This window comes from Oncorhynchus gorbuscha, linkage group LG17 (assembly GCF_021184085.1).
Source record: "Oncorhynchus gorbuscha isolate QuinsamMale2020 ecotype Even-year linkage group LG17, OgorEven_v1.0, whole genome shotgun sequence".
Taxonomy (NCBI): Eukaryota; Metazoa; Chordata; class Actinopteri; order Salmoniformes; family Salmonidae; genus Oncorhynchus; species Oncorhynchus gorbuscha.
Window position 1 is genome coordinate 44,854,677 of NC_060189.1, and position 144,179 is coordinate 44,998,855.

General features: G+C 43.2%; 1 protein-coding gene and 1 long non-coding RNA gene across 2 annotated transcripts; both read left to right on the plus strand.

Moving 5' to 3' along the window:
- Window positions 1-34,939: 34,939 nt before the first annotated feature.
- LOC124001430 (BRISC and BRCA1-A complex member 2-like) lies at window positions 34,940-104,479 on the plus strand. The gene is made up of 3 exons (XM_046308163.1): window positions 34,940-35,044; window positions 98,788-98,897; window positions 104,423-104,479. The coding sequence occupies exons 1-3, from the start codon at window positions 34,940-34,942 to the stop codon at window positions 104,454-104,456; spliced, it is 249 nt and encodes an 82-aa protein (XP_046164119.1). The 3' UTR covers window positions 104,457-104,479.
- Window positions 104,480-132,165: 27,686 nt separating this feature from the next.
- LOC124002019 lies at window positions 132,166-137,048 on the plus strand. The gene is made up of 2 exons (XR_006832897.1): window positions 132,166-132,244; window positions 136,347-137,048. It is a non-coding gene; the product is annotated as an uncharacterized LOC124002019 (long non-coding RNA).
- The last annotated feature ends 7,131 nt before the right edge of the window (window positions 137,049-144,179 follow it).

Here is a 144,179-nt window from a genome sequence, read left to right on the forward strand (position 1 = left end):
CCAAGCAAGCGGCATCATGAAGACAAAGAGCTCTCCAAACAGGTCAGGGACAAAGTTGAGGACTAGTACAGATCAGGGTAGGATTATAAAAAAATTACTGAAACTTTGCACATCCTACGGAGCAGCATTAAATCCATTATAAGAAAATGGAAAGAATATGGCACCACAACAAACCTGCCAAAAGAGGGCCGCCCACCAAAACTCACAGAGCAGGCAAGGAGAGCATTAATCAGAGAGGCAACAAAGAGACCAAAGATAATCCTGAAGGATCTGCAAAGCTACACAGCGGAGGTTGGAGTATCTGTCCATTGGACCACTTTAAGCCGTACACTCCACAGAGCTGGGCTTTACGGAAGAGTGGCCAGAAAAAAAGCCATTCCTTAAAGAAAAAAATAAGCAAACAGTTTTGGTGAGACCAAAATTGAGCTTTTTGATCATCAAGAAAAACACTATGTCTGGTGCAAACTCAACACCTCTCATCACCCCGAGAGCAACATCCATCGCATTGTGTAAATCAAATTATACAACCCCACCCCCCCCCAAATCAATTTTAATTCCAAGTTGTGAGGCAACAAAATAGGAAAAATGCCAATGGGGTGAATACTTTGCAAGCCACTGTAACCCTGGTACGAGAATACAGACAACCGCCGAAGGATCTATTCTATGAGAACATTTCCGAATGGTACTCTGAAGTTTTCTTTCTAACCATTTACAACCACGAAGACACTGTGACTTCTGAGAAAGTTAACCAGAGACTCTGATGAACGGATGATTGAGTGTTTTCAATGGAGAGACAACAACGGCAAACAGGCGTAATATTAAACTATGAATAAAATAAAACTATGAATATGAAATTTCTTTCAGAATGAGCGGCCGTTCATGTGCAAAGTATTAGCATGTCCATTAGTACAATTATCCTGTGTGTATTGAATCCATTTTGTCTTTCCCAGTTTCTCAATCCCCACCCCTTTCCTTTGTCTCCCAAGCCGTCATATCGGCTTAGCCCACGAGGGACTTTTCTATCATTGTTAGTAATGTAACGGCGTTCTTCGTTTGTTGAAAGAGAGTCGGACCGAAATGCAGCGTGGTGGTTACTCATGTCTTTAATGATACATGAAATAACTTTAAATAATACAAAAACAACAAACGGAACGTGAAACCTAATACAGCCTATCTGGTGAACACTACACAGAGACAGGAACAATCACCCACGAAATACAAAGTGAAACCCAGCTACCTAAATACGGTTCCCAATCAGAGACAACGAGAATCACCTGACTCTGATTGAGAACCGCCTCAGGCAGCCAAGCCTATGCAACACCCCTACTCAGCCGCAATCCCAATAACTACAAACCCCAATACGAAATACCACAAAATAAACCCATGTCACACCCTGGCCTGACCAAATATATAACGAAAACCAAAACACCATGACCAAGGCGTGACAAGTAACCAATATCTACTGTTTGTTTGTTATGTCATTCTGTGTGATTAGTTAGTTAGTTAGTAATTAAATAATTAAGCCAATTTGTAAATTGCTGATTCATGATTTAGTCTGGAGTTCATGCAGATATCCAAGTGTTTGCGACGTTCATTAATTAGAACTGTTGAGGTAATACTAATACATTATTGAGCATGAGGAATCGATCAGATATTAAAATATCTGAGGAGTTATATTCAGAAAATTATAACTCTACCTTTTCTGTGGTTCCCCGGCTTCCTAGTTAATTAATGTTTACATGATTTGTTTAATCACGTAATAGTTAAATTTAGAGAATTTGATATAAATAAGTCTTCACATTTAATGATAGTCCAGACACGTCACTGGGTTAAGTCAAGGTTTATCTAGTATTCTTGTTGCACCAATGTTTAAACCTAGTTTTAAATTAATCCTAGTTAAATTAAATCCTTCCTCTAATCTAAGTTTAGTTTTCACTTTAAACCTAGATTAATTTTATGAATTCAAAAAAATTTTTAACGACATCACGCTACCACGTTCCCCAAGGGCACCCCCCCACACTCAACTCAAAAGGTGGCGCACAGAATGCAAAAATATTCTTAGAAATATTTAACCTCTACACATTAACAAGTCTAAAAGCTCAAATTAAAGATAAACACCTTGTTCATCTACCCAGCAAGTCAGATTTCTAAAATGTTTTACGGCGAAAACATAGCACATATTTATGTCAAACCACCACCAAAGACACAGCTAATTTAAACAGCCACTTTGTCGAACAAAAGATGTAATCACAAACGCAGGATTAAAAGAAAAATAATTCACTAACCTTTTGAAAGTCTTCATCAGATGACAGTAATAGGACATGTTACACAGTACATTTATGTTTTTTTCAATAATATGCTATTTATATCCATAAATCTCTGTTTACAATGACGCCATGTTCAAAAAATGCTACTAAAATGTCCGGAGAAAATATGATAACTCCATCAGATAACGCCAGATAACAAGCAATACACATCATAAACTTTGACTAAATATACATGTTCTACATATTGTTAGAAAGATACACTGCTTCTTAATGCAACCGCTGTGTTACAATTATTTTTTACGTTACAGAATTAGTTCACTAGGCAATAATCTGAGATGGCGCTCAGACATTAGCAATATTTATCCGCTATGTCGGAGTCAACAGAAACACAAAATTACCACATAAATATTCCCTTACCTTTGATGGTCTTTGATCAGAAGTCGTGCAAGGAGTCATACTTACCAAAAACAGCGTTTGGCTTTCAAGTCTGCGTCTTTGGGTTATCAAATGCGACAAATTCCGGCTGAAATGCTGCCAAAATTCCAGGAGTTGCGCATCAAAACTTCAAAATTACATATTATATGTCGACTAAATTGGTCAAACTAAGTGCAGAATCAAGCTTTAGGATGTTCTAAATATGCAAAACATTTCTTAACGCGAACAGCCAAACTGACATCGTGTAGTGAATCCTGGAACAAAGGGATCTCCAGACGCGACGTGCGCATGAGAGTGCATGTATTTTCGCGTGACCCGAAGGTTTTAGCCCGCCAAAGGGTGAGAGCGTGCGATTTTCACAATGAAACGCCCCATTGAAAGGAGACATCGCGCTGAAGAGATAGAAACTGTTCCCAGATCCGTAGCTGGTTGGGAAGGGTGGGGGCGATGACGTCAAAGTTGGCCCAACTTTCCTGATGACAAGAGAGAGTTTGGGAGAATGGCTGCCCTGAGAGTTCTGCTTTACATACAGACATCATTCGACCGGTTTTAGAAGCTTTAGAGCAGGGGTGTCAAAGTCAAATGGACGGAGGGCCAAATAAAAAATTTAGCTACAAGCCGAGGGCCGGACTGTTCGAATGTTCATTGAAAATTTTTTAAATGACGCATATAGTCTAGTGAACCTAATTGAACCTACTGAAAACCTAACAAATATATTCCAATATGATCAGATAAATAAAGCAATATTTTCTTATGGCTCTGTCAGTAATCTTTAATTTTCAACAGACACAAAAGACAAATTTCCTTTATATAAAAATCCCCATAACATGAACATTAAATGAAAGAAACCGGTATTCAAGGCACCATCAGTAGCCTATATTTTCTATTTTAGCAAAAGTGGGCTAAATTTACTTCAAAGAAAAAAACAATAATAGCAATTTTCTATCATCCACTCAACTGAAATATTTTTTAAATATAATTGGATTGAAATACAATAAAATAAAGTGCAAAAATCTATTAATCAAAAACAACACTTTGTTTAAGGAGAAGTAACATGCAATGAAAACAAATATTAAACTTTAACTTTTAAACTTGAACTGAGTAAAAACTCTAAATATGTGATTGCACAGTAATGTTCACTTGTTTGAGGTTGAGGGTGATACTTGGTTGTGTCCCATCTTTTCCACAAGTTCATCAATGTTCGGGGTAAGGCTCTGAGCTGAGGAAATCCTCAGAATTGAGTGGAGGTGTTCAGCAGTAAGTCGACTTCTGTGTGATGTTTTGTTCAAGTTCATCAAAGAAAACAGTTGTTCACACAGGTATGTGCTGCCAAACATAGACAACGTTTGAGCAGCCTGGATGCGCAGCTGGGGCATTGTGTCGGGAGGAAACGGGCGAACTCCGCAGCACCCACTGCCGCATATTTTGCCCTCAGTGCATCATTGCATTGGAGGTCAATCAACTCCATTTGGAGGTTTGGTGGTGAGCTTTCCACGTCAACAGCAAATGGGTTACCGAGCAGTTCCAACCTGCTTTTTTGTGCTTCAAAGTCAGCAAATCGGCGTCGAAAGTCAGCGGCAAGCATACCTATTTTATCAGCCAACTGTGCGCTCAGGAACGCACTGGTAGAGAGCTTCTCTTTCATGGTCTGGCAGCTGGGAAAGTGGCTCAAATTTTCTTTCCACATCTGCGTCTCCCACAGAGTCAGTTTGGTTTTAAATGCCTTCACTGTACTGTACATATCAGAGATGACACGATCCCGACCCTGCAGCTGCAAGTTCATTGCATTCAGATGACTCGTAATGTCACACAGAATTATTATATTATTATTATATATTATTATTATTATTAAAAGCCATTTCACACAGAAACATTTCGTCTCGGAGTTGTGTTGTGTCTTTCCCTTTGCTGTCCAAGAACAGACAAATCTCCTCACGAAGCTCGAAACATCTTTGAAGCACCTTTCCCTGGCTTAGCCATCGCACCTCTGTGTGATAAGGCAAATCACCATGCTCCGTTTCTAACTCCGTCAGAAATGCCTTGAACTGGCGGTGATTCAAACCTTTGGCTCTGATAAAGTTAACTGTGCGCGTGATGATGCTCATTACATGCTCCATTTTCAAGGCTTTACCGCACAACGCTTCCTGGTGTATGATACAATGATAAGCTGTCAGCTCACCTGTCGCGTTTTCCTCTTGCATCTTATCCCGTATCTTCTCCACAAGTCCGCTCCTGTGTCCACACATCGCAGGTGCTCCGTCGGTTGTCAAACCCACGAGTTTTTCCCAAGGCAGCTCCATCTCATTTACACATCTTTTACACACCTCTTCATACAAATCATGCCCCGTAGTTGTGCCATGCATAGGACGTAAAGCCAAAAACCCCTCTGTCACGCTTAGGCTGGAGTCCACTCCGCGGATGAAAATTGACAACTGGGCAATGTCAGAAATGTCGGTGCTCTCATCCACAGCCAAGGAATATGCAATGAAATCTTTTCCCTTTTTCACAAGCTGCTCTTTTAGATTGATGGACAACTGGTCTACTCTCTCGGCAATGGTGTTTCTGCTCAGACTCACATTTAAAAAGAGTTGCCTTTTTTCTGGGCAAACTTCATCACAAACTTTAATCATGCAGTTTTTGATGAAATCCCCCTCCGTAAATGGCCGGGCTGATTTAGCGATCTCTTCTGCCAAAATAAAACTGGCCTTGACAGCAGCCTGGCCTTGTGATTTGGCTTTTTTGAACAGAGCCTGTCGAGATTTGAGGCCTCGTTTTAATTGCTCTGCCTTTTGTAGCCTTTGTTCCATGTCCATATTCTTGTTTTTGTCCGCGTGTTTCGTTTCATAATGTCGTCTCAGATTATACTCTTTCAGTACCGCCACACTTTCTCCACACAGAAGACACACAGGTTTTCCAGCTACCTCCGTGAACAAATACTCCGACTCCCACCTTGTTTGAAACCCCCGGTTCTCAGTGTCCACCTTCCGTTTTGCCATTTTTGATGGGTATCTGAAAGTTAATTTTACTGTGATGCTGACAACTGCTGTGCCAATAAATATTGAAATGAAGCAGCCTACTGCTCGGTGCGTCACCGTTGCATTGTGGGAAATGTAGTATTGGTGCGTGTAAAAGATCTGCGGGCTGCCGGCTTGCTGCGGTCTGCGGGCCGGTTCTAATAATAAATCAAGATCATCCCAGGGGCCGTAAAAAACCTTCTCGCGGGCCGGATGTGGCCCGCGGGCCTTGACTCTGACATATGTGCTTTAGAGTGTTTTCTATTCAATAATTATTATTATATGCATATATTAGCAATTTTGGACAGATTTGTTTTCTGTTTACTATGGGCACGCAATTCCTCCAAAGGGGTCAGTATTCTGCCTAGCCCTAACAGGATAAACTTAGATTGGAGATTCATTCTAAACTGCCACTTGAGGTGGTTTAACTGATAAAAGGGCAGCATATCTACTGTGGAGAGACCAAAATGTGCCCAGTTTGTACAACAATTGAATTGGGGCGTATGATATGCCCAGCCTTGGTACGAATGATGATGTTATGCAACATGCTGTAACGGGCCTGATAACGGTAACGTTGTAGCATTAACGTTGGTTTTAATGTTTATAAGCGTTGATATTCACCAGTTATTTATGCTTACTAAATATTGGTGTGTCAAGTTGTCCGTCGTCTTTATAGGGGTTATGGAGAGGGGCAAACTGCTGGGGAATCATCTCGCATATATTCTGGGTGATAGGATCAATTCCCTTGGATGGAGGCCCCCCTCCGGCTCTGGTCTGAAATAGCCTCCGCCTCTCCTCTGCCGCATCCTTTTTGACTTTTGTTTTTTTATTTTTTATCCCGCATGCTTTCATCCTATTTGGGTCCCTCTTCTCTTTAATCTGTTCACTGTTCCTAGGCTGTCATTGAACATAAGAATTTGTTCTTAAACTGACTTGCCTAGTAAAATAAAGGTCAAATAAAATCGGTGTCGATCCATTACGTTTGTTGCATAAAATGTCCCAGGTGTCTTCCTTCTTTTTGACAGATGTCTGTCTTTCTATCTTCCAGTACCTTACTAAATTCCTCCATAAGCTCTGAAAATATATATTTTTTTAATAAGTGGAGAAATTTGAACAACTTTGATTATCAGGTGGCTTGCGGAAAAGTAATAAATGACTAAATAACGTTAAGTAATGACAATAAATAATATTGTATGTGAGCCACCTTGGTTTATAAACTAGCTAGCTACAGTAGCTAACAAATTCGTTTTCTGTCGAGTACTGGCAAATAATGGATTTTATTTCCAATCAGCCAACCCATGATAACTTTTCACGATGGAGTTGCAGTAGTTCTAACGTTACCTTGTTATTATTTTATCAAGGAACAGCAACTTGTGGCCTCATTTGACAAGGAGGCTAGCTACTTCGTTTCAACTCATGAAATACCTTATATATTGGTATAACATGTCACTAATCATAGTTTAAAGCCGTTAATGATAGATTTACTGATCCAGATTTAAAATTAAGTGGTGCAACACATCTCAGAATAATTATATACCTAGATTTACAAAACCTACATTAGCTCTAATCCTAGATTATTTTATACCATGTTGGTGCAACCCACCCTGACTGTTTTGCCCTATGGTGAAATCCCTAAGCGGTTTCCTCCCTCTCTAGCAACTGAATTATGAAGAACGCTTTGTAGTGACTGGGTGCATTGATACAGTATCCAAAGTGTAATTAATAACTTCACCATGTTGAAAGGGATATTCGATGTCTGTTTTTTTTTTTGTAAAGATTGCGAAAACATATTTCCACTTTGATGTTAGGGGATATTGTGTGTAGGCCAATGATATTATTTGGTGCAATTCTAATCAATTTTAAATTCAGGCTGTTACACAACAAAATGTGGATGAGTCAAGGGGTGTAAATACTTTCTGAAGTCACTTTAAATTACAAAAATTATTCCTTTCTAATTGTATGTTAGAATGATTCATAAATCTGAGCTCTTAACTGCCTTATTTCGCAGTCAAGCCAAGGTCATGAGTTCTCATAGCTGTTAAGGAAGACCATTGACATTACTAAATGTTTTGGTTCACCCTTTTAGAATCAAGACTCCTTTGAGATGTTCGGTCTTGTAAAATAAGTAATTTTTCTTAATTTGGATAAATCCCACTGAGAAAATGCAAAGTAGAACAAATCAAAACATTCTACATGTTTTGAATGTGCCTCTAACTTCCAACAGATGTAGGGAATGTTCCCTCAGTAGGCTAGCTCATCCCCTTGGTAGCAATGGACCTCAGATGGCCCATAAAGTGTCACGGCGACCTGGGAATGTACCAATAAGCAATATAGCAGAATAACAAGTCCCTGGCATTTATTGTCAAGTTTATTGTTGGCAGAGCTCACTGACAGATCTGGGAAAAGTTTACAGGAATGGTTTTATTAGACCTGCTGTTGCGAGCAGGGACAGTTGATGGGAAGAAGTTTTGGCTATTGTTAAACACCCGCTGATGGATGAGAAGAAGCTGGAGTTCAAAGCATGAAGGGACACGTATTGGTCCAGGGCCAGTATTTAACCTATAAAGTGTCTCAGCGTAGGAGATCATAATTGATTATCTTGAAATTTCAGATGACAGCCCCATCTCAGTGCTTGCGCTCAGTTAAATACTGGATCCAAGTTGTAAATAAATGGCTCGACATAGTCGTGATGGCAAAGGAAGACATCATTCTGTCAGCCTGGGTTGCTTCAATGAGAGGTGGTCTTAAGGCCTACAGGTTATTCTTGAACATGTCGTTCTGTAACACTTTGTACCCTGTTTTTCCTGACCTTGTTTATTAGCTCCCTATTGTTTGGGCATCTAAAATTATGCCCAATATGCTGAACGTTCTTGTAATTTCCCTAAGACCCCATCTAATTAAATGTATTGTCTTCTCAAATGCAATTGCATTAAAAAGTCCTGTGGATGTTTATTATACCTTGTCAGGGTTGTAGCTAGATTGCTTTTGTCAGTGGCCTCTGATATACAGTGCCTTCAGTGGCCTTTTTCCAGATTGTTGTGTTACAGCCCTGCTTTTAAAATGGACCTGATCTCTGTACCCCACACGTACAGTTGTCTGTAAGGTCCCTTAGTTGAGCAATGAATTTCAGGTTCAACCTCAAAGACCAGGGATGTCTTCCAATGCCTCGCAAAGAAGGGCAACTATTGGGAGATTAAAATAAAAAGAAGAATATAACAAACATTCCTTTGAGCATGGTGAAGTTATTATGTCTAGCAATGATCAACAACCAATTTAACAGAGCTTGAATATTTTTTTATGGGCAGATGTTGCACAATTCATCTGTGGAAAGCTCTTAGAGACTTACTCAGAAAGACTCACAGCTGTAATCGCTGCCAAAGGAGCTTCCACAAAGTATTGACTCGGGATATTTCTTTATTTAATTTTCAATATGTTTTCAAAATGTATAAATCATGTTTTCACTTTGTCATTATGCAGTATTGTATGTAGATGGGTGAGAGAAAATAATCTATTTAATCCATTTTGAATTCAGGCTGTAACACAACAAAATGTGGAATAAGTCAAGGGGCATAAATACTTTCTGAAGGCACAGGTTGATCCAAATCAGTCAGGTTTCAAGACTAGTCATTCAACTGAGACTGCTCTCCTCTGTATCACGGAGGCGCTCCGCACTGCTGAAGCTAACTCTCTCTCCTCTGCTCTCATCCTTCTAGATCTATCGGCTGCCTTCGATACTGTGAACCATCAGATCCTCCTCTCCACCCTCTCCGAGTTGGGCATCTCCGGCGCGGCCCACGCTTGGATTGCGTCCTACCTGACAGGTCGCTCCTACCAGGTGGCGTGGCGAGAATCTGTCTCCTCAACACGCGCTCTCACCACTGGTGTCCCCCAGGGCTCTGTTCTAGGCCCTCTCCTATTCTCGCTATACACCAAGTCACTTGGCTCTGTCATAACCTCACATGGTCTCTCCTATCATTGCTATGCAGACGACACACAATTAATCTTCTCCTTTCCCCCTTCTGATGACCAGGTGGCGAATCGCATCTCTGCATGTCTGGCAGACATATCAGTGTGGATGACGGATCACCACCTCAAGCTGAACCTCGGCAAGACGGAGCTGCTCTTCCTCCCGGGGAAGGACTGCCCGTTCCATGATCTCGCCATCACGGTTGACAACTCCATTGTGTCCTCCTCCCAGAGCGCTAAGAACCTTGGCGTGATCCTGGACAACACCCTGTGGTTCTCAACCAACATCAAGGCAGTGGCCCGTTCCTGTAGGTTCATGCTCTACAACATCCGCAGAGTACGACCCTGCCTCACACAGGAAGCGGCGCAGGTCCTAATCCAGGCACTTGTCATCTCCCGTCTGGATTACTGCAACTCGCTGTTGGCTGGGCTCCCTGCCTGTGCCATTAAACCCCTTCAACTCATCCAGAACGCCGCAGCCCGTCTGGTGTTCAACCTTCCCAAGTTCTCTCACGTCACCCCGCTCCTCCGTTCTCTCCACTCGCATCCGCTACAAGACCATGGTGCTTGCCTACGGAGCTGTGAGGGGAACGGCACCTCAGTACCTCCAGGCTCTGATCAGGCCCTACACCCAAACAAGGGCACTGCGTTCATCCACCTCTGGCCTGCTCGCCTCCCTACCACTGAGGAAGTACAGCTCCCGCTCAGCCCAGTCAAAACTGTTCGCTGCTCTGGCCCCCCAATGGTGGAACAAACTCCCTCACGACGCCAGGACAGCGGAGTCAATCACCACCTTCCGGAGACACCTGAAACCCCACCTCTTTAAGGAATACCTAGGATAGGATAAGTAATCCCTCTCACCCCCCCCCTTTAAGATTTAGATGCACTATTGTAAAGTGACTGTTCCACTGGATGTCATAAGGTGAATGCACCAATTTGTAAGTCGCTCTGGATAAGAGCGTCTGCTAAATGACTTAAATGTAAATGTAACAGTTCAATTGAATTCAGTTTTTTTCTGTACACTTAATGCCCACGTTGCACAGTTTCACTTGAGATAGATCAGATCAAGCCCAAACTGTGTAATGTAGTAGGGAGTTGTAGTTCCCAACAGGCCAAAATATTCTACATTGAAAACATGGTAATGAACTACAATAACCATCATCCATTGCACTCCTACTTGTCCGGTCTGTTTTGTTTACGCCTGCTACATAAGAGACAGAAGGATGCGCAATCGAGAGTTGCTTTGCGAGGTATCTCTACCTGAAAATATATGATCTAAGTGATTAATAGTTGGTATTCAAGCAGTCATAAAATTAAGCCTTATTTACATTTACTAAAATTGTGATTTTGTCAGACAGCATAGCCAGCAGCTCTATAGAGATGAGATGATGATTTGGAATTAAATAATAAAGTAATCAAATAAAACATATAATATGCACAACAACTGAAACATTTTATTAAAGTCAAGTAATGTGAATAAATGATGGTTAAGTGATAAGCAGTAAAGGGCAGTCACTACCACCATGGCACTTTTTTATTAATTGTTTTATTCTGTGCATAGTGCATTTTAATGTAAATAATAATAATACATTAAACAAATCTAAAAAACATGATTCTTAAAAAATTAGCAAACCAAAACCCAACTGACCTCAAAAAGCACGAATTGCTCAGCATAATTTTATCAATATCATGGAAGTCATTATATTAGGTGAAATTGCAACTCAAAACATAATTCCCTGGGGACTTCTTGACGAGACGCATGTTGCTCAGTGCAGTCAAGCAACAACAACGAAGATACACAATTTTAGAATGTAACCAGCTGTTACTACAATTTCAGGTAAAAACAAAAAAATATGGAAAATATCTGCTATTTTTTTTGTTGGCTCAACGAGACAATAGTGTTTACACTGCCCTGCTTAGAGGGGGGCAAATGTCGTGTGATACGTCTTGAGGTAGCGGTCGACGTGACAAGTTCGCAAGTTTGAAGGCCCTCTAATTTACCTGTCCCTCAGCTCTTTTCTCTCTCTCTCTCTCTTGCTCTATTTCTCCCTCTTTCTTTCCCTCTTCTACTCCCTTCTTCCCTCTCTCTTCCTCCTCAGTGAAGTTTCAGTGATATATCATGTCATAATCCTGACACAGCACTTCCTCTCAGTCCCTCCTCAGTTTCAGCTCATTCCTGCCCCTGAGCCATCACGATGTCTCTTTGGACAATGCCTTTCCTTGTTTGCATCGCCCCCTCATTTCGGGAATCCTGGCATCGCTGCTCAGGATGATGATGTCATTGGTACTGAATGGCCTGTCCTTGCCCTCTATTTCCCTGTCTGAAAGCCATGACTCCACCTCCAAATCGTTCCCGCTCCAGAGTACAGGCCTCGGTGTAACGCTCATTCCATCTACGATAAACGCGGAGTAAAACCGGAGTAATTCATTGGCATTTTATTGCATGACATAAGTATTTGATACATCAGAAAAGCAGAACTTAATATTTGGTACAGAAACCTTTGTTTGTAATTACAGAGATCATACATTTCCTGTAGTTCTTGACCAGGTTTGCACACACTGTAGCATGGATTTTGGCCCACTCCTCCATACAGACCTTCTCCAGATCCTTCAGGTGTCGGGGCTGTCGCTGGGCAATACGGACTTTCAGCTCCCTCCAAAGATTTTCTATTGGGTTCAGGTCTGGAGACTGGCTAGGCCACTCCAGGATCTCGAGATGCTTCTTTACGGAGCCACTCCTTTGTTGCCCTGGCTGTGTGTTTCGGGTCGTTGGCATGCTGGAAGACCCAGCCAAGACCCATCTTCAATGCTCTTACTGAGGGAAGGAGGTTGTTGGCCAAGATCTCACGATACATGGCTCCATCCATCCTCCACTCAATACGGTGCAGTCGTCCTGTCCCCTTTGCAGAAAAGCATCTCCAAAGAATGATGTTTCCACCTCCATGATTCACGGTTGGGATGGTGTTGTTGGTTCACGGTTGTACTCATCCTTCTTCTTCCTCCAAACACGGCGAGTGGAGTTTAGACCAAAAAGCTCTATTTTTGTCTCATCAGACCACATGACCTTCTCACATTCCTCCTCTGGATCATCCAGATGGCCATTGGCAAACTTCAGACGGGCCAGGACATGCACTGGCTTGAGCAGGGGGACCTTGCATGCGCTGCAGGATTTTAATCCATGACGGCGTAGTGTGTTACTAATGGTTTTCTTTGAGACTGTGGTCCCAGCTCTCTTCAGGTAATTGACCAGGTCCTGCCGTGTAGTTCTGGGCTGATCCCTCACCTTCCTCATGATCATTGATGCCCCACGAGATGAGATCTTGGATGGAGCCCCAGACCGAGGGTGATTGACCGTCATCTTGAACTTCTTCCATTTTCTAATAATTGCGCCAACAGTTGTTGCCTTCTCACCAAGCTGCTTGCCTATTGTCCTGCTTGCCTATTGTCCTGTAGGCCAGCCCTGTGCAGGTCTACAATTTTACCCCTGAGGTCCTTACACCCTCTCTGGTCTTGACCATTGTGGAGAGGTTGGAGTCTGTTTGATTGAGTGTGTGGACAGGTGTCTTTTATACAGGTAACGAGTTCAAACAGGTGCAGTTAATACAGGTAATGAGTGGAGAACAGGAGAGCTACTTAAAGAAAAACTAACAGGTCTGTGAGAGCCGGAATTCTTACTGGTTGGTAGGTGATCAAATACTTGTCATGCAATAAAATGCAAATTCATTACTTAAAAATCATACTATGTGATTTTCTGGATTTTTGTTGAATTTTGGCCCATTCCTCCTGACCGTGCTGGTGTAACTGAGTCAGGTTTGTAGGCCTCCTTGCTCCAACATGCTTTTTCAATTCTACCCACAAATTTTCTATGGGATTGAGGTCAGTGCTGTGTGATGGCTACTCCAATACCTTGACTTTGTTGTCGTTAAGCCATTTTGCCACAATTTTGGAAGTATGCTTCGGGTTATTGTCCATTTGGAAGACCCATTTCCGACCAAGCTTTAACTTCCTGACTGATGTCTTGATGTTGCTTCAATATATCCACATAATTTTACCTCCTCATGAAGCTATCTATTTTGTGAAGTGCAGCAGTCCCCACTGCAGCAAAGCACCCCCACAACATGATGCTGCCACCCCTACAACATGATGCTGCCACCCCTGTGCTTCACGGTTGGGATGGTGTTCTTCAGCTTGCAAGCCTCCCCCTTTTTCCTCCTAACATAACAATGTTCATTATGGCCAAACAGTTCTATTTTTGTCTCATCAGACCAGAGGACATTTCTCCAAAAAGTATGATCTTTGTCCCCATGTGCAGTTGCATGTGCAGTTGGTCTGGCTTTTTTATGGCAGTTTTGGAGCAGTGGGTTCTTCCTTGTTTAGCGGCTTTTCAGGTTATGTCGATATAGGACTAATTTTACTGTAGATGCTTTTCTACCTGTTTCCTCCAGCTTATTCACAAGGTCCTTTGCTGTTGTTCTGGGATTGATTTGTACTTCTTGCACCAAAGTACGTTCATCTCTAGGAGACAGAACGCGTCTCCTTCCTGAGTGGTATGATGGCTGTGTGGTCCAATGGTGTTTATACTTGCATACTATTGCTTGTACAGACGAACGTGGTACCTTCAGGCGTTTGGACGTTTATCATTTTAAAAGGCTAATTGATCATTAGAAAACCTGTTTGCAATTATGTTAGCACAGCTGAAAACTGTAGTTCTGATTAAAGAAGCAATAAAACTAGCCTTCTTTAGACTAGTTGTCACGCCTTGGTCATCTTGTGTTTTTGTTATATGTTTGGGTAGGCCAGGGTGTGACATGGGTTTATATGTTGTATTTCGTATTGGGGTTGTATTAATTGGGAGTGTGTATTATTAGGGGTGTGTCTAGTTAGGCTTGGCTGCCTGAGGCGATTCCTAATTGGAGTCAGCTGATTCTCGTTGTCTCGGATTGGGAACCGTATTTAGGCAGCCTGAGTGCGCGTTGTATTTCGTGGGTGATTGTACCTGTCTTTGTGTTAGTCACCAGATAGGCTGTATTAGTTTCTCTCGTTTGTTGTTTTGTATTCTCAGTTATTTCATGTACAGCATTTTCTTCATTAAATGTCATGAGTAACCTACACGCTGCATTTCGGTCTGACTCTCTTCAAACAACAGACGAACGACATTACAGAATCACCCACCACGATTCACAGACCGAGCAGCGTGTGAACTGGCAGGATCTGAAGGAGGACGATATGGATTATACTACGTGGGAAGAAATCGACAGGTGGGCGGCCGACCCAGTGCGAGTGCAGGAGCCCGCCTGGGATTCCCTACAGCAATGCGAGGAGGGCTATACACGGATGGAATCGAAAAGGAGAGCACGGCTATACAGAGCGAAAACCGTAGGTAACGGGGGAAAGCGCAGAGAGAGAGTGGCAGAGTCAGGAGTCAGACCTGAGCCTACTCTCCCTGTTAATTGTGAGGAGCAGCAATATGAGGACTTCTGGTCTTGGGAGATGATATTAGACGGAAAAGGACCCTGGGCGCAGCCGGGAGAATATCGCCATCCCAAGGAGGAAATAGAAGTAGCTAAAGCGGAGAGGCGTGAGTATGAGGAGGCAGCACTGCGACGCGGTTGGAAACCGGAAAGTCACCCCAAAAAATGTATTGGGAGGGGGCTAAAAGGGAGAATAGTAATGCCAGGTAGGAAACCTGTGCATACTCCCTGTGCTCACCGTTGGGCTAGAGAGACCGGGCAGGCACCGTGTTATGCTATGGAGCGCACGGTGTTTCCAGTGCGGGTGCAGAGCCAGCTGCGACTTATACCAGCCCTTCTTATTGGCCGGGCTAGAGTGGGCATCGAGCCAGGTAAGCTTGGGCAGGCTCGGTGCTCAAGAGCTCCAGTGCGCCTGCACGGTCCGGTCTATCCAGAGCCACCTATACACACCAGTCCTCCGGTAGCAGCTCCCCGCACCAGGCTTCCTGTGCGTGTCCTCGCGCCAGTACCACCAGTTCCAGCACCACGCACCAGGCCTCCAGTGCGCCTCGCCTGTTCAGCGCAGCCAGTGCTTTTCTCCCCTCCTGCGCTGCCGGAGTCTCCCGCTTGTTTAGCGCAACCAGAGCTGTTCTCTTCTCCTGCGCTATCGGAGTCTCCCGCCTGTTTAGCGCAGCAAGAGCCTTTCTCCTCTCCTGCGCTGCCGGAGTCTCCTGTCTGTCCAGCGCCACCAGTGCTCCCAGTCGGCCCAGCGCGTCCAGTGCGCCTCGCCTGTTCAGCGCAGCCAGAGCTTTTCTCCTCTCTTGCGCTGCCGGAGTCTCCTGTCTGCCCAGCGCCGCCAGTCGGCCCAGCGTCACCAGTCTGCCAGGATCCACCAGAAGTGCCAGTCTGCCGGGTTCCGCCAGAGGTGCCAGTCTACCAAGATCTTCTAGATCGGCCAGACAACCTTAATCATCCAGGTCCACCAGCCAGCCAGGATTTACCGGAGCCTACTACCTGCCTGAGCTTCCTCTCAGTACTGAGCTTCCTCTCAGTACTGGGCTCCCTCTCTGTACTGGGCTCCCTTTCAGTACCGAGCTCCCTCTCAGTACCGGGCTTCCTCTCAGTACCGGGCTTCCTCTCAGTACCGGGCTTCCTCTCAGTACCGGGCTTCCCCTCAGTACCGGGCTTCCCCTCAGTACCCGGCTGCTTCGGTCCCGGGCTGCCCCTCTGTCCCGGGCTGCCCCTCTGTCCCGGGCTGCCCCCTGTCCTGAGTTGCCCCTCTATCCTGAGTTGCCCCTCTATCCTGAGTTGCCCCTCTATCCTGAGTTGCCCCTCTATCCTGAGTTGCCCCTCTATCCTGAGTTGCCCCTCTATCCTGAGTTGCCCCTCTGTCCCGAGCTGCCCCTCTGTCCCGAGCTGCCCCTCTGTCCCGAGCTGCCCCTCTGTCCCGAGCTGCCCCTCTGTCCCGAGCTGCCCCTCGGTCCCGAGCTGCCCCTCAGTTATGTGGGGATCAGGGTGAGGACTATTAGGCCATGGTCGGCGGAGAATGTGGATTATCCTAGGACGCGAAGGGGAGGAACTAGGACATTTATGGAGTGGGGTCCACGTCCCGAGCCAGAACCGCCACCATGGACAGACGCCCACCCGGACCCTCCCTATGCTCTTGAGGTGCGTCCCGGTGTCCGCACCTTAGGGGGGGGTTCTGTCACGCCTTGGTCATTGTATCTTGTGTTTTTGTTATATGTTTGGGTAGGCCAGGGTGTGACATGGGTTTATATGTTGTATTTCGTATTGGGGTTGTATTAATTGGGAGTGTGTATTATTAGGGGTGTGTCTAGTTAGGCTTGGCTGCCTGAGGCGATTCCTAATTGGAGTCAGCTGATTCTCGTTGTCTCGGATTGGGAACCGTATTTAGGCAGCCTGAGTGCGCGTTGTATTTCGTGGGTGATTGTACCCGTCTTTGTGTTAGTCACCAGATAGGCTGTATTAGTTTCACTCGTTTGTTGTTTTGTATTCTCAGTTATTTCATGTACAGCATTTTCTTCATTAAATGTCATGAGTAACCTACACGCTGCATTTCGGTCTGACTCTCTTCAAACAACAGACGAACGACATTACAGAATTACCCACCACGATTCACAGACCGAGCAGCGTGTGAACTGGCAGGATCTGAAGGAGGACGATATGGATTATACTACGTGGGAAGAAATCGACAGGTGGGCGGCCGACCCAGTGCGAGTGCAGGAGCCCGCCTGGGATTCCCTACAGCAATGCGAGGAGGGCTATACACGGATGGAATCGAAAAGGAGAGCACGGCTATACAGAGCGAAAACCGTAGGTAACGGGGGAAAGCGCAGAGAGAGAGTGGCAGAGTCAGGAGTCAGACCTGAGCCTACTCTCCCTGTTAATTGTGAGGAGCAGCAATATGAGGACTTCTGGTCTTGGGAGATGATATTAGACGGAAAAGGACCCTGGGCGCAGCCGGGAGAATATCGCCGTCCCAAGGAGGAAATAGAAGTAGCTAAAGCGGAGAGGCGTGAGTACGCGGTTGGAAACCGGAAAGTCACCCCAAAAAATGTATTGGGGGGGCTAAAAGGGAGAATAGTTATGCCAGGTAGGAAACCTGTGCATACTCCCTGTGCTCACCGTTGGGCTAGAGAGACCGGGCAGGCACCGTGTTATGCTATGGAGCGCACAGTGTTTCCAGTGCGGGTGCAGAGCCAGCTGCGACTTATACCAGCCCTTCTTATTGGCCGGGCTAGAGTGGGCATCGAGCCAGGTAAGCTTGGGCAGGCTCGGTGCTCAAGAGCTCCAGTGCGCCTGCACGGTCCGGTCTATCCAGAGCCACCTATACACACCAGTCCTCCGGTAGCAGCTCCCCGCACCAGGCTTCCTGTGCGTGTCCTCGCGCCAGTACCACCAGTTCCAGCACCACGCACCAGGCCTCCAGTGCGCCTCGCCTGTTCAGCGCAGCCAGTGCTTTTCTCCCCTCCTGCGCTGCCGGAGTCTCCCGCTTGTTTAGCGCAACCAGAGCTGTTCTCTTCTCCTGCGCTATCGGAGTCTCCCGCCTGTTTAGCGCAGCCAGAGCCTTTCTCCTCTCCTGCGCTGCCGGAGTCTCCTGTCTGTCCAGCGCCACCAGTGCTCCCAGTCGGCCCAGCGCGTCCAGTGCGCCTCGCCTGTTCAGCGCAGCCAGAGCTTTTCTCCTCTCTTGCGCTGCCGGAGTCTCCTGTCTGCCCAGCGCCGCCAGTCGGCCCAGCGTCACCAGTCTGCCAGGATCCGCCAGAAGTGCCAGTCTGCCGGGTTCCGCCAGAGGTGCCAGTCTACCAAGATCTTCTAGATCGGCCAGACAACCTTAATCATCCAGGTCCACCAGCCAGCCAGGATTTACCGGAGCCTACTACCTGCCTGAGCTTCCTCTCAGTACTGAGCTTCCTCTCAGTACTAGGCTCCCTCTCTGTACTGGGCTCCCTTTCAGTACCGAGCTTCCTCTCAGTACCGAGCTTCCTCTCAGTACCGAGCTTCCTCTCAGTACCGAGCTTCCTCTCAGTACCGAGCTTCCTCTCAGTACCGGGCTTCCCCTCAGTACCGGGCTTCCCCTCAGTACCGGGCTTCCCCTCAGTACCGGGCTTCCCCTCTGTCCCGGGCTGCCCCGCTGTCCCGGGCTGCCCCGCTGTCCTGAGTTGCCCATCTATCCTGAGTTGCCCCTCTATCCTGAGTTGCCCCTCTATCCTGAGTTGCCCATCTATCCTGAGTTGCCCCTCTATCCTGAGTTGCCCCTCTATCCTGAGTTGCCCCTCTGTCCTGAGTTGCCCCTCTGTCCCGAGCTGCCCCTCTGTCCCGAGCTGCCCCTCTGTCCCGAGCTGCCCCTCTGTCCCGAGCTGCCCCTCGGTCCCGAGCTGCCCCTCAGTTATGTGGGGATCAGGGTGAGGACTATTAGGCCATGGTCGGCGGAGAAGGTGGATTATCCTAGGACGCGAAGGGGAGGAACTAGGACATTCATGGAGTGGGGTCCACGTCCCGAGCCAGAACCGCCACCATGGACAGACTCCCACCCGGACCCTCCCTATGCTCTTGAGGTGCGTCCCAGAGTCCGCACCTTAGGGGGGGGGGGGGTTCTGTCACGCCTTGGTCATTGTATCTTGTGTTTTTGTTATATGTTTGGGTAGGCCAGGGTGTGACATGGGTTTATATGTTGTATTTCGTATTGGGGTTGTATTAATTGGGAGTGTGTATTATTAGGGGTGTGTCTAGTTAGGCTTGGCTGCCTGAGGCGATTCCTAATTGGAGTCAGCTGATTCTCGTTGTCTCAGATTGGGAACCGTATTTAGGCAGCTTGAGTGCGCGTTGTATTTCGTGGGTGATTGTACCTGTCTTTGTGTTAGTCACCAGATAGGCTGTATTAGTTTCACTCGTTTGTTGTTTTGTATTCTCAGTTATTTCATGTACAGCATTTTCTTCATTAAATGTCATGAGTAACCTACACGCTGCATTTCGGTCTGACTCTCTTCAAACAACAGACGAACGACATTACACTAGTTGAGTATCTGCAACATCAGCATTTATGGGTTCGATTATAGGCTCAAAATAGCCAGAAACAAAGACATTTCTTCTGAAACTCTTCAGTCTATTCTTGTTCTGAGAAATGAAGGCTTTTCCATGTGAGAAATTGCCAAGAAAGTGAAGATCTCGTACAGTGCTGTGTACTACTCCCCTCACAGAACAGTGTAAACTGTCTCTAACCAGAATAGAAAGCGGAGTGGGAGGCCCCTGTGCACAACTGAGTAAGAGGACAATTACATTAGATTGTCTAGTTTGAGAAACAGACACCTCACAAGTCATCAACTGGCAGCTTCATTAAATAGTACCTGCAAAACACCAGTCTCAACGTCAACAGTGAAGAGGCGACTCCGGGATGCTGGCCTTCTAGGCAGAGTTCCTCTGTCCAGTGTCTGTGTTTATTTGCCCATCCTAATCTTTTATTTTTATTGGCCAGTCTACGCTTCAGATTGAATTTAGATTTATTCAATCATCTTTTGGGGGGGAATAAATCATGGAAACATACTTCGAGTAAATAATCATTTGAGTGGGGAGATTTTAGAAAAGAAAACCTCTCTTATGTCTATGTCTTCAATATGTTTTTTCATCAATACATTATTGATGTGTGTGTTAGAGGTCGACCGATTACGATTTTTTTCAACGTCGATACCGATTATTGGAGGACCAAAGAAAGCTGATACCGATTAATCAGCTGATTTTTTTAATAGATGTTCTTATAGGCACATAAGTATTGCCAGTGTAACAGAACAGCTTCCGTCCCTCTCCTCGCGCCTACCATAGCTCGAACCAGGAACACATCGACAACAGCCACCCTCCTAAGCATCGTTACCCATCGCTCCACAAAAGCAGCGGGGAACAACTACTCCAAATCTCGGAGCGAGTGACGTTTGAAACGCTGTTAGCGCGCACCCCGCTAACTAGCTAGCCATTTCACATCGGTTAAACCAGCCAAATCTCGGGAGTTGATAGGCTTGAAGTCATAAACAGCTCAATGCTTGAAGCACAGCGAAGAGCTGCTGGCAAATGCAGTAAAGTGCTGTTTGAAAGAATGCTTACGAGCCTGCTGCTGCCTACCATCGCTCAGTCAGACTGCTCTATCAAATATCAAATCATAGACTTATTTAGAACATAATAACACACAGAAATATGAGCCTTTGGTCATTAACTTCTTGGTGACAGGGGAAAGTATTTTCACATCCGGATGAAATGCACGCCCATATTCAACTGCATGCTACTCATCCCCAGAATATAAGATATTCATATTATTAGCATATTTTGATCGGAAACACTCTGACGTTTCTAAAACTGTTTGAATCATAACATAACTTATTTAGCAGGTGAAACCCCGATGACAAACCATTCAGATTTCTTTTTTGAGGTCACTCTCTGAACCCATGTGTGTCCCATTTCGCTGACGAGCCTCCCGGCTCCACCCACCGACATCCTATTCAAAATATTAATTCTCAGTTCCGCAACCTGCTTATTACTGAAACACTTCATGAATTCATAATTATTTCCTTAATTTTATATCTAATTTAGTTTTCAATAGTACAGGCAAACAATAGCAGTAACGTTGTGGTAGTTATTCATCAAAGTGTTAAGATAAGTAAAAAAATATTTTGGTAATGAGAAATATCTTTAAGATAAAAGGTATTTGTTTATGAATAACTCATATTTGTTAATTACTATATATTTTGGCACCTTTCATCCTCCCTAACCACACTCATAGTAGTTATCGGTCATAGTAGTTATCTCAAAATTCGCTCTACAACTGGACCAACCCATGGCCCATTGACAGAACTGCTATATCGGGCTAGCTTTCACTTGTTCACAGGAATTTTTAGGGCTTAGTTCAACAGAGTTGAGATCAGTTTGATTTCCATACTAACAAAGATTTGGAGCTGGGAAATGCTCATAGTGTGAAAAAAGCGTTTTCCTTTCAAATTCCGTTCCAATTCAGGGAACTGACCTGAGCTGATCAAATCATTATTTTATTTGTCACATGCGCCAAATACAACAGGTGTAGATCTTACAGTGAAATGCTTACTTACAAGCCCTTAACCAACAATGCAGTTTTAAGAAAAATACCTAAAATAATAAGTAACAAATAATTAAAGAGTAGTAGTAAAATAACAATAGTGAGGCTATACATAGGGGGTACCTGTACAGAGTCAATGTGCGGTGGGACCGGTTAGTCGAGGTAATTGAGGTAATAAGTACATGTAGGTAGAGATATTAAAGTGACTATGCATAGATAATAACAGAGAGTAGTAGCAGTGCAAAAGGGGGAGGGGGCATGCAAATAGTCTGGGTAGCCATTTGATTTGATTTATTTAACGAGGCAAGTCAGTTAAGAACAAATTCTTATTTTCAATGACAGCCTAGGAACAGTGGGTTAACTGCCTGTTTAGGTGCAGAACAACAGCTCAGGGGTTTGAACTTGCAACCTTCCGGTTACTAGTCCAACACTCTAACCACTAGGCTACCCTGCCACCCAGGAGTCTTATGTCTTGGGGATAGAAGCTGTTTAGAATTTCCTTGGACCTAGACTTGGTGCAACAATCAGAATCTCTATGTTAACCAAGGGGTTTTCTAATGTCACATCAGTAGGTTAGAGAGAGGAAAAAGGGGGGAAGAAGTATTTATGACTGTCATAAACCTACCCCCAGGCCAACGTCATGACAATCTCTAGAAGACAGAATGTGGCTCCTTCCTGAGCGGTATGACGGCTGCGTGGTCCCATGGTGTTCATACTTGCGTACTATTGTTTATATAGATGATTGTGGTACCTTCAGGCATTTGGATGAACCAGACTTGTGGAGGTCTACAATTGTTTTTCTGGGGTCTTTGCTGATTTCCTTTGATTTTCCCATGATGTCAAGCAAAGAGGCACTGATTTTGAAGGTAGGCCTTGAAATTGTAACGGTGTTCGTCTGTTGCAGGAAGAGAGTCGGACCGAAATGCAGCGTGTTGGTTACTCATGACTTTAATGAATGAAATGCGGTACATGAAATAACTGAAAGACGAAAACAACAAACAGAACGTGAAACTATTACAGCCTATCTGGTGAACACTACACAAAGACAGGAACAATCACCCACGAAATACAAAGCGAAACTAAGGCTGCCTAAATACGGTTCCCAATCAGAGACAACGAGAATCACCTGACTCTGATTGAGAATCGCCTCAGGCAGCCAAGCCTATACAACACCCCTAAACAGCCGCGATCCCAAATACTACAAACCCCAATACGAAAAACAACATATAAACCCATATAACACCCTGGCCTACCCAAAGATATAAAAAAAACACAAAATACAATGACCAAGGCGTGATAGAAATACATCCACAGGTACACCTCCAATTGACTCAAATGATGTTAATTAGCATATCAGAAGCTTCTAAAGCCATGACATAATTTTCTGGAATTTTCCAAGCTGTGAACTTAGTGTATGTAAACTTCTGACCCACTGGAATTGTGATACAGTGAAATAATATGTCTGTAAACATTGTGAAAAATGACTTGTGTCATGCACAAAGAAGATGTCCTATCCGACTTGCCAAAACTATAGTTTGTTAACAGGAAATTTGTGGAGTGGTTGAAAAATTAGTTTTAATGACTCCAACCTAAGTGTATCTGAACTTCCGACTTCAACTGTAAATAAGCTATTTCTGTTTTTTATTTGTAATACATTTGCAAAACATCCTACATACCTGTTTTCCTTTTGTCATTATGGGGTATTGTGTGTAGATTGATGAAGGATTTGTTTTTATGTTAGAATAAGGCTGTAACTTAACAAAATGTGGAAAAAGTGAAGGGATCTGAATACTTTCCGAATGCACTGTGTAATGTATTTTCCAATGGAATTATCCCTTCATTTAGGCTAGGGCCAGGCGATCTATTTTATGTTTTTGTGCGATTTTTATTTTATTTTTTAAATGCCCGTATCACAAGAATGTGAGCGTTTAAATCCGCTTGATCTCATGTGGTATTTTTCGTCTCGTCTCTTTTGCTCCTCGTGTGCTGTGTGCAACTTTCCATTTACACCAGAGATCTGTATATAATGAGGAGATGCTCATGTCTCCACCCTAACAATGGGAGTCGATGTCCCAAAGGCAGGCTTAGGTCCCAAATTAGCCAATAGAAACGCATCGGGTTCATTTTGGACAGACTTAGGCGAGAGTGAAACATCTTGCTTCGCATCTTTTTCTCTCTTTACACACTTCAAGCACCTACCCCTTCCACTCACGCCAACAAAGATGAGAGATCACTTCTTCCTCTCTGACAAGAAGTTTTAACTCCATATTTGCATTTGAGGTTTGGTCCAACAGAATCGGTCATATAGACACCCAAACAAATTGAGACATTATTTTACTGTAATATAGGAGAAGTTAACCTTTCAAATGATACCCTTTTTATGACTTACCTCCTCAAGTTGCGCACAGAGCAGACACTAGTAATTACAGAAGTATCAATGAACATTTATTCTAGAGAATGTATGCTCAGTTTGTTGCGCGCTGCATTGCGGTGCCATGTACCACTAGCAGCATTTTACCCAGAGGTTGTTATATCAGCTGTCTGGTTTGTGTTTTATAAATGTGCAATAGGCATAAAACTTAATTATTTAGGGAATTATTACAAGTAACTCGTTTTATTCATGAGAAATAAGGTAGGGCTCTTAATTTAAAAATCTGGACAAATTGGACAGTCAAACATTCTCTTCCAACAGTTTGAGATGGACCTGTTTAGCTAGCAAATAGATCTAAATTGGCTAAACTTTAAATATGAAGATTAGCTGGCTACTCACTAGGAAGTGGGCTTGTGCTTGAGAGGTTATGGTACCGGTGTTCATTTTCTATAATGCCCGCTACAAGAAGTTAGTCATTATTGGCGAACGTGCATTCTGCATGGTTCTGGTTAACAAAAGGAGCATTTTCATAAACAGACTTGAAAGACAGATATCAGTGATTATTTTTATAAAATAATTACATTATTAGTGGGTGTTATGGTTGGAAGGTTTATATTTTGCCTAGTTATGCCCCGAATTCATTATATTAATGCTGACTGTTTGAAATGCCGTGTATTTGAACTTTAACCCTTTGACACATACGAACACACAGCTGTGATCATTGTCATTAGAACGTCCAGTTACGATTGATGCTACAGTCAGCGTTTGAGTGGGCCACCGTTTTTTTTCACAGAAACATTTTGAACAAACACAATGTTATGTCCTCAATGTGAGCAGTTTATTTTTGGATGCAACATACACAGAAGTAGCGACAGCATAACACAATTCTCATCCACATCTGAAAATGTGTTTCACCAAGTCCTAGTCTTTGATGCCTAACCAAACCATTGTGTACCAAAACAGTTGGACAGAGAACGAAAATGTTATTGGCCAAGTCCCTGGTATCCTTATCCGCTTCCTTGAAACAATGCTCCTTCCCATCGCTGACTTTTCCTTTTGTGACTTTTCTTTCCTTTACTCCTCTTTCAACCATTTTTGTGAATGAGGTCAGATAAATGGCATTGGGGCTCGCTAACCGATGTAACGCTGTGTCGCTTCAGGAAGTCCTGTGCTGCTGCCATGTTCCTGTAAGGAGGAAGAGAGGGGGTGATTGGGATAACAGTTTGGGATTATTCCAGTAATGGCTGTCTATGGGGCCCGGGTGAACCTTATCTTTGCCCGCCATTGTGTTTTTAATTCCTTTCATCGTGTCAGTTGATTTCTCTCCTCTGACATGGCTAAATTGCCTCTATTGTACACGACGTCAAGTCAGTGCCTCGAGTAGGGTTGCAAAATCCCAGTTGGAGGATTCCTGGAATCAGGAGGGAATAAGCAGGAATTGCAAAATCCTCCAACCAGGATTTCCTGAAAACCAGGGTATTTATTGAAGTTGCTGGAATTTTTCTCTGAAGTTAGTTACCAGAATAGATAGCCACTGTTCATGAATTACATTTGACCTCCACATTTAAACTTCATCCTCCTGAGTGACGCAGCGGTCTAAGGCACAGCATCTCAGTGCTAGAGTGGTCACTACAGACCCTGGTTCGATTCCAGGCTGTATCACAACCGGATGTGATCGGGGTGCAATTCGTCTCCCGGCGCACATTTGGCCCAGGGTTAGGGTTTGGCTGTTATTGTACATAAGAAATTGTTCTTAACTGACTTGCCTAGTTAAATAAAGGTTCAATTAAAATGAAAAAATCCTATCTAAACCCATAGAAACTGCAGCACCTAGACAGAATGCAGACATACTCCCCCAGTTCAGCTAGCTCCAGGGTTAGCAAATGAACAGCAGTGAGGTGAATGTCACTGACATGCCATGTGAAAAGGTGGATTATGCTAGGTGAGGATGCAACGCCCCAAGTTTTTTCCAGAGCAAGGACATGCCATACAATAGCTAGGTTATTTATCATCAGTATGATTACTTAGTACCTGTCTTGGCTGCATCAAGCCGGGATAAGCTGGTTAAGCTAGCTAGCTAGGCTAATTGAGGCTGCATGCGCTTTCTCGTCCTACACAGTTACAAACAACATCAAATCCATTCAGAATATTAAGTGGCAGCCTACCTGTCGGCTCTTGGTTGTTGTTGACTATCTTTCTCCTTTAACTTTAAATTCCATCATTTTAGTTCCATCTTCCATTGTTTATATATCTCTTAACTTTTGTCATTTGATGACTTATGATTGGCCAACAACAAGCTACATACTCCTCCCGTGAAAAGCAAGAGCAGCATAAATGATACAATTTCTCTCTCGCTCTCTCTCTAGCAGTTGTGTTCAGATCTGTACAGGTCCTTCCAGACAAATCAGTTAAAATTACACATACCCGAAACCTGTGACAATCATATCAGATCCAACCTGTGACATTATTTAGAATTCTGGATCCATTCGGGTACAGGTGAATCCGTGGAGACAGCTGATCGTGGACTACAGGAGACAAGAGGGAGCATGCCCCCATCCACAATGACAGGGCTGCGCTGTCTACCCTCCAGGACATTTAGAGCACTGTGTCAAAGGGAGGCCAAGAAGATAATCAAGGACCTCAGCCACCCAACCCAGTCTGTTGACTCTGCTACCTTATAGCAGACAGAGACGGTACAGGTGCGTCAAAGCTTTGACAGGGAGACTGAAAAAAGCCTCTACTGTATCTCCAGGCAATCAGACTGCCCTGCACCTTCAGTCTCATGCATACAGTCATTGAATGCTGGTCACCTCATATTCCGTTCATATATTGTTTACTCGCTATGCTTTAAAAAATATTCACACCCCTCGACTTTGTCCACACTTTGTGTTACAGCCTGAAATTAAAATTCCGATTTTGTGTCACAGATCTACACCCAATACCCTGTAATGTCAAAGTGGAATTATATATTTTTTAAATATTTACAAATTGATTGATGAAAAACTGAAATGTCTTGAGTCAATTGTTTTTATTTAACTAGGCAAGTCAATTAAGAACAAATTCTTATTTATATTGACTGCCTACACCGGCCAAACCCGGACAATGCTGGGCCAATTGTGCGCTGCCCTATGGAACTCCCAATTACGGCCGGTTGTGATACAGCCTGGATTCGAACCAGGGTGTCTGTAGTGACGCCTCGAGATGCAGTGTCTTAGAAAAAATGTGCAAAGAAATGAACTTTTTATCCTAATTACAAAGTGTTTTGTTTGCGGCAAATCCAACACATTACTGAGTACCACAAGCATGGTGATGACTGAATTATGTTATGGGTATATTTGTCATTGGCAAGGACTAGGAACTTTAAGAAGATAAAAAGAAACAGAACAGAGCTAAGCACAGGCAAAACATTTGAGGAAAAACTAGATCAGTCTGCTTTTCAACAAACATTGGTAGACCGTCACCTTTCAGCAGGACAATTACATAAAACACAAGGCCAAATATACACTGGAGTTGCTTACCAAGACGACATTGAATGTTCCTGACCTAGTTAGTGGCCTAGTTACTGTTTTAACTCACAGCTGTAATCGATACCAAAGGTGATTCTAACTGTCACGTTCTTTCAAAATCGAACCCAGAAGCAGACCAGGACAAGGAGAGTAGGAAGAAGGTGAGTATTTATTTACAAGTGAATGTGAATGGGTAGATATATCCAGGTGGCGTAGCAGGCAATGGTGGTGAGTTGATGGGAGTAAATAGGTGGATCCAATGGGGTAGCGGAATCCTCCGACGAACAGGTGGGAATGGGTTAAATGATCCGGGTGAGTAACTGAAGACAGAACAAACGGAGGTAAGTTTAAGGCAAGCAATACATAAAAAATAACAAAACAAATTCTATCCAACTTGAGGCTGATACTATGGCACAACATACTGTTCATGGCTAACGATCCGTCAGGGAATGGATGTCAAGGAAGGAAACAGGCAAAAAAAACTGACTCAGGAAACGGGATTCGTGACAGTACCCCCCCCCCCTCCGACGAACGCCACCGGGCGGACTACCCGGAGCGCCAGGGTGGAGGCGGTAAAAGTCACGAAGCAGGTCATCGTCAAAGATCTGACGCCGAGGAATCAAACTCCTCAGGACCATATCCTTCCCAATCCACTAAATACTGGAACCCTCGACCCCGCCGTCTGGAGTCCATGATGCGGCGCACCGTGTAGACAGGACCACCTCCGATCATCCGAGGAGGAGGAGGACGAGGAGGAGGGGGCAACAGAGGACTGAGGAGAACCGGCTTGAGGCAGGAGACATGAATGGTGGGATGTACTCTCAGTGTAGCAGGCAACTTGAGTCGGACCACAACTGGATTAATGATCTTCTCCACTACAAACTGACCAAAGAACTTCGGTGACAGTTTCCTCGACTCAGTCCGTAGAGGAAGATCCCATGTAGCCAACCAAACCCTATCTCTGATGGTATAAGCGGGAGCAGGAATACGGCAACGATTCACCTGGATCTGATACCGGTCAGAAACTCTAAGGAGGACCTTCCTGGCCCGATGCCAGGTCCGGTGGCAACGACGAATGTGGGCCTGGACAGAAGGAACCGAAAGATCCCTCTCCTGAGAAGGAAACAAGGGAGGTTGGTATCCGTACAGGCATTGGAAGGGGGACATCCCAGTGGCAGATGAAGGAAGGGTATTATGGGCATACTCGACCCAGGGTAATTGAGATGACCAAGAGGTGGGATCAGAGGAGACAAGACAGCGCAGCGTGGACTCCATCTTCTGGTTGGCTCTCTCCGCTTGACCATTAGATTGTGGGTGAAATCCAGAAGTGAGACTGACTGTAGCTCCAATGGCCAAACAGAAGGATCTCCAGGCAGCAGAGGTAAACTGAGGACCACTGTCAGAAACAATGTCACTGGGCAATCCGTGGACCCTGAAAACCTCTCTAACCAGGATCTCGGACGTCTCCGTGGCAGATGGAAGCTTGGAGAGAGGGACAAAATGAGCAAACTTGCTGAATCTGTCCACAATGGTCAGAATGACCGTGTTCCCAACAGAAGGGGGCAATCGCGTGGGTCCTGTGTAGCTCAGTTGGTAGAGCATGGCGCTTGTAACGCCAGGGTAGTGGGTTCGATCCCCGGGACCACCCATACGTAGAATGTATGCACACATGACTGTAAGTCGCTTTGGATAAAAGCGTCTGCTAAATGGCATATATTATTATTATATTATAAAATCCAGGGCCAGATGCGACCAAGGTCGCCGAGGAATAGGTAGGGGGTGAAGAAGCCCAGAGCTGGGCCGATTGGTACTTTTGTTCTGAGCACAAACAGGACATGCGGCAACAAACCTCCGGGTATCTTCTCCCATGGCAGGCCACCAAAATCGTCTGTGCAGTAGCGCCATAGTCCGAGCAACGCCAGGGTGACAAGCTATCTTGCTGGCGTGGGACCACTGAAGAACAGCAGAACGGACCGACTCAGGCACGAACAACCGACCAGGTGGACCGTTACCGGGGCGGGGCTGCATCCGAAGGGCCGCCATCACATCCTCCTCAATCTTCCATGTAATGGCTCCCACGACAAGGTTCTGGGGAAGAATCGTCTCAGTCTTGGCCCCAGTCTCATCAGTCTTGGGAGAACACCCGGGAAAAGGCGTCCGCTTTGCCGTTCTTCGACCCAGGTCGGAACGTCAGGGAGAAATTGAAGTGTCCAAAAAACAAAGCCCACCTGGCCTGACGGGAGTTGAGAAGTTTAGCCGATTGCACGTAAGCCAGATTCTTGTGGTCAGTCCAGACCACAAACGGTTGCTCCGCTCCCTCCAACCAGTGACTCCACTCCTCCAAGGCAAGCTTCACAGCGAGAAGCTCCCGGTTACCCACATCGTAGTTTCTCTCAGCTGGTGAAAGACGACAAGAGTAGAAGGCGCAGGGATGGAGTTTACCGTCAGTAGAGCTACGCTGGGACAGGATGGCACCCACCCCCACATCAGACGCGTCCTTACCTCAGACTGGATGGTCAAAAAAACTCTCATCTCTCCCGTGAACTCCTGGTATGAAGCCATGCAGGTCTCCTGTCGTTCCCAAATGGCTGAAGCCCATTCCAGAGCTCTTCCACGCAGCAGTTCAATAACAAAGGCTATCCTAGCCTTGTCAGTGGCGTAAGAATGGGGCTGCAGATCAAACACTAACCCACACTGCATAAGAAACGAACGGCATCTTCCCAAATCCCCTTCATATTTATCAGGCGTCGGTACCTTGGGTTCACGGAAGGAAACCGCACCAGACACGGCAGGTGAGATGGGTGAAACAGGTGGTGAATGAAGCGACGGCAAACTGAGCTGATCCTGTATTTGTCTCAAGCTAGCAGATAAGTTCTGGATTGAACCCGCTATCTCCTGTAGCGCCATCTTGTGTTGTCCCAATATCTTCCCCTGCTGGGTAATGGCATGGCAAACGGAGTCCAGGTCCGCTGGGTTCATCCTTGGCCGGATCGTTCTGTCACGTTCTTTCAAAATCGAACCCAGAAGCAGACCAGGACAAGGAGAGTAGGAAGGTGAGTATTTATTTACAAGTGAATGTGAATGGGTAGATATATCCAGGTGGCGTAGCAGGCAACGGTGGTGAGTTGATAGGAGTAAATAGGTGGATCCAATGGGGTAGCGGAATCCTCCGACGACCAGGCGGGAATGGGGTAAATGATCCGGGTGAGTAACTGAAGACAGAACAAACGGAGGTAAGTTTAAGGCAAGCAATACGTTAAAAACAACGAAACAAATTCTATCCAATTTGAGGCTGATACTATGGCACAAAATACTGTTCATGGCTAACGATCCGGCAGGGAATGGATGTCAGGTCCGGGCTTATGAAGAGGAGAGTTGATGATCAGGACCAGGTGTGCAGATAGCTGATGGGATACAGGTGCGGGTAATCAGAACTCCCAACTGGCTACATTGCCCGGCAACCAGACAGGGTGCGTTCCAGGACGCCGGAAAAAACACTCCAGGACACAACACAGGCAAAAAACTGACTCAGGAAACGGGATTCGTGACACTAACATGTATTGACTCAGGGGGTTGAGTACTTAGCTAATGAAGATTTTATGAATTATTTTCCATTAATAAAAAATAAGGTTTGAATTGTTCTTCCGTTTTGATAAAGTATTTTGTGTCGATTGTTGACAAAAAAATGACAATTCAATCCATTTAAATCTCACTTTGTAATCTCACATAATAAAATGTGGAAAAGGGTAAGGGGTGTGAATACTTTATTCTCAACATAGCCCTTCCTAATATACCTACTACTACTGTACATAGCATTTTCTTTCCAAGTTATATACGGTCTATGCACACCATGTCTTTATATTCTGGATTTTCATTTCCTACAACAAATTCCCTGTCTTAGGTCAGTTAGGGTCACCACTTGTTTTAGGAATGTGAAATGTCAGAATAATAGTAGTAATTTTTTTCAGCTTTTATTTCTTTCATCACATTCCCAGTGGGTCAGAAAACACTCAATTTGGTAGCATTGCCTTTAATTAGTTTAACTTGGGTCAAATGTTTCGGGAGCCATCCACAAGCTTCCCACAATAAGTTGGGTGAATTTTGGCCCATTCCTCCTGACAGCTGGAGGTCTGCCCACAAATCTTCTATGGGATTGAGGTCAGGGCTTTGTGATGGCCACTACAATACCTTGACTTGTTGTCCTAAAGCCATTTTGCACCACAACTTTGGACATATGCTTGGGGTCATTGTCCATTTGGAAGACCCATTTGCGACCAAGCTTTAACTTCCTGACTGATGTCTTGAGATGTTGCTTCAATATATCCACCTAATTTTACCTCCTCATGAAGCCATCTATTTTATGAAGTGCACCAGTCCTTCCTGCAGCAAAGCACCCCAACAACATGATGCTTGCAACCCCTGTGCTTCACGGTTGGGATGGTGTTCTTCGGCTTGCAAGCATCCCCCTTTTTCCTCCAAACATAACGATGGTCAAACAGTTCTATTTTTGTTTCATCAGACCAGAGGACATTTCTCCAAAAAGTATGATTTTTTATGGCGGTTATGGAGCAGTGGCATCTTCCTTGCTGAGCGGTCTTTCAGGTTATGTCAATATAGGACTCTTTTTACTGTGGATATACATACTTTTGTACATGTTTCCTCCAGCATCTTCACAAGGTCCTTTGCTGTTGTTCTAGGATTGATTTGCACTTTTCACACCAAAGTACGTTCATCTCTAGGAGACAGAACGTGTCTGCTTCCTGAGCGGTATGGCGGCTGCGTGGTACAATGGTGTTTATACTTGCGTGCTATTGTTTGTACAGATGAACGTGGTACATTCAGGCGTTTGGAAATTGCTCCCAAGGATGAACCAGACTTGTGGAGTTCTACAAAAATAAAATCTTGGCTGATTTATTTTGATTTTCCCATGATGTCAAGCAAAGAGGCACTGAGTTTCAAGGTAGGCCTTAAAATCCATCCACAGGTACAACTCCAATTGATGTCAATTAGCCTATCAGAAGCTTCTAAAGCCATGACATCATTTTCTGGAATTTTCCAAGCTGTTTAAATGCACATTCAACTTCAGACCCACTGGAATTGTGATATAGTGAATTATGAAGTGAAATAATCTGTCTGTAAACAATTGTTGGAAAAATTATGTCCTAACCGACTTGCCAAAACTATAGTTTGTTAACAAGAAATTTGTGGAGTTGTTGAAAAACAAGTTTTAATGACTCCAACCTAAGTGTATGTAAACTTCCGACATAAACTGTATCTAAATTGGATTGTTAAGTTGACCTGTTCTTTAACCTCTTGCTCCTACCTGGCACGCAGGCGTCCCATCTAGAGCTCTGGAAATGCAAATGCGCTACGCTAAATGCTAATAGTATTAGTTAAAACTCAAACGTTCAATAAAATACACATGCAGGGTATTGAATTAAAGCTACACTCGTTGTGAATCCAGGCAACAAGTCAGATTTTTAAAATGCTTTTCGGCGAAAGCATGAGAAGCTATTATCTGATATGTAACACCCCAAAAGACCCGCAGGGGACGTAAACAAAATAATTAGCATAGTCAGCGCTACACAAACCGCACAAATAAAATATAAAACATTCATTACCTTTGAACATCTTCTTTGTTGGCACTCCTAGATGTCCCATAATCACTATTGGGTCTTTTTTTCGATTAAATCGGTCCATATATAGCCTAGATATCGATCTATGAAGACTGTGTGATAAACGGAAAAAAATAGCGTTTCATAACGTAATGTCATTTTTTTTTTATTCAAAAAGTCGACGATAAACTTTCACAAAACACTTTGAAATACTTTTGTAATGCAACTTTAGGTATTAGTAAATGTTAATAAGCGATCAAATTAATCACGAGACTAAGTGTTTTCTATAGGGGTCCGTCATGAAATACTGTCCGTGTATTTCTCAACCAAAATATCCGGTCGGAGACCTGAAGAAAAAGCCTGTCTCTTGTTCGTTTGACCAAGAAACAAACAATTGGCAAATGACAAGGCTGTTGACATCGTGTGGAAGCTGTAGGTACTGCAACCTCAGCCCTATTTAATGTCTTTCGCCCATAACAATGGGTTGAAGCGGCGGATGGATATATTTTTCCACTTTCAGTGATCAGATTTTCCTGCACTTTTCAATGAAACGCACGTTCTGTTAAAGTCACAGCCGTGATTTAACCAGTTTTATAAACGTCTGAGTGTTTTCTATCCACACATACTAATCATATGCATATACTATATTCCTGGCATGAGTAGCAGGGCGCTGAAATGTTGCGCGATTTTTAACAGAATGTTCGAAAAAGTAGAGGGTCGACTGAAGAGGTTAATTTCTTGATTTCTTGTTTAGATTTTCTTTGTTGTTGGTACATTTACATTCTACTGCACTGTTGGAATAAGAATAAGAATAGAATTTAGCTGCACCTGCAATAAGACCTGCATTTCTGTTATGTAACCAATCAACTTTGATTTGACACTACCCACTCATATTGCACATCTAACTAACCTACTACTGTTATGGGACAGAATGTCTTATAGATATGCCTTGATGGAAAAAATAACAAAAACAGTTGCACAACTTGAAGGATTGCAGATTAGGTTTGCCTCTGAAGGATGTGGTGAGGGTTGGTGTGAGCAACAGACAATGATTATGTTTTAGTCTACATCTAGGCATTTTATTTTCTGCATTATAAATGTAAACATCCTTTGAATTGGAACAGTTGGTAATTGCATTGATAATTTCTCAATTTTATTTTTGGACTAGTAAATATTCAGAGGCTAAATTACTCAAAATCCAATGAACCTTTAGAGTTGTATAATCATAAAATTAACTGCATTGAATATCCAAAGAGCAAATACATCCCTAAAATCAGGAAATACATCTCCATCATTTGCCATAAAATAGGAATATTAAGACAAACAGTCCCCTGCACTCTCCACACTCTAGGTACCCTCAACGTAGAATCTATATCATTGGTCAGTTGATTCAGGAAATTGATTCAGGAAGTGATTCCATTGCAATTACAGAACTATGCCATATTTTTTTCCAATGAGGATGATAATACCAAAAATCAAGAGGAGAAGCATGCCCACTCAGCTGTGTGTGTGTGTGTGTGTGTGTGTGTGTGTGTGTGTGTGTGTGTGTGTGTGTGTGTGTGTGTGTGTGTGTGTGTGTGTGTGTGTGTGTGTGTGTGTGTGTGTGTGTGTGTGTGTGTGTGTGTGTGTGTGTGTGTGTGTGTGTGTGTGTGTGTGTGTGTGTGTTACCCTGTGTGTGTGTTACCCTGTGTGTGTGTATTCTCCATCTGTACACAGTGTGATGTTCTTTTTCCTGTCTCTCGTGTTCCAGGCGGTTGAGTTCTCCACTCGCTTCCTGCTCAAGCTCCCTGTGGATTTCAGCGACATCACCGTCTATCTCCTCAAGGTAACCAACCAACCAACACCCCTCCTTCATACATGTATTTGCATACACAGAAAGGAATACGAGTTTGTGCGAAGGCAAATTTTCACTGTGTCCTTTATGCATGCAGCACAGCATATACAGTATACAGGGTGTGTTCTAGATACAGAATGTGAGTGTATTAGGGATGGGCATTAGTACTGGAAAACTAAACATGTTATATTGAGAGCGTGGTTAACTATCAGAAAAAATGTACGATTGAAAAATATAAATGCCAAATATTTTATGGTTAGCGCTTCTGATTGGCTGGGGGGGGCTGTTTCAGGCACATAGCAGGAAGTGGGCACTATCAGCATGGCGGCCAAACACAGCAATGTTTGGAAGTATTTTGATCAAACTGATGAAACTCATGTACAATGCAAACTATGCAATATCAAGCTGCCCTATCAGAGCACAACTAGCTCCATGAAAATAATATGCTTATCAAGTACAAATACATTATCAAAGGGGGACAAGCAGCAGCAATCTCACATCACATCTTTTGCTACTGCAAAGTGACGCTGTGACCCCGCCAGAGCAGAGACGGATTCATGATTGATTCTCAAAAGGCACTTGTTTTTTATTGACTGAATATATACAGTATGGAGCTATTAGATTTGAGTTCATATTTAATTACCTAACTTACCTTTACATTGTTCTTTTGATTCCTAACACAAGGCTTCTAGAAAGTAATGCCACTGCTGACGTTACAGCCTTTTTGAAGATTGTGTTCCGTGATATAATATAATCAAATTTCAATCAAATGTAGTTATATAGCCCTTCTTACATCAGCTGATGTCACAAAGTGCTGTACAGAAACCCATCCTAAAACCCCAAACAGCAAGCAATGCAAGTGTAGAAGCACGGTGGCTAGGAAAAGCTCCCTAGAAAGGCTGGAACCTAGGAAGAAATCTAGAGAGGAACCAGGCTATGAGGGGTGGCCAGACTTCTTCTGGCTGTGCAGGGTGGACTGGGGACAGCAAGGAGTCATGAGGCATGGTCCAAGGGCTCAGGTCCTCCGAGAGAGAGAAAGAGAGAAAGATAATTAGAGAGCATACTTAAATTCTCACAGGACACGGGATAAGACAAGAGAAATAGTCCAGATATAACAGACTGAATCTTGCCCCCCGACACAAACTACTACAGCATAAATACTGGAGGCTGAGACATGCGGGTCAGGAGACACTGTGCCCCGTCTGACGATACCCCGGACAGGACCAAACAGGCAGGATAAACCTCACCCACTTTGCCAAAGCACAGCCCCCACACCACGAGAGGGATATCTTCAACCATCAACTTATTATCCTGAGACAAGGCCAAGTATAGCCCACAAAGATCTCCCCCACATCACAAACCCAAGGGGGGGGCACCAATCTGGACAGGAAGATCACGTCAGTGACTCAACCCACTCAAGTGACACACCCCTCCTAGGGACGTCATGGAAGAGCACCAGTAAGCCAGTGACTCAGCCCCTGTAATAGGGTTTGAGGCAGAGAATCCCAGTGGAGAGACAGGAACAGGCCAGGCAGAGACAACAATAGCGGTTTGTTGCTCCAGTGCCTTTCCGTTCACCTTCACACTCCTGAGCCTGACTACACTCAATCATAGGTCCTAAAGTCACCAAAATATTGAATATTATCTGCCATGACCACAACGTCCGATAGGATCTCAGGGAACTCAATGAGAAACGCTGTATATGGCCCAGGAGGCCTGTAAGCAGTAGCTATAAAAAGTAATTGTGTAGACTGCACAGATTTCATGACTAGAAGCTCAAAAGACGAAAACAGCCTTTTTTTTGCAAATTGAAATGTTCTATTTTAAATGTTAGCGACACCTCCGCCTTTGCGGGATGCGCGGGGGATATGGGGCGGCAGGGTACCCTAGTGGTTAGAGCGTTGGACTAGTAACCGGAAGGTTGCAAGTTCAAATCCCCTAGCTGACAAGGTACAAATCTGTCGTTCTGTCCCTGAACAGGCAGTTAACCCACTGTTCCTAGGCCGTCATTGAAAATAAGAATTTGTTCTTAACTGACTTGCCTCATAAAATAAAAATATGGTCACTATTGTAACCAGGAGGCGAGGCCTCATTTAACACAGTAGATTCATCATGCTTAAGCAATGTTTCAGCCGGGCCAATCACATCAAGATTATGATCAGTGATTAGTTCATTGACTGTAACTGCCTTGGAAGTGAGGGATCTAACATTAAGTAGCCCAATTTTGAGATGGGAGATACCACAATCTCAATAATGACAGGAATGGAGGAGGTCTTTATTCCAGTGAGATTGCTAAGGCGAATACCTACAGTACCTTGTGAAAGTATTCGGCCCCCTTGAACTTTGCGACCTTTTGCCACATTTCAGGCTTCGAACATAAAGATATAAAACTGTATATTTTTGTGAAGAATCAACAACAAGTGGGACACAATCATGAAGTGGAACAACATTTATTGGATATTTCAAACTTTTTAACAAATCAAAAACTGAAATATTGGGCTTGCAAAATTATTCAGCCCCTTTACTTTCAGTGCAGCAAACTCTCTCCAGAAGTTCAGTGAGGATCTCTGAATGATCCAATGTTGACCTAAATGACTGATGATGATAAATACAATCCACCTGTGTGTAATCAAGTCTTCATATAAATGCACCTGCACTGTGATAGTCTCAGAGGTCCGTTAAAAGCGCAGAGAGCATCATGAAGAACACACCAGGCAGGTCCGAGATACTGTTGTGAAGAAGTTTAAAGCCGGATTTGGATACAAAAATATTTCCCAAGCTTTAAACATCCCAAGGAGCACTGTGCAAGCGATAATATTGAAATGGAAGGAGTATCAGACCACTGCAAATCTACCAAGACCTGGCCGTCCCTCTAAACTTTCAGCTCATACAAGGAGAAGACTGATCAGAGATGCAGCCAAGAAGCCCATGATCACTCTGGATGAACTGCAGAGATCTACAGCTGAGGTGGGAGACTCTGTCCATAGGACAACAATCAGTCGTATATTGCACAAATCTGGCCTTTATGGAAGAGCGGCAAGAAGAAAGCCATTTCTTAAAGATATCCATAAAAAGTGTTGTTTAAAGTTTGCCACAAGCCACCTGGGAGACACACCAAACATGTGGAAGAAGATGCTCTGGTCAGATGAAACCAAAACTGAACTTTTTGGCAACAATGCAAAACGTTATGTTTGGCGTAAAAGCAACACAGCTCATCACCCTGAACACACCATCCCCACTGTCAAACATGGTGGTGGCAGCATCATGGTTTGGGCCTGCTTTTCTTCAGAAGGGACAGGGAAGATGCAAAAGACCTGAGACTGGGACGGAGATTTGTCTTCCAACAAGACAATGATCCAAAACATAAAGCAAAATCTACAATGGAATGGTTCAAAAATAAACATATCCAGGTGTTAGAATGGCCAAGTCAAAGGCCAGACCTGCATCCAATCGAGAATCTGTGGAAAGAACTGAAAACTGCTGTTCACAAATGCTCTCCATCCAACCTCACTGAGCTCGAGCTGTTTTGCAAGGAGGAATGGGAAAAAATGTCAGTCTCTCGATGTGCAAAACTGATAGACATACCCCAAGCGACTTACAGCTGTAATCGCAGCAAAAGGTGGCGCTACAAAGTATTAACTTAAGGGGGCTGAATAATTTTGCACGCCCAATTTTTCCATTTTTAATTTGTTAAAAGAGTTTGAAATATCCAATAAATGTCGTTCCACTTCATGATTGTGTCCCACTTGTTGTTGATGCTTCACAAAAAAATACAGTTTTATATCTTTATGTTTGAAGCCTGAAATGTGGCAAAAGTTCGCAAAGTTCAAGGGGGTCGAATACTTTCGCACGGCACTGTAGATCGAGGCACAGACATGGTATCAATGGGGATAGCTGAGCTGACTACACTGACTGTGTTAGTGGCAGACTCCACTAAGCCTGGCCTGCACTCTATCTCATCGTGGAGCTAGGGGAGTTAGAACCCTGTCTATGTTCATAGATAAGATGAGAGTACCCTTCCAGATAGGATGGAGTCTGTCACACCTCAACAGACCAGGCTTGGTCCTGTTTGTGGGTGAGTCCCAGAAAGAGAGCCAATTATCTACACATTGTATCTTTTGTCCTCTGACTGTTTCATCCTAACATCGTTGGCGCCGACGTGGTTAACAATATCCCTATACTCTCTTCGCTCGCCAGTTTTAGCCTTAGACAACACCATTTTCAGATTAGCCTTAACGTAGGTAGCCCTGCCCCCTGGTTAACATTGTATGATCGCTGGATGATTCTTTTAAAGTCTAGTACTGCGGGTATTGTGGTCGCCAATGACTAGGGTTTTCAATTTGTCAGAGCTAATGGTGGGAGGCATCTGACCCCGTAACAGGAGGAGGAGACCAGAGAAGGCTCGGCCTCTGACTCCGACCTGTTACTTAATTAATTAATGGGGAGAACGGTTTGAAAGTTTCTGTCGGCTGAATGAGCGACACCGGTTGAGCATTCCTACAGCATTTCCCTCCAGAAGCCATGAGAAAATTGTCTGGCTGCAGGGTTTGTGCGAGGGGATTTATACTACTATCTGTACTTATTGGTGGCACAGACGCAGTTTCATCCTTTCCTTCACTTAAATTACCCTTGCTTAACGATTGTGTCTGAAGCTGGGCTTGCAGCACAGCTATCCTCGCCATAAGGCAATCGTTCTCCTGTATATTATGAGTACAGCGAAGGCATAATGTGAATGTTCTTAGCTTCGGCTGGTGGAGGTCCTGACGAACCACGTTCAGATGAAGCGTACGGGATGAAAAAAGTCGAGCGAGGGGGAGAAAAAATACAGATATAAAACGGTAATTAAAAAGTAAAAACCGTAACAACTTTACAGGTAGCAAAGTAAGGTGAGCTACAAAACGCATAGCAGCATGTAAACAAGTGTACAAGTTGTGACCGGAAATGACGCAAAATTATATAAGCAGTTGATGTTACGGCTTCAGTAAATTAATCTTAAATGGCACTTGTTTTTATATTGACTTAAATACAGTGGGGCAAAAAAAGTATTTAGTCAACCACCAATTGTGCAAGTTCTCCCACTTAAAAAGATGAGAGAGGCCTGTAATTTTCATCATAGGTACACTTCAACTATGACAGACAAAATGAGAAAAAAAATCCAAAATTGCAAATTATGGTGGAAAATAAGTATTTGGTCAATAACAAGTTTTTCTCAATACTTTGTTATATACCCTTTGTTGGCAATGACAGAGGTCAAACATTTTCTGTAAGTCTTCACAAGGTTTTCACACACTGTTGCTGGTATTTTGGCCCATTCCTCCATGCAGATCTCCTCTAGAGCAGTGATGTTTTGGGGATGTTGCTGGGCAATACGGACTTTCAACTCCCTCCAAATATTTTCTATGGGGTTGAGATCTGGAGACTGGCTAGGCCACTCCCTGCCATCCCCTGTCTTAGGTCAGTTAGGATCACAACTTTATTTTAAGAATGTGAAATAATAGTAGAGTGATTTATTTCAGCTTTTCTATCATCACATTTCCAGTGGGTCAGAAGTTTACATACACTCAATTAGTATTTGGTAGCATTACCTATAAATTGTTTAACTTGGGTCAAACATTTCAGCCTGCCATCCATAAGCTTCCCACAATAAGTTGGGTACATTTTGGCACAACTTTGGAAGTATGCTTGCGATCAATGACCATTTGGAAGACCCATTTGCAAGACCCAGACTCAATAGCCTTGGTTTCACAAATGACTGCCTCGGCTGGTTCACCAACTACTTCTCTGATAGAGTTCAGTGTGCCAAATTGGAGGGCCTGTTGTTTGGACCTCTGGCAGTCTCTATGGGGGTGCCACAGGGTTAAATTCTCGGGCCGACTCTTCTCTATATACATCATTGATGTCGCTCTTGGTGCTGGTGATTCTCTTATCCACCTCTGCGCAGTTTACACCATTCGGTGTACTTCTGGCTTTTCTTTGGACACTGTGTTAACTAACCTCCAGACAAGGTTCAATGCCATACAACTATCCTTCTGTGGCCTCCAACTGCTCTGAAATGCAAGTAAAACTAAATGCATGCTCTTCAATCAATCGCTGCATGCACCTGCCTGCCCTCCCAGCATCGCTACTCTGGACGGTTCTGACATAGAATATGTGGACAACTACAAATACCTAGGTGTCTGGCTAGATTGTAAACTCTCCTTCCAGACTCACATTAAGCGTCTCCAATCCAAAATTCAATCTAGAATCGGCTTCCTATTTCGCAACAAAGCATCCTTCACTCAAGCTGCCAAACATACCCTCGTAAAACTGATCATCCTTCCGATCCTCGACTTCGGCAATGTCATTTACAAAATAGCCTCCAACACTCTACTCAACAAATTGGATGCAGTCTATCACAGTTTTGTCAACCAAAGCCCCATATACTACCCACCACTGCGACCTGTACGCTCTCGTTGGCTGGCCCTCGCTTCATACTCGTCGCCAAACCCACTGGCTCCATACTCGTCGCCAAACCCACTGGCTCCAGGTCATCTACAAGACTTTGCTAGGTAAAGCCCCGCCTTATCTCAGCTCACTGGTCACCATAGCAGCACCCACCTGTAGCACGCTCTCCAGCAGGTATATCTCACTGGTCACCCCCAAAGCCGGCCTCTCTTGGCCGGCTTTCCTTCCAGTTCTCTGCTGCCAATGACTGAAACGAACTGCAAAAATCACTGAAACTGGAGACTCATATCTCCCTCACTAACTTTAAACCAATTTTATTGCTTCTTTAATCAGAATAACAGTTTTTAGCTGTGCTAACATAATTGCAAAATGTTTTTCTAATGATCAATTCGTTTTTTTAAATGATAAACTTGAATTAGCTAACACAATGTTCCATTGGAACACAGAATTGATGGTTGCTGATAATGGGGCTCTGTACTCCTATGTAGATATTCCATTAACCTCTTCCTCCTACCTGACACGCAGGCGTCCCATCTAGACATCTGGAAATGCAAATGCGCTACGCTAAATGCTAATAGCACTCGTTAAAACTCAAACGTTCATTAAAATACACATGCAGGGTATTGAATTAAAGCTACACTCGTTGTGAATCCAGGCAACAAGGCATATTTTTTAAATGCTTTTCAGTCGAAAGCATGAGAAGCTATTATCTGATAGCATGTAACACCCCAAAAGACCCGCAGGGGACGTAAACAAAATAATTAGCATAGTCAGCGCTACACAAACCGCACAAATAAAATATAAAACATTCATTACCTTTGAACATCTTCTTTGTTGGCACTCCTAGATGTCCCATAAACACTATTGGGTCTTTTTTGTCGATTAAATCGGTCCATATATAGCCTAGATATCGATCTATGAAGACTGTGTGATCAATGAAAAAATAGCGTTTTATAACGTAACGTCATTTTTTTTTTATTAAAAAAGTTGACGATAAACTTTCACAAAACACTTCGAAATACTTTTTTAATGCAACTTTAGGTATTAGTAAATGTTAATAAGCGATCAAATTGATCACGAGGCGATGTATATTCTATAGCTGTACGTCTGGAAATAATGTCCGGGTAAATCTCAACCAAAATATCCGGTCGGAGACCTGAAGAAATGGGCTGTCTCTTGTTCGTTTGACCAAGAAAAAAAGCCTATGTAACGTTGTTCTTCGTTTGTCGAAAGAGAGTCGGACCGAAATGCAGCGTGGTTGTTACTCATGATCTTTAAGGAAGGAAAACGGAACGATACATGAAATAACTATTACAAAATACAAAACAACAAATGGAACGTGAAATCCAATTACAACCTATCTGGTGAAACTACACAGGGACAGGAACAATCACCCATGAAATACACAGTGAAACCCAGGCTACCTAAATACGGTTCCCAATCAGAGACAACGAGAATCACCTGACTCTGATTGAGAACCGCCTCAGGCAGCCAAGCCAATACAACACCCTTACTCAGCCGCAATCCCAAATACTACAAACCCCAATACGAAAATACAACATAAACCCATGTCACACCCTGGCCTGACCAAATATATAACGAAAACACAAAATACAATGACCAAGGCGTGACAGCCTAGGCAAATGACAAGAGTGTTGACATCGTGTGGAAGCTGTAGGTATTGCAACCTCGGCCCCATTTAATGTGGTTCACCTTTATCAATCGGTTGAAGTGGCGCATGGATAGATTTTTCCATTTTCAGTGATCAGATTTTTCTGCACTTTTCGATGAAACGCACATTCTGTTATAGTCACAGCCGTGATGTAACCAGTTTTATAAACGTCTGAGTGTTTTCTATCCACACATACTAATCATATGCATATACTATATTCCTGGCATGAGTAGCAGGGTGCTGAAATGTTGCGCGGTTTTTAACAGAATGTTCGAAAAAGTAGGGGGTAGGAGTAACAGGTTAAAATCCGTCCGTTTCCACCTACAATAGTCATTTACAATGTTAACAATGTCTAAACGGTATTTCTGATCAATTTGATGTTATGATAAAGAGATAAAATGTATCCCTTACCTTTGATGATCTTCATATGGTGGCAATCAGAAGACATTCATTTACTCAATAAATGTTCCTTTTGTTCGATGAAGTCTCTTTATATCCAAAAACCTCCGTTTTGTTAGCGTGTTTTCTTCAGTAATCCACAGGCTCAAACTCAGTCAAAACAATCAGACAAAAAATCCAAATTGTATCCGTAAAGTTCATAGAAACATGTCAAACGATGTTTATATTCAATCCTCAGGTTGTATTTTAGCCTAAATGATCGATAATATTTCAACCGGAAAATAACGTCATCAATGTAAAAGGTAAACAAGAAATGCACATGCGCCTGAAAAAATTGCGTCACGTTAGGGTCCACTCGTTCAGACTGCTATTACTCCCGCAAGAATGTATGCACACATGACTGTAAGTCGCTTTGGATAAAAGCGTCTGCTAAATGGCATATATTATTATTATTATTATAAGAATACAAGCCTGAAACCATTTCTAAAGACTGTTAACATCTAGCGGAAAGCATAGGAACTGCAAATGGAGTCCTAAGTCAATGGATACTGCAATGGCATTGAATAGAAAACTACAAAACCTAAAACAACTACTTCCTGACTGGATTTTTCTCAGGTTTTCGCCTGCTAAATCAGTTATGTTATACTCACAGACACTGTTTTAACAGTTTTGGAAACTTTGGAGTGTTCAAATCTGCCAGTTATATGCATGTCATATCTTCCGGGCCCGAGTAGCAGGCCGTTTAATTTGGGCATGCTTTTCATCCAAAATTCTGAATGCTGCCCCCTACCCTAGAGAGGTTAATGGACAAAAAATGTGCTTTTTTGTGACCCCAAACTTTTGAACGTGTGTGTGTGTGTGTGTGTGTGTGTGTGTGTGTGTGTGTGTGTGTGTGTGTGTGTGTGTGTGTGTGTGTGTGTGTGTGTGTGTGTGTGTGTGTGTGTGTGTGTGTGTGTGTGTGTGTGTGTGTGTGTGTGTGTGTGCAGCCTCGTACACATACAGCCACTGGTCGCCGGGGCTGTGAGTTGACTAATCAACAGCCCGTCACTTCCTATCAGCTTTAATCTGGGTGATATCTGCAGGCTGCGCAGACCAAGCTCTCGCTCCCTCCCTCTCTCTCGCTCACTCCCTCGCTCAGTCTCTCGCTCGCTCGCTGCATGTGGTTGTGCTGCTAGGCTTTGGGAGGCCTGGCCTTTTCCAGCCTGTGCTGTGTTTGTGAAGGGAAATGATGGTAAACATAAGGAAAACAGCAGCAGTCATTGGCATCACAGGCCCTATCGTCCCTCATGTCTCTCATCCCTCATGCCTCTCAGCACTTAAACACACCATTCTCTCTGTAAAGAGTTAGTAGACTCTTTTAGTGGACTGTCTGTCTACAGATGCATTATTTGGGTATGGCCTCCGTGGCTAAGTTGGTTGTGCACCGTATTTGCACGTCAGGATCGTTGGTTTGATTCCTGCTGGGGCCACCCATACTGAAATTTACATGCACTACTCTAAGTCCCTTTGGTAAAACTGTCTGCTAAATGGCACATATTATTAAGTTAAGTGTGGGAGAACATTGTTGGGTCATTGATGTCAGACCTTTAGGGTCATGCCTAGTTTTTAAAAGTTTTGTAGGCACTAACATAGCATTATCAAAATAGTTTTTTTTAAATCGACGAAGCTGTTGATAAGAAAATAGGTTCTGCATTGAGTCAGGTCCCTGTCTCCACAATCATACCATGTTTATAGTCTAGTCACTCACACTTATAAACACACAAAGACAAGCACACACACTCACATATCGCTGTTACATCAGTTCGCCCATTCAGACCTTGCCATGTTCAAGTAGGATATGTAGAGTTATTAAGGGACCACTAGAAAAATCAGGAAGAGCATCCACATAGATGGGAAGTGTTGAAAAGACACCTCGTCCGCCCACGCATCCCAAAGGAACGGGGCTTCGTGATTTTTGCCACACGACCACAGAGGAGGCTTGGAGCGGAAATGTACCGCAGACCAACAACCTAATTTCTCAGATGCATTGCAATTGTTTTAATTGTGGTTTTCTTCCTCTCTATAAAGAACTATTATTTCCCCAAGCAAGCCACTGCAGCTTTATACAGTGTAACAATTGGACAACTGAATTTACCTCCATATATTTATTAGGAACTCACTTGGAGACTGCACAATGTTACATTTGTGGAATAGTGAATGTTACAATGCACACTCAGAAGAGTATACAGTATATACAGTCGTGGCCAAAAGTTCTGAGAATGAGACAAATATTAATTTCCGCAAAGTTTGCTGCTTCAGTGTCTAGATATTTTCGTCAGATGTTACTATGGAATACTGAATTATAATTACAAGAATTTCATAAGTGTCAAAGGCTTTTATTGACAATTACATGAAGTTGATGCAAAGAGTCAATATTTGCAGTGTTGACCCTTCTTTTTCAAGACCTCTGCAATCCGCCCTGGCATGCTGTCAATTCACTACATCCTGACTGATGGCAGCCCAGTCTTGCATAATCAATGCTTGGAGTTTGTCAGAATTTGTGGGTTTTTGTTTGTCCTCCCGCCACTTGAGGATTGACCACAAGTTCTCATTGGGATTAAGGTCTGGGGAGTTTCCTGGTGGCCATGGACCCAAAATATCGATGTTGTGTTCCCCGAGACACTTAGTTATCACTTTTGCCTAATGGCAAGTAGCTCCATCGTGCTGGAAAAGGAATTGTTCGTCACCAAACTGTTCCTGGATGGTTGGGAGAAGTTGCTCTCGGAGGATGTGTTGGTACCATTCTTTATTCATGGCTGTATCCTTAGGAAAAATTGTGAGTGAGCCCACTCCCTTAGCTGAGAAGCAACCCCACACATGAATGGTCTCAGGATGCTTTACTGTTGGCATGACACAGGACTGATGGTAGCGTTCACCTTGTCTTCTCCGGACAAGCTTTCTTCCGGATGCCCCAGAACTGTTTCGCTGCCAGATAAGGCTCTGCTGATAGCCAGGTGTAGCAGTGGTAACTATTCACTCCAAAGCTCTTTATGTAGGCCCTAACTGCTTGTGGGCGCATTTTGTCTCCGTTAAAGTGCAATTAATGGATTGTTTAATGTTGTGTAGTGGCTTTGCTGGCATGCATAAGACAATATAATTTTCTATTTATTTGCCCCACCAAGATCTACACAACGCCACTGATGGAAACACTAGGCGTTAGAACACCATCTAACTATAACTGTAAGTCACTATATTGGCATTGTTGCATCACTGGTAGAGTTTTGGAATTCCTGAATTTACTGAGTTCAATACCTCTGCATCATAACCTATGAGCATCATTTCCTGGTATCAAACCGTAAATGAAAACATTATACATTTTGTTGTGTTACAAAGTGGGATTAAAATTGATTTAATTGTTATTTTTGTCAACTAGCTACACAAAATACTCTATCAAAGTGGATGAAAAATTGACTCAGTACATGTTAAAATCACCTTTTGCAACGATTACAGAGCTCTGCACACAGAGATTGTACAATAATTTACACATTATTCTTTTAAATTCTTCTACCTCTGTCAAGTTGGTTGTTGATCATTGCTAGACAGCCATTTTCAAGTATTTCCATAGATTCTCAAGCCCATTTTATTCAAAACTGTATCTAGGCCACTCAGGAACATTCAATGTCGTCTTCTTAAGCAACTCCAGTGTATATTTTGCCTGGTTTTAGGTTATTGTCCTGCTGAAAGGTGAATTTGTCTCCCAGTGTCTGTTGTATAGCAGACTGAAACAGCTTTTCCTCTAGGATTTTGCACATTTTCTGCAAATTTATAAAAACTTTTAAAACATAAATATCTTATTTACATAAGTATTCAGACCCTTTTCTATGAGACTTGAAATTGAGCGCAGGTGCATCCTGTTTCTATTGATCATCCTTGAGATGTTTCTACAACTTGATTGGAGTCCACCTGTTATTAAATTCAATTGATTGGACATGATTTGTAAAAGCACACCTGTCTATATAAGGTCGCACAGTGCATGTCAGAGCAAAAAAAACAAGCCGTGAGGTAGGAGGAATTGTCCGGACAGCGCCAAGACAGGATTGTGTCTAGGCACAGATCCGGGGAAGGGTGCCAAAAAATGTCTGCAGCATTGAAGGTCCCCAAGAACACAGTGGCCTCCATCATTCTTAAATGGAAGAAGTTTGGAACCACAAACACTCTTCCTAGAGCTGGCCGCCCGGGCCAAACTGAGCAATCGGGGGAGAAGGTCCTTGGTCAGGGAGGTGACCAATAACCCGGTCACTCTGACAGAGCTCCTGAGTTCCTCTGTGGAGATGGGAGGAACCTGCTCCAGAGCATTCAGGACTTTAGACTGGGGTGAAAGTTCACCTTCCAACAGGACAACAACCCTAAGCCCACAATGCAGGAGTGGCTTAGGGACAAGTATCTGAATGCTCTTGAGTGGCCCAGCAAGAGCCCAGATTTGAACCCGATCGAACATCTCTAAAGAGACCTGAAAATAGCTGTGCAGCGATCATCCCCATCCAACCAGATAAAGCTTGAGAAGATCTGCAGAGAAGAATGGGGAAAATACAGGTGTGCCAAGCTTGTGGTGTCATACCCAAGACTCAAGGCTGTAATTGTTTCCGAAAGTGCTTCAAAAAAGTACTGACTAAAGGGTCTGAATACTTATGTAAATGTTATATTTAATTATTTTAAATACATTTGTGAACGTTTTTTTAAAACCTGTTTTTGCTTTGTCATTGTGGGTATTGTGTGTAGATTGAAGAATAGTAACTATTTAATCAATTTTAGTATGAGGCTGTAACGTAACAAAATGTGGAAAAAGTCAAGGGGTCTGAATATTTTCTGAAGTCACTGTATACCCTTTGATACATACTGTAAGTGCACCTACATAAACTATGCAATGCTTAACAACATGCATGTACATGTAAAGCATTTACCCAAGTGCACACATTTCTTTGCGTTTGACTGCTGCTCTTACAACTCATAGTCTTCAAGATGCAGTAGGGAAAATTGTGGTTTTAATTGTTTCAATTTTTCTTATCAGAATAATTACTCAAAGTTACATTAATTTATTATATTTTGCAAGTACTCAACAGATTTGATATAAAACAGATGCCTGAGAGCCATAGCTTTAAAAAGAAAATTGATACTTAATCCATCCATCTGTGTATTTACTGTACATAGTTATTGCTCAATGGCATATAGCAACACAGTGCAGTAAATGTAATTTGAACATTCACCCTTTTGTCAAATGTTATTACCTTTTAAAAGCACCCTTACACTTTTCTAAATGTATTTGTGATTTCTCAGTACCGCCTTTGAAGCACTGTTTTAACCTTGCACCCATTGAAGATTCTTCAATCAATTGAGGCAACACAAGTTATGCCTAGGGCGAGATGCAAGCATCGGTCACAGCAAGAGGTTGTTTTTTGATTAAAGCGCGCAGCATTTGTGGGCGTTCTTCACCAAAATTGTTTGATATTATCAACCTATGTATAACCTCCTCTCAATCTCCTACTTTTTGTTGTGATCCAGTCTGAATTTAAAATGTATTACATTTAGGTTTTGTGTCACTGGTCTACACACAATAACCCCATATTGTCAATGGGCGGCAGGGTAGCCTAGTGTTTAGAGCGTTGGACTAGCAGCCGAAAGGTTGCAAGTTCAAGTCCCCTGAGCTGACAAGGTACAAATCTGTCATTTTGTCCCTGAACAAGACTGAATTAACCCACTGTTCCTAGGCCATCATTGAAAATAAGAATTTGTTCTTAACTGACTTGCCTAGTTAAATAAAGGTATAAAAAGTGGAATTCAATTATTTTTAACTAATTAATTAATTAATTAAAAAGTCACAAGTTGCATGGACTCAGTTTGCAATAATAGTGTTTAACATGTTTTTTTGAATGACTACATCATCGCTGTACCCCACACACACAATTATCTCACAAAGAAGGGCACCTATAGGTAGATGGGTAAAAATAAATAAAAAGCAGACATCGATTATCAATTTGCATGGTAAAGTTATTAATTAATTACACTCTGGAAGGTGTATCAATACACCCAGTCACTACAAAGATACAGGCGTCCTAACTCAGTTGCCGGAGAGGAAGGAAACCGCTCAGGGATTTCACCCGTGAGGCCAATGTTGACTTTAAAACAGTTGCAGAGATTAATGAATGTGATAGGAGAAAACTGAGGAAGGATCAACAACATTGTAGTTACTCCACAATACTAACATAATTGACAGAGTAAAAAGAAGAAAACCTGTACAGAATAAAAATATTTCAAACATGCATATTGCTTGCAATAAGGCACTAAAGTAAAACTGTAAACAATTTGGCAAAGAAATGTACTTCATGTCCTGTATACAAAGTGTTATGTTTAGGGAAAATCCAACACATCACTGAGCACCACTCTTCATTTTTTCAAGCATGGTGGTGGCTGCATCATGTTACATTTACATTTAAGTCATTTAGCAGACGCTCTTATCCAGAGCGACTTACAAATTGGTGCATTCACCTTATGACATCCAGTGGAACAACCACTTTACAATAGTGCATCTAAATATTTTAAGGGGGGAGGGGGTGAGAAGGATTACTTTATCCTATCCTAGGTATTCCTTAAAGAGGTGGGGTTTCAGGTGTCTCCGGAAGGTGGTGATTGACTCCGCTGTCCTGGTGTCGTGAGGGAGTTTGTTCCACCATTGGGGAGCCAGAGCAGCGAACAGTTTTGACTGAGCTGAGCGGGAACTGTACTTCCTCAGTGGTAGGGAGGCGAGCAGGCCAGAGGTGGATGAACGCAGTGCCCTTATTTGGGTGTAGGGCCTGATCAGAGCCTGGAGGTACTGAGGTGCCGTTCCCCTCACAGCTCCGTAGGCAAGCACCATGGTCTTGTAGCGGATGCGAGCTTCAACTGGAAGCCAGTGGAGAGAGCGGAGGAGCGGGGTGACGTGAGAGAACTTGGGAAGGTTGAACACTAGACGGGCTGCGGCGTTCTGGATGAGTTGTAGGGGTTTAATGGCACAGGCAGGGAGCCCAGCCAACAGCGAGTTGCAGTAATCCAGACGGGAGATGACAAGTGCCTGGATTAGGACCTGCGCCGCTTCCTGTGTGAGGCAGGGTCGTACTCTGCGGATGTTGTAGAGCATGAACCTACAGGAACGGGCCACCGCCTTGATGTTAGTTGAGAACGACAGTTTGTTGTCCAGGATCACGCCAAGGTTCTTAGCGCTCTGGGAGGAGGACACAATGGAGTTGTCAACCGTGATGGCGAGATCATGGAACGGGCAGTCCTTCCCCGGGAGGAAGAGCAGCTCCGTCTTGCCGAAGTTCAGCTTGTTATGGTATGCTTGTTGTCGGCAAGAACTAAGTGCGTTTTTTATGATGGAAGAAATGGAGTAGAGCTAAGTACAGGCAAAATCCAAGAGGAAAACCTGGTTCAGTCTGCTTTCCAACAGACACTGGGAGAGAAATTCACCTTTCAGCAGGACAATAACCTTAAACAGAAGTCCCAAATACACACTGGAGTTTCTTAGCAAGACGGCATTGAATGTTCCTGAGTCATCTAGTTACAGTTTGACTTAAATCGTCTTGAAAATCTATGGCAAGACTTTAAAATGGCTGTCGAGCAATTATCAACAATCAACTTGACAGAGCTTGAATAATTTTTAAAAGAATAATGTGTGAATATAGTGTACAATCCAGGTGTGCAAAGCTCTTAGAGACACACTGAGAAAGACTTAGAGCTGTAATCATTGCCAAAGGTTATTCTAACATCTAACACTCAGGGGGTTGAAATACTTATGTGATCAAGATGGGTTTTTTTCTTCATAAATGTTTTACAAATGTAAGAAAATAAATCTATCCACTTTTACATTACAGAGTATTATGTGTAAATCGTTGGAAAAAAATAACAATTTTATAAATTTTAATCCCACCTTGTAACACAACAAAATGTGGGAAAAGTAAAGTGGTGTGAATACTTTCTGAAGGCACTATGCGTTTCAAAGCGTGACCTGCTCTAAATAGACACACCTAATCATTTAAGGGTTTTTCTTTATTTTATTATTTTCTACATTGTGGTATAATAGTGGAGACATCAAAACTATGAAATAACACATATGGAATCATGCAACACTCCATCACTTTCCTTTTTGGTCAAATAGCCCTAAATAAATCACTGACAGTGTCACCAGAAAAGCATCATGACACCACCTCCTCCATGCTTCACGGTGGGAACCATACATGCAGAGATCATCTTTTCACCTACACTGCATCTCAAAAAGACATGGCAGTTGGAAGCAAAAATCTCACATTTGGACTCATCAGACCAAATGACAGATTCCACTGGTCTAATGTCCATTACTCATGTTTCTTGGCACAAGCAAGTCTATTCTTCTTATTGGTGTCCTTTTCATAGTGGTTTCTTTACAGCAATTCGAGCATGAAGGCCTGATTATCACAGTCTCCTCTGAACAGTTGATGTTGAGTATATGTTACTTGAACTCTTTGAAGCATTAATTTGGGCTGCAATCTGAGGTGAGGTTAACTCTAATGAACTTATCCTCTGCAACGAGGCAACTCTGGGTCTTCCTTTCCTGTGGCATCCCTCATGAGAGCCAGTTTCACCATAGCACTTGTTCTGCATTGACTGACCTTCATGTCTTAAAGTAATGATAGACTATTGTTACTCTTTGCTTTTTTTTAGCTGTTCTCACCATAATATGGACTTGGTCTGTTACCAAGTAGGGCTATCTTCTGTATACCCCCCTAAGCTTGTCACAAACAACTGATTGGCATAAACGCATTAAGGTGGAAAGACATTCCACAAATTAACTTTTAAAAGGACACTTGTTAATTGAAATGCATGCCAGGTGACTACCTCATGAAGCTGGTTGAGAGAATGCCAAGAGCTGTCATCCAGGCAAAGGGTGGCTACTTTCAAGAATTTCAAATGTAAACTATGTTTTGATTAACAGTTTTTTTGAACCTTTATTTAACTCAGCAAGTCATTGAATAATAAATTATTATCTTCAATGACAGCCTAGGAACAGTAGGTTAACTGCCTGTTCATGGGCAGAAGAATATATTTGTACCATGTCAGCTCAGGATTTGAACTTGCAACCTTCCGGTTAGTAGTCCAACTCTCTAACCACTAGGCTACCCTGCCGCCCCAGGTGATTACTACATATGTGTTATTTCATAGTTTTGATGTCTTCACTATTATTCTACAATGTTGAAAATAGTCAATAAAGAAAAACCCTTGAATGGGTAGATGTGTCCAAACATTTTACTGACACTGTATTTAAAAACATAACCAGGTTATTATCTAGTAAATTCTTGTTTAGGAGTTGAAATGCCTGATCATTTCCTCTGCTTTGCAGTTACACATTAAGACAAGGTCTACTAATGCATCAGTATTTATTTGTATTATTTGCTTTAGTTATATTGAACGGAGATACTGTAGCATATCATACTAGAACATTCTTTCCATATCAATGTCCAGCAGATTTTCCATTGCAATGCTTTCCTCTTCATTTACTCTCACCCTTCTCTCTCTGCCCTGAATTTTTTTGTTGCTCATTTGGAATTCACATTTGTTATTAAGACCAGGCCTGCCTGAAGTCCATAGATTAGCATTGAATCTGTTTGAGCCCATGGTCTGGTATTTGTAATACCTAAACATAATTTATTTTTGAATATAGGAAATCTACTGAGGACTACTGTACAGTATGTTCTAAGCCATTAGTTATGTGGGAAGGGGGATGGGGAAGAGACATGAAAGCCTTCAAAACCTGGATTCAAAGCTAAGTCTCTAAATACCCATTTCTCTTACTGCACACTAAGCCACAGGACAAATCAAATAATCAAATCATACACCAGTGTGTGCTTGTTTACTGCCTCAATTGAGTCTTATCAATCTCTTCACCTGTCGACTTCCCTGAAAAACCCCTCCTCCTCGACACCTCTTTTGCACAAAGCCCAGATTAAAGGAGAGGGAGAGTTACACAAAGCCATTTGCATGGTGGCCTACACTGATTAGTCATCCTCTGGATACAGCAGTGTGGGGACACAGACTAATGTTGAGATGTCTTTTCCTGTATGTCCACGTTCGTACTGTCTGGTGTCCTTTGTTGGGAAAACGGTTTCTTTGTGGTTAGAATTTCAGGTGGTTAATGAGACGGATGTTTCTCTTTCTGTACTGGCCTTCACCACTGTTACCTAGTTTTTATCCTGTTGCCACATCAATATGTTGCCCCATCCTCGTCCTCCAAGGCCATTCCTTTGTTGCTACGGTTTGCGGCCCTGACGTTCCTCTTGCTGCAGCAGTTTGGATTTTAGAGAAGTTGCGGGCTCAAGATAGCCCACTGAGTCACATGACTGTGTGTATGGAGCAATCCTTGGTCCTCCTCCTCAAAACAACCATGATTCCTCACTCTCAATTGCACACACAAACACAAACAAATGTACAACTGGATCTGACAAGAGTTGAGAAGGAGATTGTGGCCGTGACATCATACAATGTGACTTTAACACCCTTCATTAGGGCTCTATTAAAAGCTACACTGAGTAACTGTGTGTACATGTGTTTTGGAGACCCTTCTGGCAAGAATGTGGTATATTTTCTAGACTACCATTTCCAAGAAACCCCGCTCTCATTGGTAGTTGGCTGGGAATGACATAGTACATTGAGCAGTGTTGAGGCTCCAGGAAATTTGAAAATGCGATAAACAGCTGCGGACAGAATTGAAAATAACATAAATAAATTCCATTTTACAATGTCTTCAGAACAGGTAAAAACATTATATGCTGGGGGCTCTTTTAACAAACTAACGCAATTGTAAATCAATGGTAGCTCTGGTGGAAGCGTTATATGTTCCAGGGTGTATCAGAAATATTTGAGCTATTTTCACAAACAAAATTATGGGTGCAGTAGCTGTCAGTGGCGCGAAAGGCCTGATGTATAAACAAGTTGTGGGTGTGTCGAGACATAGGCTATAGCATTCACACTGATATAAGGGCTAGGCCTACTGTAAATTGCAGTCTAGACATGTCAAACGTAGTCGATAAGCAAGATTAAATTCACTAGGCTATTGACAAAACAAAATTGTAATCAAATTATTATAAAAACGAAACAACTTGTTTTAAATAGGCAATTTATAAATGCAGTTACGTGCACCTTAATTGGCTCCCGAGTGGCTCAGTGGTCTAAGGCACTGCATCTCAGTGCTAGAGGTGTCACTACAGACCCTGGTTCAATTCCACGCTGTATCACAACCGGCTGTGATTTGGAGTCCCATAGGGTGATGTACAATTGGCCCAGCGTCGTTAGGGTTTGTCTGGGGTGGAACGTAATTGTAAATAAGAATTTGTTCTTAACTCACTTGCCTAGTTAAATAAATTAAATAAAAAATAAAAATTACTCCCCGTGGGTGTATAATAGGCACTCAGATCCAATATAAAGAGAAAGGGGGAATAGACACTCACTGTTATATTGCTCGCGAATGTAATGTGTGTGTAATGACCATATTTTTACGAAATTGCATTGAATTCTCACCATAAATCCATGGACGGTGAATCTTTATATTAAGTTTGGTTTTTAATCAAATTAAACAAAAAACAATATTTTTCAAAACCAACAAGAGTATTTCTAAATAGGATCGGATCAGAAGCATTATAATCATAAATCGCATGTCAAGGTGTGTCTAAAGGCGAAGTCAGGTGCAGGAGAGCAGAGTATGATAAATAAAGCGCACTTTATTAAAGTTCCAAACCGGGAGCACAACAAAACAAACGTGCTCAAAAGCACGGAACAATAAAGTAAAGCGCTAAAGAACATTGTATGACATGAAAACAATTACACACAAAACGTGATGGGAAACAGAGGGCTAAATACAATTAGATTGATTGGGGACATGAAAACCAGGTGTGTATGAAAACCAGACAAGACAAATGGATATATGAAAAATGGAGCGGCGATGGCTAGAAAGCCGGTGACGTCGATCGCCGAACGCCGCCCGAACAAGGAGAGGAGCCGACTTCGGTGGAAGTCGTGACATCGCATCTCTCGATCCATGAGTATGAGGCAATGTGTGCACACGTAGGCCTAAGGGCTCTTCAGCAGGAGGCATGGATGTGTGTCCTATCCATTGATATAGTTTATTAAATACTACACTAGCCCTAGTTATAACAACGTTTGTTTTGTTATTGGCATGGAAATATTTGTCTCCCTACATTGCATTCGCTTTTCCTAAAAGCACAGCATGTTCGAGACATGGACAATTGGACATTGCCCAAATGGTATAATAAGATTAGCCTGTCAACACCTGAAAATAAAATGCAAATTAATTACTTAAAAATCATACAATGTGATTTTCTGGATTTTTGTTTTACCTATAATAAAAAACGACAGACCTCTACATGCTTTGTAAGTAGGAAAACCTGCAAAATTGGCAGTGTATCAAGTACTTGTTCTCCCGCTGTATATGATACTACTGTGTGTCATTTCAATTTGTTTTCAATAGCAAAACAATGTTTCAGAATTGGCGGGCAATCCAGCATATATAGGTTGGGAGAAAAGTCGATGCAAAACATTGTTGAATTCAAACGTTCTGCTGACAGGTCCACAACATTTTGACTTTTTTTTCCAGAAACTGTCTGTCCTTTGCCAAATACAGCATAAAATACTGCCAACACAGCAAATAGACCGGTAGCTTATGTAAAATATCTGTAAGTATGGGTAGGCTACAGTATTGCTGTGAGATAGGAGCACAACATAATAAACTTAATCTCAGAGCCTATGCCAAGGCAGGACATTGATTAACACAATAAACTATTAATGAACAAAATACTGAACAGCAATTCGTCCTTAGCATAGAAGTGTGGGCTGTAGCCTACTTTTAAGTTGTTTCTAATCATTCTAAGCAGCAAGCATGTTTAGTTTGAAAAAGTCACTGCAATGGGTCCTTCTGAAATCAACTCAGTCTTTAAAAGATTTTTATCACAAACTGTCTCAATCCGAAAATGAAGTTCTAAGGAGGATATAGAACATTTCCTTACGGACATTTTACCAATGATAAGTAAACCAGAGAAAATGTATAGAAATATTACCCCAGGTGAATTGGGGGCCATCAATAATCTATACTGAACAAAAAAATTAACGCAACACGTAAAGTGTTGGTCCCATGAGCTGAAATCAAATCCCAGAAATGTAACATAGGCACATAAGGCTTATTTCTCTCAAATGTTGTGCACAAATATGGTTACATCCTTGTAAGTGAGCATTTCTCTTTTTACAAGATAATCCGTCCACCTGACAGGTGTGGCATATCAAGAAGCTGATTAAACAGCATAATCATTACACAGGTGGACCTTGTGCTGGGGACAATAAATGGCCCCTCTAAAATGTGCTGTTTAGTCACACAACACAATGCCACAGATATCTCAAGTTTTGAGGAAGTGTGCAACTGGCATGTTGACTGCAAGAATGTCCACAAGAGCTGTTGCCAGAGAAGTGAATGTTCATTTCTCTACCATAAGCTGCCTCCAACATCGTTTTATAGAATTAGACAATCCCACAGACCACATGTAACCATGCCAGCCCAAGACCTCCACATCCATCTTCTTCCCCTGTGGGATTGTCTGATACCAGCTACCTGGACAGCTGATGAAACTGTAGGTTTGCACAAACTGTTAGTAGCCGTCTGTCTCGGGGAAGCTCATCTGCGTGCTCGTCATCCTCAGCAGGGTCTTGACTTGACTGCAGTTCGGCGTCGTAACCGACTTCAGTGGGAAATGCTCACCTTCAATTGCCACTGGCATGCTGGAGATGAATCCCAGTATGCAGACCCCTTCACTTTTTCTCTATTTTGTTACATTACAGCCCTATTCTAAAATTGATTAAAGTAAGTGTTTTCCTCATCAATCTGCACACAATACCCCATAATGACATAGTGAAAATAGGTTTTTAAAATGTTTAGCAAGCTTATTTACCTAAGTATTCAGACCCTTTGCTATGAGACTCGATATTGAGCTCAGATGCATCCTGTTTCCATTGATCATCCTTGAGATGTTTCTACAACTTTATTGGAGTCCAGCTGTGGTAAATTCAATTGATTGGACATGATTTCGAAAGGCACACACCTGTCTATATAAGGTCCCAGAGTTGACAGTACATGTCAGAGCAAAAACAAAGCCATGATGTCAAATGAATTGCCCGTAGAGCTCTCAGACAGGATTGTGTCGAGGCACAAATCTAGGGATGGGTACCAAAATTGTTCTGCGGCATTGAAGGTCCTCAATAACACAGTGGCCTCCATCATTCTTATATGGAAGAAGTTTGGAACCACCAAGACACTTCCTACAGCTGGCCGCCTGGCCAAACTGAGCAATTGTGTAAGAAAAGCCTTGATCAATGAGGTGACCAAGAACCCGATAGTCCCTCTGACAGAGCTCCTTTGTGGAAATGGGAGAACCATCCAGAAGAACAACCATCTCTTGAGCACTCCACAAATCCGCCCTTTACGGTAGAGTGGCAAGACAGAAGCCTTTCCTCAGTAAAAGGCACATGACAGCCCGCTTGAAGTTTGCCAAAAGGCACCTAAAGGACTCTTAGACCATGAGAAACAATATTCTCCGGTGGTGGCAGCATCATGCTGAGAGGATGTCTCAGACGATCCTGCAGGTGAAGAAGCCAGTTGTGGAGTCCTGGGTTGGCATGGTTACATGTGATCTGTGGTTGTGAGGCCGGTTGGACGTGCTGCCAAATTCTCTAAAACAACGTTGGTAGAGAAATTAGCATTAAATTATCTGGCAACAGACATTCCTGCAGTCAGCATGTCAATTTAACGCTCTGGCATTGTTGTCTGACAAAACTGCACTTTTTAGTGGCCTTTTATTGTCCCCAGCACAAGGTGTAATGATAATACTGTTTAATCAGCTTCTTGATATGCCACACCTGTCAGGTGGATGGATTATTTTGGCATAGGAGAAATGCTCACTAACATGGATGTAAAATATTTGTCAACTAAATTTGAGAGAAATAACCTTTTTGTGCATATGGAGCATTTTTGGGATCTTTTATTCCAGCTCATGAAACATGGAAGCATATCGAGACATTGGCTGCACTGACAGACTGACTTGATCCTCTCGCAACCAGTAGATGACATGAGATACATTTGACAGAAGTTCTGAAGTAACAAAAATTGTAGTGCCAAACCTTTTTTCATGTTCAAGTATCAAAAAAGATTAGAAGTTTCTGTATACTGTGCAAAACTACTGACACCAGGCAACATTCTTTGACTTTAGTTGTTGAAGGACAGTGTCAAGTCTACTGTAGAAGCTAAAGAGCTGGTACAGTGCTTGAAATTGTGCAGTGAAGATACTTTGATAAAACCCTACTGCTGTGTGCGTGTGTGTACAGGAACCGAGGGGTACTAGTTGCACCTAAATGAGAAGGCACTGGGTTAGTGGGACTGGTTGTATTCCCCCACTTTTATTCGCCCTGGTGCTGTACCCTTTCATAGATTAAGCTCAAGTCTGTGCGTGACTGCCAAGCATTTGATGCCAGAGCGAATGGTTCTAATTTGTGGCCTCACCGTGCCCTTTGACGGTAAACACTGGCTAAGAGCTCAGGAATCTTAAGAGCTATAAAATATTTGCAGGTTACTCCTGTAATGCTCAGTATGTTTATCTCTCTCTCTCTCTCTCCCTCTATGATCCTCTAACTAAAAACAGGTACAAGTGCCAAACAATGGCCTGAACTGTCCATCAAAATTGGAGCGCCTCTCGTAAGTTTTGGTTAAGTTTCTGGATTTTTTTTTCATGTCACATTGACTTTTTCAGTCATATCAATTGTTGTTGAAGGGTAAATCATTGTAAGGCATGGCACATTTGGCTCTGTGCTCATGGTAGTAGCAGTCACAGCAAGCCGGCCGCAAGCGCCTGATCCCGCGGTGCCATTTTGCTAGCTTGTCCCCAGGTACTTCAACGGCAGCTGTTTGTTTAGTGTTTCTGTATCAATACGTACCTTTTAAAAATTCAAGTCCTTTTGGGTCCCTTTGACCCCAGCTTAAAAACACCTAATTCCGTCTATAGTAATTTGATAGATAGAACCTTTTTGAATCTAGTTTTCTCAGGAGACAAAATAATAAGTTATCCATACCACCAGGATGATGGGTGGCGAGGACTTGTATCAGAGGACCTGTATCTGCAGAGATAAAGCTCGCCATATACTCACCTAAGAGTGTGCTTTTCTATACCACATCGTATGACTCAGTACAAAACCAAAATGACCTTATATTTGTGCATATAAAAATATGCCAATGGTATACAAAGTTTGCCAATGGAGTACAACTGCAATACAGAATTGGTGTGTATTCTCCTAAAAGGTATTTATTATAGGGTAAATCTAAAAAAGTATTTGTGGTTGAATCTGTGTTTGAAATTCACTGCTCGACTGGGCTTCTTGATATGCTTCAGTACGGATAATTGTATGTGTGGGTTACAGAGCTGAGGTAGTCATTCAAAAATCATGTTAAACACTATTATTGCATACAGAGTGGGTCCATGCAACTTATTAGAGTATGTAACTTGTTGAGCAAATTTGGATTCCTGTACTTATTATTTAGGCTCGCCATGACAAAGGGGTTGAATAATTGACTCACTACGTTTCAGCTTTTCATTTTTTATGAATTTGTTAAAATAATTTGAAAAACATAATTCCACTTTGACATTATGGGGTATTGTGTGTAGGCCATTGATTAAAAACAATCTCAATTAAATTAATTTTAAATTCAGTCTGTAGCACCACAAAATGTGGAAAAAGTCAAGGGTGTGAATACTTTCTGATAGCCCTGTAAAATATGTTGGTAGTATGAGAATTAAGGACTGTGTACAGGGGCGGAGATTTGGGTTGAAGTGTCGGTCATGTGAATGTTCAGAGGGCGGTGTGGGTGATTGAGTACATCGTGAATCATTTTAAACTAGTTTGAATACAGATTTACCAAATTGTCACGGAAAGGCCCACATCTTTCCATTGCAACATCTCATCAAGGACCCGTAATTTTTTTCTGTGTCAAATTACCTATTTTTAACACTAACAAGCTATTCCTAATAGCAAGACAATAGAAAATAAACATTGAACTGTGATCACACGTCAGAAATGCGAGAATTCAGTTAATTTTTTTCTCAAACCTTGTAGTCACCTCTGAATTAAAGCGTATAGTATGTGTACTTGTCTTTGACTTTGACATATTACTCATATTCAGAGGGATTGTCCCATAATAATATAAATATATGGGTGACATTTGTTGTCTGGGATTGATTTGACACAGATTACTATGAGAATGCACATGGAAGACAGGAAACATGTTGGGGCCCCTTTGCTGACACAACCATCTGAAGGTCCTGTCTCTGACTGTCACAAAACAGTAGATACAGTTGCAAAACTACATAAGATGCAGTGTGTGGTTGTTCTGTGACATCTTGCCAAAACTACCTTACATCAGTGTTCCAATGTAGTTGTCCAATCATCCAGTTTATTAGAGGTCCTAGCAGTGCAGCTATCAGTCAATCTACAAAGTGTCAGACAATTCAATATCTCAGTATTGGTCTATCAAAAGAGTATCTACACTGTATAAACCATAAAACCAAGTTGTGGTAATTTACTGGCAGCCAGTTACGTGTAAGTTACTGTAAAAATAAGTTACCGTATGTTACCGTAAATTCTGAAGAAATGTTGGATTAAAAGTACATTACTGTAAAGTTTATTTGGAATTTATGGTAACATACTGTAACTTTTTTGTGTTACTACACACAATCAATTCAACCCAATCACAGACTATTATACAGATGCCGTATCTTAATTTGATCACACTGTTGTTGAACAGCAGAAAATGCAAACGTGTAGTGTATTAGTTTAAGAAAGCTAAAGTTTGTCATCTTAAAATTACTTCATTAACCCTAACAAAAAATGTATCAACCCCTAGAAAAAGGTCCATGAATTATAATCCACAATTTCTGTTGCTGCAGGGTTATTTTTCTGCTGTAGCGAACAGGCTCAAATTAAGATAGCTGAACATAGCTGAAGCTCTATAAGACTTCAGACTGGGGTCAGTATAGTTTGTGTCTTATTCTTCACAGGCTATTCCAAGTTGGTGGTCTGGTGTTGGGTCTCATAATCCCTACACCAGTGGAGGCTGTTGAGGGGAGGACGGCTCATAATAATAGTTGGGACGGAGTGAATGGAATTGCATCAAACACATCGAAACCGTATATTTGATGTATTTGATACTATTCCACTGATTACGCTCCAGCCATTACCGTGAGCCCGTCCTCCCCAATTAAGGTGCCACCAACCTCCTGTGCCCCACACATATAAGAGTAGTATAATGATGTTTTCCAGGTGGTTAAACATTTTTGAGGCTACTACAGGTGTTTGAATCTGCTGAGAGAAAGATGGAGGGAATGAAGGAGGGAGAATCTGCAACACAGCAAAAACCTGCACCTGTTCTGTAACCTGTTCAGGCCTGGCCTCATTGTGCTGTGTGTTTACTCATACACTCACAGATTCATTTTCTTAAGAACAGAACACACATCAAGGTGGCAACAGGAGCCTTGGAGTCTCAGTAGAAATGTAGACCCTAGCGTGTAAACGCACCATAATCATGGGTAATTGCTGCATCTGTCAAATTGTTGGTGCGTGCCACTGCCAACTCAGGTGCTTTTGTCTTGCTTGCCCAGTGTTTCAAAGCACATGTTCAACCAAGGCATTTGCTTTTATGTCTGTGGGTTGCTTGCATGTTTTTAGCGTAGCACTCCAGATGCCCAAAATCCCCTCTTGTTTATAGTCCGAAAAAATGCAGTGTGCCTAAGAATGTTTTACATGTTGAGCCAAGGTGTCTATGCTAAACAGGGATGTGATGAGCCACCACTTCTATTAAATCTGATGCATCATACATTACCCAAAAGTTGCCCCGGCCCCACTTCACTTGAACTTCAATGCCTCTCCCAAAAGTGATCCCCTGTCTTAACTGACATTTATGATGTAGTAGAGGGATGCATGACCTTCAAAAACTAGCTCTCGCCCTAACCCTGCCTCACCTCCTTATCTTCGCAAAACGCTCAGCGGTTTGAGCAGCAAAATGTTCTTGTGTGCAAGCTAGCACTCAGGTTTCATTTGAGCAATGTGTTAATTAATTAGATTAATCAAGGTGAATTAATCTTGGGGAAGCATATGTCTTAGTGAACAAGATAAATAACTGAGAGCGGACACTTGATTGAAGCATGCACATGCACACACTCAAGGGAACGTAAACAATGGCTAGTGCGCAGTTTGAGCAACTGTTTAGGCTAATTAAACTAAGGGAGAGGGTGAGACAGAGGGATTCAGTGTTTAGCGATGTAGTGTTCAACATTGTGTGCACTTGCTTTCTTAAGGGGAAGTAAGCATTTCACGGTTGTATTCGGCGCATGTGACAAATCAGATTTGATTTGCTGCAGTTACTATCCCATTCGTTTCATATGAAGTGTGACTGGCTCAGTTAGCAAGCTAACGTTACCTAGCTAGCAATTGTTTTGCACATTTCAAACTTCAGAAATAATGCATAACACTCCTTAGCTAGATGTAAACGATGTAACTAAGATTTTTCTCTAGAAAAAATGATTTAATATGCAGATTTATTGTTTTCTGTCACGTTCTGACCTTAGTTCCTTTGTTTTGTCTTTGTTTTAGTATGGTTTGAGTTGGGGCAGACTGTTTGTTTTTCTATGTTGGTTTCTGTGTTCGGCCTAGTTTGGTTCTCAATCAGAGGCAGGTGTCGTTAGTTGTCTCTGATTGAGAATCATACTTTTTCCACCTGTGTTTCGTGGGTGTTTATTGTCTGTCTTCCGTGTCAGTGTTTGTTAGCACACGGGACTGTTTAGTTTATTCACGTTTATTGTTTTGTTCTAGTGTTCTGTTGTGTTTGATTAAACATTATGAACACTTACCACGCTGCGCATTGGTCCTCCGATCCTTCTCGCTACTCCTCCTCAGAAGAGGAGGACGAGATCCGTTACATTTTAGTTAAGATCAATTCTATTTTGAAAATGAAAGGGATGTATGTTACTGGGAAAAGTACCCTCTTTTCTCCTTGATGCTCATTTCATGCTTTCTGGTTGGTTCAAAGTCGACGGCCACGCTGATTCTACGTGTTGAAACAGCAAGAGAAACTGCGGTCCTCCTGGCATACTGCAGGTCTTGTTCGAGCAAGCAAAGAAATGGCCCCCTACTGTGCAGGTCGGCAATCTTGGTGGGGTGTCCCTGCCAAACGTTTGAGGAAGAGAAGGGGCATGAGGTTACAAGGGGTAGATAAGGTGAAGAGAGGATGGATGTCTCCACAAACAGCATATACAACTTGAATGATTCTGTCCACATCATTAAGTCAACTTGTCCTCCGCCCTTCATCCATAAGGTTGGTAAAACCATCTGACATAAAGAAGTATTGTATAATGTATTGATCATGCTAAGTACTATGCTAGTATGGACATGAGTAACAATGCAAAGAGTGACTACTGTGAGTGTAGACTCTCCCATTTGAAAGCCCTTGACATAATGTGCATGGAATTCAATGTAGTAACAGCTAGACGTTGATAAGCGGTTGGACTTTGCCCAAAGGGTGCTACTTGGACAATAAAAAAATTTGTCTTCCAGCCAGACCATCTAAATGCAGTCTGGTCTAAACTACAAGTGGGAGGCACCTTGAGCAAATAAGCCTATGTTACTTTCTCAGTCAACAACTGCACCACCTTCCCAGTTGCATGGAAAAGGTCTTAGCCGATAAAAGCTATTGTGAGAAAACAAAGTCGAAATTCTAGAGAACCCTATAAAACAACTGCATTTGTAATGATATGTAGGGGAGCAAGGATTGCTGTGTCCTGCTTCGGCATTACATCCATAATCCACATTATCATATCCTATAAATCAAGTTTAAACGACTTGAGAAGCGAATATGGAAACAGATTTTAGAGTGAGCTGATTGAGGTCACAAGAGGTTCTTGAGGGTTTTAAGTTCATGTACAGACTTGGACAATGAGATCCAGACAGGCCCAAAGAAACCACTACGATCCATTAAAGTACCCAGACCAGGACATGTTGAGACATGTCTGTCTAGAGGTGGCTAATCGTGTAGCTCTGTCCTAGCACCAAATATAGACTACCGAAGCAGTTTTAAACTAACCTGCCTGAAACCCCATCAATTATGTTATGTAAATATACATTTGTGGCACATTATTTTGTAACTGCGGACTGTCCACACCCTTCAGTTGGCGAGCAAGCATGGGCAAGCAAACATTGAGCCTAGAAGGTACTTTTAATGCCTGGAACTCAAGAGAAGCTTTGGGACATGACAATGCCCTCATTGTTTTGCCATGGCACGGCTGGCATGCAAAGGGCATAGGTGTGAGAGAATCACATGAGAGGAGGTCCTTTTGGTTGTGTTTACTCTAATTATTCGTATTTCTTTATTCTAACCTGTTTTCCTGCCTTCCTCTCTGTCAGTCTCTTCAACTGACTTTTACAGTACATTCAGAAAGTATTCAGACCCCTTGACTTTTTCCACACTTTGTTACGTTACATCCGTTTTCTAAAATGGATTACATCATTTTCATCTACACACAATACCCCACGATGACAAAGCAAAGACAGGTTTTTAGACATTTACATAAGTATTCAGACCCTTTACTCCATACTTTGTTGAAGCACCTTTGGCAGTGATTTCAGCATTGAGTCTTCCTGGGTATGACGCTACAAGCTTGGCAAACCTGTATTTGGGGAGTTTGTCCCATTCTTCTCTGCAGATCCTCTCAAGCTCTGTCAGGTTGGATGGGGCGTTTCAATGCTCAGCTATTTTCAGGTTTCTCCAGAGAAGTTTGATCAGGTTCAAGTCTGGGCTCTGGCTGGGCCACTCAATGCATTCAGAGACTTGTCCCGAAGCCACTCCTGCATTGTCTTGGATGTATTCTTAGGATCGTTGTCCTGTTTGAAGGTGCCTGAATGCTCTGGAGCAGGTTTTCATCAAGGATCTCTTCGTTCATCTTTCCCTCGATCCTGATTAGTCTCCAAGTCCCTGCTGCTGAAAAACATCTCCACAGCATGATGCTACCACCCACATGCTTCACCGTAGGGATGGTGCCAGGTTTCCTCCAACAGTTTGCGCTGTTTTGTGAAGGGAGTAGTACACAGCATTGTACGAGAGCTTCATTTTATTGGCAATTTCTCGCATGGAATAGCCTTAATTTCTCAGAGCAAGAATAGACTGACGAGTTTCAGAAGAAAGGTCTTTGTTTCTGGCCATTTTGAGATTGTAATCGAAGCCACAAATGCTGATGCTCCAGATAGTCAACTCGTCTAAAGAAGGCCAGTTTTATTGCTTCTTTAATCGGAACAACAGTTTTCAGCTGTTCTAACATAACTGCAAAAGGGTTTTCTAATGATCAATTAGCCTTTTAAAATTAATAAACTTGGATTAGCTAACACAACGTGCCATTGGAACACAGGAGTGATTGTTGCTATTGTAGCTGGAAATCTGCCGTTTCCATCTACAATAGTCATTTACAACATTAACAATGTCGACACTGTATTTCCAATCAATTTGATATTGTATTAATGGACAAAAAAGTTGCTTTTCTTTCAAAAACAAGGACATTTCTAAGTCACCCCAAACTTTTGAACTGTAGTGTATATTTGCAAACAAATTCGAAAATTTCGCTTTGTCATTATGGGTATTGTGTGTAGACTGATGACTGATGACAAATTGTTTTTATTTAATACATTTTAGAAAAAGGCTGTAACGTAACAAAATGTGGAAAAGGGGAAGGGGTCTGAATAACTTCCAAATGCACAGTACCTCTGGCCCAGAATCTTCTTTCGAATGGTCTTAGTGGACCTGTCCTTGTAACAAGGTCTCTCTGGACCATATAGATAAGGTGAGACAGTTGTCAAACCCTTGTGAAGCAAATGGCTTCACCTCCACCGTGAGGCAACGGCATTTCCACTCTCTAACCTGACATTTTAGGAACTACAACTCCATTGCGATAGAGATGTACGGGTTGTCAGAAATGTCGCGCCCTGGAGCAGTGTAGCGGGGTGCCCTCCTATCCCCTCCTTGTTGTGACACATGACTAGTGGCACCAGTGCACGCCATTGTTATGTGCTAGTTACCGACAAGGTGGCAACACCACTGAGAGGCCCGACCTTTGTCTTCTCTCTCGCTTCCCCCTCTATCTCTCCTTCTTCCTCCCTCCTTTTCACTTGTGACATGCTCTCACTTTCTCCATCTGTTTTCTCGTGGTATGCTCCCCCTCTCAATCTCTCTCTTTTTTTGTGGCTTGCTCTCTCATGCACTTACTCTCCTCCATATGATTTCTAATACTCTTTCACTCTTCTCTCGCTCCATCTCTCTCATACTCGCAATAGCCATGTTGTTTCATCTTAGGCTCTATGGAAATGTGGTACCGAGTACTATTATTCCAGGCATATCCACTGCAATCAGCATCATTACAGTGCCTGCACAAACAATGCCCACTAGAAATGGTTGAAAGTCTTCTTATTATATGGAGGAATGTAGGTAATACGTATACAAAAGTGCATAATTATCATAAAGATGTATACTATTGTATGTGTTCTTTAGTACATTTTTGGACAATTTGTATCTACTCAGATTGTTTAGGAGCTTTGCGTCATTGGGACATGAGTGCTGTGATGTCTCCCCATCGGTGATGCACATTCTTCTATTTAGTCTCGGCTAATCATGTCACCGAAAATAGGTGTCGGCCATGTGTGATGACTAATATCACTGCTGCCTTTGACGCGAATGAACTGGCACTGAATTTGTTTGCACATTATTAGCAATCTGCTTCAGCCAGTGTCTTGTCATACGCAGCTATTTGCATTTGACAGACTGGTAGCCATGTTCATACAGTCTTTTGAGCTTTCCAAACCATTAGGTGCATACCACTCTTTCCCCAGACACTTGCTCTCTTTCTCTCCCTCAGTGAAAGGAAGCAAATGATATAAGCTTTCTTCCTTTGCTTTTAGTGAAGGGCAGAAGTTCAGGTTCTCTCTGCGGTTAAAGCAAGAGATGGATAGAAGAGTTATTCCTTTCCGTCGGTGAATGGCAGAAGTTCAGGTTCTCTCTACGGTTAAAGCAAGAGATGGATAGAAGAGTTATTCCTTTCCGTCAGTGAATGGCAGAAGCTTGTTGATAGGAACAGAAGGGAAAAATAGCACCCACTGCCTAAGGAGGGTGGAGGTGGATGGTGCCAGTCACAAAAGCAGCCACTCTTGATCCACTGACCCCATATGACCTCCTTTCCTAAAGGTTACAGCCACCCCCTACCTCCCTCAGAGAAACCAATCGTCGCCTACCACTGTGATTGCTAACGCTCACCCCTCACATTGTGCACCCTGGCACCCGACCACGCACACAGACACACTCAAAATCTTGGCTTCCACCCACCCACCCACCTGCCTCCCCAAACCCCCAGCCAAATAGCAGGGGTTTCCATAATCAGAATCTAAGGAGAGATCCCTCAGGGGACCCCCTCCACTCCCAACCACTGCCAGTACACGCTTCCACGGAATTAGTTCCATCTGGCCTAGTTTATGCCCCAGCACCTGATAAACTAGATGCGATCTATATATTCGGCTTGCAAAAATCTTTCTTGGCTGCCTTCTCTCTTTCTCTCTGTCTCTCCTTTTCCCGTTCCTCTCTTTTTCTGTTTGTCTGTCTATATATTGCTTTCATTTTCTCTGTGCTTCTCCATGTCAGACCTGACAAGCTCTCACATTCTTAATCCTTTGGTGACTCTGGTGTTTTTTTAACCCCAGTGACTCCGGTGTCCATATTCGTTCAGATATCTCCGGCATTGCTTATCTTTTTAAACCCTTTGCGATGTAAAGAATCTGGCTATCTCTTTGTCTATCTCGGTCTGCTCATTGTCTCGCCACAGCAAATGTACAGAGCCGCAAATCAGTTCAATGAGGCTATCAACTCATAGCAGCAGCCTCCTGGCAAGCTCCCAAAGCTAGCTAAGTCGACCAGACATGTTGTTTATGCTCAAACAGATAGGCCTGGAAGAGTAAGATAGCAAAGCATTGAAGGGGTTGGCTTTTGTTGTGATTTAAATTGCTAATTGTCATAAATTAACTCTGAGATCATCTACAGATAATCCGAGTTAAAAATATATTTCTGTTAACTATCGTTGCAATTGTTTATTGGTAATTAAGTTAATGTGTGGGTGTTCATAGGACCAGAAAAAAAAACATATTACTGTCAGGGGTCACACAAGTTGTCTTTGCGCATTGTTTGCAATTCAACAAGTGATGATTTCATGGTCATTTGGAACATACCAATGCTCCCGGGCCACAGACAGAAGACCATGATGATGGCTCCATTTACAGTGCAGTCGAACGGAAGAAGTCCCTCAACCCAATATCCGTCCCAGTAACCCCCTCACTCAAGCAATAGTAATGCAATGATAATCAAACGAGACAGCATCGGCCGTTTAATTTACATTACATTTACATTTAAGTCATTTAGCAGACGCTCTTATCCAGAGCGACTTACAAATTGGTGCATTCACCTTATGACATCCAGTGGAACAACCACTTTACAATAGTGCATCTAAATATTTTAAGGGGGGTGAGAAGGATTACTTTATCCTATCCTAGGTATTCCTTAAAGAGGTGGGGTTTCAGGTGTCTCCGGAAGGTGGTGATTGACTCCGCTGTCCTGGCGTCGTGAGGGAGTTTGTTCCACCATTGGGGAGCCAGAGCAGCGAACAGTTTTGACTGAGCTGAGCGGGAACTGTACTTCCTCAGTGGTAGGGAGGCGAGCAGGCCAGAGGTGGATGAACGCAGTGCCCTTATTTGGGTGTAGGGCCTGATCAGAGCCTGGAGGTACTGAGGTGCCGTTCCCCTCACAGCTCCGTAGGCAAGCACCATGGTCTTGTAGCGGATGCGAGCTTCAACTGGAAGCCAGTGGAGAGAGGGCGGAGGAGCGGGGTGACGTGAGAGAACTTGGGAAGGTTGAACACTAGATGGGCTGCGGCGTTCTGGATGAGTTGTAGGGATTTAATGGCACAGGCAGGGAGCCCAGCCAACAGCGAGTTGCAGTAATCCAGACGGGAGATGACAAGTGCCTGGATTAGGACCTGCGCCGCTTCCTGTGTGAGGCAGGGTCGTACTCTGCGGATGTTGTAGAGCATGAACCTACAGGAACGGGCCACCGCCTTGATGTTAGTTGAGAACGACAGTTTGTTGTCCAGGATCACGCCAAGGTTCTTAGCGCTCTGGGAGGAGGACACAATGGAGTTGTCAACCGTGATGGCGAGATCATGGAACGGGCAGTCCTTCCCCGGGAGGAAGAGCAGCTCCGTCTTGCCGAAGTTCAGCTTGAGGTGGTGATCCGTCATCCACACTGATATGTCTGCCAGACATGCAGAGATGCGATTCGCCACCTGGTCATCAGAAGGGGGAAAGGAGAAGATTAATTGTGTGTCGTCTGCATAGCAATGATAGGAGAGACCATGTGAGGTTATGACAGAGCCAAGTGACTTGGTGTATAGCGAGAATAGGAGAGGGCCTAGAACAGAGCCCTGGGGACACCAGTGGTGAGAGCGCGTGGTGAGGAGACAGATTCTCGCCACGTCACCTGGTAGGAGCGACCTGTCAGGTAGGACGCAATCCAAGCGTGGGCCGCGCCGGAGATGCCCAACTCGGAGAGGGTGGAGAGGAGGATCTGATGGTTCACAGTATCGAAGGCAGCCGATAGGTCTAGAAGGATGAGAGCAGAGGAGAGAGAGTTAGCTTTAGCGGTGCGGAGCGCCTCCGTGATACAGAGAAGAGCAGTCTCAGTTGAATGACTAGTCTTGAAACCTGACTGATTTGGATCAAGAAGGTCATTCTGAGAGAGATAGCGGGAGAGCTGACCAAGGACGGCACGTTCAAGAGTTTTGGAGAGAAAAGAAAGAAGGGATACTGGTCTGTAGTTGTTGACATCGGAGGGATCGAGTGTAGGTTTTTTCAGAAGGGGTGCAACTCTCGCTCTCTTGAAGACGGAAGGGACGTAGCCAGCGGTCAGGGATAAGTTGATGAGCGAGGTGAGGTAAGGGAGAAGGTCTCCGGAAATGGTCTGGAGAAGAGAGGAGGGGATAGGGTCGAGCGGGCAGGTTGTTGGGCGGCCGGCCGTCACAAGACGCGAGATTTCATCTGGAGAGAGAGGGGAGAAAGAGGTCAGGGCACAGGGTAGGGCAGTGTGAGCAGAACCAGCGGTGTTGTTTGACTTAGCAAACGAGGATCGGATGTCGTCGATCTTCTTTTCAAAATGGTTGACGAAGTCATCTGCAGAGAGGGAGGAGGGGGGAGGGGGAGGAGGATTCAGGAGGGAGAAGAATGTGGCAAAGAGCTTCCTAGGGTTAGAGGCAGATGCTTGGAATTTAGAGTGGTAGAAAGTGGCTTTAGCAGCAGAGACAGAGGAGGAAAATGTAGAGAGGAGGGAGTGAAAGGATGCCAGGTCCGCAGGGAGGCGAGTTTTCCTCCATTTCCGCTCGGCCTTCCGGAGCCCTGTTCTGTGAGCTCGCATTGAGTCGTCAAGCCACGGAGCGGGAGGGGAGGACCGAGCCGGCCTGGAAGATAGGGGACATAGAGAGTCAAAGGATGCAGAAAGGGAGGGGAGGAGGGTTGAGGAGGCAGAATCAGGAGATAGGTTGGAGAAGGTTTGAGCAGAGGGAAGAGATGATAGGATGGAAGAGGAGAGAGTAGCGGGGGAGAGAGAGCGAAGGTTGGGACGGCGCGATACCATCCGAGTAGGGGCAGTGTGGGAAGTGTTGGATGAGAGCGAGAGGGAAAAGGATACAAGGTAGTGGTCGGAGACTTGGAGGGGAGTTGCAATGAGGTTAGTGGAAGAACAGCATCTAGTAAAGATGAGGTCGAGCGTATTGCCTGCCTTGTGAGTAGGGGGGAAGGTGAGAGGGTGAGGTCAAAAGAGGAGAGGAGTGGAAAGAAGGAGGCAGAGAGGAATGAGTCAAAGGTAGACGTGGGGAGGTTAAAGTCGCCCAGAACTGTGAGAGGTGAGCCGTCCTCAGGAAAGGAGCTTATCAAGGCATCAAGCTCATTGATGAACTCTCCGAGGGGACCTGGAGGGCGATAAATGATAAGGATGTTAAGCTTGAAAGGGCTGGTAACTGTGACAGCATGAAATTCAAAGGAGGCGATAGACAGATGGGTAAGGGAGAAAGAGAGAATGACCACATGGGAGAGATAAGGATCCCTATGCCACCACCCCGCTGACCAGAAGCTCTCGGGGTGTGCGAGAACACGTGGGCGGACGAAGAGAGAGCAGTAGGAGTAGCAGTGTTATCTGTGGTGATCCATGTTTCTGTCAGTGCCAAGAAGTCGAGGGACTGGAGGGAGGCATAGGCTGAGATGAACTCTGCCTTGTTGGCTGCAGATCGGCAGTTCCAGAGGCTACCGGAGACCTGGAACTCCACGTGGGTCGTGCGCGCTGGGACCACCAGATTAGGGTGGCAGCGGCCACGCGGTGTGGAGCGTTTGTATGGTCTGTGCAGAGAGGAGAGAACAGGGATAGACAGACACATAGTTGACAAACCAGTGTGTACAATTAGCCCTCTTCTCGGAGGCTAGCCTCTTGAGCTAGCAGCTTCTGGTGAGCCAGTGCTAATGTCTGCTATTTAGACTTGATATTTCATATCTATATAACATATATGACCGTATTCAGGTCTGTGGTAGCCTAGGTCAACGTCAGTGTGGACATTGGTTGGGCCATGGGAATGGAGTCTCCTGGTATATGAGATGTAGTGCCAATGATTCTCAAAACCAATGGGATGTTCTGTCAAAATTTATTCTGATAAAGTACTTTTTTTCTTTCAAGACAGTGTGATATTTTAGTTCTGACAATGCACTTGCTGTAACAGGCAAGCTATTTGATCTTATTCTCTAATAAATGTCATACATTTGGTTTTATGTGCAGAGTTTTATGTGCAGAGTTGTCTTTACGTGAATAATGCAATTGAGAGTGTTTTGGGATTTACTTCAGTGTGATGCGGCAGTTATTGTGGACTCCACACACACACACACACACAGTTTCAGACACGTAAAAATGATATAAATCTCCATCGTGGCAGCGTACATTGATTCATCATGATGTGGTTAATGCCTCATCACTCACTTGTGATTCATACAGTACCAAACAAGGCCAGGTCATGGCAGTGACATACTATCAACGACACTATCATTGATAGCATTTATTGGTCACATACACGTGTATAGCAGATGTTATTGCGGGTTGGTAATCAAGCCTACTACTGTTCTGTCATCTGCAAACTTGATAATTGAGTCGGAGGCGTGCTTGGCCACGCAGTCATGGGTGAACAGGGAGTACAGGAGAGGGCTGAGCACACACCCTTGTGGGGCCCCAGTGTTGAGTATCAGTGAAGAGTAGGTGTTGTTTCCTACCTTCACCACCTGGGGGCGACCCGTCAGGAAGTCCAGGACCCAGTTGCCCAAGGCGGGGTTCAGACCCAGGGCCTCGAGCTTGATGATGACATTGGAGGGTACTATGGTGTTGAATGCTGAGCTATAGTTAATTAACAGCATTCTTACATAGGTATGTATGCCTCTTGTCCAGATTTTCTCAATTATTTTATTTAACCAGGTAGGCCAGGGGAGAACAAGTTCTCATTTACAACTGCGACCTGGCCAAGACAAAGCAAAGCAGAGTTACACATTGGATAAACAAACATACAGTCAATAACACAATTAAAAAATATATATACAATGTGTGCAAATGTAGTAAGATTAGGGAGGTACGGCAATAATTAGGCCATAATGGCGAACTAATTAAAATGTTGCATTATCACTGGAGTGATAGATGTGCAAGTAGAGATACTGGGGTGCAAAATAGCAAAAATATAAATAACAATATGCGGATGAGGTAGTTGGGGAGGCTATTTAAAGATGGGCTGTGTACAGGTGCAATGATCGGTAAGATGCTCTGACAGCTGATGCTTCAAGTTAGTGAGGGAGATATAAGTCTCCAGCTTCAGTGATTTTTGCAATTCGTTCCAGTCATTGGCAGTAGAGAACTAGAAGGAAAGGCGGCCAAAGGAGGAGTTGGCTTTGGGGATGACCAGTGAAATATACTTGCTGGAGCACGTGCTATGGGTGGGTATTGCTATGGGGACCAGTGAGCTGAGATAAGGCGGACTTTACCAAGCAAAGACTTATAGAAGACCTGGAGCCAGTGGGTTTGGCGATAAATATGAAGCGAGGGCCATCCAACGAGCGCATACAGGTCGCAGTAGTGGGTAATATATGGGGCTTTGGTGACAAAATGGATGGCACTGTGATAGACTACATCCAACTTGCTGAGTAGAGTGTTGGAGGCTATTTTGTAAATGACATCGCCGAAGTCAAGGATCGGTAGGATAGTCAGTTTTACGAGGATGTGTTTAGCAGCATGAGTGAAGGAGGCTTTTTTGTGAAATAGGAAGCCAAATCTAGATTTAATTTTGGACTGAAGATGCTTAATGTGAGTCTGAAAGGAGAGTTTACAGTCTAACAAGATGGGATGGTTAGACAGATGGGACAGGGCAGTGTGGTGCCGATTTCGTCGTCTGTGGATCTATTGGGGCGGTAAGCAAATTGAAGTGGATCTAGGGTGGCAGGGAAGGTGGAGGGGATATGATCCTTGACTAGTCTCTCAAAGCACTTCATGATGACAGAGGTGAGTGCTACGGGGCGATAGTCATTTAGTTCAATTACCTTTGCTTTCTTAAGTACTTGGACAATGGTGGCCGAAGCATGTGGGGACAACAGACTGGGATATGGAGAGATTGAATACATCTGTAAACACACCAGCCAGCTGGTCTGTGCATGCTATGAGGATGCGGTTAGGGGTACCATCTGGGCCGGCAGCCTTGCGAGGGTTAACACGCTTAAAGGTCTCACTCACGTCGACCACGGAGAAGGAGAGTCCACAGTCCTTGATAGCGAAGATGGTATTCAGCCTGTCCGGAAGCGAGACGGTGTCCATGACGTGTCTGGTTTTCCTTTTATAATCCGTGATTGTCTGCCACATACGTCTCGTGTCTGAGCCGTTGAACTGGGACTCAACTTTGTCCCTATACCGACGTTTAGCCTGCTTGATTGCTTTGCGGAAGGAATAGCTACACTGTTTGTATTCTTACATATTCCCAGTCCTCTTGCCCTGGTTAAATGCGGTGGTTCGCACTTTCATTTTTGAGCAAATGCTCCCATATATCCACAGTTTCTGGTTGGGGTAGGTTTTAATAGTCACAGTGGGTACAACATATCCTATGCACTTCCTGATAAACTCATTCACCATATCGGTATATGTGTGGATATTATTTTCTGAAGCTACTCTGAACATCTCCCAGCCCACGTGATCAAAACAATCTTGAAGCGTCGATTCCGAATGATCAGACCAGCGATGAATAGCCCTTACCACGGGTGCTTCCTGTTTAACTTTCTGGCTATAGGAGGGGAGAAGCGAGATTGAATTGTGGTCCGATTTGCCGAATGGAGGGCAGGGGCGGGCCTTATATGCATTCTGGAAGGTTGTATAACAATGGTCGAGAGTTTTAGCATCGCAAGTACAACAATCAACATGTTGATAGAATTTCGGGAGCCTTTTCATAAAATGTTCTTTGTTAAAATACCCAGCTACAATAAATGCAGCCTCTCCATATGTGGTTTCCAGTTTGCATAAAGTCCAGTGAAGTTCTTTGAGGGCCATCGTGGTATCGGCTTGAGGAGGAATATAGACCACTGTGGCTATTATTGACAAAAATTATATTGTGAGATCTTCTAGGTCGGGTGAACAGAAGGATTTGAGTTTCTGTATGTTATCACAGTTACACCATAAGTCCTTAATCGTAAAACATATACCTCCAACGTTCTGCTTCCCGGAGAGATGTTTGTTCCTGTCGGCGCAATGTACTGAGAACCCAACTGGCTTTACAGAGTCTGACAGTATATCTCGAGAGAGCCATGGTTCCGTGACTGGTGTGACTGGGGTGACATATTATGTATCCCCCAGCTTCAGTGTCTCAATGAGAGGGATTGGTCACCTGACAGAAGAATTGGAGAAGAAAAATTGAGAAACAGTAAAATATGAAGGAAGGAGAGAAGCAGGGGGTGAGAGAAACAAAGTGAGTGGAAGAATAGAAAAGGAAAAGGGAGCTGGCTTTGCTAATATTTTAGAAATTGAAAGTGAAATGTAAACTGAGCACTGAGTCCTAACATTGAACAAATTATTAATAAGCTGTCTACTCATCTGTATCTACAAAATGTCTGTCATCCCCACCTTTTTTAAACTCTCCCCCATTGTTTACATTTTCTTATCGTTGAAATGTGTGTTCTCTAAAAACTTCCCTGTGCAGAATTCGACATTGGCAGGATTCCAAATCTGATATATCTTTACCTTCCCTCTGCCCTCATTCAATCAAACATGGTGTACTAGTCTGCCCTTGGCTTAAACTACCCACTTAGCTTGCCCATCCACGTAAACTTGCAGTGTCCTCAAACTCTCCATAGTTTCTCCCCCTCACTGAACATGGGAACATAGTCTTCCCCACCTGAAGGTATAGATGTCCATTTGCGTTGACTCCTGTTTTGGGTAATGACTCGTGCTGACTATCGTGTACCCAGCTATTTGTTGTGCTGGGATAATTTAACCTGTGGTTGTGACTCACCAACAGGTGCTTCATTCCATTCTCATTTCCAGGCAATGAATAGTGTGGTTGGGGTGGGGAAACGATGTCTGTGTTGTGTTTTGAACTGCTCCAGCACAGGGAAAGATTAAAATCTTCAAATTGGACTAAAGATAGATGTCGACCGAGAGTTGTCTGTTCTTTCGAACAATCGATTGGTCTAAATTTGAAAACATGTATTTTACCATATATAAACTTGCCGATGTGTTTTAATCAAATCAATTATATGCACTGAGCTTGTCTGATGCTTTAAGCGCACTGTTTGATTAAATAATTAAGACACACAAATGACTCAAGAGGGAGCCAGAGACCAAAATACCCATAAGAAAGAAAGCTGTTCCCGAACCTCATCTTACCGCTGCTGCTGGCCTGCGCAGATTCTGCCGTTACGCTCCTGAAGTTGTTGGTAGTAGGCTACACAATAGGCCTTGTTGTAACTATATTTGAGAAGGCCAGGTATAAAGAATGATGTTGTTTAATTAACTTGCAAACCAGCAGTGTGCCAATTCAGCGGCGCACTGAAAACTATGTTTCACCTTGGTGAGCACCACTGCAGTGGCCGCTGTCAAGCATATAAAACCTATCAATGTTTTAGCATGCAACTAGAAAAACAAAGTAGGCTAATTTACTGTTTTCAAGTGGTATGTCATATTCATTTTCAAACTGTGGTAAGCAAACCACTGTTTGCAGAGTTTCTATTCTATTTTTTTGGGATCATCCTTTACTACACTGAACAAAAATCTAAGCGCAACATGGAAAGTGTTGTTACCATATGTCATGGGCAACACATTTGTTTACTTCCCTGTTCGTGAGCATTTCTCTTTTGCCAAGATAAACCATCCACCTGACAGGTGTGGCATATCAAGAAGCTGATTAAAAAGCATCATCATTACACAGGTGCACCTTGTACTGGGGACAATAAAAGGCCACTCTAAAATGTGCTGTTTTTGCACACAACACAATGCTACAAATGTCTCAAGTTTTAATGGAGCATACAATTGGCATGCTGACTGGAGGAATGTTCACCAGAGCTGTTGCCAGATAATTTAATGTTAATTTCTCCACCATAAACCACCTCCAACGTCATTTTAGAGAATTTGGCAGTACGTCCTGGCCTCACAACCACAAACTGGACTCACAACCACAGACCACATGTAACCACGCCAGCCCAGGACCTCCACATCCGGCTTCTTAACCTGCGGGATCGTTTGAGACCAGCCACCCGGACAGCTGATTAAACTGTAGGTTTACACAACCAAAGAATTTCTGAACAAACTGTCAGAAACCGCCTCAGGGAAGCTCATCTGCCTGCTCGTCGTCCCCACCAGGGTCTTGACCTGACTGTAGTTCGGCGGGTGGGCAAAAAGTGGGCAAAAATGGGCAACAATTCACCTACGCTGGCCACTGGCACGCTGGAGATGTGTGCTCTTTACGGATGAATCCCTGTTTCAACTGTACCGAGCGGATGGCAGACGTGATGTTAACGTTGTAAAGAGAGGGACCCATGGCAATTTGAATGCACAGAGACACTGTGACGAGATCCTGAGGCCAATTGTCGTGCCGTTAATCCGCCGCCTCTTGTTTCAGCATGATAATGCACGGCCCAATGTCACAAGGATCTGTACACAAGTCCTGGAAGCTGAAATTGTCCAGGTTATTTCAAGGCCTGCATACCCACCAGACATCACCCATTGAGCATGTTTGGAATGCTCTGGATCGATGTGTACGACAGCGTGTTCTTTAAAATTGTTGCATCTTGAGTTTATGTTTTTGTTCAGTGTACAATGAAATGCTGCATTTTGTATTAAATAGGCCTAATAACAGTATCAAGTAGCTACCATATGTACCGGTAGACAAGTCTTAACCTGCAATTAGGCTCATTTGCGTGTGCCACCTGCATGAAAAAGTCATTTGGACTGCTCATGAATAATAAATAAAAATATTACTCTGCCATTTTTATAGTCATGCCCCCCCCTCCATTTGTGATTTTTTTCCTAAGTCTATATAACACACTGTCATTGTTAGCATCTTAATATCGCAAACAGACCTGGGGTTATAACCAGTTTTAGGAGGGCATGTCATCTTTTGATGGGGGAAAGGGAAGAAGGGGTGAGATGATGGGCGAGGGGTAGCGAACGATGCATAATTATGTAATTGACAATTATGAATGAAGAACAGGGTGGGCCATTCTATTATATTGCTCTATTCTAACTATAATCTGAAAATGGTATGTACCATATATCAGTCCAATCAGATTAATCTGTCTACTCTGGCATACATGGAGTGCACAGTGAGAGCAGGAGTAATTTACAATGGCAAGAAGACCAAGACGAATCGATGCACATGCTGCGTTAGCATTGCTATAAAATCAGGATGAAAACGTCTGATCGTGGGGATGAAATGAATCATGACATCTGATTCTGAGCCTCCGCAGAAAAGCCATAACGGTGCTCACTGAGCAGTTGCCTGCCCACCACCAAATGAAACAGTGAAACAGCAGAGAGTAAGGGACGGCTCCGTTTTAATAGAACAAGCCGGTGACAGTGCTACGGATCGATTAACAGTACAAAATGTCATCACTGAGAGAGCAGGCCCATCTCAAGCAAAAAACATCAACAATGCATTCACCAGATTTCATTGTTTATGTGACATGGACAGGCTCCAACTGATGCCATTGCGTGAAGACACCATGTTAGCACGAGCTGACAATAATTGAGTATCGACACTTGCCATCGACACATGCCATTATTGCTTTTGTGTTGATTTTCACTATTTACGGTGCCTTCGGAAAGTATTCAGACCCCTTGACTTTTTCTACATTTTGGTAGGTTACAGCCTTATTCTAACATTAATTTAAATAGTTGTTTCCCTCATCAATCTACACACAATACCCATAATGACAAAGCAAAACAATTATTTATTTGACATTTTTGCTCATTTATAAAAGATTTAAAAAACTGATATCACATTTACATAAGAATTCAGACCCTTTACTCAGTACTTTACTCAGTACTTTGTTGAAGCACCTTTGGCAGCAATTACAGCCTTGAGTCTTCTTGGATATGACGCTACAAGCTTGGCACACCTGTATTTGGGCAGCTTCTCCCATTCTTCACAATCCTGTCTCGGAGCTCTATCGGAGCTCTAATTCCTGGCTTGGTTTTTGGCTGACATACATTGTCAACCTTATATAGACAGGTGTGTGCCTTTCTAAATCATGCCCAATCAATTGAATTCACCACAGGTGGACTCCAGTCAAGTTGTAGAAACATCTCAAAGATGATAAATGGAATCAGGATGCACCTGAGCTCAATTTCGAGTCTCATATAAAGGTTTTGAATACTTATGTTTTTATTTTTAATACATTTGCAAAAATTTATAAAAACCTGTTTTCGCTTTGTCATTATGGGGTATTGTGTTTAGATTGATAAGATACATTTATGTATATAGTTTTTTTAAATACATTTTAGAACAAAAAAAACTATTTTTACCAGGGAAGTTGACTGAGAACACATTCTCATTTACAGCAACGACCTGGGGAAAGGAGGAATGAGCTAATTGGAAGTTGGGGATGATTAGGTGGCCATGATGGTATGAGGGCTAGATTAGGAATTTAGACAGGACAACAGGGTTAACACTCCTGACCCCTCCTGTCTCACCCTCCAGTATTTATGCTGCAGTAGTTTATGTGTCGGGGGGCTAGGGTCAGTTTGTTATATCTGGAGTACTTCTCCTGTCCTATTCGGTGTCCTGTGTGAATTTAAGTGTGCTCTCTCTAATTCTCTCTTTCTCTTTTTCTTTCTCTCTCTTGGAGGACCTGAGCCCTAGGACCATGCCTCAGGACTACCTGACATGATGACTCCTTGCTGTCCCCAGACCACCTGGCCGTGCTGCTGCTCCAGTTTCAACTGTTCTGCCTTATTATTATTATTGGACCATGCTGGTCATTTATGAACATTTGAACATCTTGGCCATGTTCTGTTATAATCTCCACCCGGCACAGCCAGAAGAGGACTGGCCACCCCACATAGCCTGGTTCCTCTCTAGGTTTCTTCCTAGGTTTTGGCCTTTCTAGAGAGTTTTTCCTAGCCACCGTGCTTCTACACCTGCATTTCTCAGCTGATGTATAAAGGGCTATATAAATATATTTTATTTTTATTTGATTTGATACTCTTACGATAAGTGCCATGGGATCTTTAGACCACAGAGATTCAGGACTTCCATTCCACATCCCATCCGAAAGACAACACCCTACACAGTGAAATGTCCCCAATCATAAGGAGCTCTGAGGCATTATGCTCTGGGGCATTGGGTTATTATTTTTTAGACCGGAAGAAAGAGTGCCTTACTGGTCCTCCAACACCACTTCCAGCAGCATCTGGTCTCCCATCCAGGAACCAACAAGGACCAAGCCTGCTTAGCTTCAGAGGCAAGCCAGCGGTGGGATGCAGGATGGTATGCTTCTGGTTTTGTCATTGTAGATGATGTAACCATGACTTTATGTTCGTCATGAACTTCGGAACTGCCTGGCATGTAACTAACACAGCATGGGTTCCCTTTTGCTGCCACTCCCAGTTATTCCTTTTGACACATTTAGGATCTCTCTTTCTCTCTCGGGCTCACTTTCTCACTCTCTCTTACACACACACACACACTCTCACAACACACGTGTCCATGGCAACGGGCTTTAGGTATGTTTGGTTTGTGGTGTCCCTGGCATACTCTTGACACAGGGGTGGATCCAGCCAGACCATGTGTGTGTATGCTCTGTAATCAGCCCCCTATTGTCTACATGAAGCCCATACACACAGCACGCAATGTGACGGCATAGAGCCGGTTAGTTAATGATTGACTGATCCCGTTTTTATGCATTTTAGCATGGTCCATTGCCTGGGACAGAGGAATTGTGTGTGTGTTCACATGCGATTTGTGCCTCTAGTGTCCTCTGCCCGATTTGTGTATATGTATGCAGGTTTGTGAAGGCTTGGGGACTGCGTCAGGGCACATCTTACCACAGCACATACTGCACTGTCCTCACAAGTCCCCCCCTCCACACAGTAGGACTTAATTAGGAACAATGTCATGTCCTCAACTCCCCTCCTAACTCTGTGAGAACAGAACATTTCATGCGATGAGACATGCGTTGGTAACAGCCACCTTGACCCGATGATATACGCTTTTCTGCCTCAGGGCGTTGTGGCACAAAGCTTCCTTCAAGCCTATGAACCTCTGACACAAAACATGTCGCTCTGTATCTCCGATCTGCGTATCTTTTCAATCAGTTGAAAGCTGGGTCTCTTGAATATGCATGGCATTATAGCCTTACCTTTCCTATAAATAAAATGGTAAAGAAGACTATTTAAAGACTTATGTTGATTGAGCGGTTTTGTGCTATAATATACACGGTGAAACTATAGTGATAACCTTGTATCTTCCATCTTATTCACTCATTCTTGGAAAAACTCATTGAAACGCAGGCAGAAATGAAAAGTGAACTATCTTGTTATGGCAATGATCTTCCAATATCCCCTTCCGTGTGCTTCCTCTTAATGAGAAAATGTCATTTCCACATCAAAGCTATGGAAGACAGTGGAATGACAATTTCTCTACGAGACACTACTTTCTAATAGCACACTACAGTTATGTGCAATGTTCCCTCTATTTTTTTTACAGAACTGAGCTAATTTCAGGTCTGCTGAGTGCAAACTTGAAAGTTGTGAAATTTCTTTGCAACTTCCAGTGTGCGTTTACTGCTGTACCCGCTTTTTAACAGCGACCAAGTAGGCTACTATGGTTATTTGATCATAATGTAGGCCTATCAGAGTTTCCTAACATCAAAAACAATGGAGAAAATACATCCCATAACATTTTAACATGGAAATAGCTGTTATAACATTCAGCTTACAGTAGCAGCCAATGTGTGGTGTGGTGTTCAATGTAGGCCTACGACTTTTGAAAAAAAAAACATCCAGGGCTTGACAACCTGCTTATCCACTTGTCCTTCAAGACAAGGTGACTGAAAACGTTGTTTGATGCAAGAAATCACTTTACAAAATAAAATGCATTATTATTCCCATACAATTATTACAAAGAATCAGACAAATTATACCCTCTGCCTATTGGCTACTTAGCTTATTCAAGCCCATCTCAAAATCCAAACTGCCTCTTTAAGACAAAAAAAAAGATCTTTACCTGACTGGCTTTTCAGAGATGTCTAGAAATGTTCACATTTTGTGCTATTGTAGGAAGCAATCACCCCACTATTGCTGACTAGAAATAATCTATAACTGGGCTAATAACTCACTCTTTATTTTACCTAGGCATAAGAATGCCACGACTTCCGCAGACTTCGGCGGAAGTCGTGACATTCTTATGCCTAGTAGGTTAAATAAATACAAAATTAAAAAGTGAGTGGTCGACGTCACCGGCTTTCTAGTCACTACCGATCCATTTTTCTGTTTCGTTTTGTTTTGTCTGATTACATACACACCTGTTTTACATTCCCCCATTACATTCCCTATTTAACCATCTGACATACATTTCTGTTCTGTCCATGATTGTTGATGCCGTTAGTGGTTGTGTTTGTGTTAGAGTTTTGTTGTATGTTCCATTTTGAAATTTTGCTTTATTCTTTGAGCAAACTCAGTTGGATTACTCCATACCTGTGTCCTGTGCCTGACTCCACTTTCACTCTGCACCCAATTGCTGACAGAATCACGGACCATTCAAATGGAGTCAGCAGGTACAGCCAGCCCTTCTCTCCCAGTAGAGGAGCGAGTTCAGCAGCACACGACCATGTTAAACCGGCTAGGGACAGCCATGGATCGCGTGTTGCAAAATATAGACAGATGGGAGTGAGGAGGCTTTCCTGTCAACGCTACTACACCTCCACCCGTGCCTCAGCCTACACCGATGTCCACCCTTCCGTTGTCAAGTCCCAGTGAGAGCTCCCAGGAGCTTATGACGGATCAGTTGCGGGGTGCCAGGGGTTCCTACTCCAGCTGGAGCTCTACCTGGCAGCTGTTCAGCCGGCTCCTTCCAGGCTGCGAGAGAGTGGGCGCTCTCATCTCCTGCCTGACTGGAAAAGCCCTTGAGTGGGCCAACACGATCTGGGGAAGGGAAGGTCCGACTCTGAATGACTACGAGGACTTCTCCCGCCGCTTCCGGGCAGTTTTTGATCATCCACCTGAATGGAGAGCAGCGGGAGAGAGATTGTTTTATCTAAGACAGGGGATGAGGAGCGCTCAAGAGTTCGCACTGGACTTCCGAACTCTGGCAGCTGGTGCGGGATGGAAGGAGCGGAACCTGATTGACCACTACAGGTGTAGTTTACGTGAGGATGTACTTGGGAGCTAGCCTGCAGGGACACTACTCTCAGCCTGGACCAGCTGGTGTAATTGTCTATCCTGCTGGATAACCTGTTGGCCTCTCATGGATGTCTGGATCCGGGTCCGCCCGTTCCATTACCCAGCACATTGGATCCCACATCTATGGAGTTAGGAGGGCCAGCTATGAGGGGGACCGGAGGGGGAACCATTCCCTGTACCAGTTGTGGCCGCAGAGGGCACACTGCTGGTCGGTGCTGGGGTGGTCCTCCAGGAGGTCGAGGTAGCAGGCGGAGCACTGGTGGTTCTTCCCAGGTGAGTAGGCACACAACTCACCCAGACCCCTCTGTTGCACACATGTGGTTACCTATAGAATTTCCTGAGTTCTCCCCACATTCCCAGCATAAGGCGCTAGTAGATTCAGGTGCAACTGGGAACTTTATTGACCGCTCCTTAGCACATAGATTAGGGATTCCTATTGTTCCTGTTGATGTTCCCTTCCCTGTACATGCCTTAGATAGTGGTCCTTTGGGGTCGGGGCTAATTGGGAAGGTCACAGCGCCCATTGCTATGAGAACGCAGGGGGATCACGAGGAGAGAATTAGTCTCTTCCTGATCGACTCTCCTGCGTTTCCTGTTGTATTGGGTCTTCCTTGGTTGGCCTCTTATGATCCTATTATTTCGTGGCAACAGAGGGCTCTCAAGGAATGGTCCTGTCAGTGTTCAGATAGGTGTGTTGGTGTTTCAATAGGTGCCACTATGGTGGAAAGTCCAAACCAGGTCTCCACCATGCACATTCCCCCCGAATATGCCGATTTGGCACTCGCCTTCTGTAAAAAGAAGGCGACTCAATTACCACCCCATCGACAGGGGGATTGTGCGATAGATCACTTGGTAGATTCTGCACTTCCCAGGAGTCATGTGTATCCTCTGTCACAGGAGGAGACGGTGGCTAGGGAGACATATGTCACCGAATCTCTGGGACAGGGATACATTCAACCTTCCATCTCACCTGTCTCCTCGAGTTTCTTTTTTGTGAAGAAAAGGGATGGAGGTTTGCGCCCGTGTATTGATTATCGAGGTTTGAATAAGATCACGGTAAAATACAGTTACCTGCTACCGCTCATAGCCAGTATGACCGAGTCATTAAACAGGGCGCGCTTTTTCACAAAATTGGACCTCAGGAGCGCTTACAACCTGGTGCGTATCCAGGAGGGAGATGAGTGGAAGACAGCATTTAGCACCACTTCTGGGCATTATGCTCCATCAGTCTTCCAATCCTTTGTAGATTAGATTTTCATGGACCTGCATGGGCAGGGTGTAGTGGTGTATATAGATGACATTCTAATATAATCCGCTACACGCGCCGAGCTTGTGTCCCTGGTACGCAGGGTGCTTGGTAGACTGTTGGAACATGACCTGTACGTCAAGGCTGAGAAATGTCTGTTCTTCCAACAGTCAATCTCCTTCCTAGGGTACCGCTTTTCAGCGTCAGGGGTAGAGAAGGAGAATGATCGCAATTCAGCTGTGAGTAATTGGCCGACTCCAACCACGGTAAAGGAGGTGCAGCGGTTTTTAGGGATTACCAACTACTACCAGAGATTTATCCGGGGTTTTGGTCAGGTAGCGGCTCCCATTACCTCACTGCTGAAGGGGAGACCGGTGTGACTGCAGTGGACAGCAGGGGCGGACATGGCTTTTGGTCACCTGAAGGCTCTGTTTAACTCGGATCCCATGTTGGCTCTGAAAGCGTGCAGACATTGACTTGAGGAGTAGACACCCTTTTCTCATTTGGACTGACCACCTCAATCTGGAGTACATTCGAGTAGCGAGGAGACTGAAACCTCGTCAAGCAAGGTGGGCCATGTTTTTTACCCGTTTTTGTTTTCACCCTTTCCTACAAACTAGGTTCCCAGAACGTGAAGGCTGACACACTGTCCCGGCTGTATGATACAGAGGAGCGGTCCACGGATCCCACTCCCATAATTCCAGCTTCTCGCCTGGTGGCACCAGTGGTATGGGAGGTGGATGCGGACATCGAGCGGGCGTCACGTGCAGTGCCCACTCCCCCCTGAGTGTCCAGCTGGGCATCTGTACGTTCCGTTTGATGTCCGCGATCGTTTGATCTGTTTGGCTCACACGTCACCCTCCTGGTCATCCTGGCATCAGTCGGACGGTGCGCTGTCTTGCTGGGATGTACTGGTGGCCCACTTTGAGGGTGTATGTTTCCTCCTGTTCGGTATGCGCACAGTGAAAGGCACCTAGACACCTACCCAGAGGGAAATTACAACCCCTTCCCGTTCCACAATGACCATGTTCACACCTATCGGTGGATTTCGTGATGGATCTTCCCCTGTCACGGGTTAACACCACGATTCTGGTCGTTGTGGATCGGTATTCTAAGTCCTGCCGCCTTCTTCCTTTGCCCAGTCTCGCTATGGCTCTACAAACTGCGGAGGCCCTTTTCACCCACGTATTCCAGCACTACGGGGTGCCTGAGGATATAGTTTCTGATCGGGGTCCCCAAGTCACGTCTAGAGTATGGAGGGCGTTTATGGAATGCCTGGGGGTCTCGGTCGGTCTCGGTCAGCCTTACCTCAGGTTTTCCCTAACCCTAACCCTTTGGACATTGAGGGGGTCCCGGCATATACCGTACGAGCCATCATGGACTCAAGGCGTCGGGCGAGGGGCCTTCAGGTCCTGGTGGAGTGGGAGGGGTACAGGGGTACGGCCCGGAGGAGAGATGCTGGGTACCGGTGGAGGACATCCTAGATCCCTCATTACTACGGATCGCCCTGCGACCCGTCCTCCTGGTCGTCCCCGAGGCTGGTGTCAGCGCACTGCTGGAGCCGCGCATCAAGGGGGGGGGGGGTACTGTCAAGACTTCCGCTGAAGTCGGCCCTTCTCCTTGTTCGGATGGTGTTCGGCGGTCGACGTCACTGGCTTTCTAGTCACTATCGATCCATTTTTATGTTTTGTTTTGTTTTGTCTGATTACATACACACCTGTTTTACATTCCCTCATTGCATTCCCTATTTAACCATCTGACATACATTTCTGTTCTGTCCGTGATTGTTGATGCCGTTAGTGGTTGTGTTTGTGTTAGAGTTTTGTTGTATGTTCCATTTTGGAATTTTGCTTTATTCTTTGAGCAAACTCAGTTGGATTACTCCATACCTGTGTCCTGTGCCTGACTCCTCTTTCACTCTGCACCCAATCGCTGACAAATAATTTGTTCTTAAATTGACTTGCCTAGTTAAGTAAAGGTTAGATTTTAAAAAACTAAATTGCATTGAAAGTGGCTAATATTAAATTGTATTTGTCACAGGCGCCGAATACAACAGTGAAATTGCCCTAACCAACAATGTAGTTTTAAGAAACCCCCCCCCCAAAAAAAGTAAGACATAAGAATAACAAATAATTAAAGAGCAGCAGTAAATAACAACAGCGGGGCTATATACAGGGGGTACCGGTACAGAGTCAATGTACGGGGCACCGGTGTCAAGGTTAATTGAGGTAATATAATAATGCATTGATACGATCATAATAGCCACAGTAAAGGGAATTGTTGATAGTGTTAACAGGGAAAACTCTAGAAAGTTGAGTGATGTTCAATCTCGCACCATTCTTCTGTGCTCTGTGTGGCAGTCTCGTGGCTTAGAGAGAACATTGGTTATGAGTTCTCAGCAAAATGGACAAGGTCATGGGCAGTAGGTAATTTATGAAGTAGACGCAGAACTGTCATAAGGGTGCAACAGCATAATTTTGAATCATTTGTTATCAAATTGTTTGTAGTTACATTTTCCTCCATTGAAAGACAATTTTGATTCCCCACTTAATAAATCCAAAATCCAGTTGACAAATTCGGAAATGTTTGCTTGGTTTAGTGTCCCTCGTGCAAAGGATCCATTTAGCTCCAAGCACCAACTGAAATGTCAGAGCTCCTTAAAATCTCCCAGACTCCCACCTACATATTTTGAGAAAAAAGATCAGCTCATTACCATCTCATTGTAGACCTCAAGATTTGTACTTTCCTCCTAGAATGTTGACTGGCAGGTTGCGTGGTGGGGGTCCAACATACAGACAGACGGACAGAGAATCTCAAAGCAAGCCCGGGAGCTGCCTTCGTCCTTACGCAATAACCCCTTTGTCACTCAAGCTGCCCCATCAAGTTGCCCGTGACATTTCAAGATGGGCAAGAAAGATGAACAAGAGCCCTTACCTCCATACTACCCCTTTCGAGAGCCTTGTCTGTTTAGTGTGTGTGTGTGTTTGTGTTGTGACTTTGGCCGGACATGGTCTGGCATAAGGACAGCTGTCACATCTCCAACCTGTCACATGTCACAGAGAAGAGATGCCACAGGCTGAGCATCAACGGACGGAGGAAAGGAGCGAGAAGAAGGAAAGAGAGGGAGAGCGAGAAAGGCGGATGAGAGGAGCAAGCAAGGCTAGCAGTGGAGTGGATAATAATACAGCTTAAAATGAGTAGGCAGGTTTAGTTCACCCTCATGAAAAAGTACTACTGAATTATTACTCATTAATACTACACAAGATCGACATATAACTGACTGGTTTTACTACTTGATTGCTATTGACATGTGTAGTAAACCCGTATTGATTTATGTAGTACTTTAAGTAATAATGAGTGATATATTGGCACATTCTGGATCTTAAAGGCCTTTGATACTCATGAGGTCCTCCTATCCAAACTATCCTCCTTTAATGTTTCTCCTGAAGCCTTTAGTTGGATGTATTTCTATTTGAAAAATAGAAGCCAACAGGTTTGTCTGGGGGACACTCAGTCAGACTCTCTCTTCTATAACATTGGGGTCCCACAAGGGTCAATTGGGCCCCCTACTGTTTACCATCTACTGCACCTCCAGAAAGTATTCACACCCCTTTACTTTTTTTCACATTTTGTTGTGTTGCAAACTGAATTTCAATGGATTAAATGTAGATTTTTTAACTGGCCTACACACAATACCCCATGATGTCAAAATGGAATTCTGTTTTACAAATTAATAAAAAATTAAAAGCTGACTGTCTTTGGTCAAAAAGTAAGTTAAGTTAAAGATAGGGCTGACTACTGCCCCCTTTGGAGGAATTGCGTGCCCATAGTAAACAGAAAAAAAATCTGTCCAAAATTGCTAATATATGCATATAATAATTATAATTGAATAGAAAACACTCTAAAGCTTCTAAAACCGTTCAAATTATGTCTGTATGTAAAGCAGAACTCTCAGCACAGCCATTCTCCCAAACTCTCTCTTGTCATCATGAAAGTTGGGCCAACTTTGACGTCATCGCCCCCACCCTTCCCAACCAGCTACAGATCTGGGAACAGTTTCTATGTCTTCAGTGCGATGTCTGCTTTCAATGGGGCTTGTCATTGTGAGAATCGCGCGCTGCCTCCACTTTTGGCGGGCTGAAACCTTCAGGTCACGTGAAAATACATGCACTTTGATGCGCGCGTCGGTTCCAGAGCTCTCTTTCTTCCAGGGTTGACCAAACGATGTGTGTTTGTCTGTTCGAGCTAAGGATTGGTTTGCGTGTTCAGAACATGTTAAAGCTTGATTCTGCACTTAGTTTGACCAGTTTCGTCGACATATAATATGTAATTTTGAAGTTTAGATGCGCATCCACTAGAATTTTGGCTGCATTTCAGACGGAATTTGTCGTGTTTGATAGCCTAAAGACACAGACTTGAAAACCAAACACAGTTTTTGGTAAGTATGACTACTTCCACGGCTTATGATCGAAGAACATCAAAGGTAAGGGAATATTTATGTGGTTAATTTTGTGTTTCTGTGGAGTCCAGCATAGAGACATAATGCTAATGTGTGAGCGCCGTATCATATAGCCTAGTGAACGAATTCTGTAACGTTAAAAATAAATGTAACAGCGGTTGCATTAAGAAGAAGTGTATCTTTCTATCTATATGTAGAACATGTATATTTAGTCAAAGTTTATGATGTGTATTGCTTGTTATCTGACGTTATCTGCCGGAGCTATCGTCATTTCTCCGGACATTTGAGTAGCATTTTTTGAACATTGCGTCATTGTAAACAGAGATTTATGGTTATAAATAGCATATTATTGAAAAAAAACATAAATGTACTGTGTAACATGTCCTATTACTGTCATCTGATGAAGATTTTCAAAAGGTTAGTGAATTATTTTAATTTTAATCCTGCGTTTGTTGATTGCATATTTTGTTCAATTTGGCTATTCATATTAGCTGTGTCTTTGGTGGTGGTTTGACATAAATATGTGCTATGTTTTCGCCGTAAAACATTTTAGAAATCTGACTTGCTGGCTGGGTGAACAAGGTGTTTATCTTTCATTTGAGCTATTGGACTTGTTAATGTGTGTAGGTTAAATATTTCTAAGAATATTTTTGCATTCCATGCGCCACCGTTCCAGCTGAACGTGGGAGGGGTCGTTCCCAAAAGCTCTTTCTTATGCAGGTGAATGAGGACCCAAAAGCGACTTGGCGAAAACAGAGTCTTTATTCCAGTAAAGGATAAAAGCAATACTCCTGGACAATCAAAGCAGAAAACAAAACATGAAAAAAACTTAAATCCACTCGTAGTGACGAGGACAGACTGGAGACTCGACCATTAACTGCAGGTTGCCTCGGGAAGGCACCGACCGTAGCAGACTCAGACACCTGCTCACACGCAGCATCTGAAGGAGACAAGACAGGGCGAGACAATGACACAGCACAGCGAACATCATACAAGGATCCGACAGGACAGAAACGGAAAACAAGGGGAGAATAGGGACTCTAATCAGAGGACAAGATAGGGGACAGGTGTGAAAAGACTAAATGAGTGAGTAGGAGAATGAGGAACAGCTGGGAGCAGGAACGGAACGATAGAGAGAGGAGAGAGAGGGAGGGGAGAGAGAGGGATAGAAAAAGGGAACGAACCTAATAAGACCAGCAGGGGGAAACGAACAGAAGGGAAAGCATAATGACAAGACAATATAAGACAAAACATGACACTCTTAAAGACTTACCCAGAAAGACACATCTGTAATCGCTGCCTTAGGCGATTTTAACATGTAATGACTCAGTGGTGTGAATATGTAAATGACATTCTGTATTTCTGTGTTTCATTTACAATACATTTGCAGAAATTTCCAAAATCCTGTTTTCAATTTGTCATAATAGGGTATTGTGTGTAGATTGGTGAGAAAATGTCAGGCTGTAACACAACAAAATGTGGAACAAGTCAAAGGATACTTTCTGAAGGCACTTTAAATGATTCCCTGTAATGATTCCTATGTTGTTGATGTAAAGAATATTTGTTGGTCCGTGGTGTGTATTGAGGAGCAAACAGATGTTACAGTTGATTCATTTATGAAATTACTTATCCCAAGTACCAATAAGCATGCCCCCATTAAAAAAAGACTGTAAAAATTGTTAAATTCTCATGGATTGATGAGGAATTTAAAAATGTTATGGTTGACAGGGATAAGACAAAAGGAATGGTAAATAAGTCTGGCTGTGCAAACGATTGGCAAACATACTGCAAATTGACAAATCATGTGACTAAACTGAATAATAAAAAGAAGAAGAAACCACACTATGAAACAAAGAAAAACACCATACAGATTGATAGTAAAAAGCTTTCAAGCACCTTCTATAAAGTATTGAGAAAAAAAGGCAAACTCAGCTCCATCATTCATTGAATCAGATGGCTCATTCATCACAATATTGATATTGCCTGCTATTGCCAACTACTTTAATTTTTTTTCATTGGTAAGACTAACCAATTTAGGCATGACATTCCAGCAACAAACAATGACCAAATTATGAAAGACAAAAATTGTCATTTTGAATTCCATAAAGTGAGTGTGGAAGAGGTGAAAAAAATATTGTTGTCTATCAATGACAACTTGGGGTCTGACAACTTGGATGGAAAATTACTGAGGATAGTAGCGGATGATATTGCCACTCCTATTTGCCATATCTTCAATTTAACCTTTTGTGACTAGGGGGCAGTATTTTCATTTTTGGAAAAATAACGTTCCCATAGTAAACGGGATATTTTGTCAGGACAAGATGCTAGAATATGCATATAATTGTCAGCTTAGGATAGAAAACACTCTGAAGTTTCCAAAACTGTGAAAATATATATATATATTTTTTAACCAAGCAAGTCAGTTAAGAACAAATTTTTATTTTCAATGACGGCCAAGGAACAGTGGGTTAACTGCCTGTTCAGGGGCAGAACGACAGATTTGTACCTTGTCAGCTCGGGGGGTTTGAACTTGCAACCTTCCAGTTACTAGTCGAACGCTCTAACCACTAGGCTACCCTGATACCCTGTGAGTATAACAAAACTGATATTGCAGGTGAAAGCCTGAGAAAAATCCAATCCGGAAGTGCCTCATGTTTTGAAAGTGCTGCATTCCAATGCGTCCCTATTGAGCAGTGAATGGGCTATCAACCAGATTACTCTTTCTCCGTATTCCCCAAGATGTCTACAGCATTGTGACATAGTTTTATGTATTTATGTTGAAGAATACCCATAAGCGGTTACATTGCGCAACTGGTCACCTGATGGTGTTATGCAGGTGAATGAGGACCCAAAAGCGACTTGGCGAAAACAGAGTCTTTAATCCAGAAAAGGAAATATGCAATACTCCTAGACAAATCGGAGCGGGAAATAAAGCATAAAAAACAATTCCACTCGTAATGACGAGAACAGACTGGAGACTCGATCATAAACTGTAGGTTGCCTCGGGAAGGCACTTGACCGTAGCAGACTCAGACACCTGCTCACCACGCAGCATCTGAGGGAAACACGACACGACAGGGCGATACAAAGACACAGCACGGTGAACAATATACAAGGATCCGACAGGACAGAAACGGAAAACAAGGGGAGAAATAGGGACTCTAATCAGGGGAAAAGATAGGGAACAGGAGTGGAAAGACTAAATGATTGATTAGGGGAATAGGAACAGCTGGGAGCAGGAACGGAACGATAGAGAGAAGAGAGAGAGGGAGGGAGAGAGAAAAAAGGGAACAAACCTAAAAAGACCAGCAGGGGGAAAACGAACAGAAGGAAAAGCAAAATGACAAGACAATATAAGACAAAACATGACAGATGGCTCCCAGAGTGTTCTCGCGTAAAATAGAGGTAGCCATTATTCCATTCGGTCCTACTGAAAAACAAATTATCACGGTGGATATATGATCAAATATTTGAAAAACACCTTGAGGAGTGATTATAAACCATGTTTGCCATGTTTCAGTCGCTATTATGGAGCTAATTTGGAATATTTTTCGGAGTTTTCGTGACTGCAATTTCCAGGCGATTTCTCAGCCAAACGTGAAGAACAAACGGAGAAATAATCACGAGTGATACGGTGTTGTTTTCTCAATTCAACTTTTAGTTCAATAATTTTACAAAAGTAACACATTACAAAACAACAGAAAAACCATTATACAAATAACACAGCAAAATATCTTATTAACAACGCACATGTTCATTCACAATCGACATAAAATGGCAGCCACTCTCAGTACGATGCTATTCTTCGCTACAACCTAGCAGGGCTCATATTACTCTCTGCAAACTTAACTCTAACTTCCTCAATATGTTACTAAGACGCACCTTAAACACTCTTGACATGTTAGCGAGTTATAACATTTAAATTACTCTTTTTTATCATCAATAAAGTACCTGAAAACAGGGGAGAAATTATCACGAGAGTGATACGGTGTCGTTTTCTCAATTCAACTTTTAGTTCAATGAGAAAAGACGCAATTTCCCCAGGAATATGGGTGGAGACCAGAGCAATCGATCTCCGGCTCATAGATTAAAAGCATTTCGTAGATCACAGATTAACACTTTTAGGCACCACAAAATAAAGTAATCAATATAACGTTTACACATTACTCTCACAATTCTTACCCTTTGTACGCTTGACCGATTTGAACTTTAACACAATTATATGAATGTTATCAATCAACTAATACTGAATGCATGATATTTTTAACCTTAGATGTTTTAAGATCCTCACATACTATGAACTTACTAATACTTTTTAATGTATAACAGGCTATGAATATTTCCTTTAACCTGTCACAATAGCAGTCACAACATTGGAAGGCAGCTTTCCGGCGCCGACTGAGATGGCCGCCTCGCTTCGCGTTCCTAGGAAACTATGCAGTTTTTTGTTTTTTTACGTGTTATTTCTTACATTAGTACCCCAGGTCATCTTAGGTTTCATTACATACAGTCGAGAAGAACTACTGAATATAAGATCAGCGTCAACTCACCATCAGTACGACCAAGAATATGTTTTCCGCGACGCGGATCCTGTGTTCTGCCTTACAAACAGGACAACGGAATGGATCGCATGCAGCGACCCAAGGAAACGACTCCGAAAAAGAGGGAAACGCGGCGGTGTTCTGGTCAGACTCCGAAAAAGGGCACATCGCGCACCACTTCCCAGTATTCTTCTTGCCAATGTCCAGTCTCTCGACAACAAGGTTGATGAAATCCGAGCAAGGGTGGCATTCCAGAGGGATATCAGAGACTGCAACGTTCTCTGCTTTACGGAGACATGGCTTACTGGGAAAACGCTATCCAGGGCGGTACAGCCAACGGGTTTCTCCACGCATCGCGCCGACAGAAACAAACATCTCTCTGGTAAGAAGAGTGGAGGGGGCGTATGCCTCATGACTAACGGGACATGGTGTGATGAAGGAAACATACAGGAACTCAAATCCTTCTGTTCACCTGATTTAGAATTCCTCACAATCAAATGTAGACCGCATTATCTTCCAAGAGAATTCTCTTCGATTATAATCACAGCCGTATATATCCCCCCCAAGCAGACACATCGATGGCTCTGAACGAACTTTATTTAACTCTTTGCAAACTGGAAAACATTTATCCGGAGGCTGCATTCATTGTAGCTGGGGATTTTAACAAAGCCAATCTGAAAACAAGACTCCCTAAATTTTATCAGCATATCGATTGCGCAACCAGGGGTGGTAAAACCTTGGATCACTGTTACTCTAACTTCCGCGACGCATATAAGGCCCTGCCCCGCCCCCTTTCGGAAAAGCTGACCACGACTCCATTTTGCTGATCCCTGCCTACAGGCAGAAATTAAAACAAGAGGCTCCCACGCTGAGGTCTGTCCAACGCTGGTCAGACCAAGCTGACTCTACACTCCAAGACTGCTTCCATCACGTGGACTGGGACATGTTTCGTATTGCGTCAGATGGGAATATTGACGAATACGCTGATTCGGTGTGCGAGTTCATTAGAACGTGCGTCGAAGATGTCGTTCCCATAGCAACGATAAAAACATTCCCTAACCAGAAACCGTGGATTGATGGCAGCATTCGCGTGAAACTGAAAGCGCGAACCACTGCTTTTAATCAGGGCAAGGTGTCTGGCAACATGACTGAATACAAACAGTGCAGCTATTCCCTCCGTAAGGCTATCAAACAAGCTAAGCGTCAGTACAGAGACAAAGTGGAATCTCAATTCAATGGCTCAGACACAAGAGGCATGTGGCAGGGTCTACAGTCAATCACGGACTACAAGATGAAATCCAGCCCAGTCACGGACCAGGATGTCTTGCTCCCAGGCAGACTAAATAACTTTTTTGCCCGCTTTGAGGACAATACAGTGCCACTGACACGGCCTGCAACGGAAACATGCAGTCTCTCCTTCACTGCAGCCGAGGTGATTAAGACATTTAAACGTGTTAACCCTCGCAAGGCTGCAGGCCCAGACGGCATCCCCAGCCGCGCCCTCCGAGCATGCGCAGACCAGCTGGCCGGTGTGTTTACGGACATATTCAATCAATCCCTATACCAGTCTGCTGTTCCCACATGCTTCAAGAGGGCCACCATTGTTCCTGTTCCCAAGAAAGCTAAGGTAACTGAGCTAAACGACTACCGCCCCGTAGCACTCACTTCCGTCATCATGAAGTGCTTTGAGAGACTAGTCAAGGACCATATCACCTCCACCCTACCTGACACCCTAGACCCACTCCAATTTGCTTACCGCCCAAATAGGTCCACAGACGATGCAATCTCAACCACACTGCACACTGCCCTAACCCACCTGGACAAGAGGAATACCTATGTGAGAATGCTGTTCATCGACTACAGCTCGGCATTCAACACCATAGTACCCTCCAAGCTCGTCATCAAGCTCGAGACCCTGGGTCTCGACCCCGCCCTGTGCAACTGGGTACTGGACTTCCTGACGGGCCGCCGCCCCCAGGTGGTGAGGGTAGGCAACAACATCTCCTCCCCGCTGATCCTCAACACGGGGGCCCCACAAGGGTGCGTTCTGAGCCCTCTCCTGTACTCCCTGTTCACCCACGACTGCGTGGCCACGCACGCCTCCAACTCAATCATCAAGTTTGCGGACGACACAACAGTGGTAGGCTTGATTACCAACAACGACGAGACGGCCTACAGGGAGGAGGTGAGGGCCCTTGGAGTGTGGTGTCAGGAAAATAACCTCACACTCAACGTCAACAAAACTAAGGAGATGATTGTGGACTTCAAGAAACAGCAGAGGGAACACCCCCCTATCCACATCGATGGAACAGTAGTGGAGAGGTTAGCTAGTTTTAAGTTCCTCGGCATACACATCACAGACAAACTGAATTGGTCCACTCACACTGACAGCGTCGTGAAGAAGGCGCAGCAGCGCCTATTCAACCTCAGGAGGCTGAAGAAATTCGGCTTGTCACCAAAAGCACTCACAAACTTCTACAGATGCACAATCGAGAGCATCCTGGCGGGCTGTATCACCGCCTGGTACGGCAACTGCTCCGCCCTCAACCGTAAGGCTCTCCAGAGGGTAGTGAGGACTGCACAACGCATCACCGGGGGCAAACTACCTGCCCTCCAGGACACCTACACCACCCGTTGTTACAGGAAGGCCATAAAGATCATCAAGGACATCAACCACCCGAACCACTGCCTGTTCACCCCGCTATCATCCAGAAGGCGAGGTCAGTACAGGTGCATCAAAGCTGGGACCGAGAGACTGAAAAACAGCTTCTATCTCAAGGCCATCAGACTGTTAAATAGCCACCACTAACATTGAGTGGCTGCTGCCAACACACTGTCATTGACACTGACCCAACTCCAGCCATTTTAATAATGGGAATTGATGGGAAATGATGTAAATATATCACTAGCCACTTTAAACAATGCTACCTTATATAATGTTACTTACCCTACATTATTCATCTCATATACATATGTATATACTGTACTCTACAACATCGACTGCATCCTTATGTAACACATGTATCACTAGCCACTTTAACTATGCCACTTTGTTTACTTTGTCTACACACTCATCTCATATGTATATACTGTACTCGATACCATCTACTGTATGCTGCTCTGTACCATCACTCATTCATATATCCTTATGTACATATTCCTTATCCCCTTACACTGTGTATAAGACTGTAGTTTTGGAATTGTTAGTTAGATTACTTGTTGGTTATCACTGCATTGTCGGAACTAGAAGCACAAGCATTTCGCTACACTCGCATTAACATCTGCTAACCATGTGTATGTGACAAATAAAATTTGATTTGATTTGATTTGATTCCCTCTTGCCTAGAAAAACCTATTCATATTTGTTTCGCAAAATTCCTTTATGAATTTAAAAGTAATCCTTAGTAAGTAATCATATAGTTTTTCAAGAGTATCTGTATTCTGATTATGATATTTTTGCTGGTAACGTAAGATATTACAGTTAATTTTTTTGTAATCAGTTACGTGTAACAGGCCATCAGGCCATCAGACTGTTAAACAGCCACCGCTAACATTGAGTGGCTGCTGCCAACATACAACATGGAAAAATGGATGTAAAAAATGTATCACTAGCCACTTTAAACAATGCCACTTTTATATGTTTACATACCCTACATTACTCATCTCATTTGTATATACTGTACTCGATACCATCTACTGCATCTTGCCTATGCCGTTCTGTACCATCACTCATTCATATATCTTTATGTACATATTCTTCATCCCTTTACACTTGTGTGTATAAGGTAGTTGTTGTGAAATTGTTAGATTAGATTACTCATTGGTTATTACTGCATTGTCTGAACTAGAAGCACAAGCATTTCACTACACTCACATTAAACATCTGCTAACCATGTGTATGTGACAAATAAAATTTGATTTGAACTTGTTCTCAACTGGCCTACCTGGTTAAATTAAGGTTAAATGTTTCTTTCTTTAAACAGGACAGATCAGGGGCCTCCCTCGTCTGTTGTTTCTGTTTCCGTGATGCCTTGTGACTTTTGTCAGGTCCTTTGGGACAAAAGGAACTCTGTGTCGAAAACAAACCCTCACGAAGACCACGACACAGTGCCACCCATACAGAGGAACCCAATGTTATTTCCCACCCCAACTCTCACCTTCAACAGATTCCTTCTCTCTCCGCAAGTGTTGCTCTAAAATAAATATCCATTAGATCACCTTGCCAGTGACTGACGGAACTTGACAGTGACAAACTGGGGGAAACAACTGTGCCTTATCTCCCTCTCGTCTCATTCCTCCACCTCCCCCACCTTTCCATGTATTCCAGTCCATTCCAAATAGTAAATTGTGGCAGCCCAGAAGCGCAACTCGGGGAGGGAGTGTGGTTGCTTATTGATGCAGACGTCCACTATGTTGATGTGAGCTGATTCAATCAAGCAACACCTTTGGATGCCAGACAGACACCCTATTCTCTTTTACCCCACATCCCCCTTTCTTTCCCCCTCTATGCTATTTTCTTTGATGAGTGACAGGATTCGACATGAGGTTGCCATCTTCATTGTTGTCTTAGACTGGGAATTCGGCCTTACTGTAGCTGAGCTAGGCTAAACTGGACTTGGTTGGGTTGAGCTTGACTTATTACTGAAGTGCAGCTCACTTCAGCTGTAATCCAAATGTCCTACATTATGGGGGGAGCTTTTAATTAACTTCACTCACATTGATTTGTTGAATTCATATCAGTCATGCAGAAGTGAAATGAGACTTCTTTGTGAGTACTAACTCCCGCTCCCCCTCCTCCCCCCTTGCCCCAGGATACATTGTTGGACCCTGGGGAAGACGTGGCCCTTCTCTCCGTAAGCTTCAAAGACGCAGAGGCAACCCAGGTGTTCTTTAAACTCCACTTGTCCCCCAGCATTGAACAGTAAGTGTTTTTTTGCTTCAGTGTTTTCTTTAGCTCTAATAATGTGGGCTGTAGACAACTTCATATACACTCACCAGCCAGTGTATTAGGTATTTATTAGGTACCGCATTCACGGAAGTAGATCGCTATTACAGACAGTCACATGTCCGTGGGCTTGCTATATAAAGCAGGAAGACAGGCATCAAAGCATTCAGTTACTATTCTATTGAACATTACAATAGGCAAAACGAGTGACCTAAGCCATTTTGAGTGTGGTATGATTGTCGGTACCAGGCACGCCAGATCCAGTATCTCAGAAACGGCCGCCTTCCTGAGCTTTTCACGCACAACAGTGTCTAGGGTTTACCGAGAATGGTTCGACAAACAAAAAAGATCCCGTCAGCTGCAGTCCTGTTGGTGAAAACAGCTCTTTGATGAGAGAGGTCGAAAGAGAATGCCAAGAATCGTGCAAGCTAACAAGCGGGTCACAAACAGACAAATAATTGTGCAGCACAACAGTGGTGTGCAGAACGGCATCTTGGAACACATCTCGTCGATCCTTGTCATGGATGGTCTAATGCAGCAGACGGGGTTCCACTCCTATCAGCTAAAAACAACGAATTCCAGTTCCTGTTGAGTCATGCTGATGGCCGAGTCAGGATTTAGTGTAAGCAGCATGAGTCCATGAACCCATCCTGCCTGGTATATTTGTATTTACTGCCAAAGCAGCTCTTCCTGGGGTCCAGCAAAATTAAGGCAGTTTATACAATTTTAAAACACAACATTACATTCACAGAATTCACAACACACTCAGTGCCCTCAGGCATCTACTCCACCGGTACCACATATATACATGTCTAAATCCATGTTTATGTATAGTGCGTATGTTATCGTGTGTGTGCGTGTGTATGCATGTGTCTGTGCCAATGTTTGTGTTACGTCACAGTCCCCGCTGTTCCATAAGATGTGTTTTATCTATTTTTTTTAATCTAATTTTACTGCTTTTACAGTTACTTGATGTGTAAAAGAGTTCCATGTAGTCATGGCTCTATGTAGTACTGTGTGCCTCCCATAGTATGTCCTGGACTTGGGGACTGTGAAGAGACCTCTTGTGGCATGTCTTGTGGGGTATGCATGGGTGTTCGAGCTGTGTGTGCCAGTAGTTTAGACATGGTGTCAACGGTACTGGCTGTGGTGGTGGGGTACCGCCGTCCAATCTGCAGCAACTGTCTGATGCCATCGCGTCAGCATGGACCAACATCCCTGTGGAATGTTTCCAACTTGTAGAATCCACACCCTAAAGAATACAGGCTGTTCTGGAGGCAAAGGGGGGTCCGACCCGGCACTAAACTGGCCAGTGAGTGTAAATCACATCCCAAAAAACGAGGATCCATTGACGGATAGCGAGTGAGTGTGGAGGCTTCCATTCTACTGCAATCGATCTCATGCCGTTAGCTTAGCAAGAAGGATGCGCTTCTGACATAGAAATAAATGAAGTACCGAAAAATCTTTGAAAACAAAAGGAGATGCAGGAATATTTTCTGACAATAGATTGGACAAGTTTGAGGCTACTTCATCTCAGAATATAGATATCAGAGGGCATTCCCAAACCATGTGTGCAAAGGTACCCAGTTCATTATTAAGACGGCACAATGAAACATCATTAAGTATTTTAATATAGAACAGTTTACGAGGAGTTAGACAAGTCCTATATACAAAATTATAATGGATCTGTTGGTGATAAGTATTCTGAGAGGATTGTTGAATATTAGACCACACACGTCCCAACTAAAACAAGATCTCTTTTCCACACAGTTTCAAGAGGAATAGGTTTATAAGAAGTAGACAGTAAAAAATTATACATTTTGGAACCACCCTTTGTTATGCTCCTTAATCTCAAAATCTTGGATGTACAGTCCTGGCCAAAAGTCTTGAGAATGACACAAATAAACATTTTCGCAAAGTCTGCTGCCTCAGTTTGTATGATGGCAATTTGCATATACTCCAGAATGTTATGAAGTGTGATCAGATGAATTGCAATTAATTGCAAAGTCCCTCTTTGCCGTGCAAATAAACTGAATCCCCCAAAACATTCCCACTGCATTTCAGCCCTGCCACAAAAGGACCAGCTGACATCATGTCAGTGATTCTCTCGTTAACACAGGTGTGAGTGTTGATGAGGACAAGGCTGGAGATCACTCTGTCATTCTGATTTGAGTTCGAATAACAGACTGGAAGCTTCAAAAGGAGAGTGGTGCTTGGAATCATTGTTCTTCCTCTGTCAACCATGGTTACCTGCAAGGAAACACGTGCCGTCATCATTGCTTTGCACCAAAAGGGCTTCACAGGCAAGGAAATTGCTGCCAGTAAGATTGCACCTAAATCAACCATTTATCGGATCATCAAGAACTTCAAGGAGAGGGGTTCAATTGTTGTGAAGAAGGTTTCAGGGCGCCCAAGAAAGTTCAGGAAACGCCAGGACCGTCTCCTAAAGTTGATTCAGCTGCTGGATCGGGGCACCACAAGTACAGAGCTTGCTCAGGACTGGCTGCAGGCAGGTGTGAGTGCATGCATAGTGAAGCGGAGACTTTTGGAGTATGGCGTGGCATCAAGAAGAGCAGCAAAGAAGCCACTTTTCTCCAGGAAAAACATTAGGGACAGACTGATATTCTGCAAAAGGTACAGGGGTTGGACTGCCGAGGACGAGGGTAAAGTCATTTTCTCTGATGAATCCCCTTTCCGATTGTTTGGCGCATCCAGAAAAAAGCTTGTCAGGAGAAGACAAGTTGAGCGCCACCATCAGTCCTGTGTCATGCCAACAGTAAAGCATCCTGAGACCATTCATGTGTGGGGTTGCTTCTCAGCCAAGGGAGAGGGTTCACTCACAATTTTGCCTAAGAACACAGCCATGAATAAAGATAGTACCAACACATCCTCCGAGAGCAACTACATCAGAATTGTCTAGGTGTCCCTGAGTAGAGGTTTGAAAACCATGGAATTAGTCAATATGTTAATATGGTCACTTAGCAGTTGCTTTAATCCAAAGCATTTTTTTGCAAATGTATATTTTCAGTATTTTTGGCCCGTGCGGGAATCAAACCCACGACTATGTTGTTACAAACATCATGCACCAACCTACCGAGCCTTCAGAATCACTATTGAGCCATCGATCATTTAATTGATGTAGTGCTCTTTACAGGTGTATTTGTTCCAAACGTCTCAACAGCAACCTAAACGGCCAAAACACCTTAAGGAAAAGTAGGAAGAGCACCTTAAGTAGGAAGAAACATTGATAGGAACCAAGCTCTAGAGGAGCCCATTCTCCTTGCTGGAGTAACATGTTTCGATTGCATTATAACATTAATGGCAGACAGTCCACCCCAACTCTCCTCCATAACATGACTAGAGGAGACATACAGTTGAAGTCAGAAGTTTACATCCACTAAGGTTGGAGTCATTAACTCATTTTTCAACCACTCCACAAATGTCTTGTTAACAAACTATAGTTTTGGCACGTCGGTTAGGACATCTACAGACAGATTATTTCACTTATAATTCACTGTATCTAAATTCCAGTGGGTCAGAAGTTTACATACACTAAGTTGACTGTGCCTTTAAACAGCTTGGAAAATTCCAGAAAATGATGTTATGGCTTTCGAAGCTTCTGTTTTGCTAATTGACATCATTTGAGTCAATTGGAGGTGTACCTGTGGATGTATTTCAAGGCCTACCTTCAAACTCAGTGCCTCTTTGCTTGACATAGGAAAATCTAAAGAAATCAGACAAGACCTCAGAAAAAAAATTGTAGACCTCCACAAGTCTGGTTCATCCTTGGGAACAATTTCCAAACCCCTGAAGGTACCACGTTTATCTGTATAAACAATAGTACGCAAGTATAAACACCATGAGACCACGCAGCCATCATACAGCTCAGGAAGGAGACGCATTCTGTCTCTTAGAGATGAATGTACTTTGTTGCTAAAAGTGCAAATCAATCCCAGAACAACAGCAGAGGACCTTGTGAAGATGGTGGAGGAAACAGGAATAAAATGATCTATATTCACAGTAAAACGAGTCCTATATAAACATAACCTGAAAGGTCGCTCAGCAAGGAAGAAGCCACTGCTTCAAAACCGCCATAAAAAAGCCAGATTATGGTTTGCAACTGCACATGGGGACAAAGATCGTACTTTTTGGAGAAATGTCCTCTGGTCTGATGAAACAAAAATAGAACTGTTAGGCTATAATGACCATCATTATGTTTGGAGGGAAAAGGGGGAGGCTTTCCCAACCGTGAAGCACGGGGATGGCAGCATCATGTTGTCGGGGTGCTTTGCTGCAGGACGGACTGGTGCACTTCGCAAAATAGATGGCATCATGAGGAGGTAGAATTATGTGGATATATTGAAGCAACATCTCAAGAGATCAGTTAAAGCTTGGTCACAAATGTGTCTTCCAAATGGACAATGACCCCAAGCATGCTTCCAAAGTTGTAGCAAAATACCTTTAGGACAACAAAGTTATTGGAGTGGCCATCACAAAGCCCTGACCTCAATCCCATAGAACATTTTTGGGCAGATCTGAAATGGCGTGTGCGAGCAAGGAGGCCTATAAACCTGACTCAGTTACACCAGCTCTGTCAGGAGGAATGGGCAGAAATCCACCCAACTTATTGTGGGAAGCTTGTGGAAGGCTACCTGAAACATTTGACCCAAGTTAAACAATTTAAAGGCAATGCTACCAAATACTATTTGAGTGTATGTCGCTCTGGATAAGAGCGTCTGCTAAATGACTTAAATGTAAATGTAACTTCTGACCCACTGGAAATGCTAGCGTAGTGGCAGCTTCCCTGTTTTAGCTATCTCTCCCAATCAACACCTGCGATTACTTTATGCCTCGCTGTATGTCTCTCTCAAATGTCAATATGCCTTGTATACTGTTGTTCAGGTTAGTTATCATTGTTTTAGTTTACAATGGAGCCCCTAGTTCCACTCTTCATACCTCTGATACCTCCTTTGTCCCACCTCCCACACATGCAGTGACCTCACCCTTTACAACCAGCATGTCCAGAGATACAACCTCTCTTATCATCAAACAGTGCCTGGGCTTACCTCCGCTGTACCCACACCCCACCATACCCCTGTCTGCGCATTATGCCCTGAATATAATCTACCACGCCCAGAAATCTGCTCCTTTTATTCTTTGTCCCCAACGCTCTAGGCGACCAGTTTGATAGCCTTTAGCCGCACCCTCATCCTACTCCTCCTCTGATACGCGGGTGATGTGGAGGTAAACCCAGGCCCTGCATGTCCCCAGGCACCCTCATTTGTTGACTTTTGTGATCGAAAAATGTATGGTTTCATGCATGTCAAAATCAGAAGCCTCCTCCCTAAGTTTGTTTTACTCACTGCTTTAGCACACTCTGCCAACCCTGATGTCCTTGTTGTGTCTGAATCCTGGCTTAGGAAGGCCTCCACAGCATTCTACTGTGATATGCCATCTGATCTGGTTTGCCCTTAGTGAAACTACCATTTGTTTCTCAACAGAACAATGACCCAGCACACCTCCAGGCTGTATTAGGGCTATTTGACCAAGAAGGAGAGTCATGAAGTGCTGCATCAGATGACCTGGCCTCCACAATCACCTGATCTCAACCCAATTGAGATGGTTTGGGATGAGTTGGACCATAGAGTGAAGGAAAAGCAGCCAACAAGTGCTCAGCATATGTGTGAACTCCTTCGAGACTTTTGGAAAAGCATTCCAGGTGAAGCTGGTTCAGAGAATGCCAAGAGTGTGCAAAGCTGTCATCAAGGCAAAGGGTGCCTACTTTGACGAATCTCAAGTATAAAATATTTATTGATTTGTTTAACACTTTTTTGGTTACTACATGATTCCATATGTGTTATTTCATAGTTTTCATGTCTTCACTATTACTCTACAATGTAGAAAATAGTACAAATAAAGAAAAAACATTGAAATGAGTAATTGTGTCCAAACTTTTGAAATGTACTGTATGTATGTATGTACTGTATGTATGTGCGTACGTATGTACGTGTGAGCGCATATATAAGATATAAGTATGATAATTGTATTTGGATACAGCGAATACAGGGTCTTATAAGCCCATGTGGGCTGGGCATCATGAAGAGGCATGACAAAATAAATCACATCAAAATATACATGAGTTTGTGTGTGCGTATGCTCATGTGTGTCGGGCAAAGTGTTAGGTATGTACATCCCCTCTCCTGACTCCAGGCCTCCCTCCAGCCTGCCTGGTCTGGATGTTTGTGCTCGGATGAATCTCTGGAGATGTTTTTTTACGAGTGCACGCCCTGTCACACCAGGTTAAGGCGCCTCTTCCCCCTCTATCTCTCTCTCTTCATCCCTCCTCTCCCTCAAATTTCCTCACTCTCTCTGTCTCCCCCCTGTCCTTGTCTCCCTTTTTATTTTATTTTATTTTAGTCTTTTTTTTTTTACTTCTTCCCGGTTTCTTCTGTCCTCCATTTTTCTCTCTCTCTCCCTTTTACCTTCTCATTATCTCTCTAGCTGTCTCCCTGTGTCTCTCTCTCCATGTATCCCTGTCTCCCTTTTTGTCCTCTTTGATCTCTATCTCTCTGTTTCTCCTTTCCTCCATCTTTCTCTCCCCTCATTTCTCTCTCTCCCGTCCCTCTCTTCCTCTACAGATGTGTTCAGATGTGCTGTGACAGGCTACCCTATCCACCTTCCCTACAGGGCCAACCTCTCCCCCGCATGGCATAGTAATACATATAAATCAGCCCATAATCACACACTTTAACCAGGGCACACTTTAGCCAAGTCTAGGACAAAAAGACTTCTCAACAGTTTTTACCCCCAAGCCATAAGACTCCTGAACAGATGATAAAATGGCTACCCGGACTATTTGCATTGTGTGCCCCCCCCCCCACCAACCCCTCTTTTACCCTGCTGCTACTCTCTGTTTATCATATACACATAGTCACTTTAACTATACATTCATGTACATACTACCTAAATCAGCCCGACTAACTGGTGTCTGTATGCTACTGTTATAGCATCGCAACTGTACATAACCTCGCTACTGTTATTTTTCACTCTTTTTCACTGTTGTTTTTATTTCTTTATATACCTATTGCTCACCTAATACCTTTTATGCGCTGTTGGTTAGAGCCTGTAAGTAAGCATTTCACTGTAAGGTCTACCTACACCTGTTGTATTCGGCGCACGTGACAAATAAACTTTGATTTGATTTGATCTAGTTAGTCCCCTGCACTCTCCACACTCTAGGTACCCTCAACGTAGAATCTATATCATTGGTCAGTTGATTCAGGAAATTGATTCAGGAAGTGATTCCATTGCAATTACAGAACTATGCCATATTTTTTTCCTATGAGGATGATAATACCAAAAATCAAGAGGAGAAGCATGCCCACTCAGCTGTGTGTGTGTGTGTGTGTGTGTGTGTGTGTGTGTGTGTGTGTGTGTGTGTGTGTGTGTGTGTGTGTGTGTGTGTGTGTGTGTGTGTGTGTGTGTGTGTGTGTGTGTGTGTGTGTGTGTGTGTGTGTGTGTGTGTGTGTGTGTGTGTGTGTGTGTGTGTGTGTGTGTGTGGGGGTCTAGCACATGACCTTGCCCATGTGCTGAACCAGGCTGCAGTGGCATTCAGGGTCCTCCTTCGCCAGTTGAGTGAGGAGGGTGGACAGAAGGAGGCTAAAGGCATGAACGAAGAGCGTGGAAAGGGGGGACCGTGTGGTTCTGGGGGAAGGAGAGATGGAGCAGAGAGGGCTGCACAGCAGACCTTACTATAATATTAACAGTGCGTTCAGAAAGTATTCAGAGGCCTTGGCTTTTTCCACATTTTGTAACGTTACAGCCTTATTCTAAAATGGATTATATACAAAAATGTCCTCATCAATCAACATCCTGATCAATCTACACACAATTACACCTTAATGACAATACAAAAACAGTTTTGTAAATGTATTAAAAATAAAATACAGAAATACCTTATTTACTTAAGTAAATAAGTTTGCTATGAGACTCGAAATTGAGCTCAAGTGCATTATTTTTCCATTGATCATCCTTGAGATGTTTCTACAAATTGATTGGAGTCCACCTGTGGTAAATTAAATTGATTGGACATGATTTGGAAAGGCACACACCTGTCTATATAAGGTCCCACAGTTGACAGTGCAAAAACCAAGCTATGAGGTCGAAGGAATTGTCAGGTTGAGCAATCGGGGAAGAAAGGCCTTGGCCAGGGAGGTGACAAAGAACCCGATGGTCACTCTGACATAGTTCTAGAGTTCCTCTGTGGAAATGGGAGAACCTTCCAGATGGACAACCATCTCTGCACCACTACACCAATCAGGCCTTTATGGTAGAGTGGCCAGACTGAAGCCACTCCTCAGTAAAGGGACATGACAGCCTGCTTGTTGTTTGCCAAAAGGCACCTAAAGGACTCTCAGACTATGACAAACAAGATTCTCTGGTCTGATGAAACCAAGATTGAAGTCTTTGGCCTGAATGCCAAGTGTCACATCTGAAGGAAACCTGGCACCATCCCTACGGTGAAGCATGGTGGTGGCAGCATCATGCTGTCAAACCAAATAAAATTTCAGTTTATAAGTGATGTGTACGCCAAGGAACTAGATATTTTACACCTTCTCCACTGTGGTCTTGTCGATTTGGATAGGGGGGTGCTCCTTCTGCTGTTTCCTGAAGTCCACGATCAGCTCCTTTGTTTTGTTGACGTTGAGTGAGAGGTTATTTTCCTGGGGATGTTTTTCAGCGGCAGGGACTGGGAGACGAGTCAGGATCACCGGAAAGATGAACGGAGCAAAGTACAGAGAGATCCTTGATGGAAACCAGCTCCAGACTGCTCAAGACCTAAGACTGGAGCAACGGTTCACCTTTCAACAGGACAACGACCCTAAGCAAACAGCCACGACAACTCAGGAGTGGCTTCAGGACAAGTCTCTGAATTTTCTTGAGTGGCCCAGCCAGAGCTCGAACCCGATCGAACATCTCTGGAGAGAACTATTTATTTATTTATTTATTTCACCTTTATTTAACCAGGTAGGCAAGTTGAGAACAAGTTCAAGATAAAGCAGTTCGACAGGTACAACAACAGAGTTACACATGGAATAAAACAAACATACGGTCAATAATACAGTAGAAAAATAACGGAGGAGCCAGTTGGATAACTCCCTCGTGCAGATAACGTCGGTAGTACAGTCGTGAAGGCCCGGTGGGCCTCCGCATCGGCAGTAAAACAGGTCCGGATAGGTGATTGTAGCCCAGGAGTGGTTGATGGAACTCTTCAGATGGCTAGCTCCGGAATAATTGAAGTTTGCTCCGTACCGACGTAAGCCAGTAGTCACACGGATAGCAACTAGCTAACTGCAAGATCCAGGTGTAAATGTTCAGAGCTTTCAGTTGAAATCCTGGGATATGGAGAGAAAAATCGGTCCGGTATATTGTGTTGTACAAAACTATTGCGTTGTCCAAAACTGCCGATGGCTTTTTGAGCGAAAGGATAGCTGATGATCATCAACCGTGGTTAGCTGAACACTAACGTTAGCCAGTAAACTGGTTAGCTCCTGGTTAGCTTCTGGTTAGCTCCTGGCTAGCTTCTATTGTGGATTTCAGATTTGAGGTAAATAATACTTTTTTCTTTTTTATGGGTGAGGCGGGTTGCAGGAGAATGTTTTTGAAGTTGAGTTTTTGGAAAATAAAATATATAAAAAATATGCGAAGAAAGATGTAAATATATATATACACGGGACACGACAAGATGAGGACAAAGGACGTCTGACTGTTATGCCATCTTGGACAATAATGTGCAGCGACGCTCCACATCTAACCTGACAGAGCTTGAGAGGGTCTGCAGAGAAGAATGGGAGAAACTCCTCAAATACAGGTGTGCCAAGCTTGTAGCGTCATAACCAAGAAGACCCGAGGCTGTAATCACTGCCAAAGGTGCTTCAACAAAGTACTGAGTAGTGTCTGAATACTTTGTGATATTTCAGTTGTTGTTTTTTTATACATTTGCAAAACTTTCTAAAAACCTGTTGTTGCTTTGTCATTATGGGGTATTGTGGTGTAGATTGATGAGAAAAAAACAACAATTGAATCCATCAGGGAATATCATTCCGCCGGAGGAGATGGCTGCCGTTTTACGGGCTCCTAACCAATTGTGCTATTGTGTTTTTCACTTTATTTGATACAAAAAATACACAATGTTTCTGCCACCATCTCTCATGACCGAAAAAGATATCAGGATATCAGAACAGCGATTACTCTCCTCATGCTGGACAAATGTATTTTTCTTTAATGAGTCGGAAGTGAAGGATTTACTTCAGACACCGGACAAGGCCCACATCCCCGTCATTCGCATGAAGAAGAGATGGTGATATATGGGTCATAGGTCGTGGTGCCTTGTAAGAATCCGAAGGCGAGTGGGTAACCCGCCTCTACCATTAGTCCTATTAGCCATCTTGCAATCATTGGATAATAAACCGGATAAGCTCCGATCAAGACTATCCTACCAACAGGACATTAAAAACTGTAATATCTTATGTTTCACCGAGTCATGGCTGAATGATGGCATGGATAACATACAGCTGGCTGAGTAGTTTTCCGTGCATCAGCAAGATAGAACAGCTGCCTCCGGTAAGATAAGGGGTAGCAGTCTGTGTCTTTGTCAATAACAGCTGGTGCAAAAAATCGAATATTAATGTAGTCTCTAGGTTTTGCTCGTCTGAGGTACAGTATCTCATGATAAGCTGTAGACCACACTATTTACCAAAAGAGTTTTTATCTATATTTTTTGAAGCTGTCTATTTACCACCACAAACCGATGTGGCAACTAAGTCTGCTATCAATGAGCTGTATACGACCATAAGTAAACAAGGAAATGCTCATCCAGAGGTGGCGCTCCTAGTGGCCGTGGACTTTAATGCAGGTCAACTTAAATCAGTTTTACCTAGTTTCTACCAGCATGTTACATGTGCAACCAGAGGGAAAAATAACTCCAGACCACCTTTACTCCACACACAGAGACGCGTACAAAGCTCGCCCTTCATTTGGCAGATCTGACCATAACTCTATCCTCCTGATTCCTGCTTACAAGCAAAAACTAAAGCAGGAAGTACCAGTGACCTGCTCAATACCGAAGTGGTCAGATGACACAGATGCTAAGCTACAGGACTGTTTTGCTAGCACAGACTGGAATATGTTCCGGGATTCTTCCGATGGCATTGAGAAGTACACCACATCAGTCGCTGGATTACAGGCAACATCCGGACTGAGCTAAAAGGTAGTGTTGCCGCTTTCAAGGAGTGGGACTCTAACCCGAACGCTTATAAGAAATCCCGCTATGCCCTCCGACCAACCATCCAAGTGTTAATACAGGACTGAGATTGAATCCTACTACACAGGCTCTGACGCTTGTCGGATGTGGCAGGGTTTGCAAACTATTACGGACTACAAAAGGGAAGCACAGCCGAGAGCTGCCCAGTGACACGAGCCTACCAGCTAAATGATTTATATGTGCGCTTCGAGGCAATCAACACTGAAGCATGAATGAGAGCACCAGCTGTTAAGACTACTGTGTGATCACGCTCTCCGTAGCCGATGTAAGACCTTTAAGCAGGTCAACATTCACAAGGCCGCAGGGCCAAACGGATTACCAGGACGAGTACTCCGAGCATGCGCTGACCAACTGGCAAGTATCTTCACTGACATTTAACGTGTTCCTGACTGAGTCTGTAATACCAACATGTTTCAAGCAGACCACCATTTTCTAGTGGGTGGAATATTAGGACAATTAGAGGTTTACAAAGTTACAGCTACAGTATGCTTAACAGTGCAAATTATTATGGTACAGCTTATTTGGACACTTAGTCATCATGGTGCTTTTAAGTTTACCAACATTGGTTATGGTAAGTATAATTGAAACTTGTGTATCATTATGTTAAGTAGGTATAGCAAGTTATAATTGTAATGGCTTAGCAGATCAGAATTATTATTTTTTTTACATGGCTAAACGAGAAAGAATATAATATCTATTGTTTACAGAAAACTCATTCTACAAATATAGATGAGGTTGGGTGGAAAAAGTACTGGGCGTGAGACATATTTTTTTGTCATGGGCAAAAGAAACTCAAAAGGGGTGATTTGACTAATTAATACAAATTTTGATCTGATTGTGCAAACAGATCCGCAAGGAAGATGGATTCTTTTAAATATGCTATTGAACCAAAAAGATCTGGCTAATTAATCTATATGGGCCAAATAATGATGATCCACAAATTTTTTCGAAAATATATATAATAATCTATTAAACTCACAAGAAACAAAATAATATTGTCACGCCCTGGTCATTATATTTTGTGTTTTTGGTATATGTTTGGGTAAGCCAGGGTGTGACATGGGTTTATATGTTGTGTTTTTGTATTGGGGTTTGTAGTATTGGGATTGTGTATGATTAGGGGTGTGTCTAGTTAGGCTTGGCTGCCTGAGGCGATTCTCAATTGGAGTCAGCTGCTTATCGTTGTCTCTGATTGGGAACCGTATTTAGGCAGCCTGAGTTCGCGTTGTATTTTGTGGGTGTTTGTACCTGTCTCTGTGTTAGTCACCAGATAGGCTGTAATTAGTTCACGTTCCGTTTGTTGTTTTCTTATATCAGTTATTTCATGTACCGCAATATATTTCATTAAAGTCATGAGTAACCTACATGCTGCATTTCGGTCTGACTCTCTTCATACAACAAACAAACAACGTTACAAATATATTATTATGGTGGGAGATTATAATATGGTTATAAGTACCTAAATGAATCTTTAAGGAAATCATTCTACAAACTATCACCCTCAAGCACTTACGGAGATCACAAAGATCATGGATACATTAGAACTAGTGGATATATGGAGGTTGAAAAACCCTGACCTAGTGAGATATACATGGAGGATGCTTAATCAAGCTAGCCTCCTTGGTTACTTCCTAGTCTCGTTCTTGCTGGCATCAAAAGTTTAAAAAATACATTTTAAAAGTATTTATAGAAGACCGAATGCGATCGGACCATCATCTAATTGGCCTCCATATAACTCTTACAGAATCTCCACGTGGACTGAGATATTGCAAATTGTATCAAAGCCAATTGGATGACAATTTGTTCTTAACTAAGACAAAATAATTCATAATTAACTTTTTTGTGTACAACATACACTACCGTTCAAAAGTTTGGGGTCACTTCGAAATATCCTTGTTTTTTTGTGCATTTTAAAATTACATCAAATTTTTCAGAAATACAGTGTAGACATTATTAATGTTGTAAAGGACTATTGTAGCTGGAAATGGCCCATTATCAGCAACCATCACTCCTGTGTTCCAAAGGCACGTTGTGTTAGCTAATCAAAGTTTATCATTTTAAAAGGCTAATTGATCATTTTGCAATTGTTAGCACAGCTGAAAACTGTTGTTCTGATTAAAGAAGCAATAAAACTGGCCTTCTTTAGACTAGTTGAGTATCTGGAGCATCAGCATTTATTGGTTCGATTACGGGCTCAAAATGGAGAGAAACGAAGCCCTTTCTTCTTAGACTCATCAGTCTATTCTTGTTCTGATAAATGAAGGAAGGCCATTCCATGCGAGAAATTACCAAGAAACTGAAGATCTCATACAATGCTGTGTACTACTCCATTCGCAGATAGCGCAAACTGGCTCTAGCCTGAATAGAAAGAGGAGTGGGAGGCCCCGGTGCACAACTGAGCAAGAGGACAATACATTAGTGTCTAGTTTGAGAAACAGACGCCTCAGAAGTCCTCAACTGGCAGCTTCATTAAATAGTACCCGCAAAACACCAGTCTCAACGTCAACAGTGAAGAGGCGACTCCGGGATGCTGGCCTTCTAGGCAGAGTTGCAAAGAAAAAGCCATATCTCAGACTGGCCAATAAAAAATTAAGATGGGCAAAAGAACACAGACACTGGACATAGGAAGATTGATAAAAAGTGTTATGGACCTAAGTTTGAGGTGTTCGGATCACAAAGAAGAACATTCGTAAGACACAGAACAAATTTAAAGATGCTGGGGGAGTGCTTGACACCATCTGTCAAGCATGGTGGTGGCAATGTGATGGTCTGGCGGTGCTTTGGTGGTGGTAAAGTGGAAGATTTGTAGAGGGTAAAAGGGATCTTGAAGAAGAAAGGCTATCACTCCATTTTGCAACGCCATGCCATACCCTGTGGACGGCGCTTAATTGGAGCCAATTTCCTCCGACAACAGGAAAATGACCCAAAGCACAGCTCCAAACTATGCAAGAACTATTTAGGGAAGAAGCAGTCAGCTGGTATTCTGTCTATAATGGAGTGGCCAGCACAGTCACCGGATCTCAACCCTATTGAGCTGTTGTGGGAGCAGCTTGACCGTTTGGTACGTAAGACGTGCCAATCAAGCCAATACAACTTGTGGGAGGTGCTTCAGGAAGCATGGGATGAAATCTCTTCAGAATATCTCAACAAAGTGTGTGTGTGTGTGTGTGTGTGTGTGTGTGTGTGTGTGTGTGTGTGTGTGTGTGTGTGTGTGTGTGTGTGTGTGTGTGTGTGTGTGTGTGTGTGTGTGTGTGTGTGTGTGTGTGTGTGTGTGTGTGTGTGTGTGTGTGTGTGTGTGTGTGTGTGTGTGTGTGTGTGTGTGTGTGTGTGTGTGTACTGATTCCACTTTGGCCCCGGCTTGATGTCCCCCTTCCCTTGAAGCTGACAAAGAAAAATAAAATAAATCTGAAAAATTTGACAGCTTCTGTTCTCTCTTTCCTTTCTTCTCTCTCTTTCAGTTTTCATGTTTCATCATTCTCTCCCTTTATTTCTTGTTCCCGTCATCCCTCTCTCTCCTTTAAATTTCTCCCTCTGTCCTCTCCCTACTCCTCTCCCTCTCACTCCCTCCTCCTTCGCTCCCCTGCTTCTCCCCTCTGCTTCTGATCTCTCTCTCGCCTCCCAGTCAGTCTTGCTGGCATAGCCTTAAAGGGAGCCGGAGAGAGTGGGACTTAAAAGAGGAGCCAAGAGCCGCTACTATACACAGTGAGGTCGCTCCCACTCGATTGAAGTGAGTGTGAGAGAGAGAGAAAAACGACACATAGGGCTGTTCTCTCCTCTCTTCTGCTCTCTCTTCTCTTCCGTCACTCCTGAAGCCGTTTGATATCTCACTTCCTTCTTGCTTCCCTTCCTTTCCTCAGAGAGACACGGTAGCTCCGGGATATGAGATTCGCCCCCAAAGCTATGATGTTATACCTTTCTATCACTCACTCACTCTCACTCTTAACGTTATACCTCGATCTCTTTCTTGTTCTACCTCTCTCCTGTCTCTCTTTTCAAACAGACCAGCAGTTCCAGTGAGAGAAACTTTATAGCTACTCCACTGACACCCACATATTTGCCTATACATAGGGCTGTAGCTATTGTATGTTAGATTGTACGTTAGTTTGCTCAGACGTAAATACTTTCACGCCTCTTCCTCGCATTGATTTGGAAAGATGTTAAGAGTTTCTTCTCCTACACATTTGTGTTTATTCACTTCACATCGATACTTGTATTGACATGCTGTGGATGAGGTTTTGATTCCAAGATAGCAGTGTTTTCTGAATGCATGTAGGACTACTTCTGTATCTTCAAAAGGACTATTCCTCTTTGATTGACGGTGAAGTGAAGTCCTTGGGCTATTGAGATGTGCCATACAAAAACATGAACATTTATTGTCGTTATTCAAAAGTACATTCAGTAGCCACTTGAATAAGGACAGGCTGTACTGTAGTGCTGACCTCTTTAAAAGATGCACTCTCGGAATTTCAGCCAGTAGATTTTAAAGTGTTGCTTATGAGCCAAAAGTGGTCCCCGTTTTTTGTGTACTACGTCATCCAATTGTGTGCTTCGTCATCCATTTTGTGTGATATGTTACGAATCCAATTAATTCAATATGTTACAAATGTGTTGTAATTAAGATCACAGAGTGCATCTTTAAAGGGACTTTAGCCTCTAATTAAATGTCATTACTCAAATCATTACATTATTTAAAGTTAAATGGACATGGTTATGCCAGCCATCTACAAGTCATCTACAAGTTTTAGCCATCTAAAAGGTTTGGATTGACAGACCATGTCTCTTCTGTCCTTCTCCTTCCCCATTTCCCTGCCTCACTGTTATATCTCTTTTTTTCTTCTTTCTCTCTTTTTTCATCTCCACTTTTGGCTGGTCTGAACCTGAGTCGTTCTATGAGATGAGTCGTTTGCCTCTCGATTTAACCAGAAAGCCTGCAGCATTACATAAAATAATTGAGTGGGCACCGTCTCTGCCCCCAAACCAAAGCCAATTTGGTAGCCCCCAAAAAATAAACGTAGAGAGACAGTTTTAGGCTGCGGAAAGCGCAATGTTTGGGTCTCTGTGTGTGTGTGTGTGTGTGTGTGTGTGTGTGTGTGTGTGTGTGTGTGTGTGTGTGTGTGTGTGTGTGTGTGTGTGTGTGTGTGTGTGTGTGTGTGTGTGTGTGTGTGTGTGTGTGTGTGTGTGTGTGTGTGTGTGTGTGTGTGTGTGTGTGTGTGTGTGTGTGTGTGTGTGTGTGTGTGTGTCCCTTGTGAATGCAAGTGCCTATGTGCTTCTATGATCTATGTGTGCCTCCACAAATGTATTTCTTAGTGTGCTTTTGTGTTTGTATGCTTTAAGCTCCCATATTGTTTGCAATTTTTCTCTATAGTCTTTGTACTGTAGCCATAGCTATAATGCCCTCCCTCTGAATGGACTCATATCCAGAGGGAGCTGCATACTTAAAATAGCCACAGGCACCCACCAGAACACTCCACATGCACATGCATCAAAATAATTGTGAGTTTTCCGCTATGCACCTCATGTATATCAAAAGCACCCAAAGAGCTCCAGGTTGCACACTGTGTGGAGGAGATCCTTTGTTCTACAGAACATCATGCTGCCTGACTTCACCCTCACCCCTGTCATGCTTTTTGTGTCTCTGGTGGATCCAGCATAATCTCTCCCAGTGTAACCTGATTTGGGTTCTGACTATGACAGAGGAAGTTTCTTGAGACTACGTCACCCACAATTCCTAGAACAATATTTTGAAGGGAATTAGTTTTTACTTGGGCACCATTTTACCTTATGCTATTGAGGTTCTTTGGGTTGTGGAACCTGTCTTTGTCACAAGTAAAGTGTCTCTAGAAAATGTTCTGTCGTGACTAAAGTTTATTTTTGGCATGTCAGGACAGTAACAAGAACAGCAGGGTTGCAGGAACATATTGCCATGGGCCAAAGTCTTCTCATGAAATTCTGAGTAGGGAGAGTGTCATTAATTAGCCCAAAACAGGAGATATACTGTACACACAGATTTAGGTCTATGGGAACTTTGGGAACCCTTTGAGCCAAAGAATTGATGGGGAGTGTAGAGAACCTTTTAATATCTCTATTTGGTTTGGTGTGGGTGTGATTTGGGGTGGGCATTCTAGGTTTCATTTTCTATGATTTTGTGTTTCTATGTTTTGGCCGGGTATGGTTCTCAATCATTGTCTCTGATTGGGAACCATACTTAGGTAGCCCTTTTCCCTCCTTTCTGTGTGGGAAGTTGTCTTTGTTTGTTGGCACTATTGCATCACGGTTGGTTTTTGGATTGTTTATTGTTTTTGTCGGCATCATCCTAAATAAAAGGGAATATGTACGCTCACCACACTGCACCTTGGTCCAGTTCTTTCAACAGCTGTGACAGGGAGTGATCAGAACGTTGTATTTAACAAAATATTCCAAATTCCTTTTTGACCTTTTCATTCAGCTTTTGATGAGACACTTTCCTTGCCCCGTTAGCACTCATTTTAATGCTGAAGTCCTTTACACCAGGGGCACCCATACAAAGAAAATAAAAATACATTCAGAGATAGACCAAGCCCCGCTCAGGTAAGACCTCCAATCCTTTCTAAGTGTTATTGTACTACCAGGGGTGTTGTCAGTTGTGATCTTGTACCTATTCATTTGAACTCCACTTGTTGGCCCAAAAGAGAGGCCCACTGTGGTCTGCTCACCCAGTGCTTTTAGTTCAAATATGACTTCCATAAACTTCAATATCCAATCAGTTTTCAAATCATAGAGGGCCTGGTCTGTTGCACGATAGCAACCAAAGCCCATGTAAGTCAGTTTATAACATTACATCATTGATTACTAAGAGTTCCCCATATTGACATTGGCTTCGGCCTCAGGCCCTATTGTGCAAACCTTGGAAAAGTAATTCCAATTTCTACTCCTTCCTCCTGCACCATTTGCTCTATATCATCTTATAGCCATACTAACTATATCAATATCCACCCTCAGACAGGGCCTGCAACCGCCTATTGAACGTAGCTTGTTTGAGTTGGAGACTCCCTGTGACTTTACACATTGTAAAGGCCCTGGGTTGATGCATCTGAACATTAGGAGCTTACTTCCTAAACTGGATTACATCAACATCTGAGCTATGCAGATGAATCCAGACATTCTTGTATTGACTGAAACTTGGATCTCTGGGGACTTTCTGGACTCTGCTATTAATATCGAGGGTTATAATGTGTTTAGAGTTGACAGACAGGATAACCTGGCCCGGGTATCCTGGAAGGATATTGACCTCATTCCGACAGTAGAGGATGCCTGGTTATTCTTTAAAAGTGCTTTCCTCACCATCTTAAATAAGCATGCCTCATTAAAAAAATTGGAACCAGGAACAGATATAGCCCTTGGTTCACTCTAGACCTGACTGCCCTTGACCAGCACAAAAACATCCTGTGGCGTACTGCATTAGCATCGGACAGTCCCCCGCGATATGCAACTTTTCAGAGAAGTTAGGAACCAATATACACAGGCAGTTAGGAAAGCAAAGGCTAGCTTTTTCTAACAGAAATGTGCATCCTGTAGCACAAGCTCCAAACAGTTCTGGGACACTGTAAAGTCCATGGAGAATAAGAGCACCTCCTCCCAGCTGCCCACTGCACTGAGGCTAGGAAACACTGTCACCACCGATAAATCCATGATAATTGAGAATTTCAATAAGCATTTATCTACGGCTGGCCATGCTTTCCACCTGGCTACCCCTACACCGGTCAACAGTCCTGCACCCCCCACAGCAACTCACCCAAGCCTCCCCATTTCTCTTTCACCCAAATCCAGATAGCCGATGTTCTGAAAGAGTTGCAAAATCTAGACCCCTACAAATCAGCCGGGCTAGACAATCTGGACCCTCTTTCTAAAATTATCCGCCAAAATTGTTGCAACCCCTATTTACTAGCCTGTTCAACCTCTCTTTCATATTGTCTGAGATCCCCAAAGATTGGAAATCAGCACTGTTATCCCCCTCTTCAAAGGGGGAGACACTCTAGACCCAAACTGTTAGACCTATATCTATCCTACCCTGCCTTTCGAAGGTCTTCGAACGCCAAGTTAACAGATCACCGACCATTTCGAATCCCTACCGTACCTTCTCCGCTATGCAATCTGGTTTCCGAGCTGGTCATGGGTGCATGGGTGCCAACACTAGTTAGATGAGAGAGGACGGGTGACTCCTATAACAGTTATGGATATTTATATATTACATTTTTCAGTAAAGATCAATTATTTTTAATACGAATGTCCACTCCACTACCTCTTGTATAAACAAAAATGTATTTCACCTTTATTTAACCAGGTAGGCTAGTTGAGAACAATTTTCAGACATAATTCATAAAAGAGATGAAGCCTAGGTGAAGGCCAGGAACACAGGCTTAGTCCAAGAATGGCAAGCTTTAAAGCAACTTAGGAATTATTATGTAAGACAAATCAGAAAGGCTAAAATTGATTATTATGTTACCGCTCTTTCGGATTGTAATGGGGACCCGGCTAAATTCTGGAAAACTTTCAAATCCCTGAAGGGTTCTACTTCCTTCTCTCTGCCACGACAAATTCATTCAGACACTGGTCTCATTAAGGAAAAATCCGCCATCACTTATTTAATCACCATTATTTCAGCGTATTTAAGCATTTAATCACCATTATTTCAGCGGGCTATCTCTTTGAAATAACTTCTAAACCTATTCACAATGATATTGGGCAGGATGCTGATAGGGGAAACTTGCTGAATGATCAGAGAAATTATAGTAAAAGCTTTTATTTTAGGCTATTTACAGAAAGAATAAGTCCTGGATGCTTTTCTAGCAATAGACAACAAGAAATCCACAGAGGCCGACCAATTGGATCCCCGTATGCTTAAGTGTGCTGTGTCCATTATTGCTGGCTCTATAACCCACATTATTTATTTATCATTGATATCAGGATATATTCCAAAAGTATGGAAATCAGCTCTTGTGCTGCCATTCCATAAGGGGGGATAGTAGTAATCTTAATAATTATCACCCCATTTCAAGGCTTCCTTGTCAAGCTAAGATTCTTGAATCCTTGGTAAATGTACAACTTTGCTCTTTTTTGTCTAATTAATGTATTTTGAATGTAAACCATTCAGGATTTAGGCCTGGGCATACAGCAACCACTTTTAGTTTTTAATGATCTATTCAATGCTTTAATCACTAAAATTGAATGTGCCGCTTTGTTTGTGGAACTGTCAAAAGCTTTTGATACTGTTAATCATGCTATTTTATTGAATAAGTTGTCCTCAATACGCTCAATACAGACCTCAGGTCATCGTGATTGATGGGGTTAGGTCTGACTTTCATGATGTAAATAATGGTGCACCACAAGGGTTGATTTTGGGACCTCTTCACTATTTATATAAGCACCATTGGCCAATCTGTTAAAAATGGTGAACTTAATCTATATGTGGATTATATTTTTATGAATGCTATTGCCCCGACTGATCTGGCTACAGTCAGAATGCAGGAATGTTTCAGATCAACTAAACGTTCACTCATTAGATGGTTGGTTTTTATGAAGTTTGTTAACTTAAAATTAGGTGAAATGAAGTTGTTTTTTTATTCAACACATGATATCACTGCCAAAGTTTTGGCTTGTTGGCCCCAAAAATGATTTCCATGTATCAATACGTAGAGTAATTTCAGAAGCAGAATTAGGAATCACCCCTTTTTACCCTCAGAACAGCCTCAATACATCAGGGCATGGACTCTACAAGGGTTCAAAAGCATTCCACAGGGATGCTGGCCCATGTTGACTCCAATGCTTCCCACAGCTGTGTTAAATTGGCTTTATTTATTTTTGATACCCACAGGAAACTGTTGAGTGTGAAAAACTCAGCAGTGTTGCAGTTCTTGACACTCAAACCGGTGTGCCTGGCACCTACTACCATACCCCTTTCAAAGGCACTTACATTTTTGTCTTGCCTGTTCACCTCTCTGAATTGAACACATAAACAATCCATGTCTCAATTGTCTCAAGGCTTAAAAATCCTTCTTTAACATGTTTCATCTACACTGATTGAAGCGTATTTAATGAGTGACATCCATAAAGGATCATACCTGGATGTACCTGGTCAGTTTATGTCATGGAAAGAGCAGGTGTTGCTAATGTTTTGTATACTCAGTGAATATTGTAGCAGTGGCAGCCAATTAGAAGACTTGGAAGCATGGCTTGTTGGGGGTGTGGCTTTTCATTGTGCTTTTTGGCCTCCCATGAAATGGATTGTCACACCAGTTAATGTGTTATGGTGTGTTTAATTAGGTTTAATTGTTGAGACAAGAACCTTTTCATGACAATATGATTTTGTCTACTTTTATATTTGCCTTGCATTTTAATTAAAATATTTCTTACAAGATACATTTAAGTGCACGTTGGAATATATTTTATTAAACATTTCCAAATACCATTTTAAATATATAGATAAATACATGTGGAAATATGTTCTAAAATGATTTTCAGAATGTTTTTAAAATACATGAATGACATTTTCAAATGCATTACATACACTATATATACAGTACCAGTCAAAAGTTTGGACAACTACTCATTCCATGTTTTTTATTTTGACTATTTTCTACATTGTAGAATAATAGTGAAGACATCAAAACTATGAAATAACACATATAGAATCACGTAGTAACCAAAAAAAGTGTTAAACAAATCCAAATAAATGTTATATTTGAGATTCTTCAAAGTAGCCACCCTTTACCTTGATGATAGCTTTGCACACGCTTGACATTCTCTCAACCAACTTCACCTGGAATGCTTTTCCAACAGTCTGAAGTTCCCACATGCTGAGCACTTGTTGGCTGCTTTTTCTTCCCTCTGTGGTCCAACCATCTCAATTGGTTTGAGGTTGGGTGATAGTGGAGGCCAGGTCATCTGATGCAGCAGTCATCACTCTCCTTGGTCAAATAGCCCCTAACACAGCCTGGAGGTGTGTTTTGGTTCATTTTTCTGTTGAAAAACAAATGATAGTCCCACTAAGAGCATACCAGATGGGATGGCATATCGCTACAGAATGCCGTGGTAGTCCAGGAAAGAAATTCCACATTAACTTTTAACAAGGCACACTTTTTTTTTAAATGCATTCCAGGTGACTACCTTATGAAGCTACTTGAGAAAATGCCAAAAGTGTGCAGAGCTGTTGTCAAGGCAAAGGGTGGCTACTTTGAAGAATCTAAAACTCAAATGTTTTTTGGTCACTACATGGTTCCATATGTGTTCCTTCATAGTTTTGATGTCTTCACTCTTATTCTACTATGTAGAAAATAGTGAAAATAAAGAGAAATTAGGTGTGTCCAACTTTTTACTCATACGGTATCTAAATCATGAGCAACACTAGATAGTTGCAAAACCGCAATTGTTTGCTTTGCAAAACTGCATTAAAGGGAAGCGGTCACAGCCCACATTGTGTATATTCCGCACAATCGTCCGTTTATAAATGAGGCCTGCCAGTAAGAAGACTCCCAAAGAATTTTAGACATGATGAATCTACTGATGAACATCCATGGATTACATTAACTGCCTCCCACAATGTGCTCAGGCAACTCCCCTCATGCCTGGATATTGCAGTGTGACTTTTTCAAATGCTTTTTCCAGTTACAACCTCTGTCTGACCCATACATATCATCATCCTTTCCCACCACACCTTGTGGTTGTCGGCCATCAGAGTTGTGTTCAGTAAGGTGAAATGTTCAGAACGTTGCATATAAACTTGTAACTAAAGTTATGTAGAGACCTGATTAGGGGCCTGGGTTCAAATAGTGTTTGTTTTCATTCAGAAAAACATTTGGTTGATCTTGATTAAGCTTGTTTGGAGCTATAGAAGCAGAATATCTCCAAAAGTGCAAACCCTGTCCATCTGGCACTCCATGCAGGCTCAATCAAATATTTGAAAGAAAATACTATGTGAACCCAGGACTATTAGTCATATTCTTGTTAAAAGGTGAAACACAACACCACTACTGTAGAACACCAAATACTGCCTTATAATGACATTCAATCTAATTCACACAATGAAAAAACATGGTTTATGATTTCTGTTGGGCCTTCGTGATCCCTCGTCAAACACGCATCCCGCCCCCGAGGCTGCGTGGCAGCATGTTTGACCTCTGACATATCCTACCCGTGATAGTTCAGCAGTAAAAAGAGCAGTCAGTCAGTTACGAGGATACTCAAGTCACGTCAATGCCGATCATAATCGTTCACCTATGACCATTCCGCAAAACTTGTCCCACAACTGCTTCAGCCAGGGACCTCCAACAAGCCCACTGGTTCATCCCTCTCTTTTGCCCACGGAGAAAAGGAGAAGAAAAACGAGGAATGACGACCGTCGGTCGGTTAGTCATCCAAGGGCCGAACGAACTGTTGGTTTTCCTGATTATACAAACGTGCGGTAATCACCACCGGAGTGACGCTGCAAGACCAGAGCAGAGGACGTCAGATGAGAAAAATAGTAGTGGTCCTCACAAGACAGGACGTGACTTCTTACAATGACCACTAGAGTGTAGTTGTATGGTTTAAGCTATGACCCCTTCTGTACAATACCATACGAATTAGAGGACGTTGTATCATACGTCTTACCCGGTCGTACAATATCATGCCAACTGGATAATGTAACATCATACATCTTGGAGGGCGTGTAGTATTAAATGGGCTCCCGAGTGGCGCAGCAGTCTCAGGCACTGCATCTCAGTGCAAGAGGTGTCACTGCAGTCCCTGGTTCAAATCCATCACATTTGGTCGTGATTGGGAGTCCCATAGGGCGGCACACAATTGGCCCAGGGTAGGCCATCATTGTAAATAATAATTTGTTCTTAACTGTTTCCTATGTTTCTGAGGCCAGGTTGAATGGGCACATGACTATCGTCTGATTTGCGTCAAGCATGGTGCCAGAAACCTTCCCCTTCTCTTTGAGGGGTTGTGTGTTTTTCAGCTGTTCAAATTAGGCTTTGGAGGGGTTTGTATGTGTGAGAAGGATACATGTGGAGAAATACAGCTACGCAGTGTCTTAATCTACACAGGAAGCCTGTCCGACCCTAGCACGGCTGTAAGCAATCTGCTGGCTAGGTTCTTAGTAGGGCTATGAGTTGAATTGCTGTGAATTGCTGTGTACTGTAGTTTAACTCTTTATTTTTATTTCTGTCCATCAGCGCCCTGGGAGGTTCCTCTGCACTACACATCCCAACATTCCCTAGTGGAGGCTGCCTCATGTCTGCCAGCTCCTCACCAACAAGGTATGACAGAATAACCATTTACCACCAAGACCTCAAGCCTAGGTAGGATAATTTTCATGTCCCTAAAAGATTTCAGCAATAAGGGAGATTTTTTGAGCTGGGGACCGGGACCGCAGCCTCGGGAGGCGAAAGCACAGATATTGTAGGCTACACTCTTGTAAAAAATATATATATTTTTTAAAAGTGCTATCTAGAACCTAAAAGACTTCTTTGGCTGTTCCCATAAGAAAACCCTTTGCAGAACCCCTTTTGGTTCCAGGTAGAACCCTTTTGGTTCCAGGAAGAACCCTTTTGGGTTCCATGAAAAACTCTTTCCACAGAGGGTTCTACATGGAACCCAAACGGCTTCTCCTTTGGGGACAGCCAAAGAACCCTTTTTTATACTTTTTTCTGAGAGCTTGTCTGTCTTCACTGTAATCTTGTGCAATTATGCACCTGGCCTCTCCACTGCGGTGCTGCCTTTCAGCTATTCCTTAGGTCTTGTGGAGTCCCAGGAACTGCTAGTCTACAATAGATTATTGGACAGTTATTTCAAGCTTTTTCTTTACTAATAGCATATTCAAGGAGAAATCCTAGCTGAATGTATAGCCAGCATATATAGTGCCTTGCAAAAGTATTCATCCTCCTTGGCATTTTTCCTATTTTGTTGCATTACAACCTGTAATTTAAATGGCTTTTAATTTAGATTTCACATAATGGACATACACAAAATGAAAAAAATAACTTGTTTCTAAAAAAATAAAAAATAAAAAGTGGTGCGTGCATATGTACTCACCCCATTTGCTATGAAGCCCTAAATAAGATCTGGTGCAACCAATTACCTTCAGAAGTCACATAATTAGTTAGATTGCACACAGGTGGACTAAGTGTCACATGATCTCAGTGTATATATACACCTGTTCTGAAAGGCCCCAGAGTCTGCAACCACCACCAAGCAAGCGGCAATATGAGGACCAAGGAGCTCGCCAAACAGGTCAGGGACAAAGTTGTGGAGAAGTACAGATCAGGGTTGGGTTGTCAAAAAATACCCGAAACTTTGAACATCCCACGGAGCATCATTTAAATCCATCATAAAAAACCTAAAGAATATGGCACCACAACAAACCTGCCAAGAGGGCCGCCCACCAAAACGTCTTGGAATGGCCCAGTCAAAGCCCAGATCTCAATCCAATTGAGAATCTGTGGTATGACTTAAATATTGCTGTACACCAGTGGAACCCATCCAACTTGAAGCAGCTGGAGCAGTTTTGCTTTGAAAAAAAGGGGCAAACATCCCAGTGTCTAGATGTGCTAAGCTTATACATTACATTTAAGTCATTTAGCAGACGCTCTTATCCAGAGTGACTTACAAATTGGTGCATTCACCTTATGACAAACCCCAAGAGAATTGCAGCTGTAATTGTTGAAAAAGGTGGCTCTACAAAGTATTGACTTTGGGGGGGGGGGGGGGGGGGGGTGAATAGTTATGCACGCTGAAGTTCTGTTTTTTTTTGTCTTGTTTCACAATAAATATTTTGCATCTTCAAAGTGGTAGGCATGTTGTGTAAATCAAATACAAACCCCCCAAAAATCCTTTTGAATTCCAGGCAGTAAGGCAACAAAATAGGAAGTGCTAATAGGGGTGAATACTTTTGCAAGCAACTGTATAAAGCATCCAAAACAACTGGCAGGAAGTTTGACAGGAGAGAGAGCGAGTGCAATGATGTGATCACATTGGAAGGTGATGATTATCCTACATAGACTACAACACAAATTATTAACTGTATTATTATTATTATTACAATATTTTGCTGTAAACTTGAGTGAATTTCATTTTGGAAGCTCATCAAAGCCTTGCGTTTTGAATGTTTTAATTCCCGAAATAACTGCATCTGCCTAGGCAACCATTTGGATTAGTTGTGGGTCTACTGTCGACAAGTTCTAAAAAAAGGCACATTAGCAGGCCAGTCTGGATGTATTTTGACTTCTGATACTGAGATACCGGGTCTGTTGTGGCTCATCATTCTCCCATGTCGTTCCTATAATAATGTGGCCCCCAATAATATTATACTCCCAGCAGGCCCAGTTATTCAGGAAAGCTTTCCTCTCCCCTCAGTGTGGCTATTCCTCACGCACCTAGAACATAATGCTTTAATGTAGCCTGAAGATTTGTTATTTCACTTTTAAAAAGTATTACCTTTAGCAACCTGTCTGCCTAGGGAGACGAGGCCATGCTACTCTTCAAAATGATGATCAAATGTTTGGGTATTACACTAGACCTATGACCTGGCCTACTACACTGAGTATAAGGTATGGAGGGATGTATTTTCTGTTTCTTGAGCTTGACATTAGCCTAGTCTAATTGAATGTTGAAAACGCAAATCTTGACGTTGGCACCCAATGTCGGTAATTAGAATGTTGGAAGTTATGCTTTGCTTATTGGTTATGTGGTGCATAGGCACAGAAACCTGTTGATAGAAGGTTTGTTGCATATATTTTATGTAACTATAAATATGTAACTTTGAAACAAAATTCCCCCAGCTGATCATTGTCTGGTGCGGGCTCTGGTATACTGGCCAACCTCCACAGTCTGTCTCTGCGCTCACTGGGGGTTGAGGGGGAGAGATGGAATGTTGACATACTGCTATGTCACTACCCCCAGGGTGGGTCCCGTTAACCCCATCTCTCCCCTCCCTCCCTCCCTCACCTGGACACTGGCCAGCATACTCAGGGAGACGCTACCGCTGTTCCCAGTCAACCCCCAGCCAGTCCCTGGTTGTCTGAGCCAAGACCCAGCTACAGTGGAGCGAGTTCCCCAGGGGTGCTTCACCTCATCTGAGGTCAATGAGGGCAGAGGTGTGTGTGTGTGGGGGGGATGATATGGAGGATGAAGGTGGATTAACACCGTGACCAAACTGTCCGCGTGTATCCACGCTGGCCATCATCTGCATGTTGATTTTGTCTATCCACACCAGACGTGATCATGACACACAGGTTAAAATAATAGAACCAACTATATTCATTTGGGGTAGGTCAACAAACACATGAAACATTCATGGACGTTTGTAGCTTGCTGTTGCTGTAGTTTGTCCTGGGAGATAAACATTGGGTTGTCATTTTACCTTCAATGCATATGTTCCTTTCTTTAGCTGGATATTTGTAGAATTTGGACCCAGAGTCATACAAAATCACATGTTTCTCTACTCCGATTAATCCACAGATAAAAGGGGAACCTAGTTAGTTTTTAGTTTATTGGTCCTGTAGCTCAGTTGGTAGAGCATGGCGCTTGTAACGCCAGGGTAGTGGGTTCGATCCCCGGGACCACCCATACGTAGAATGTATGCACACATGACTGTAAGTCGCTTTGGATAAAAGCGTCTGCTAAATAGCATATATTATATTATATTAGTTTATCTTTGATTCTCCTTGTTCATCTTTCAAGCACCCACGTGGGTTTGTATACCCTTGTGGGTAGATTGGAGACACGGGAATTGCAGTGCGTCAAACATCTTAAATAAAACCTATTTTCTATTTTAGTTTGGCAACACAAACGCTTGTTGACATGCGCAAGCAGTGTGGATAAAATGATTTGCTAACATGCACGCGTTCATTTATTTTGCAACGCTCACGCACGCAACGTGGCCTGTTTGCTTTCCCTGTAAGCCAGGGGGAAGAAAAGAGCAGCACAACAGGGTGAAGAGGGAGAAGGGGATACGTCGATGTTACTCCATCAAATAGGAGCAGAAGTATGTGTGTAAGCATCCAACTGCTTTTCTCCACAAAACAGGACGTCAATTATTCATTGAGTGTTTTGATGAATAGAAAAAAAATAACATCTGCATATCGATAGACTTGGAGCACATGCTTCACATCAAAAAAGTGTACTCTGTACACTGCATTATGCTCCCATGTGAATTGATTAGACAATGTTTAGACCACCAGGTCTTCATCAGGCTTCATCATTGGACTGGATTTTGTTAAATTGTATCGTGAAAGAAGAAAGAACTGTCTTTTACCTGGCCAGAAACAGACTAAATTGAACCAAAATCCAAACACATGAGAATTTGTTAGTTTAAATTCTATTCAAGAACAAGCATTCACAATGAAGCACACTAAAGGTGGGCTGTACTACATGAATCAGTCAGACCTCAAAATGTAATAACATGTTATTTTTGTAATTTTAGTCACCTATTTTTCTGTTGAACTCAGTATTTAGAGCACAACTGACATCTGTGTCACCTTTGCTGATGCAATGCTGAATATGTCTGAGCCATTCCTTTGGTTTATGAAACACACTGTTTTTCAAAGACTCCAGTCATAGACTGTTCTCTCTGCTACCGCACCACAAGCGGTCCCGGAGCGGAACCCGGTAGCGGGATGAAATTCGACAACATACGGTGATCGCTACATAAATAGTCATATTAAACATTCATGAAAATACAAGTGTCGCACATTTTGTTTAAGCCTAGAATCTTGCTAATCCAACTGCGTTGTCAGATTTTTAAAAGGATTTACTGCGAAAGAATACGATGCGATTAAATGAGGATAGAGACCCATAAAAAACAACTATTTCAACCAGCACAGGCGTAACAAAATCACGAACTGCAATTAAATAAATTGTTCACCTTTTGACGATCTTCCTCTGTTGGCAATCCCAATGCTCATTGTTATACAATGAATGTATTTTGTTTGATAAAATCTAGTTTTATAGCCTAACACGAAACATTTTGTGAACCGCTTGTGTCGTGAATCCCGTCTCATTCCATTTTTGACAACACATTCCAGGTATATAACTCCACACAGAACGTGACTTTTCCAGTCATGTTTGGTTTCATTGCAATCAACTGGTTTGTTTGTAACACAATCAAACCTGATGGGCCATTTCGCGGGACGTATTGACTGAAAGAAACCGATTTGAAGACAACAAGTAATGACATCATTCTGCACCAATGATTTGCCCGCTGTTTCGTTGATTGACTGTATTTTAACCCAATGACCACTGATCGTCTTGAAATCTAGCTGGGAAGATAGCCAATGAGCTGAGGTAAACGGCAAAATGTAATGTTTATGTGTTGGAAGACGACCCATGTAGTAAACTTCGGCGTAAAGAGGTTCATTCGCCATTGACGATTCATACCGGAAGGAGCTACGCATGTTGCGCAAAGCATTGTTTTGGTAAAGCGCATATTCAGCTGTTTATATATCAATCAGTATGGCGACTAAGTCAGGGAAAGCTACATCTCAGTCTAGATATATAGATGTACACACAATTTTAGAAGAAATTGATCGAGGATGATTCATTTAGCGATTCCCAAATGGAGGAATCTTTTTTTGAACGGAGAGGACATCGTTTTGGACTGGTAAGTTCTTCTCATGCTAATGCCGTTGTTTGAAATTAATAATATAAAATATTATTTGTGAAATGAAATAGCCTATTTGAGGCTGTTGATTGGAGGGCAGGCCCACAACAATGGCCAAAGTCTAATGGAGACAGTAGATACAGCTGGTCTGTTGTAATATAATAAAGACAGTAGATCTAGCTGGTCTGTTATAATATAATAGAGACAGTAGATCTCTAGCTGAAATGTCATAATATAAATGAGACAGTAGATCTAGCAGGTCATAATAATATATTCAACCTTATGTTCCCTGTACTCTATATATATCTGTTTATTATACCTGTTGATACAGGGCTCATATGTGAAACTATTCTAACTGAACATTTTCTTTCACAATGACACTGACTCTGAATGTGAGCCCCCAGTGCCAAGGTGTCCATCCCCCACTGAAGCTGGTTCATCCAGCTCCTGTCACAAGTGGTGTTCATCTGCCTAAATGTATTTCTGCAGGCATGGAAGTGCCTGCAGAAATACAGCATAATATTGTGTACAGCATAATATTGTGTAGAGGACTGAGGGTCTTCCAAATATTGAAAGTGTTATTTTGTAAATGTATTTTTTTCCCCCCATTTTTTAATTGGGGGGGTGGGGGGTGTTAGAATACCATTTTGGTATTTTGTATATAGTTATTGCATTGAAAATGTAAAACTTCGCCAATTTGGCCACTTGGGTACATTTGAGGTACTTGTGTGGGACACCTGGGTGACTTCATGATAAATGTCATGTAGCACACTCATTTTCGAAGTTATCATTCTGAAACTTTGCACAAGTACTGTTGCCCTCTCGTGTTTTTCACTGAAATTGTCCCCATCATCCTATCTGAATGTTTGTTTTATCTTGTTCATTTTAAAGATGATGATACAACAATAAAAAAAATGTATGTTTTTTTTCATTGTATTATATAAACCAGATCTATTGTTATATTCTCCTACATTCAATTTACATTTACACAAATTTCAGAGTGTTTTCTTTTCAAATAGTACCAAGAATATGCATATACTTGGTTCTGTGCCTGAGCTACAGGCAGTTGGATTTGGGTATGTCTTCAGGCGGAAATTGAAAAAAAGTAGGGGGTAGCTCTAAGAGGTCAGCTTCTGCCCCCAAGCCATAAGACTGCTGAACAATTAATCAAATGGCCACCTGGACTACTTACGTTGAACCTCCCCCTTTGTTTTTACACTGCTGCTACTCTCTGTTTATTATTTATGCATAGTCACTTTACCCCTACCTAAATGTACAAATTACCTTGACTAACCTGTACCCCCGCACATTGACTCGGTACCGGTACCCCCCCTGTATATAGCTTTGTTATTGTTATGTAATTTTCTTGTTTCTTTTTTCACTTTAGTTTATTTAGTAATTCTTAACTTTATTTATTGAACTGCATTGTTGGTTAAGGGCTTGTAAGTAAGCATTTCACGGTAAGGCGCATGAGACAAATACAATTTGATTTGAGATGTGTTGATGGAAGACCTGACACATTATGAAAAGCACAACTTCAGTGTATGTGAGAGAGAAATGAGGTGAATGAGGATTGTTACACATTACTACAGGAAACACTTCCGGACACATTGCATAATACCCTCCAGGGGCATGTACACATGCCAGAAGCGGAGGCGGCACGTCCTGGGTGCGGGCACATTGAATACCTGCTGCATGATCTCACCTTTTTGTCATCGGTTAGACTACCACACAGCCAATAGGAATGCTTGATTCCCTGTTGTCATGCCAGGGAGGGCGGGTGTGTTTAAGTACAGTGATCCACAATTCCACCTACACCCTGCTGTGACTAAATAAACACACTCTTTACAGACAGTGGCCTTGCTGCCTTTCAGAGAGCTGTGACTACCCCCCACTTGGTCCTACATAAACAAAGACGAATAGACTTGAATAGGGGTGTCTGAGTCACTGTGTTGTGTTTTTCCCAGCAGGAGGTGTACGTGTGTGTGTGTGTGTGTGTGTGTGTGTGTGTGTGTGTGTGTGTGTGTGTGTGTGTGTGTGTGTGTGTGTGTGTGTGTGTGTGTGTGTGTGTGTGTGTGTGTGTGTGTGTGTGTGTGTGTGTGTGTGTGTGTGTGTGTGGGGCAGACTGAGAAAAACCCACTGAGAAAAGGCACCCAATGCATCGGGAAACACAGGCATTTATTCATAACCTTTGTGAATGGATACTATGTTTGTATTTATAAATAACTACAGCCATAGGTGATGTAATGAAATCACCAGCAACACAGACATATTGTAATGCATGGTTAAGATTGGAATTGGAGGGAAACAAACTAATGCCTTGTCTATGGTACAGGGACACTTCCCCTTCTGTGCATGCTTATATACTTTACTAATGACAACTGATTTTTGACACAGAATACCCATTGTTTGACTGGACTATGCTATTTTTGCGATTTAGAATTGGGGATTTCGGTCTGGGGCTGTAAGGTGGTTAGTGCAGTCACCGCAGTCTAGCTCACCTGTCCAGAACACCTGTCCAGAATGGTCAATAGTTGACCGAACCTGGAGCGTCCCTGCTGGGCACACACACCAGCAACCGCAACTCAGAGCTATCAACACACTACAACAGTCTGGTTTGTGTGTGTGGGGTGGTGGGTGGATGCGTGCGCTTCATGCTTATTAGCGTCATTTAGGGGTCGTCAGGTTGGTGTCTGGACCCCAAGTGTACACACATTCTCTGATACGCTTTGAGTTTGACATCTCAGTGTTTCGAGAAGTGCACTCATTAAAAACCCTGCCATATTAAGTTTAAGAGTATCGATTGATGCTTTAATGATATGGTTACTCGTCTTCTTGAGAGTCTTGGATACGTATTTGATCAGTGTACATTTTTGCATCAAAGTAGCAAAACCCTGGTTGGTACACATGGATTTAACTGGGGCGAATTTGAACTCAAGTCACTCAGTTGATTAAGTGATTTAAATAGCTTTTTATTTTCAGTTTATTTGGTTGCCTTTTCAGGATGCCAATCCAAAAAGTAACATTTAATATTGTACAGTTCTGCTTCAGCTGGTATCTGAGAATAATGTAGGTGTTTCTCTCCCTCTCTTTCTCCCTCCCCTGTTCTCAGGTGCAGTATATAATTCAAGGCTACCACAAGAGGAGAGAGTACATTGCTGCCTTTCTCAGTCACTTTGGAATGTGAGTCTGGTGTGTGTGCACATGTAAGGGAGAAGGGCAAGGAAAGGTTTTGTGGGAGCAAGCATATCTGTAACATTGTATTTGATTTTTATGGTGGGCACATTAGTGTCTTTATGCAGGGGGTGGTGGAGTACGATGCAGAGGGATTCACCAAGCTCACTCTTCTCCTCATGTGGAAAGACTTCTGTTTCCTTGTCCATGGTGAGTAACACACACACCTTTCATTCTTACTATGTCTTCCTCCCCAAACTCTCTTTTTCTCCCTCTATCTTTCTCTCACCTCTCCCCCTCCAGTGGACCTTCCTCTACTCCCCACGGGAACAGCCCACCCTGACATTCCAGTCTGTGTACCACTTCCCCAACAGTGGGCAGCTCCACTGGCAGGTGCAGAAGTCCTATGTAACGGTTTTCTTCCTGGGAAGGAGAGGAGGACCAAAATGCAGCGTGGTTAAAGTCCATGGTTTTTTAATCAGAGAAACTAAACATGAACAGAATACAAAACAAGAAACGTGAAAACCCGAAAACAGTCCCGTGTGGCACAAACACTGACTCAGGAGACAACCTCCCACAAAATACCCAAAGAATATGGCTGCCTAAATATGGTTCCCAATAAGAGACCACGATAAACACCTGCCTCTGATTGAGAACCACTCTAGGCAACCATAGACTTGCCTAGACAACTACACTGAACACAACCCCATAAATCTAATAAACCCCTAGACAAGACGAAACACATAGAAATCACCCATGTCGCACCCTGGCCTAACCAAAATAATAAAGAAAACACAGATAACTAAGGCCAGGGCGTGACAGTCCCCCCCCCCCAAAGTTGCGGACTCCCGGCCGCACACCTAAACCCATAGGGGAGGGTCTGGGTGGGCGTCTATCCATGGTGGCGGCTCTGGCGCGGGATGTGGACCCCACTCCGACCCTCGCCACCGACCTTGGCCTATGAACCCTAACAGAGGGCCCCACTGGACTGAGGGGCAGCTCCAGACTGAGGGTCAGCTCGGGACTGAGGGGTAGCTCAGGACTGAGGGGTAGCTCAGGACTGAGGGGTAGCTGAGGGGTAGCTCAGGACTGAGAGGTAGCTCAGGACTGAGAGGTAGCTCAGGCTGGTTGGATCCTGGCTGACTGGCAGCTCTGGCGGATCCTGGCTGACTGGCGGCTCTGATGGATCCTGGCTGACTGGCGGCTGGCGGATCCTGGCTGACTGGCGGCTCTGGAAGATCCTGACAGACGGGAGACTCTGGAGGCTCATGACAGGCGGGAGACTCTGGAGGCTCATGACAGGCGGGAGACGCTGAAGGCTCATGACAGGCGGGAGACTCTGGCGGCTCATGACAGGCGGGAGACTCTGGCGGCTCATGACAGGCGGGAGACTCTGGCGGCTCATGACAGGCGGGAGACTCTGGCGGCTCATGACAGGCGGGAGACTCTGGCGGCTCATGACAGGCGGGAGACTCTGGCGGCTCATGACAGGCGGGAGACTCTGGCGGCTCATGACAGGCGGGAGACTCTGGCGGCTCATGACAGGCGGGAGACTCTGGCGGCTCATGACAGGCGGGAGACTCTAGCGGCTCTGGACAGGCGGAAGACTCTAGCGGATCTGGACAGGTGGAAGAGACTCTAGCGGCTCTGGACAGGCGGGAGACTCTAGCGGCTCTGGACAGGCGGGAGACTCTAGCAGCTCTGGACAGGCGGGAGACTCTACGAGCGCTGGAGAGGAGGAAGGCTCTGGCAGCGCTGGACAGGCGAAGCGCACTGTAGGCCTGGTGCGTGGTGCTGGCACTGGTGGTACTGGGCCGAGGACACGCACAGGAAGCCTGGTGCGGGGAGCTGCCACCGGAGGGTTGATGCGTGGAGGTGGTACTGGATAGACCGGACCGTGCAGGCACACTGGAGCTCTTGAGCACTGAGCCTGCACAACCTTACCTGGTTGAATTCTCCCGGTCGCCCTGTCAGTGCGGCGAGGTGGAATAGCCCGCACTGGGCTGTGCAGGCGAACCGGGGACACCATGCGTAAGGCTGGTGCCATGTATGCCGGCCCAAGGAGACGCACTGAAGACCAGATGCGTAGAGCCGGCTTCATGACACCTGGCTCAATGCCCACTCTAGCCCGGCCGATACGAGGAGCTGGTATGTACCTCACCGGGCTATGCATCCGCACTGGGGACACCGTGCGCTCCACAGCATAACACGGTGCCTGCCCGGTCTCTCTAGCCCCCCGGTAAGCACAGGAAGTTGGTGCAGGTCTCCTACCTGGCTTCGCCATACTGCCTGTGTGCCCCCCCAAGACATTTTTGGGGCTGACTCTCGGACTTCCTTGCCAGCCGTGTTCCCTCGTATTGCCGGCTCCTCTCTCCGGCTACCTCTGCTCTCCTAGCGGCCTCCACCTGTTCCCATGGGAGGCGATCCTTTCCCGCCAGGATCTCCTCCCATGTGTAGCAACCATTGCAGACCAACACATCATCCCATGTCCATTCCTCCTTGTGCTGCTCCTGCTGCTGCAGCCTGTCACCACGCAGCTTGCTCCTGTTGTGGTGGGTGGTTCTGTAACGGATTTCTGCCTGGGAAGGAGAGGAGGACCAAAATGCAGCGTGGTTAAAGTCCATGGTTCTTTTATCAGAGAAACTAAACCTGAACAGAATACAAAACAAGAAACGTGAAAACCCGAAAACAGTCCCGTGTGGCACAAACACTGACACAGGAGACAACCTCCCACAAAATACCCAAAGAATATGGCTGCCTAAATATGGTTCCCAATCAGAGACAACGATAAACACCTGCCTCCGATTGAGAACCACTCTAGGCAACCATAGACTTGCCTAGACAACTACACTGAACACAACCCCATAAATCTAATAAACCCCTAGAAAAGCCGAAACACAAATAAATCACCCATGTCACACCCTGGCCTAACCAAAATAATAAAGAAAACACAGATAACTAAGGCCAGGGCGTGACATCCTACCCTTACAGCCCGCGATGGGACGGCAACGAGATGGCCAAAAGAGCCAGGTAAGGCAAGATACCACTGGACAGATAGGGTGAAGTTGCCCCTAGATGCTGATGAATAAGTTTTGCCTTTTTCTTACTAATGGTTAGGATTGGGGGAGGGGAAGCTGATCTTAGATCTGTACATAGGTGAAACAATCACCCGTAGCATACTGGACAACATTGACTTTTTGAGCTACTATACTGTACAGTAATTACCCATAATACATGATGATAATGATTCAAATCAAAGTTATTTGTTTAAGTCACGTAATCCAATCGACTAGCACAAAACGAGAACCTGCTGCCATCTTTGGACTAGGTCTCCCTCACAAAATAGATTTGATCTCAATTAAACTTATCTGGATTTATAATGGTAACATGAAAAGCAAAACAATCCTTGTCATACTAATAATCACTAACAGTATGGACATCAAATTACTTTAATTGAAACCACATATCACTACTCACACTGGTAAAAATGTATATGGCAATTTTAAAAAAAAATAGAATTATAGATGTATGGCTCTCCCAAATTGTATTTAATTTACCTTTTTTCTATTTAACAAGAACCCGTTGAACCTATTAGTGAATTAATGGCTTTATCTCTAGCATTATCGTGTTTACTTAGCAAAGGAGTGCTTAACTGTAACAGGAGTGCTTAACTGTAACAGTTGAGTTTTTGTCCTAAAGTTGATAGTTACATGGAACAGATGGAATTTTCTTTGTTTACATCGCTAGTCTCCAAGGAAAGTCAGTATCTTATCTCTGTTTTGCTGACAAGTCGTTTTCAGTCTTAGTTTGGAACTGTGGAGGGCCCAAAATATGCAAACATTCCAAATGCCTGGGATTCCAACCTATCAGCTACTGGTTTATAACTGAGAAGAGTTTGTATTCTCGGCTACCTGACCTGGAGTGAAACTCGCCCTTAAACACACACGCACACACTGTTTGGTTTTGACAGCTCTTAATTATTGTACATTGTCATTCCATTGCATTTTTTGTCTTGGTTTATCTTTTTAGTTTTACTTGCTTGCTCCTCACAATTTCTCATTTTCTATAAGGAAGATTGAACATTGAGATAATCAGGAGTAGCCATCGGTCTCTCTGTCTTGATTTCACAGTGGTAAATTGTTGAGATGTTTTGTGTTTAGATTATACTCTCAGCATGTCAGGAGACAACTTTTTCCTGCTGAAAGAACAAACTGGTGGTGCACTTTTATGGTCAGACAAGAACTGTAGTACTCCCAGTAAATCTGTCTGTCTAAATTACTTTTAATTGGTATCTTTCTCTCTCACTCCACAGAGCATATTTCAAGAGCTGCATTCCACAATTTCAGGAAGAGGCCTTTGCCACTGAAACTCTAGGAGTGTAGTGTAGTGTGTGTGAATGCGCTGCACATAAGTGACAATGTACGCTGTACAGGGACTCTCTAACTCCATGTTTAGCCATATGTTTTATGCTTTCCCTGAATTGTCTGCGTTTCCATTTTATTTCATTTTTTTACCCTTCTTACAATTACAGAAAGAAAATGCTGTTGCTAAAATGGTTAGGGTCAGTAGTTCAGAACCACTTAGTCTGTCAATAGACAGATGTTGGGTTTGCCCAGCCAAGGTGCTACAGCCTCAAACAAGACATCACTTCTGATCTTCTGATTGGTTGTGAGAACTGGAAAAGGGCCCTGAACACTTTGGCTGGAGATTGATGTGATGCGGTCATCTTCTGGAAAAACCTTCAGTGGTTCATCTTGATTCATATAATACATTCTTACGAGTGGTACCATTACTTTATCATTCTACAGTTGTCTTAATCTTTGCCTTGAGAGGAGTATTCCTCAGTACTATGTACATTGGAGAGAATACTGTATGTTCTATTTTTCATTTGTAAAGACCTGTGATCATATTTGATTCACTTACTCCATGAAGGTAAGTTACTAAATGTTTTCTGTTATTTTCATTTCACCACCATCTCAATCACTCCTATTCCCAATAAAACCCTGAAATCCTGTACTGTCTGTAAATACATTCTTTATTGTTTCATTATTGCTTGTCACTAAACCACTGATGCACTGTGATTAAATTATGGCCTGTGCTAAATGTAGCTGTGTTTGAAAGAAAGGGAGAGAGAAACAGGGAATGAGGGATGGATGGTGTGTGAGAGAGAGTGAGACTAACCGGGAGAGTAGGGAGGGAGGGATGGTCTGTGTAAGGGAGGAAGGGTGAAAGAGAGAGTGGGAGTGCGTGTGCATGTTTTCATCATTAAATCTTAAGGGGTCATTGTTAGGGGTCTTTCCTGACCCGGGGGCCAGCCCTTTGCTATATTTATTGTTGGTAATGCAGCAACTGTCAAGTCTAATTGGGAACTATACGGTGAATGTATCTGAGGCATTTAATAGCATTAAGTCTATTAATAAACAAATATTAAAAGCAAGATTATTTTGGTTTTTTTGCTGCGTTCCATGTTTCACGCAGTAACCTTTGCCGACCTGCTTTCAAATGGTCTCGCTCATCAGCCTGGGGATGAACGGCTATCTTTATTTTGAGGAGTGGAAGGAGGGTGTGCAGAGGAAGGACGGAAGGATATGGGGTAACAGCCTCTCTAACGAAGGCTTCTCGATTGCAGTCTTTATTTCAGTTTTTGTATTCATTTCACATTCAAAATTCATTTTGTTTTCCTTTAATTGACTTTGGCTTAGCAAATCCTCTTGATCCTAATTTTTTATCAGCTTTAAATATATTTAAAAAATAAGGTATTTTTATTATTCAGTACATGAGTATAAATTGGAGTGAGTTGTGAGGAATCTACAGACGCTAACATTGTCAACGATTCATAGAAATTGGTTTTAAGTTTGAAGGTGAAACACTTTGAAGTAAACCTTATAAGTTGCTCGTAAGCAACTCTTTCAATTTAAACTAAGGCACGGGTGTCATATCACATAGTCCACATGGAACTCGCCTCTCTCACTCACTTTAAACCTCTCAATAGTGATACGGTCTTCATAATGATCTTACCAAGGTTGCTGCTCAAGGTACCTTTTGAAGCTGTGTTTTTCACTTCCTGACTCACGGCACAGAGGTCTCCTGCCTGCCAACTCTGCTAATACTCCAAATCCACTAATCCAGCCTTATTTAGGAGATTGCAATGGCAGTCGGCCGGAATCATTAAAGGTAGGAATAATTACCCGGGGATCTCTGGAGAGAGATGAATAAAATGACGCTCAGCATCTCTTTACCCCTGAAAACCAGTTTAACCTTTGCTGAACCGTGGAATGGTTTTGCTAATGATTGTCGGCCATTTTGGTTTTGGAGAAGCGGTTTGGTGCACAGTTAAACAAGCCACAACCTCTTTGCCTGATTGTAATAAATGTTTATGTTCTTTGATTACTTAATCATATATTGCAATAGGGCCTTTGTGGACCCTGGAGGTTAATGCTGAGGGCTCCCAACCAAAGCTGAAACCTCATCCACCTCACACTATTTCTCCTTCCTCGAGCTCCTGGCATGTTTTGCTCAGCAGGTGTTTCCAACTCAAGGGAGTTGGCTTGCTAGCAGTAGTGCGGTGCGTGGGTAAAATCGCCGTGGGAAGCCAATCCAGAAATTAAAACAATATCACAACCTACTGTATGTGTTGTGATAATTGCGTTGTTTACTCTATAACCTGTTTGTTCATATGCCTTAACACTGTGATATATAGGCCTAAGGCCGAGACAATAAGAATAAATTCAACCACACATTTGTTTTATTAGAAAACCGGAGGGCAACATCTGTGTGGTGAAGTCCACAAACATATTGCATGTAATAAACAGTTACATGACCTACAGCATGGTCAAGCGAGGTAATGTTTCCGACATTTTCAGACCACTAAACAACTATTGATTTAGAACCACAGAGTTACCTCAAGTTACAAAGAAAACAGGAGCTGCCTACACTATTCCAGCACCATTCCAACTTCAACATTTCAACATCATCTAATCACCTGTGTTTAATCTAATACAGTGACAACTAAAATACACCAATAACGGTTTAGTCCAATCAACGTAAGCTAAATATTATGTGGGTGTCCATGGTACTGATTTCTGTGTATGCGTGCAAGTATAAGAAAACATGTTTACTCACCTGACACCTAAACGCCAATGCCATCCTCCTCTTTCATGTTGCCTAAACAGCAGTACACACTTTTCACTTTTGTTGTACTAGGTTACATGGCTAAAATACTTGCTCGCTACCCTAACTTCCTTTCATGGGCAACGATATGCCAGGCCAGCTAGTTAACATTAGCATACTGCATCTAGCTACATGTTGAACTTCCGTCCTCTCAGGCCAGGGGCACAATGCATGAATTTATGGTTGGATCAGAATTGCCTTGATGTTGATCATTTGCCAGTACGGAGAATTAAGTAAAACCACAAGTCCAAATCCCTATCTCCACCCATGGCTAATTAAGGAAAGGGATAATTTTAGCTAGCTAGCCACTGGATGACAAAAGCACAACAAGATGTAAAAAAAGAAATGAAAAATGTGTGAATAATGACATTTGGCTTGTGATGGGATTGGTCTGAAGCCAAATCCAAACTGGCTTCCCTTCAGACTTTTTATTTTGTGTGCCAGGACCATTCACAGCTGAGCTCACTCAGTTAGGCTCAACGCTGATTGGCTATTATTTTTGTCATACTCTCGTCATACTCTTTCTGACCAGACAGCATCAAATAGATATACGCTACACATACTGAGCATATGGGCTCTGTTTTTTTCACTTGGATGCTTTCTCTGGTGAGATACATTTCCTTCAATTTGCAAAAGGCTGAATGTATGAAACAGAGAGACAAAAGATAAATATTTTTCTTATTCTGGGGTTAATCTTTTGGGCAAGCCTGGATTCCCTTGGCATCCATGAATACACGCCACTGCTAGCTAGCTTTATCAACATTAGACTGATATCCTGTTTGTGGTTAGCTTCAAGGCAGCCATGGATCTGCCATTCTCAGCTAATGACAGCTGTGTGAAACAGGATCACTTAAGCTCTGTAGCACCTTCCCTAGATGATAACCCGGGGCTAGATTTTAGCATCACTCACCTAAGAAGAAGTAACTCGAATAACTAAAAAAAACTTTCAAAAGCAGAGACTGAGGCCAAGAAAGTCAAAGGCTCCTCACTTTTAACAAGCTGGAGAGCTAATATAAGGGTTTCAGTAGTAGACTGAGTAGAATATTTGGTATGCAGCGGGGTTGTTGATGCAAGCCATGTTTAAGATTTTGGAGCTGAGGAGCTTAGCTAATTTGGGAAGGAGTGAGGAGAGTGGGGGGGATTTGCCTAAAATTAAAAAATAGCCCAGAGATGTCATGGATTTGAGAGAATTACTGGTTCGGGCCTCTTTTTTTTATCCCGAAGTCACAGGGATATTCTAATGCACTCACTGTCAAAGCAGCAGATTTTTCCCTCTTGTATAGATAAAAATGGGATCTCGTTAAATGGTGATTGTTAATAGCTAATTACTCTCGTCCTAGCCGAAACATGAGAAGCCAGGAGTGTGTGGCTAAGCCGATCAAAGGACTCCTCGCTCCAGAGCTTGTAGGTTTTCCATTTTTGTCACGTTGTTTGGGCATTTTGGATGGCTTTTGACGAGATGAGGGCAGATATATATATATATATATATATTTTTATACTCCGTCTTCCTCTAGGGTACAATCACAAATATTTGATTTAAACATGTTGTGGATTTACCAAAGCACATCCTTCAGGTGGTTTGTCTCTGGAATGCAGCTTTTGGTTCTCTGATATTTAACCGGGAATTTAGCGAAGGCTTGACACGCTAAATCAGCATAAAAGCTTCATCTTGATCTGCCTAATAGGCCTAGTTGGCAATCGTAGACACTGTTTTTCTTGACAGAGAGGTTCGACTGAAGATTTAAGTGGAGTTTAGAGGTAATGTAAATAAAAGTGACTTGAAGTTGACCTTCATGAGTTTCTCATGGGTGAACCTTTCTCTTCCCTTTTACAGTTTTGTGGCCCATCTGTCTCTCTTTCTTTGCACTCTACCACTTTTCCTCTGCTCTTTCTCCCCTCCTTCTCCATCTCTCTCTTCCCTCTCTTTTCCACTGGCAAGTCCACCTGAGGAGCTGTCACTCTGGGTTGTGATGCTGCCGGTTCAGCCTGTCACACTGACTGAGGGACACATCCCAATCTGCCTTGTACACTGATAGACCTGTCAGGTGGAGTGACAGCCGGGACTTGGACAGGCAGGAAATAAATAGATGTAAATACGTGCATGTTGGTAACTTCTCTTGGTGTGTGGACGAGTGTCCATGCAACTTGGAAAACTTTAAGCATGTGATATGTCAATTATAGATGAACACGAAATTAGAACTGCATTTTTTATATTTTGTCAGGTTTTCAAATTCATGTTTGAGTGAAATGTGCTCCAAATGATTTTTGTTTTATTTTTAACATTGAATTCTCGCTATTTACAGTAGCAAGCTTATTACTAAATATTGTGTTATGCCGATTATAACTTTTTTAGCTATAAAGATTAGCACTGTTCTATAGATACAGTGGGGAGAACAAGTATTTGATACACTGCCGATTTTGTAGGTTTTCCTACTTACAAAGCATGTAGAGGTCTGTAATTTTTTTTTATCATAGGTACACCTCAACTGTGAGAGCCGGAATCTAAAACAAAAATCCAGAAAATCACATTGTATGATTTTTAAGTAATTAATTAGCATTTTATTGCATGACATAAGTATTTGATCACCTACCAACCAGTAAGAATTCCGGCTCTCACAGACCTGTTCGTTTTTCTTTAAGAAGCCCTCCTGTTCCACTCATTACCTGTATTAACTGCACCTGTTTGAACTTGTTACCTGCATAAAATACACCTGTCCACACACTCAATCAAACAGACTCCAACCTCTCCACAATGGCCAAGACCAGAGAGCTGTGTAAGGACATCAGGGATAAAATTGTAGACCTGCACAGGGCTGGGATGGGCTACAGGACAATAGGCAAGCAGCTTGGTGAGAAGGCAACAACTGTTGGCGCAATTATTAGAGAATGGAAGAAGTTCAAGATGACGGTCAATCACCGTCGGTCTGGGGCTCCATGCAAAATCTCACCTCGTGGGGCATCAATGATCATGAGGAAGGTGAGGGATCCTCCCAGAACTACACAGCTGTAACGGCGTTCTTCGTTTGTGGAAAGAGAGTCGGACCGAAATGCAGCGGTGGTTACTCATGTCTTTAATGAAGAAAAACGGAACGATACATGAAATAACTAATAAATACAAAAACAACAAACGGAACGAAAAACCTATTACAGCCTATCTGGTGAACACTACACAGAGACAGGAACAATCACCCACGAAATACAAAGTGAAACCCAGGCTACCTAAATACGGTTCCCCATCAGAGACAACAAGAATCACCTGACTGATTGAGAACCGCCTCAGGCAGCCAAGCCTATACTAGACACACCCCTAATCAACCACAATCCCAATGCCTACAAAAAACCCAATACGACAATACAATAACCCCATGTCACACCCTGGCCTGAACAAATAATTAAAGAAAACACAAAATACTAAGACCAAGGCGTGACAACGGCAGGACCTGGTCAATTACCTGAAGAGAGCTGGGACCACAGTCTCAAAGAAAACCATTAGTAACACACTACGCCATCATGGATTAAAATCCTGCAGCGCACACAAGGTCCCCCTGCTCAAGCCAGCGCATGTCCAGGCCCGTCTGAAGTTTGCCAATGACCATCTGGATGATCCAGAGGAGAGAAGATCATGAGACGAAAATAGAGCTTTTTGGACTAAACTTCACTCGCCGTGTTTGGAGGAAGAAGGATGAGTACAACCACAAGAACACCATCCCAACTGTGAAGCATGGAGGTGGAAACATCATGCTTTGGGGGTGCTTTTCTGCAAAGGGGACAGGATGACTGCACAGTATTGAGGGGAGGATGGATGGGGCCATGTATAGCGAGATCTTGGTCAACAACCTCCATCTGTCACGGTTTTCATGTGGTGAAGGAGAGTCGGACCAAACTGCAGCACGTATATTGTGATCCATGTATATTTACACAACGTAACACGAATCCAAAACACAAACTCTACAAAACAATAAACGTAGTGAAAACTGAAACAGCCTTAACTGGTGCAAACTAACACAGACTAAGGACATCAAGACACTCAGGACAATCACCCACAATACAACCAAAGAATATGGCTGCCTAAATATGGCTCCCAATCAGAGACAACGATAAACACCTGCCTCTGATTGAGAACCACTTCAGACAGCCATAGACTATCCTAGAACACCCCACTAAGCTACAATCCCACTAAGCTACACACCACATACAAAAACCCATGTCACACCCTGGCCTGACCAAATACATGAAGAAAAACACAAAATACTTCGACCAGGGCGTGACACCATCCCTCAGTAAGAGCATTGAAGATGGGTCGTGGCTGGGTCTTCCAGCATGACAAAGACCCAAAACACACAGCCAGGGCAACTAAGGAGTGGCTCTGTAAGAAGCATCTCAAGGTCCTGGAGTGGCCTCGCCAGTCTCCAGACCTGAACCCAATAGAACATCTTTCGAGGGAGCTGAAAGTCCGTATTACCCAGCATCAGCTCCGAAACCTGAACAATCTGGAGAAGGGCTGAATGGAGGAGTGGGCCTAAATCCCTGCTGCATTGTGTGCAAACCTGGTCAAGAACTACAGGAAATGTGTGATCTCTGTTATTGCAAACAAAGGTTTCTGTACCAAATATTAAGTTCTGCTTTTCTGATGTATCAAATACTTATGTTATGCAATAAAATGCAAATGAATTACTTAAAAATCATACAATGTGATATTCTGGATTTTTGTTTTTGATTCCTTCTCTCACAGTTGAAGTGTACCTGATAAATTAAATTACAGACCTCTACATGCTTTGTAAGTAGGAAAATCTGCAAAATCGGCAGTGTATCAAATACTTGTTCTCCCCACTGTAAGTACCATTTTGGCTATATCGATGAAATAAAATTGGCACACAAGCACACACATACTTACATACACACCTACAAATGTCTGACATTTAAGCTCATTAATATCACATTTTGTTGTGTGTACAGTATGTATACAGTATGTAGC

Bases quoted from the DNA above. Each gene is read 5' to 3' on its own strand.
- LOC124001430 (XM_046308163.1), top strand. From the start codon at position 34,940: ATGTTCTTTTTCCTGTCTCTCGTGTTCCAGGCGGTTGAGTTCTCCACT. The intron at 35,045-98,787 runs GTAACCAACCAA...CCCTTGCCCCAG, and splicing joins TCACCGTCTATCTCCTCAAG to GATACATTGTTGGACCCTGG. The intron at 98,898-104,422 runs GTAAGTGTTTTT...GTTTCTCAACAG, and splicing joins TTGTCCCCCAGCATTGAACA to AACAATGACCCAGCACACCT.